At 38.9% G+C, this 108,251-nt stretch overlaps 1 protein-coding gene and 1 long non-coding RNA gene across 6 annotated transcripts; one reads left to right on the top strand and one right to left on the bottom strand.

The window, feature by feature from the left end:
* The first annotated feature begins 10,140 nt into the window (after nucleotides 1-10,140).
* On the top strand, nucleotides 10,141-95,658 carry kif21b (kinesin family member 21B). 5 transcript variants are annotated; one of them, XR_007035389.1, is made up of 35 exons: nucleotides 10,141-10,550; nucleotides 39,668-39,890; nucleotides 41,158-41,340; nucleotides 42,593-42,742; nucleotides 44,640-44,774; nucleotides 45,083-45,262; nucleotides 45,384-45,499; nucleotides 45,587-45,782; nucleotides 46,884-47,073; nucleotides 47,190-47,253; nucleotides 47,383-47,613; nucleotides 48,525-48,648; nucleotides 48,728-48,866; nucleotides 49,050-49,238; nucleotides 49,311-49,510; nucleotides 49,596-49,703; nucleotides 50,270-50,586; nucleotides 51,257-51,440; nucleotides 51,874-52,077; nucleotides 52,170-52,271; nucleotides 54,105-54,270; nucleotides 55,787-55,847; nucleotides 56,063-56,111; nucleotides 56,552-56,796; nucleotides 57,052-57,120; nucleotides 57,233-57,343; nucleotides 62,267-62,305; nucleotides 70,510-70,646; nucleotides 72,133-72,313; nucleotides 72,532-72,696; nucleotides 73,448-73,565; nucleotides 74,574-74,744; nucleotides 84,568-84,767; nucleotides 88,869-89,021; nucleotides 89,247-95,658. XR_007035389.1 is itself a non-coding variant. In XM_047347369.1 (35 exons), exons 1-34 carry the CDS (start codon nucleotides 10,510-10,512, stop codon nucleotides 86,579-86,581), a joined length of 5,088 nt encoding a protein of 1,695 aa, XP_047203325.1. In that variant the 5' UTR covers nucleotides 10,141-10,509; the 3' UTR covers nucleotides 86,582-86,618; nucleotides 88,869-95,658. The 5 variants fall into 5 exon arrangements, 4 of the variants coding, with proteins under 4 accessions (XP_047203325.1, XP_047203327.1, XP_047203326.1 ...); XM_047347369.1 differs by adding an exon at nucleotides 86,482-86,618 and having other exon boundaries at nucleotides 88,869-95,658; XM_047347371.1 differs by having other exon boundaries at nucleotides 88,869-95,658.
* A 6,157-nt stretch (nucleotides 95,659-101,815) lies between these two features.
* On the bottom strand, nucleotides 101,816-104,682 carry LOC124856397. Its single transcript, XR_007035320.1, has 2 exons — nucleotides 104,476-104,682; nucleotides 101,816-104,398 (listed from the first exon to the last, which is right to left on the bottom strand). It is a non-coding gene; the product is annotated as an uncharacterized LOC124856397 (long non-coding RNA).
* Between the last annotated feature and the right edge of the window lie 3,569 nt (nucleotides 104,683-108,251).

The raw sequence follows: 108,251 nt of genomic DNA, 5'->3' as shown, positions 1-108,251 counted from the left end.
CAAAAGACCAGATCCAAAAAACTTACAAGAGAGGTTCTGCAGGAACATGGAAAAACTCAGCACAAATACGTTCGTTGAGAACAGGGTATGACAGACACAAGGAACCAGCAATGAACAGAGACACCAAACCAACTAATATACTGGGGAAAGACAAAGGCAGGTAATCAAGGGAACTGAGAACAGGTGTGACAAGAAGGCAGGGAAGCAGAAGGAACAGGTGAAACAAATACAAAAGCTGAGGATGGGCAAAGTAACTAATAAACAGAAAACACAAACTAAGCAAGAGTATAAAGCAGAGGAGGAAATAAAGAACTAGAATAACTATGAACTAAAGTAAACAGAGAAACTAGAGGGAAACAAACAAATAAACATTCAATTCAATTCAAATTCAAAAATACTTTATTAATCCCAAAGGGAAATTAAATGTTGTTATAGCTCATATTATGAAGGTTTCTTCAAAGAGCCGTTGTAGATGCTGATGGCTGTGGGCAGGAAGGATCTCCTGTAGCAGATCCGTCTTACAGCACATCTGAAGAAGCCTCTGACTGAAGACACTCTGTTGTTGTAGGACAGTCTGATGAAGAGGATGCTCAGGGTTCTCCATAATGTTCTTCATTTTATGAAGAATCCTTCTTTCCACAATGATCTCCAGAGGTTCCAGAGGAGTCCCCAGAACAGAGCCAGCCTTTTTTATCAGCTTGTTGAGCTTTTTTAAGTCCCTGGCTCTGATGCTGCTTCCCCAGCAGATGATGGCCGAAGAGATCACATTCTGCAACAGACTTATAGAAGATATGCAGCATCTTGCTGCAAACACCAAAGGACCTAAGCTTCCTCAAGAAGTACATGATGTACATGATGCAAAAACCAAAATGGAAACATCTAGACAAAATAAACCCTCACAAGACACCAAAACCATAGTCCAAAATGTCACACCTTGACAAAAACATTTGCTCACTGCTGTAGTTGATGAAACTCTCAGCTCTTTATTTTTTCCTCAAAATATGGCCCTTTTAATTCAGAATGTTCTCCTTTTCTGTCATATTAGAACAATTACTGCTATAATGATTCAAATGCAGCAATGTCAAAAGAGGCAACAAATCAATTTGCTTTGTAACATGCTTGCAAACTATAAATTGAATCTTTTCTGAAGTGAAGATGCAAATCAAAGTAGTTCAAATAATGTTTTCATTTTCAGTAGTTTTCCAGTTTAGTTTCAAATCTTTGTTCTCAGCATTTGTTTCCATGTTGCTGCAAAAAGGCCACACAGGAATGTATAGACTAAAACGCATCTTTTCATTCTCCTAATCCTAACAGACTTGTTTCATCAGATTTCTAATCCTCTCAGTGCCTACAATGTAGCCATGATGTTTGTTCACCTTTAGCTCGGTTCAGTCATATTTCTTTGAAGGTACGTACAAAGGACTGATTCATTGATCATGTGACAGTTTCTCTTTCTGTTCTGAGTGTGGACACGCCAACGTGGCACTGCACTCGAGCTTTATTAAATAATACAGACCCTGGTGTGAGGCAGAGGTTGGTTATAATCACGTTATGTGGAGAAGCAATCCAATTTTCTAATACAGAATGGAGTGAGATTTAATGTGTGTGTGTATAAGATGATAGTGGGGAGGGAGTGAATTTCATGTTTTCTTTGAGTATATTATTGTTCGCATGCCCAAGAGGGTGACTAGATGATATAAGATGCTACTCTGAGCTCACTTAATTCAATGTGTGCATTGTAATAAACCGTAATTAAGAAAAAGAAAGCCAATGTTGAGCAATGCTCCTCTGAGAAATGCTCTTCCAGGTGCGGTAGGAATTATGCACGTTATCGGTTCTTGTTATATGACTATAAGCAATATTTAGATGTTCAGCGGTGTATCTCTGTTGTTTTTGTGAGGTGGAAGTTGTGTGCATATGAGTGTTTTGGACAAATTTTCATTGGTCAGTTAATTCTGAGAGCATCTGTGAGTAAAAAGACTTTTCTGTCATTTTCCTATACTGTAAGCAACACTTTTCTCCTTGCCTCTAACGAACTAATAATAACCATGCTAATAACCATGCTAATAACCATGCTCACCCTGTTAGTTTAGGTGGACGGCCATGTCTGGGTAGGTTTGCAGATGGGCCATACAGATGTTTAGTCCTTGGTCATCATGATGCTATTTGTTTGCTAATGTTCTCCAACAAACCTCTGAGATCTTCACAGAAAACAGCATTTATAATGTGGTAAAATAACACAAACATGGACTTATTGTGTGACTTCTGAAGAAAATCGGTTGCACTGGATTTTATTTAGGGGTACCAGAATAAAAGGGGCAAAATTAAACATGCACTTTAAATATTTCAGATTTTTATCAATTTCCTTTCACTTTAGAACTATGCGTTGATTTGTGCTGGTTGTTAAGCATGTGAAAAAAGGGAACAATCCCACTAATAATTTAACAATTAATTAATAAGTCATTACTTATATGGAACAGAATTAAATTTGTTTGCTTTACGTTGCATAAATTCAAATTTCTATTTTTATTTATTTTTTTTAAGAAAAGACCAGAACAGTTTATTATTTGCACTACAGCGGTGGTGCAGAATCTCCATTACCATTTTGTGGCTGAATGAGTGAATGCAAAAAGCACGCCGTCCTTGGGTGGAGGCCTCATGAACCGCCCACTTTACCATCCTTCTCCTCTCATCACACGCAAGTCTTGATGTCCGGTGTTGCACCACTGACTCGGTCTCTACCTCCATGCTGCCGCCCCGGGCGGCTGCAGCGACTAACCACTGTGAGCCACCTTCACGCCTCCACCCAAGCGCCTCTTGCTTGCAGCCCAACAGGAAGAGTCAGAGATGGGGGAGAAATGCTGTGGGTCCTTATGTGCCCTGTGGAAAAAGGACACTAAAATGTAGGTCTTCTTTGCGGTGGACTAATCTCTGATCAGTCTCAACCAATAACTCCTTCCTTTTTGACTGGTGATCTGCTCAGGGATGCGTAAGTGATCTGCAGCCAGAACCAGAATCCACATATCCACATTACTGCTACTGAACTGCTCTAAAGAGCCTGATATGTTCTTCTACAAATTCATATTCTAAATATACGGCTCTGCTGCTTGATATGTGCTTTTCTGTTCAGAAAAAAAACAACTGTTATTCTACACCGTTTCTGAATTGCTGTTTATCTCTGCACTAACTGGGTTCAGAAATGTCTCTTACAGCTGTTCCCTCTGTCATGGTATATTGGACTTATACAGCACCTTGCAAAAGTATTCATATCACCTTTTCACCTTTTGTCTTTTTTTAGCTTTTACAGCTGCAAATCCTTTGTGGAATGTCTCTACCAGCTTCTGGTTTTATTAAGCAATATCAGATTATTTGAAAATACTATGCAGATCACACTTTTTAGGTTTTATTCATAAAACCTCGTAAGCTTGTCCTTCCACCACACAGTTATGCAGTTTTTTTGTCACGTAAAGATGTAAATCAGTTTGATCAGGTTTAATGTAAACGTTTTGATTATTTATGATTTTGTCTTTTTTTCGTAATGCTCTGTTTGTTAATGATAACACAATCCCCCCAAATGAATTTCATTTGCTGAAAACTAATCAGGAGTTTTTTTTCAGAGGGAGGGGCATTTTAGATTTGTGACATTTTCCACACACCTATTGCACTTATGCATTTCATTATGACACACTCCTAATCAAAGTCTTGGGAAATGTAAAAGGATTGTCTTACTGTGTCCAACCTTTCCAGTAAAGGCGCTTTGCAAAAGGTGTTGCTTGTTTAGCATAACAAGCCTGTCAGGTTTGAAGACAAAAGCCCTTTCATCAAGGAGTTATGAGAGTATGAATGCCTGACAGAAAACAGCATAAAAGATAGATTTATGGGGAGACTTGGACTTTATAAGGTTAATTGTCTTAAAGCTTTGATCAGCTGATGAACAGCCTGTTTGAGTTTAAATAAAATTTTTAAGATTCTGACGCCTCTATATGTTTTGTCTCTTGCTCCTGCTTCTTGTTCTTCCACTTTAAAGTATTTCCTACATCCTGGTTCTCATCCACCAGCACAAAATGCAAATACGTGGAATTTCATCCCTGGTCTTAAGATTTTGATCAGGAGTGTAATACACCCACCTCCGTGTTTTGCTGTTAGTAAAATGCATTTTTGGGGGTAATCCCTGATTAGAGCTAAACAAGCTGGATTCCCTCTGTGCAGAAAAAGTGTGGCCTGAATTCATTCCACTAACAACTGTGCATGCATATTATTATACTCCTTAGCATGAACCTTAAAGTTTTATTTTAGAAGCTAAGCACATTTTTTTTTCATTGAGTTTATGTATGAAGTGACACTTGCACAGCAATACTTACTAAAACTCTAAATATTCTTTTTTATAAATCATTTTGCATTTTTAAAAGTTGTTTTTTTCTTATCCATTTGCAGTTATTTTGTTCATCGTACAAAGGTCCCAAGAGACAAGATACAATGTTCAAAAATAAATCAGATGTTAATTCATTTTTCATTTATCCACATTTTATGGCAAGTTTCATGCAAACAGGCTTGTTTAAATCTCAACTGCTCCACTTTTTCAGGGTTTCAGACTTCTTTATCCATTTAAGATTCTTGTACAAAGATATTCAGATGCTAAACAACAATAAAAGTAATTGTTAATTCCTTAATTGTTAATTATTTATTATGTGTGAAAAATGTGATAGTTGAGTTCTGTGGGATGATTGGACAAAACACGACACTGCCAAGATCTAGCAGTAGGCTGCTGTGTTTCACACCACTGCAGCTGACACAGATAAATCTGAAACACTGCTCCTCTGTTGCACACATGCATGAAAAACAGCCAGAATCAAACATCCATGAATGCTAAATGAACCTCAGCCAAGTACTCACAGTGTTCAGAGCACAGATGGAGGCAAACAAAAAACTATTTACATTTTGGCAATGCACCTGTTCCTTTCCCAGCCAGTAAGTCTAAAAAACACAGAGCTTTGCAAAAGTATTTCTACCTTTTACATTTTGCTGTGATACAACCACTAAGTTTGATGTATTTTATTGGAATTTCATGTGATAGAACAACACAAAGTAGCGCAAAATTTTGAAGTTGATGTAAAATGATATGCATTTCTGTTCCGTCCTGTTTATCCTGGTACCCCTAAATATACACACTAAATACTCCATACAGGTCAGAGATTGAGCTCTCAGGAAGCTCAAAGCAGAGTTTGGTTATAAACCAACATACCAAGCTCAGAACATCTCAGCAAGCACTGTTCAAACCATCATCTGAAAATGTATGGGATGACTACAAACCTATCAAGACATGGCCGCCTACGTAAATGGACAGGTTGGAGGAAGATGTCATATCTGCTGTGAGCATATTCTGTGTGTGTGTGTGTGTGTGTGTGTGTGTGTGTGTGTACTGTGCTTCCTCCTGCAGGCAGGCAATCAGGTTAACAAGCTCCAGCTGCAGCTCATCTAAGCCCATCAAAGCAGCTTTGAAGGAGGGTTGTCAGTTTGTTTTCCGCACATCAGTACTAAACTGGCTTCGATTATTATTTTTTTGGCCTTTCTATGTTAAGTTACTCACCTCTCACTGTCCTACCCTCCCAACGGTTGGGTCCCTGACTATTGGTGTTCGTCCGCATCCACCTTTGTGTTCCTGGTTTGGCTTCCTTGCCAATCCTTACCAATCACCTACCTCCTATTCCTGGATCCTCCCAATCTCCCTGCCACTTCTCCTCTCACCTTCCTGGACAAAGTCAGCTCAAGCTCATTGTCCTTCTGGAAAACACTTGCCTGTCTGTTTGCCCTCCGCCTGCCTCTTGTCCTCACCTGGGAAGTAAAAGTCGACAGACATACAGCTCCTCCACTCACTTATGCTAACCTCAGACCCAACTGATATCAGACACCATCTCTCCCAGGACAAAAGACTCACAGGAACCAAGCAAGATCAATTTATCGTCTCCTTTATTTATCATCCCTGAAATCAATCAGTAACCCGTACTCCTTCCTTCCTTCTGAACCACCTACAGACGGAGAAGACCACCATAGTTACTTCCTGCATTCATTAAACCATCTTAACCGGTTACCTGTGTCCCTAATTGTCATTGCGTCAGAATCTCATTCTTACACTCATGACAAGGGAGAGTATTAAAAAGACTTCTCCATGGTAACTCTGGAGGAGCTGCAGTGATCCACAGGTCAGGTTGGAGAATCTGTTGACATTACAACTATTAGTCATGCATTGCATAAATCTGGCCTTTATGAGTTACAAGAAAGCCATTTTGAAAAAGAAAAGCTGTAAAAAGTAATGTTTGCCATGACCAAACAGGAGACACAGCAAACATGTGCAAGGTGCACTGGTCAGACGAGGGGAAATTTCTATTTTTTGGCCATCATGCAAAATACTATGTGTGGCATGAAAACTAAAAGCGAACATCATCCTGAATACACCTGAATACACCATCATTTTTAGATGTGGAAAGTAGAGTGATATCCCTGAAGACTTGCAGCTGTAATTATTATGAAAGGTGTTTCTACAAAGTTCAGATTCAGAAGGTGGGGGTGCTGAATTCATATTTACACGTGTACATCTATCACATGTAAATATGTTTCAGTACAGAATGGAGCAAGGACATTTTATCGAGCTTCAAAGCCTTAAAAAACATACTAAAGGGATTATGGAAACACTGGACTAAAAACGATCTTCCATTTCTTCTTCCTTTCATTTCTTCAAACCCTTTTCTAATGAAGCTCAGGTAATGATAAAGTTGAATCCATTAAAAACTGGATTCTTTTGGGGTTAAATACAGCTTAACCTTAGCCTAAACACATACACAAAGCTATTTAATGATATTTTCATCCTTTAACTCCCAAATAGAATTAATGGAAATTGCACCAAGTCAGTATTTTTTTTACCATTTAACGTGTGTCCTATTTCAAAACAATGCATTCTATATTTAAAAATATCCACAAAAAGACTGCAGCGCAGAACACATATGACTCATCTTCGTTATTGGATGGATATGCTTGAAAAAGTAGAATAGTCAGATTGAATTTGTGTTTCCGGAAGAAGCAAAGCATTTAACTGAAGCTGAAGAAGCAAACCTGTGAACCTCACTGGCTGATGCAACCCGAGGGCGACTGAAATTGCTTTATTTTAACGCCTCTTATGCTATTAGGATTCTGTTAGTTTAACTTTATCTGCAAATAAAAGGATTATGTGAGGGTTTTGCAGATGCCAAATTAAAACATTTTCAGGGTTTTCTAACCCACACAAGGAATGCTTATGAAATGGGCTTTTCATACCATAAAATGGTGAACAATTTTTAAAAACACACAGAATGCATTTAAAGCTGTAAACATGCCTTAGGGCAATGCTTAGGAAAACAGGGCAGCCTAATTACATAATGTCCATACAGTCTGAATGTCTGAAAAGGTAATAGGCATATGGATGTGTGTGTGTTTAGGTGCGTGACCCTCTGCTTGTTTGCCGTCGGCCCAGTTTCGGTGGCATGTTCCCTGCAGATCGAGCAGGATTGCAGCTTTATCCTTATAACTGGATGTTAATCTTGTGTGGAATCCAGTGCTGCTGCCTGTGCAGCACTAATATTGCCACCTGGTCCCTGGCACACCAACACACACATTGTAAGCTCCTCTTTGGCTACACAAAATGGGTTAATAGTTCATTCCAACACTCACACACTGTATTTTGTAACGAAAAAAGACTTCATTCTCAGGCCTTTTTTCTGAATCCAGTGAGCTTAGTGCTGTGATCAGTAAACAGGTGAGTGTGCCAACTCGGTACTGCTCAACCCACGGATCAGCTTGGTGTTGTGAAATAGCCCAGATATGTGAGTTATGGATGATGATAAACAGGATTAAGGCTTGAAAAGAGTAAGGTTCCTCATACATTAGAGCATGTTATTAGTAGTGAAGTGTGGTCCATTCGTCCCAAGGCAATTAGCAACTCAAGATGCTGCTGCTGCTGCTTAGGGCTCCCAGGACAGCAGGGGGCCCCCAAGTCCACATGACTAATCACTCAGAACATAAATCCGAAATCTTATCTGTAATTACATTTATAAAGAATGAACTTTCTTTAAGATTCTAAATATCAAATTTAAAAGATTTTTGAAAAACTTTTAAAGTTGTTTGCAGTTTAAAAGAAGTGACAGATGTACTAGTTGTAATTGTACAAGGGGAAATTTTCATAATTTGATAGTTTTGTTTAGAATTGAATACAGCTAGCTTACTACTTTCTTCTGCTTCTGTTTTTCCTTGAGTTTTAATTTTGCACAGTGACTTGGCAAATAAATGTCAATAAAAATGACAAATCTGCCATTTCTTGCAAGCAGAACTAATTAAACTTGACCCCTCCTTCTCCACAATGCTGTTTTTTTTAAAGCTGCACACAAGACCAAATATTAAATCACATAAATAAACCTACTTTCATAATGCATTTACTGCTATGCACTAATTTACTAATGTGGAGTAATTAATTTTAGGGTTAAGGATTTGGTCGGCTTTGTTTGCATGGATTAGTCAAATTAGTAAGAGAGGAACATGCATCAGAATGTCACAAGAGTCTGGAAATAGACTACATTTACATTATGAAATGGCAAAGAATTTACTGTTTGTTTGATGCAACAAAGACTCCTATTTCCCCTTTTAAAGAAATGTGACAAAGGAGAAGGAAGAGTATTATCATGTCACTTCCCTTAAATGCACCCTGTCAAACCTCACCATTCAGCTTGCACATAATGAGCTTTTAACACGTTTTGACCTTTGACCCCCAGGTGCTCACACCGGAGGCCCTCCCTCACCATCACAGGATCTTTTTATTGCAGCTTCATGGGCTTCAGATGTCACCGCTGCAACAGAGAGCGTTCAGGAAGGCTTGGTCATCTTCACTGCAGACGGTGGGTGTGTTTACTGGGCGGGGCCAAGATGTGACTGCAGCCTACTTATAGGTCTATACTTTTAAAAGAAGGCAGGACTAATTTAGTGTACGGCTTTTTGTCATGTCAATCAAATGCGATGATGCTGCTTTCACGGAACTTTCGTAATAATCATCTCTGTTGTCGAAAAATACCACTTAAAACGTTTCGTTTGGCGTTAGGGCAATGCAATGTTTATAATCTCTTAAGCAGATCTAAAGTATGAAGTGCAAACGCTCATGAAGGCAGTAGAGACCGTTATTGTTTTTAAAAGCAAAGTTAAGATGTATCTTTTTTCTTTAGCTTTCAAATGACTATTTGTGATTCTGATTAATTATTACTAATTTAACTTTATTCAAATCAAACATATCTGTAGTTAATTTGATATAAAATTGATCAAACTTATTGTTATTTTATTTACTTCTGTTATTTTAAGTTATTACTATGATTATTAGCCTTTTATACTAGTTTTTGAAGTTAAATGTAGATTTTCAATTAATTTCATTTTTATACTTCTTTAATTATTATTGATTTTAGTTTTAAAACTCTTGTCAGGGTGTTAGAAGCAAAGCTAAAAACTGTTATAACTACCTCTAGTGTCTCCTTACTACTATTAATACAATTACATTTCCTTGGTCCTACAAACCCACTTCTTCTTTGTCAGCTACACATTTATTTACAGTGATCTTTTTTACCCCCATGTTTAGCTTTATTTAACACATTTTATTTTGTTTTATTGTTTGTTAGTTTTGCTTTGCATTCCCCTTGCTTGATTGATGTCATGACGTTCATTAATTGTGGCAGGATAAATGTTTTACATCTCTAATATAACGGAGAGCAATTTTTTCTACTCTGCAGTTACTTTACATTTCACTAAACTATGCTAGAAAACGATCAGTTTATCTATTCTTATAGTTTAAAAAAAACAAAAGTATGGAAAAACTGCTTGGGCTGGTCCAGGCAGAGGGGTACAACCACAAATGGTTTGCATTAGTATGATAAAGCATTTCACGGTAGTGCTGAGTATCTCAGCAGTGTCTTTCTGAAAGAATTTGGCTGATGAAATATGATCTTTAGCTCAATTTATTCGATTTATATTTTTAGTAAAACTAAATGCAGATTTGGAATGATTGGGAAGAGACAACTCCACATTTTCGACGGTCCCTTAACGCAGCACCACCCCCTCCAGTGGACGGCGTCGGCGCTCATTCAGCTCGATCGCCCAGAGAAGCGCTGTGGTTGCAGAGAAGCGCGCGTATGCTTCGCTTACAGACAGTTTAAACAGGATGTAGCGACTGAGAGAGATCACGGAAAGAGAGAGACTGAGAGGAAAAACACGGGTCAAATTGTGTGATGTGACAAACGGCAGACAGACAGAAATGACCACCTCAGCGGAGGAGAGGACGAAGACAAGAGGAGTCCCGGTGAGGAGGCACCTCACCGCCGCTGGCAGGTCTTGACGGCTGCTCCCGGTGACCTGAGAGAGCCAAGCAGTCGCAGTGAGCAGCAGGGCTTACCCACGCTGAAAAACACAGCACAACCGGAACAGTCCACCTCAACCTTGAGAGCGACCATGGCGAGCCTGAGCGACTGCTGTGTGAAGGTTGCTTTGAGGTAAGCCTCCGACGTCTGCAGGAAATCTTTAGCAGACCAGATTGTGTCTGTACCCGCAGGCGGTCTGTTAAGTCAAATACATAATTCAGGATCATTTTCAACACTAAACGCGCCAGAATGTTTCTAGCCCAGCGCAGGATCACCCATACACCCATTTTTGCAACATATGGGTGGTGCACCTCACTTTATTGATAAGGGGAAACGTGTCTGTGCCATGCATGCTATCTTTATTTGACTGATTTCATGATGCAGGGCTGAGAGTTCCTCTCAGCACTGGCCAGTTTACAGTGGAAGCTGAAGGTTGCATTCATGTTTTAACGCTGGGTAAAGTGACAAGAAAGGACAGCTGCAGCCAGGTGCAGAGAGGACAATGGGCGTTTCTCTTCACACTGCTTAATCATCTCCACAGTCCTCTCCCTGCATTCTCACCTTCCATCTAGTCAGCTCCGAACTTGTGTATGGCAGAGTCTGCCAAAGCCAAGCTGTGTAGGGACTTTCTAATTGTGCCTGAAATAGACACAAAGATATGTCCCCCCCACTCCACCAGAACTGTATCATTCCCTGTCGCTGTTGAAAATGCAGGCAAGAAAGCTTTAAGATCATTTAGGATCGTTGTAGAGGACGGAAACAATTAGCTGTGTGCTTAAAATAATTGCAAATTCAACGACGATCATGTAAATGTCTCTATGTCTTGGCACTTGCAGGGTAGAAGCATCTGCAATTGGCAGCCAGGACATAATTCTTGTCAGTTCTTTGTCTGTATAATCATGCTGTTTAAAAAAACATGCATACATAGCGGAGGCAGTGATGGGACAGACCGTCACAGTCCTTTTAACTCAGAGCTTTAAAAATATAATTTAAAAACAGGAATGCTATTTTTGTGTTTTAAAATGCATACAATGTAAACTCACTACATCATTCGAACATTTTCTGAGCGTGTGTCCCATAGGTGTGGGATCATCAAGGCAGCAATGTTTGTGCTTTGCATGTCCCCCTTGATTCGAACAAGCAGCCACTTTTTGGGTCAAGAACGATAAAGCAGCCATCGGTGTTGCGAGGGGCCGAAACCTTGTCCACCATGACACTAGATTGTCCCTGTACCCGCGTAGTTACCGCCAGTGAACACATTGTCGAGAGTCTGCAGCTGTATATTATTATTGAGTAAAGCTGGTCTCATTCACTTTTGGACTCCCTTCTTTGGTCTGTTTCATCTGTGTCCTAACACCCCTTCCTCATTTCTCATTGTGTTTGGGGAGGATGGCTTCGTTCGCTTTCAGGGGACAACCCAGCACAAGGGGTGTTAAACATAACTATTTTAAATAGCTTCATTACTGTTCATAATGTTTTAGATGTGTCTCTGCTCCAACAAACCTAATTCAACATGCCATTAAGTGCTGCAGAAGCCTGCTAATCACCCATCCATTTAACTCAGTTGTGTGGCAGCAGGATAACACCTAAAACATGCAAGACAGCGATGCTTGGGGACCAACATTAGAGACCATTGTCCTACTATGTCAGTTCAGGTTTTGATTCAGCATTACATAGTGATCCGACATATAAGTGACCCAACTGATGAATGCTACGTCTGACGTTGGAGAGCCTTAGTTTGCCAGGTTCCTGTAGGTTCCTCTAGCCCTGGTGGTGCCTCTTGGAGGAGGGGATGACATTCTTCCAGCCATAAACTCAGTACAGCATTGTGAATTTTAACAGATCTTAGTCAGGGACCCATTTATGGTTCATTGTTGAAACTTAGTGCGGGCTTGAGAATGGCAGGTTGCTGTGGTTCTGCAGAACTGCTTGGTACAGCTAAGACCTAAAACAATTGGCTTCATTCCCCTGGGGGAGGTTTCAGTCTCTATAGTCAGCCGCTGATTGAATCTTTTTCTGCTTGTTCACACTGCAAACTGTAACAGGAAGTTGAGTAGATTCTGGTGAAAAAAAGGCCACCAGTGACTGCTTCACAGCTGGCGTTATCGAACCAGACCTAGATTGATTGGAGTTGATGCAGATCTGTATTTGGGCACATTGCAAGCTAAAAACAGGGTCAAATCAACCCTAAAAGACGCAGAAGCAAAAGAAAACCATTAAATCTGTTTTAATTAACATAGTCTTGAACAGAGCTTTTGAAATAATACATGACTGGTTTCGTTTTCAAGCTCCTTTTCATCATACGTGACCTATATTTAGATACCTTGTGAGAGACACACAAAGTCTCTGTGTATTTAACAGGAAATCGGAAACGGGCAAATAAACACATGTATAAGGATAACTTCCTGCCACATAGACTGCATTCATCCCCCCCTTTAACGGCCATCTGAGCTTAATTTTCTTCCCAGAGAAAGTCGTCCGCTGATAAGAGGGGCTGCTGTTTAATTGCTCCCATGTTGTGTTGCCCGTAGGCTCACTAGTTTCACCATCTCATTTTAAGTTTGATCGCTAATCTGCGAGTATGCATTCAGAGGTCAGTGAGGTCATCATGACTGAAGTCGCCAGTGTCTGCTTCCTTAGTGTTTGCTCTGCCATCCCTAAACAATGTCCATATACCCAGTGACATAGCCTACAATCCTGCATTCAGATCTGACTGCCTGAGGGATGGATTATTCACTCCGCATCTGCAGCGCTGTCAGGTCACACATGACCAGATGCACCTGATGAAACAGTTAATTTATTTCAATAACTCCATTCAAGAAGTGATCCTTATTTATTATATAGATTTATTACACAGAGGGAAGTATTTCAGGTATGTGTCTTTATTTTGATGATTATAGCAGTTTCACAGTAAACCCGGACGCCGATACAGATGTATCCAGGATATGGGTTACAAATTAAGATAAACACTTGAAATATATCACTCTGTTAGTGATGAATCTAAAGAATATAGGATTTCATTTTTTAATTAAATTACAGAAATAAATGATGTATGCATGGGCTAGTTATTGGTACACCAAGGTTTTAAAGAAATTACTGTTTCAAAACTCCCAGAACTTTGGTTATACAGTTCCTTCAGGTTGAAGTTGTTTTTGTTGGAGTAACATGATTTCTCTGGCTTTATGTACCCAGAAGTGACACAGAACTCTCACTTCCCTAATTGTTGCTGCACACTACCATTCAGCTGGCTGCAGAAAGCCAGCTACACTTTTCCCTCGCTTACAAGTAGGAGCAGTTTGGAAATATTTCTTACTGCAAGAAACACAGCCATTGTATGGAAACTACAGAAGTAGCTGTTTCAAAATGATAGTACGTAAGCTTCAATGTTAAGTTGTTATTTCTCGTGTCATTCTGTAAATAGCAGAATGACAGAGATAATAAGATCATGCTATACATTTTTGTTTTGTTGTTCTAAATACCATGATGCCATTCAAACCGTGGTATTTTTATTTGAGGTTATCATACTGTGGGAGTCTCATATCGGGCCATGTCTAAATGTAACTCATCCATTTGGTGAGCTTTGCATTTTATGGGCATGTAGTCGTTTACAAAACCACCTCAGTCTGGACCAAACAGGCTGTAAGGATAAGAAGATTCATTTGCAAACACTCAGTTTTATTTGCACATATGGAGTTTCACTTTATATAAATTGCTGTGCTTTAAAAGGTTTACATTAGAAGTGACCCAGAGTGTTTTTGTGCACTGTTATGAAAGCCAATAATTCATCTGTCATGTGCTTGTTGGGTGGAACCTGACTTGAGAGTTATGAGCACTGTGTGAAATTCCTTTTGCATATTGATCTGTCCCACCGTTCTTCCAATGAGACCAAGAAGTGACTTGTCTCCTGCTGAACTGCTCAGTCAGCCTCTGGATCTGCGTATAAATAGACACAAAGACAAATCTGTTTAGTGTGGCTTTTGTGACCACTCTGAGATGTTCTCACTTTAAGGCTTTCCGAGAGGGCCATTTTACAGCCATTGCTTAAGGAATTACCAAAGAGTGGATGCCTGTGTGCTTCCCGCTTTGTTTTTTATTTGGGGGGGGGATAAAAAGAAAAACTGCAACATGGAGCATACAATATTCAGTGTTCCTTACTAGCCTACAGGTGGATTACAAGCAGTTATGACGAAGAGCTTTTTTAGCTAAGAGGCAGTGGAAGCTCAGCTGATGGGACAGTAATCAATCAATCTTAAACCGTTCAGACACAGAAGGCCCTCGTAAATCCATTACTGTGCTCCGCTGAGTGCAAAACAAAACAAGAGCAGCAGAATACAACTGCGGAAGTGGCCCCTCTAAGAGCTGATACACAAAGGCTTTAAATAGGAGAAAAAAAGGTGGTGTTTTGTTGTTGGATATTTGTCCTGTGCAGGCTACCAGTCTCGCCTGTTTCCTGTGTGTGTGTGAGTTAAAGTTTTGCCACACATGCACTGTCTGGGTTACATACCTCCCATGGGGTCTCATTTAAAAGGCTAGGTTTGGTGGGAAAAAGTCAAGGCTATCAGGCTTACTTTACTGGAGTTATAGTCACAGGGTTTGGCTGCTGCAGTTAAATCTTCTCATAATAGCATTCTTACACTCGGCCTTGATATCCCCTCCACACACACCTTGTCACCAATTGATGAAAGTAAAAGCATTTTTTGACGAGAGTCGCTGCTGAAATGGGTTCTAATCAGTGATTGTGAAGTCCGGGGAGGGAAGAGGAGCAGGAAACGTGGCAGAGCACACGCCCGACTGTACCATCCACAGCTGTGCATCACTTCCCTCTTGCCCACTGGTGGTTGTGTGTTTCTTCTTCTATGGCAGATTATTATGGGGGGGCATTTTTTTGGTATTTTTATGTTATTGTGGAGAAACAGAATAAAGGGAAAGGCAAAATGGGGTTGAAACCAGGATTCTGTAAACATCCCAATATTGGGCCACCCATGGTCACATGTTTTGTTCTTTGTATTTCTGATCCTCCTTTTCTTGACACTTGTATGTGAATGTGGCAGGAGACCTCAAGAAGTAGATTTGAGACTTGGACATTAATAGCAGTTACATATGTAGCTATGTTTCAACTAAACTGCTGTATATTATGTGGTACTAAAAAAGAGTGTTGTTTGCTTTTCACCTGTTTTCTAAGACTAGAAAGTTTTTCTTTTGGCTGTATAAGCAGATATTTGTCTGGCTAAAGGGGTGTTAAAGGTCAGCTAAACAAAGAAGCTTGTGGTTGCCAAGCTGCACTGTTTATTGTTTACTGCTTTGTACACTTTAAAGGGCATAAATAATTTTTACATACAAGTTGGATAAAAAAGCATGAACTTAGCACAAGGCAACTAAAGGTTGAGAAAACCTGGGCATCATACCCAGAAGAAAGTATTAATAGCAATGTTTCCAGCTCAAATTTTTAGCATTCAGGCAGACAATTTCTGATTGGATTGTGAGCAGCAGGACAACGCCTGTCATGATGCTTCAACTCTTGAAGTCTGTTTACAGTTAATTTTCTCAGGGCAACATGTCATTCCGCCACCAAACATGTACGGTAATTTTTTCTTGAAAAGGCTACTTTAGTCCGGAAAAAGCTACTTTAGTCAAAATTTTGCTTTACAATATGTTGTTTACTTGGCTCGTGAAGCTCACCTACTTTTTTAGGACAGTCTTATGGGAAAGTAACAGTGCTCACTCTGTCCTTTCTCCCATGATGCCAATTAGCAGCCAAAAACTTTTTGACAAATTCTGCTTAATAAGATTCTTATTTGTCAGGATTACAGTAAAGCCTTTTAATGCAATGTACAATCGTGCTCTACTGTTACATATGCAAAAACCTTATCCATGTGAGGTAATGGTAATGTTGTTTTGCTCCAAAGGCAATTTGTGTGCAAGAACAGTATGTTTAAAAATACTTTAAACAATGGAAAGAGCTACATTTTAGGTGTTTTGAGTCCTAAAATATGATCAAATTTGCCATGAAATGTTTGTTTTTTAAAGGAATTTGGATTTGTTTCTGACTATTACCAGGAAGCTGGACCTTGTGTGTGTCTTGGAAAGATGAGCAGATACTTCTCACTCAGCCTCTGCATGCTTTCGCTCCAAATGTTTAAACTGCGTGAGCAGTCTTTTGATGAACTTCTCCTGATTCAGTGCGTCGGTACTCCCAAATGGTGTGCTGCCGTTGCAGAATGACTTCCTGTAAGACTGCTGCTGAACTATCCACACTTCCTGTTCGCTTCCTGCTTTGTGAGCTGTTGCTGTTGACACGATTCAGTATGTGACTGAGGTGAAACAGACTCGAGGGCAAGCCTTGGGCCTTGAGTCGACTGAAACTAGACAGTGCACATTCAAAATGTGGCAAGCCTGCTCACATAATTTTTAAAACTCGTCAAAATTGTGACCAAATTGATGGAATTTCTTCCCTCAACCCCCTTTTATTTTGTACTTGAACATGCAAACGCACATACAATCACTTAAAGGCAGATCTGCATTCATTTGAATGCACTCATTTGAATTCAGAAAGGAATGACTAGCGCCTCAGTCCATTTTAGCATTAGCATTTTACTGTTATCAGGGACTCATCATGTCAGTTGGCCCTCTAAATAGCCATGTGTATCCTTATTTATGCAGCTTGAACTCAAGGAAACCATTTTTGCTGCCTGTGTGGCCAGAACAAATAATAATGGATGTCCTTGTGTTGTTGCATTTGCGAGAAACAATAAATGCATTTCTTTTAGGATCCTTTGAAGCTTGCATATTTTGGTAAATCATATGTGTGTTGACATTGTTGCGGTCATTTAGAGATCACAAGGGGCTCTGTGTGTGTGTGTGTGTGTGTGTGTGTGTGTGTGTGTGTGTGTGGAGGGGGGGAAGGGGCTCAACCGAAGCTCTTTAAACAGAGCACCTCTTGGGTGAGTGTAGACAGAGGATACAGTGTGAATGAGTCTGATGTCACTGCAGGTCTTTGTGTGCTCTGCTGAGCTTGCACACACACAGAGACAGGGGTAAAACAGGATTCAGGCAATAATTTTCAAGGAGTTGTGAGAGGCGAGGTGCTTGGAGTGCATTCCTTTTGGTTGTCCTTTTTCTTTCATAAACCGCTCTTCTTACTTGAAAAGGGAATAACGCTTTCTATAATTCAGCAAAGCAAGCACAGAGAGAAATCAAAGAGGTGGAGATGCAGAGGAGGATGGTGGACAGAGGGTGGGCGAAGTGAGGGGGAAAAAACAGCAAGTGTCTTGTCCTTTGTCAAAAGGGTCACTGTAGCGAGCTAATATGAACAGCACATGTGTGCGCGTCTGAGAAGTGAGCATATGAATAATTTGAGTGCAGCTGGACGTGTTTGCTGTTTTCACGTAGAGAGAAGTAGATGCAGTCGGACGGATGCCCTCAGGTGCATCTAGACTGTAAAGTTTTAATCTACTTCCCCAATTTAATGCTAGCTACCCCTTTTTGAATGAAATATCGTATTCTGTTCTGCCTTTTTCTTTTTATAAGTTTATAACAAGAGCCATTTCTTCTTTATATAGATAAAGGGACCCCTTTGGGTCTATAAAGACATGGTGTGTAAGTGTTTGTGACCAGCTGGCCCATAATCACCTCCACTATTAGGTAGCTTAGTCACAGCTCGTGTCCATGTGTCTTTTCGTGTGTTTTTGTGTCACCTATTTCAATGAACAAGAGGTGTCAGCTGAAAACAGCTTTGACACGCTTCCCTGTCCCTCATGAAGAAATCCATCACACCCGCGTGATTCTGCCACCACCATGTTGCCAACATGGGGACAGTGTGTTCTGAGTGATGTGCAGCGTTATTTACCCTCTACGCAATTGTGTGTGGCACCAAGGTGAAAATTTGGTCCTATTCGATCAGATCATCTGGCTTTAAATGTTTGCTGGCTTTTCTACATGACTTGTAGCAAACTGGACGTCTTCTGACTTTCTTCTTTTTCTTGCCACTCTACCGTAAAGGCCAAATTTGTAGAGTGCATGACTAAAACAGATCACTGCAGATTCTCCCAGTTGACCACTTTTATTCATAATGTTAAAATTAGCTGCTTTTAAATTTCTAGATGGACATTGTAGATTCTGTTTTTTGTAGCTATTACTGAGTGACTTTGCGTTCGGTCATTAAATTCAAGTAAATTATTTGTCATTTACTTTGGCCTTTTTAATTCTTTAACAAAACAAAATGTGAAAATGGGAAATGGAGCTTCGGTAAAGACAACACGATTTTAAATGACTTTTCACCTGGCCCAACCTGGTTCAGTTAAATTTGCATAGTATCTTGTGGCTTAAAATTATAAGACCAATCATCTACTTGCTCTGTTACTGAGGGTTGCGAATAGATTTTGGGTGGAGTTTGAATTGGCCAGTGAATGCACATAGATAACAGGTTGCACTATTGACAACACTCTTTAGTGTGGAAGTTGTTACTGCAGAAGACAGAGTGAAAGTTAGTTATTTTCAGTATCAATGAGGTGTTTCAAAGCTGTAAGAGGCAACAAATCTGAAAAAAGTCCAGTTAGGATCATCTTGACTGTGGGAAAACAAACAAACAAACAAACAAAAAGAAACCCAAAACTGGATTTTATTTAATTTCTGACCGCAACTTATGTTAGAAGGAATGCATATGTTTTTGCAGATGCCTAACATAGAAAGTCACATACCTACAGACAAACAGAGACATGCTGGCTGGCTGCATTAGCAGTCAAAGTAAATGCTGTCTGACAGTAGGAGGCAGGGTGGGTGGTAATGTTAACCAGCCCTCAAGGGAGCAAGCCAGACAAGCAGAGTCACGGTAGCAGTCTGCCACTCCACTGTATTTGTTGTACGCTTAACAAATGCATCTGTTTCCCAGTGTTTCCATATTGGTTTTGTTACCTTTTAATTTATTTATATAACATCATCCCAGCATAGTGGTTTAGTGAAGCTGGTCCTGGATTCAAATCGGCGTATAAACCCATCAAGTCCTTTGTTTCCTTTTTAGCTTTAAACGCACCTCTTCATTGCTACACTTGTCCTATATTTAGCCAAATAAATTCAGGTTGTAATACCTAAGAATTTCTAACTTAGAATGCATGCAAATTCATATTTCCAATTCATAAACTGCATCCAAGGAAGCTGAACCCTGGATAGATGACCATAGGCTGTGAACATCCACATTTTCTATCTTATTATATTCGTAACAACTTGCTTTAAATCTTTCATATTTTTGGATTTTTTGCCTGGTGTCTCACTCCTTAAACAAAACTAATTTAATTACCAGCTGTTATTAGTAAATCCTCTGGACTAATTTCTAAAACTCGTGGTTTCTGTGTAGCGTATCAAAAATATCTTCTCTAGTTTTATTTTCTTTTAGATTGCTGAAATTCATTAGAATCAAGCTCTTATGGATCCTTACTGACCTTGACAACACTGTCTGTCATGAAAATGTAGCAGAGGAAGCCAATTTGATTCTTTGTCATCTCTCCACCTCCCCCCATGTTGCAGCCGACAGAGCAGATGAGACGGATAGGAAGGGGGAATGAGAAAGGGGGGGTCTGGCTGAGGAAATGGGGTGAGGATTGACCCAGAATCGGTTCTTATAATGCGTGCTGATGTACTCTGGTAACAATGAGCAGAAACTGACTGATGAATGCTTGTATTTGACTTTATTTTTATAGAGAGGGGACATTTCTTTCTGCTTGGCACAGTATCAGTTTGTCCTATAGTTTTAGTATAGGCAAAGCAAATATCTGTAAAATTAACTCTTCATGAAAAGATAAAAAAACGTCTTGTTGTGAATGGAACTTTCAGGGCAATTACACCGACAGCCAATCAAGACAATCTTTGTTTTTTAATTCTTTGCCAAAATCTATCACAGGCGAGGCTTCCCACATGGCCTGTTCCACACAGCACTGTCCTATTTTAGTTGATCTTTTCTGCAATGAATACGCATATTTCAGATCTTACAGTCTTAAAGCACACACTGAAGCGTTGGCTTTAGTCCATATAAAGCTAAGCTATTTAATTCGGTAAAATAACGTGGTAGTTCATTTAGACAGGCCTTAAACATTGGGACTAATTCTTTATATAGATAAACATACCTTTTTATTTCTCTGATACATCTTGAAGAGATAACTTGGCTGTAGGCTCCCAAAAATGTGGGCCAACTCTGTATCTGAAGTCTGGTTCAGATAAGTGAATGCTCATGCTAATGTCCATGAGCCAGTTTTCCCATTTGTTCTCCAGAGTTTGACACTGTATGTTAACAGAATTAGTCAAACCAATGTTCAGAGAGTTTGTGAGCCCAGCTCTCTTTTATCGCCGATTACCGATTGGCAGCATTGCCTCTGGCAACGGGGTAGCCAGCCTGCAAGGATAATTTGATGGATAGGGATAACATGAAGAGGATGGGAAGACTAGGTCACAAGTATTCTGTCTGAGTTTAAGGGTGAATAAAGTAATTACACAAAGGAAGCTGCACTAAAAAAGATGTTTAGGGTTTAGATTTATTTTTAAAAAATGCCGTCTTTTGATGGTTGTTTGTATGTGTCCTTCTAGGCTGCTAAATTTGTTTTTGGCTATAACTACACTACTCCAAATATTTGTTATAAAGTATTTTCTGTTGACATCTTCCTTCCTATCCAAAATTCGTCATCTAAATAAGAACATTTGTAATGCCAAGCCAGTAGGTGGCGATAACATCCACCTTGATGGCTCTGTGGAAGCTCCAGATTCGCCCCATCGCCAATTCCCAGACCATTTCTTACAATCTTCTTTGTGAATTTGTTTTATTTCAGCCACATTGGAGGTTCTTTGAGTATCAACGGCCTTTTAAGGCAACGCCACAGGATTTCAAGCAGATTTAAGTTCAGACTTTGACTAGTGCACTGTAAAGCCCTTTTTTAGCCATTCAGAGGTGCACTTGCTGGTGGGTTTTGGATCATTGTCCTTCTGCATAACCCAAATGTCCTTGAGCTTAAGGTCATCAAGGGATGGGTGGACATTCTCATTCAGGAGAAGGAGCCAAGTGGTGCAGGTCTTGAAGCAGCAAAATAGCCACAGACCATCACACTACCACTCAGTGAGTTTTGGTATGACATTCTTTTTTGGAAATGTTAGTTTTACTTTAGATGGAGTTGAACATGAACCTTCCAAATAGTTCCACATTTGTCTTGAAAGTTTGTAGAATATTTTACTAAAAGTCCGGGGATCATGCAGATGTTTTTTTTTTTTTTTTTTAGAAAGTATGAGATGGGTCTTTGTTTTCTTTTTAGTCAGCAGTGGTTTTTGCCGACTGCTCTTGGGAAGGTTCACCACTCATCCATGGTTTCTTCATTTGTGAATAATGACTCTCACTGTGATTCGTTGGACAACCAAAGTCTTCGAAATGTCTTTGTAACCCTTTCTAGACTGATGGATGACAGTTATTTTATATCTGTCCTTGGATGTCTTAAGATCTGGCCATTATGTTTTGCTTTTTGAGATCTTTTAGCCTACTTCATATTGTCAGGCAGGTTATGTTTTTATCGATTTCGTGATTCTGCACATCTGGCAGTAATCAGGTCGGGGTGTGGCAAATCAAACTGAACCAAAAAAAAATGTGGCTGGTCACAGTTCATTCATGATTTAGCAATTCAGATAATTATTTTTTGCACATTTTCACATTATTCAAATATATTTTTTTGTTTTCCTTAACTGAAATCATTATTTGAAAACAGCATTTTGTGTTAACTCTTACATTATTTGTTTGATCTGAAACAGTCAGTCATGTTCTACCGCTTATTCCATAGTGGGTCGCGGTTGAGCTGGTGCCTATCTCCAGCAGTCTATGGGCGACAGGCGGGGTACACCCTGGACAGGTCGCCAGTCCATCACAGGGCAACACACAAACAACCACGCACACACTCATTCATAAACCTAAGGGCAATTTAGAGTGACCAATTAACCTAACAGGCATGTCTTTGGACTGTGGGAGGAAGCCGGAGTACCCGGTGAGAACCCACGCATGCACGGGGAGAACATGCAAACTCCATGCAGAAAGACCCCCGGCCAGGAATTGAAACTAGGACCTTCTTGCTGCAAGGCAACAGTGCTACCAACTGCGTCAACGTGCAGCCCTGATCTGAAACATTTATTGACAAAAAAACATTTACAGGAGAAATTTATTTTGCACAGCTCTGTACATGTTACATCCCAGACCTTTTTAATGCTTTCCTCTCCAGTTCTCCCACCTAAATCTATCTCATACCGTTACAAAACTGCTGCCGTTTTTGTTTGTCCACTCTTTAATTACCCTTGAACCTTATCTTGTTGCTTTAGATTTAAAAATCTTATTCAGTGCTTGCAAAATAGCCTTATTTTATTAATTTTAATGTGTTGATCATAGGTTGTCAGGAACAAGACATTTTCACCCTGTCACTTCACAGCTGAACCAACATAAGAAACGCTGAATGTGAGCATGTACCACTTGGCTTGCGGCCCATTACCCTGCTGTGTTATTGGGTCAGTTGGGAAGTGCTGGAAGCTGAAGCGAGACACAGATTTTGGAGTGAACGTCCTGCTTCCATAAGCCTGAGTGGCAGTGTGTGTCCTGCTATTTCACTCATGCACAGACACTTAACTGATTACAATAAGAGGGTAGCTTGGATGTTATGGGAAGAGCGTCTAGAATTGATTGTGATGGATAAAGCATCGAACAGAGGAAGAGAAGAGAAGGTGTACTGGAGGGAAAGAGTCCGCTGATGGTTTTATTTGCTGAATCACTGCAGAAAATCAATGTCAGCACTGATTAAATGGGCAACGGCACAGAAATGGTTACTGTAGCTCATTTATCCGAAACTTCAGCTGCGCTGTGCTGGAACCTTTTTGTCAGATGGCAGGAAACTATGACGAATAGACTTTTTGATATGGCCAAATTTCTTGTAGAACCAAACCAGGGTATTAAACTCATAAAACAGTGGCAATAAGGGTGAGATCCGAGAGCATCATGTTGGTCTGGCAAACTGGTATATTGCTATTGGATAGACTGAAATATATGAAATCGGATCATTACGGGACTGTATTTTTCTAGAACCAAAATACTTACAAAACTACCAGCTCTAACAGCTTTCTTTCTTTTTGGGTTAAATTATCTGATCACAAACACTGGGGACAATAAATTTGTGTGTCTGGGTCACCATTTTGATCAATTCAGAATCTATGAACCACAAAGGATTCTGACATTTTTATTTTCTGAGTCGAATACAGGGTAAAATGGTGGGGACATGTAATATACGCAAGCAGATTTAGATGGTAAAGTTGTTTAAATGTGGGCTTTTGTTCAGTTTGCTCATGTTCTTATCAACTTTGATCAGCTTCCCTGTCCCTACTGGAGAAAAGCATCTCCACTGCATGATGCTGCCAGCACCATGTTTCACAGTGAAGCTGGTGTGTTCAGGGTGATATTCAGTGTCAGTTTTCTGCAGTACATAAGGTTTTGCATGTATGCTAAAAAGAGAAAAGGTTTGGACCACCCTGTGACCATCTGATCTTTTACTTCAGCTTCCCTTTTTGCTCTCATTCTTCCCTCTTAGTCATTTTGTTTCGACCTTAACAGCCATTGGTCTGCCTGTCCTCCATCCATTCCCGCTCCTCTGGGCCTCTCTCATTTCAACCCAGAGTCACTGATATGCCCAAAGCTCCCAACTCTAAATAGGCTGGGGTAATTTCCTGAGTTTCTGAGCTTTTCATGTCAAACATGCGACAATCTTCTTGAATTGCCACCGCACCCATCCTTTTATGTTCTCATTTTCACTCTCTCAAGCTCTTCTTGATGGTCGAGGCAGATACAGTAAGAGGGCAAAAGAGAGGTATTTGACTCCACCTTTACTGCTTTTATGGGTTTTGTAACAGGTGTCCGCCTTCAGAGGTGTCTTTGTTGAATGTCGGCCCCTCGAACCTTTCCACCAACATTAAACAGAACCTTAGCAATATTATTAGTTTTCTGTACCTGGCAAGGTGGCGGTGGTGACAGCTGAATCAGCATAAAGGCAAGAGAAGAGGTACACCCTGGAGCTGTTTGCCAGTCTGTCGCAGGGGAATGCAGAGTCGGCACGGAATCCAAATTATTATTTGACCAACATGTTTCTTCTGACTAGAAGTAATAACATTTTCGAGTGGCCCAAACAGAGTCTTGGCATGCATCTGTGGAGGGAGGTAAAGATTAGGGTGATGGCAAGGAGGACTTTCAGCCATAAAGACTTAGAGCTCATCACAAAATATTAATCATTAAAAATACTAGTGGAAACATGAAAACATGGGTCAGCACGCTGACCCAACTCTAACCCTAATGGTTTAACTGCTGTAATGCCGACAAAGGCTTTTCCACTGATTATTGAGAAAGGTGTAAGTAATTTTAAAAAAAGATTTCAAAAAGGTTTTTACTAAATTGTGGATAAAAACAATCTTTAAAAAAAAAAAATTATACACCTTGTACAATGTTACATCTTTTGGGAGACGCTTGTGTCATTTCCTGTTAAAACAATCATCTTGGTTGGATGAAAATAACTTTAAATCTAAATCTGCCAGGGGTGTAAATAATTTTTGGCCTAACTGGATATTTTTGGACAGTGAAAGGAAATCAGACTAGGGCCCTAGAACCAACTTTTGTGCTAAATTGAAGTGGTGCACCACCTCCGATTTATTTTAGTTGTCACATTTTTATCATTTCCATACAGGTAGTCATGTTGTTGATTACATCTGTAATGAATGTAAGGTAAATGTTTGTCTTTATTTGGGTTGTAACAATTATGAATTTGCAAAATCCTTCATGTTGTGCAACAGGTCCTAAAAAGTGATGTAATGTAATGTTTAAAGTCCAGCAATTATTGTCTGCTTATCCGAGATTGATCGAGGGTAGTGGTTCCTGGAGGGAAACCCCAACCTTCCTCCACAACGAATAGAACAAATCCTCTAACTATTAACAAGAAAATAGAAAAAGATTATTTTGTATGTAAAAATGACCCCTCCTCGTTCCTGTTACTGACATTAACCGTGCAGTTATCCGTTTTATATCCATCTCCACTGCCCCAGGTTATATGCCCCAGTCTCCCCAAGCGTTAAAGGAAGTGGTTGCATTAAAGGTTGTTCTGTAAATAAGAAAATAAAATCCAGATCAAAATACCTGAAACATTAGGTTTACCAGTGCAAACAATAAAAAATAATTAAATGCTCAAGAGAGTATATTTTTGGACCATGTGTAACTAAATTGCCCTGGAGCCTTGCCACACATTATACAGTGGTAGAACATGCAAACGCCACACAGAAAAACCACAGCCATGTAGCCCATGCAGTAAGTGAGCTGACTCACAAAAATTACAACTTAAGTTTATGTTTCCAGTCAATATTTTAGGATCTGACTGTTACAGTAAGTTTCTGTAAGACATTACTCTAAAGAGAGGTTCATGGAGGCATTTTTTTAAATTTTCAAGTAGGTGTGTTTTGCTCTTTACAGAAGTGAACTTCTTTGAAAGTATGTGCATGAAGTTATCTTTTTCTGGTTGCCATGGGACATGGGTTTGACGTGCTCACACAGCACAGAGATAAGAGCCCAGCTGGGTTTGTAAAGTCAGAGAGCGCACCGACAATTTAGGAAAAATTTTTTGTTTTGACAGGTGGCTATTTTTCCTCTCTTTTTTTATAACTTGGAAATTGTTACGATTCTCAGTTTCAACAATGGTTCATGTTAGCTTTTTAGTGAAAAGTTTCATAATACTGATGCCACAAAGACAAACTCATTGCTGAAAATGCAGATATTTTATGATTCACCGTGTTTTTTACATGTGGACAGAGCCAATCGCACACGGCTGTCAGTTGAGGTAATCCTTTTCTGAAGTCTGATGACAAAGCCCTATTCAGGGGGTATGGTACAGGCCAACTGAACAGAACCAGATGGACACTCTGTGCTCAGTTTATGTAATCTCTGTGGAGCTTGGTAATCTCTCTCAGAAAAAAAAAGAAACTCCTTTTCTGCCCAGTAAACCAAAATTTAAACACTGGAACTAGAAGACTCATGCACTTTTTTCAGTTTTATGAATTTTTTATTTTCAGGTTTTATTACAGCTTTTCTTTAAAATAAACAGTCTTTAAAATAAATACAACTAAAATCGGTCTGAACGCGCAGGTCAGATCTCAAAGGAACCAGAAATCTGTATTAGCCAGAAAAGGGCTGATCAGTGCATCTCTGTCTGAAGATATTCTCAAAATCTTATGGATGGCATTTCATGTTATTTGACTGTAACTTCAACTTTCAATGCTCGTTTGTTAGTGTTTATGGAGGTAGCCTTCAGTGTAGTTAGTGCGGTAACTATGGTTAACTGTCCTTTTCTGCAATTTCTGTGATTTTCTTGCACATTTTTGAGTACGTTAGCTATTAAAAAAGCACTTTCATTTATGATTGCTTCTTTTAATATAAGGATGACCGACTTGTAAACAAGTGACTGTGCCATGCTTCTGTATTATTTGACAGCAAAGAACTGTAAGAGTTAAATAGGAACCAAGACTGTGGTGTTTCTGTAGAGACAACACCCAAGCAGCTCACTATGTGGCGAAGCTGTGGTGGAGTCAAAGCAGCAGGGATGGCTCCTGATGCAGTTTGGAACGCTGGCCACAAGCAAGTGATGACAGGTCTGGAATTAAGTGCACAACACCTCAAAGCACATCAACACTTCTTAGGAAGATCATTAGACTCTGGCTTTCATATCTCCGCGTAGCTTGTATCATGTTGAAACCTTTCAAATGTCGTAGTGAAAATAACATGGAATAAATAATTCCTTTTAGGGTATAATATGCACGCCGGTTAGTGTTGTTACTCTAAAAAGGTCAAATAATGTATTAATTTTTTTCTAAAAGTATTTAATGGAAATGCTCAAAGTAAAAATGTTCTTTTTTAAGTCATCTAAATCTCTAAAATTGTGAAACAGAACCTTATTACTACCTTTGGTAGGCGAATATGAACATTGTTCTGGGACCTTTTGGTCATATAGCAAGAAACCTCAAAGTGAGGATTGAGCACACATTCAGTCCAAATCGTCTCCGTCTCAACATTAAACGTTAAAGATGCAAGATTATTCATATGCAGCTGCTTGGATGTTTTAAATAGAAATGTGTTGTTTTTATTAGGAATAGATTATGACAATTCATATAAAATAAAATACTAAAACTATCATCCTGCATCACGTTTCATAAAAATATATGCTTAATAGAGCTGTTCTCTATAAAGCATACCATCCCTGATTTATTTCATTCTCAAAGGGCAGACACCTACTGACTTGTCACAGGCCAAATTGTTATTGATCTGTTATAAATTAATTGCTTAAATAGATAAATAAATAAATGGTTTCAAAACCCACTGACACTTTCCCCCATACCTTTCCTACAGTTTAAAGTATTTTCATTGAGATCCCAGAGAAAGTGACAAAGTGTTCTCCATCTGCTTGAAGCATAGAGTAAAGCAGCACATCCCCTCCCCAACTGGTTGCTGCACACTGCTAATCAACGAGCTGAAGGAAGGCTGTAACACATTTTGCTCGCTTACAGGAAAGGCAAATTTAGCTTTTTGGTCTAGTGTGGGAATCTTACAACAGTCCATGGCTCCTTCATAGTCTGGACTCATTAGGCTCCCAGTTTGTTTGGGAATTGTTACCTAATACCTGAGCTTCTACAAAAGGGCACTCTGCCTGAAACTATCTTAGGAAAAAAGAGTCAGATCATAAGTTGACTAGTTTTAGCAGCTGCAGTGGACGTTATCTAGAGTGCTTTAGGCATTTGAGGTTTTTATACTTAATGATCTGAAAGGGGCAAATCGTTCTTGTGATAAACTAGTAATCACAAGCTCCCCTGTACCGATCACTCAGTTATTCACATCAAGCAAACCTATCCTCACGCTGGCTTTTTAAATCCATCTAATTCTTCAATTACAAGCAAGGTTGTTGTTTGCAGTTCTCAACATGTTAATCAGATGACTAATGTAATGCATTTTAAGTCTGCACGTTAAGAAATTTGTATAAATACTTCTTACTGACAATTGTTTTTCATTGAAAACAAGTAAACACCTCTGTCTTAGGTTTTTCAATAGCAAGTGACATTGCACTTATTTGACTTTTGTGTTTTTTATAATATCTGGGTCCAAAGTAAAAATCAGGGCTTATGTTTTGTTTTACATTTATTTAAGCTGCAGCTGTCATGTGCATTGCAAACCGATGCTGCTTTGGGTGCACGCCTCCAAATTGTGCATGGACTGGTTGCGTGGAGAGATTGTCAGACTGCAAGTTAAAAGTATTTCAATTTGGGCACGGCGTTGGAGCAGGAGTTAAGACTGCGACTCATGTACAGGGGCCTTGGTCCTTGATGTGGCTGTCATGGGTTCAACTCCCGGCCCGTTGACGTTTGCCTCGTGTCTTCCCCCTCTCTCCATCTCATTTCCTGTTGATTCACTTTTGAAAAAAACAGAAAATTAAAGGCTGTTCGTGCACAAAAGTATTTAATTGTAGCCATTGTAAGAGAAGCTGCAGTGTCACATTTAGTGATGGGAAGAGAAAAAAGCGAGAAAAAAGCGAAAACAATAATACAGGGAAAAACAACCATGGGCGTCAGAGTGTCAGTGATTAATTAAAACACAGACTTTGGATTGTGGTTGCACAAGTTTTTTTCTGACTGCACTCAGAAAGAGGCAGGCACATGACTGTACAGAGTTGAAAGAAAGTGAAGTTTTCCAGATATGCTTTGATCTAACTACATTAGATTGTCATGGAGGTTCTAGAGACCGTTGGAGGCCTCCGAGTTTTTAAGCAAATGGATCAGAGAATCTTGAAGGACTTAGATCAGCACTCTACTTTTAATAACCCTTACTAACAAACACAAAATCAATCCTAATATACTGGCCTTCCTAGAGATAGTTGGTTGTTTAAAGTGGGATTTCTGAATATACTTATGTGTGTTTCCAGTGCCGACAGATCAGCTGCTTTTATCCTCCACCTGTGAGCTTTAACACTTCCTGGATGGCAAACAGACTATTGAGTTATCTGTCAACAGCTTTTCTCAATGTGCTGCTTGATCGGAGGAGTGGGAGGACGAGGTGTTTTGTATTTTAAACAGTTGTTGGGGAACAGACAAACATAATTCAATTTACTTCTTCAGTAGTGGGGAGGCATTTGATCATTAGAAAGAAAATGAGCCAGGGGGTGAGGAAACGAGGGAGAGAGCTAAAGTCAAACTACTGGAGAGGCTCTCTTGTTATCAGAAGGAAAAGGAAAGTGGAACAGGCCCTTTAACTCCCTCAGTTATTCAAGCCTTTGTGCTGCAGTTTTCATTGGCAGTAAACCGAAGCTTAGCTTAAAACAGAGTGAGATGTGAGGATGGACAAGAGCACAAAACATGAGACACTTTCCTGTGTACTAATTATACTGTTAATATCACAAGTAGCAGAGACAAAACTTGAAATAAGTTGTTTATAGGGTTATTGATTGAGTAGGAGAAGATGTTAATCTTCTTTAAAAAAGGAGATGCAAGTGGAGAGTAGCTTCCTCTGCTGGCTCTGTGCCAGAGGAGAGACAAGGAGCTCTGAAACACTCGCAGCTCCAGTGAATACTATTAACTGTCGCTGTGTGTGTGTGTGCGTGTGTGTGGGGCTTTACTGAAGTGTTTACATTAGGGAAATGAACTGTGGCTATCACTCGCCTGATCCTGGAGGTTGATTGAGCATGAACATAATATCGCCAAGACACACAAGCACCCACAAACACACATGCACACACACACAAAGGGTAAAATGGCACTAACTCATTATTGGAAGTGATCACACAGGCCGACTGTATTAGCTCTATTGCCCCCCGCCGCCCACCCCACACCCCCACGTCCTGCTTGTATAGCAGACCTGCCATTTGGACGGGCCTATTTTCTGGAATGCAAATGGATGTTCAGCCTTTTTGTTGAATCAACATTAAAAATGCTTCTCTGTTCTTGGAGATGTGTGCGGTCCTGATGTTTGGTGGCATCTTTCTTGCTGACATGTCAGATTTCTAAAGCATTGGTTGTTTTTAAGTTATGACACATTCCAATCTCAGTTTTCCTGTAAATCTAAGAACCCCATTACTTTTGAAAAGCAGGAGTCTGATGAGAAAAGCTGAAAGTGTCACAAAGGTCTTCATGACTGGGTTTTCTAAAGAAGCCTGCTACCTCCTTCATGTTTTAGATAACTTCACTTTAAGGCCATGCATCACTGAACTTTGATGCACTCAAGGCGGATATAGCAGTTGTCCTTTAGGATCTCTGAAGATCCTTTCACCCCCCGTCTTAGGGATTTGAACCTTTAGAACTCAAAAGATGAGAACAGATGGACATCTGAAGTAGATGCATCTATAGCCAAGTCTGCATCTCCATCTCTTTTTTTTCAGCATCAGGCGTTTTATTGATTTTGTGGTCTGAATCTGATTGATGGTGCACATGTGAGATCAATGCTGCGGATCTATTCTTTTGTTGCCGCAGCTGTCTTAAACACTCATCCAACTAAGCCATTGTGTAAGTCTGGGTACCAGTTGATAATTGAAAGCTGTTATTTCCTCATCCAATTGACCATCTGATGGGATCTCCTTGTCATGCATGTGTATGTGTGCCTTTTTAGTCATTCGCGCTCACAGATAATAACCAGAATGATCCATTATGTACAACCCCTGGTAGTGAGCATTGTTTGCAGCATTGTGTTTTGCCAACAGTAGTTAATTTTGAGTCATATCACCTTTGTTTTGCCTAGAAGGCAACCAACCTCCAGGGAACAACCAGTCGTGTCTCTACATAACAGACATCTTAGCTAAGAAGCTATTTCAGATTAGATCATTAACTACTTTGTTGCTTCTTTTGTCCTCCACCTGTTCTTTCTGGTAATCCTAAATAAAAGGCCTTCAGAAGTGACATAAAAATAGTCTACCTATGCATATGTTATTTTTGTATATATCCAGCTAATCTATGAAGGCTTCAGGGGTTTGTTAGAGAACATTAGTGAACATAAAACATACTGAAGACCAAGGAACAAAGTGGAGAGGTCAGGAATAAAGTTGTCAAGAGGTTTAAAGGAAGGTTACAAAGCTCTGTTCAGTCCATTATCCAAGTATGGCTCAAACCTATCAAAACATGGCAGTCCTCCTATGCTGATAGGATGAGCAAGGACAGCATTGACCAGAGGCGTAGCCAAGAAGGAATCTCTGGAGGAGCTGCAGAGAGTCAGAGCACAGGAGGCAAAATCTCTCAGCAAGACAACAATTATTCATGTACTTCATAATACTGCACTTTATGGAGGATATTGTTGTGCAACAAATGGTTTAGCTTGGCTATGAAAAACATAAGTGCCAAAAGCAACTATTAACAAAACTAGTAATTTAGATCAAAATTACCAAGTCAGGGCACCACCTGATTATCTAGAGTTAATTGCCAAACAACTCTCAGTCTGTCAGTTTTTGTTTTATGAATACCTGCCTGGTGAGGTGTGTTTTTATAGAACAATAGATAAAGGAGGGAGTTCGTGCTCTGGAGTTCTCAAACAGCAAGCCCGGCACATATATACACAATAAACAAAAAACTGATCTCCAAAATATAAGAATTTAATAACAAAATAATTCAAATTCAAGTTAAAAACAGTTTAATTAACAAACTCCTTAACTAGGCTACTAACATTTACCCAAAACTACTAAAAATTAAAAGGATGAGTGAAGCTAAAAAAAATTAAAAAGAAAAGAGAGCAATAAACCATAACCAACAAAAATGCAGTGATATCACAGTTCAGTGTGAATGTTGTGTGTCTGAACCAAGGTTTTTTTGAGAATTTGAAATGAGGTAAAATTAGTAATAATTAATAGAAATAATATATTATTTCTATTAACTAATAGAAATCATATTTTAAGGACTTTGTTGACTTATCTTATGCAAGTTATTGAGAAGAGAATGGAAAATACATAAAACAAAGCAAGCACAAATTACTGGACTATCAGTCTTTGAACCACTCATTAAAATAAAGCTTATCTTAACTTTAGAAACACAACCCAAAACAAATTTATATTATCAAGGCTAGGTAGCCTTCTGGCACGCAAATAGTATAGCACCATGAAGCAAAACACAATGAAATAACAGTATTTAAATAGTTTAATCCTAAACCAATTGTCTCTGCTTAAACACAATTTCTTTTTTGACTTTTATAAAAAAAGGTGGACAGGAGATCCATGGGGCGATAAGTTGAGTGGTAGTTGATGAAGAAAGAAGCTGCGGCGGCTGCTCTTAGTAGGAGCTGGCAGGGGAAGCTTCTGCTTGGACTGCACGCTTCAGGCAGTAGAGAAACACCGCTTTGTCAGGGACACCGTCACTTCTTGGGAAATCTTTGGCTCAGATTGTTTTTCTGCAGAAGCTCAGAGAGGAAGGTTAAGGCGATTAGTCTTGTTTTCGCCTGAGATATAGTCGCCGGGTGCCCAAACAGCAGGCCGTGTTTTACTTTGGGTCGAAGGTGCAGCCAGAGAAGTCCAGATATTCATGATCATGTCTCTCTGATGTGGCCAGTTAATTGCCATGGGTAAAAGAGAGTGAGATGCTGCTGCGCTTAGAGTTTTGTAGATCTATGATGTCACATGGATTCCACCTTCCTGGGAGCTGTGCAGGAGGATGGGTTAAAACTGTGTGTTCTGGGATTCAGAGTTTTTACCAGTCTTTTGTTCTCCGTGTCTGGCTCAGTGGTTGTTCCATTTGAACCATTTGAAGTCTTGTTTGGTGTTTGCAACAATCCATGTGAGGAACACAGCAAAAACATGGTAGAAGGTGCTCTGACCAGATGAGAATGAAAATTGAACTTGTTGAACTGCAAAATGCTATGTGTGGTGAAAAGCTAACACTGCACATCGTCTTCAACAGTTCCCTCTTTTGCTTTTGTACCAGGCTATGACCAAGAAAATACAGTTACAATGGGATTAGATCAAAGCATATTCGTGCGTTAGACTGGCCTAGTCAAAGACTTGAAAATTGTGATTGCATTGAAATTTGGATCTACAGATTATTGCCTTAGAAAGAGTTAAAACAAAGGCTACACCTTTGAGGTCTTTATATTTAAAAGAAATGGAAACCATGTATAAGTTTCCTTCGTTGTTGGTCTATCACATATATTCCAAATAAAATACATTGACGTTTGTGGTTGTAATGTGATAAAATCTGAAAAAATTGAGGTGATACGAATACCTTTGCATAGTGTGGTACCAGAAACAATTACTGATATATTCTGCTTTTCAGCATTCTTTCTTGTCATTTCATTCATCTTTAGAAAGAGTTCAGTATAAACATGAAAATAAATTAATTCCCACTCTATCCTGCTGCATTCAAGTCTATTGTGTAAAGCCAGTGCGCTTCTCTTTTGCCATATCCACTTTATGTTTATAATTGGCTTAAACAGCGCTTTTAGATCCATTAACCTCTGTTTCAAGGTCACATCCATGAATAAACGAAACTCATCTGTCTTAGCTGCTTTCATGTTCCCTGTCGTTATAATAAAGTTGGCCTGGGTTCACATACGGCTTCTGAATCACACTTTTCAAATGTATTTAATCCCCTGCCGGAAGAATCTCTCTTCAGAGATGTCTCTGTGCCTGAAAGAGGGCCAGAAAAATGCCCCGGTGTGTGTTTTTGGAGCACCATAAAGACTTGTGGTGAAAGGATTAAGTGTGTGTGTCAGTGGTGGGTGTGGTACTTTATGCATGCTTGAGAGGAACCATGTGTGAATTGAAGATAGTACTGTTGAGGTTTTTTTGTACAGAATTTGCAGACGTTCCTGTGTGGATGTTTTTGTAGTTTAGTCCCATCCTATGGCAGCTGTTGGGGATTTCTCCAGCTCTCTGTGGCTTTATACAGTATGTGTTTGTTTGTGTGTTGTACTTGTAGTGTGTTTGTATGGAAGGGGAGTTTTATACGCATCCAGTAGACCTTTAAAATGAAGTGTTTTAGTAAAAGTTACTTCATTACCTTTGTTATCTCCCCTTTGCCCCACCATGCCTCTACTGTATCTCCTAAACCTACAAATGCATTCCTGCAGACATTCTATTCAATGTGAAGTAAATTAGGGAAGAGTACAATTTCCCTGACATTATTTTCCTTCTTTTAATCAGCACTGATGCAGAAGCATGTAATTGAGGGTCTCTTTTTAACTGCAGTAAATCAGCTTTCTCTCGCCTACAAGGCTTTCTTTTTTTGTTCTGTGAAGCAAATCCAAATCTTCCTAAACTTAAATAGACGTCATTTGACAGTGAGTTCAAAGCTGTTCCTGGGCAGTGACTGCTTTATTTTTGCTCTCATTAGTAATTTCTTTTACAGCTGGGATGTCAGTGGAAAGTAATTAACTTCAGTGAACTACCTGTCAGGATGGAGTCCCGACAGAACCCACAGTCCTAATGAGAGGAGTGAACAACGAAGGCTGTAATAATGACTTCTGAGTCTTTCCGCATAGACTAAGATGCAGGTTTTTCTCCTGAGTATTCACTTTATCTCATTTTTAAATGAACAGCAAGGACAAGTGATATTTCAGATTTCTGCTCAGTTTCATCATTTAAGGATAACGGTAAACAGACTGAACTTATATAGCACTTTTCCAGTCACACTGACCACTCAAAGTGCTTTACACTAGAGCAACATTCACCAAATCATGGACCGATACGCAGATCGGTAGACAAAGGCCACATCGACATGTAGAAGAAAGCTGGAATCGAACCCACAACTTTCAGAGTGCACAGTGGCCTCAATTAGCACAGATAAGGGATTTTCTTTTCTTTTTTTGTGGGATGCCAGAACTTCTCCAAGCCTCCTCTCTGCACTGAATCAAAGTAAATATTCTTTTAACAATTTACTTAGTTGTTGAGTTGCACCAATCAGAAGTTAAGAGGCCAGTTTCCGAGCACTGATTTTTCTAAAGCTCTGACAACAACAACAACAAAAAAAAAATCAGTATATCAGATAATATCTCATAAACTTGTTTTCAGTTTACTTTTTTTTATATAAGAGTCTAGAACAATGAATAACAGCTCTGTCCATATAAATATTAGGGTTAGAGGTAACCCTAACCCCTAAGAGGAAAAAGCTATGATTTGCTTTTAAAGTTTCAAATGATTGAAATCAATTTACAGGACCCTTTTTTTTACAGTTTTAGACCGTTTGCGCGAGATATAGAGCAGTTGGCATTAAACAGCTCTGCAGTTAAACAGAATTTATCACTAATTGTATCACTAATATTTTAAAACAGACTAAATACTATAGTAGTTTCATACTGTCTTTACCATCTTGTAGCATGATTAGCATGGTCAGCTTAGTTAGCATTACTAACGACAGTCCTTGCCTGTTTTGACTGTGGAGTAAGTAGACCCTTTCTTTAACCGTGAGATTTCCAAAAGACTCCAAATATTTTCTTATTCAGCGAGTACCATGACAGCATTTGATTCTTTAAAAGGATAAGACAGAGCGACTTTGTTGTTTTAGTGTTTACTACAGTCTTTCCTGGATGCTAATGATGTAATTTCATCTACTTGTTCATTTTAATTATATTGTGTTAATTATGTAAAAGCCCAAATCAGGATGTTGCAGTATTTTGTCCAAGAGGCTTACTCTGATTCAGCTGACTTTTGCCCCACATGTGAAGGAGGACCACAGCTGAACAGACAGTTCCACAGAGTCTACTGGTGCATTCAGAATAAACTTCCCTAATTTTCTCGCACCATTTGTATTGTTTAGTGTTTAACTTAAACATGTATGAAATTATATTAGTTGTTCAATCAGATGCTGGAAATCATCTCCTTCACTCTGTGAAGATAGTAATATGTCAAGGTAACAGAACTGCTACAATGTACATAATAAGATGTTTCAATAGATGATCAGAATGGTATGGACTTTTCAGATGGTTACCCCCTGTGCCTTTGCGTTGCTTTTATATTTTACAAGCTACCAATTTAGGAAGGAATGGGTATAATTTTTATTTGGAAGTTGGAATTTTTAAGTTCCAATTTGGGAAAAGACAAAACACTCCTTAAGTTATAATCCCTGCTTGGAGGTCTTTTTGATGTTGGAAGTTCATTATCAAAAATTGCTGCCACACATAAAATGCAGTGAAGGTGAAAGTTGCACGAATAAAATTATGCCACTGCATTGTTGTTGTAAATTACATTAAACAGGCAGCTCATATAGTTCAATAGCAAAGGACTAATGGAGACTTCCTGACATGCTTTGAAAATGTCATCTAAAATTATTATCTCTTATCAGAGAAAGTTTGAAACTTCTATAGACTGGCAAGGCATGTCAATCAGCTAAGAAACCAGTAATTTGTTTGTCAGTTGGGGCTAAAGTGATGTCATCAGTTGACACTGCCAATGTGTTCAGCATTCGTCCACGATGATTTGAAGTGGATCCAATGATGTATGAGGGAGATAAAGTGGTGGTTCCTAGGGGATGCCATTGATCCAAAATCCAATGTAATCCAATAGCGTTGTTTGGGGGTTGACAAAGATCAACCAAATTCAGTTTGGACTAAATTGGACCATGAATGTGTGATTTAGAGGCAATTGTATGAAAATGGTGAGATATAATAGTTTGCCATGCTGCCACGCCAACAGAGTCCAGCTAACAGTAACTGTTCCCAAAAGGGTTCAACATCACCTTGTTCTGTGTGACCACACTGTGCTTGAGTCAGACATGGTCATCCATCAGTGAAGCAGGTGACATCCTGTCATAAGTGGGCGGGGCTAAGCTGACGTCAGCAAATCAGCAGGTAAATATGATCAGTGCTGGTCTGAGATGACACAAAGTTTCGTGCTGCTGTGAGCTCATGTCTTGAAGTTATTACAGTTTCGTCTTTTAGGCGAGAAGTCAGAATTTGGGGCTTGGCCACCCGCACATGCTTTCATGTAGCAAAAGTATTTGATAACTTTTGATCCCCAATGACTTGAGAGTATACTGAATCAATTTGAACTCTGTAAGTCAAACGCTGTAGGAGTAGTTCGCTCAGATATGACGTGTAAACGAGAGAAAATGGTGGCTTTCATCCAAAATGACCAACTTCCTGTGGGGTTTGGACCATGGCTCCAAGAGACTTTTTGCAGGTCCTGGGAAGTTACATATGTGGACCGAAGTTCAAAATCCTCGGTCAATGCATTGCTTGGGGCTGTTTTAAAAAACAAATTTCTAGGGGGCGCAAATTAGACGATGCCCACCAAATATTTCACTAGATCTCTTTTGGGGGCTGGACTATGATCGAACATATTGAATTTGTTGCAGATCAGATGATATATGTGGAAATTAGAGTCAGACATATGGCCATGGCGTGACATCCCACTTTGCCACAATGACCCGGCCACAACCTCCAGCGTACAGTGTCTGTGTTCCAGACGAAGTTCTTATCTGTCTTCTGACACACTTTCAAGTTGATTGGTTCAAGAGGGTCAGAGAGGGACTTTTCCAAGCGAAAATGTGACTTCCTGTTCTCAAGGGGCGTGGCTTTGATGATATCATAATTTGACCACATAATGGCCGACTTCCTGTTGGTTTTAGAACATACCTCCAAAAGACTTTTTTCATTATTTAGAGAGATTTACCACAGATCTACCAAAGAGATGTACCAAATTTCAAATCTCTTGGCCTATCTCAGTTTAGGGGCACTGTAGAGCCGTTTGGCCATGCCCATTTCTGGTTCCATTAAAATGCTAAAATTTCATGCGGGGGACAATTTTGGAGTGCGGTCAACGCGGGTGTGACGGATTTCCAGATGTGAATTTTGACTTTTGAGGCAAGTTGTACTCAAGATAATCCCCAATTTGGAAAAGACAGCATTTAGCTTTTGCTACAACATGAAACAAAAAATGGATATTACTCATTCTCCAGACACTGAAAATGGCTATGGAGTTAAATTTTACTATGCCTTTCCAGCAATGCTTAACTGTGGATGAATGCTTTTCTCTAAATCTGCAAGCAATTGTTTGCCCCAGGAATGATGAATTATCTTAATTCTGTTGTCAATATTTTTATAAGATTGTACTAGTCAACTGAATAGTACAATCTTATAAAAATAAATCAACAGAATTTTTTACCTTGCTACCAAAAACAATTTTCTTTCTAGCAACAGGTTTTAAATAGGAACCTAATCAAATTGATGAAGCAATGATAGATTATTGATCAGAAATAGTAAAAATGCAAAAAGGTATAAATCTTTTCTGAATTTAGAGGATGTTGATAAAATGTCTCAGACCTTTAACTTTTTTTTAATTCATTTTGATCTAGCCTGATTAACAATAAAAGTAGGCGGTTTGGTACCCATTTAACTTTGAAGTAAATGATTTTGACTTATAAATATTCTAGTGATTTTGGGCAGTACTGTATCTCTGCCAAACTACCAAACTAGTTTGAGCCATTTTCCCACACGATTACCACAGATTTTTCAACTGCAGAGAGTTTGGTCCATAGTTTTTTCCACAGCTGTTGTTCACACACATTTCACAGTGGAGGATTTTCTACTTTGGATGCATTCTCATTGCATGACTACGAGGTGCTTGGAAGCCGCTCTTTTTGGCTGCATAAGGCAAGACATAATGAAACGATCCCGTTATGGAAGATAATGCAACATTACATGTCAAGAATGAAAGAACAGGCTGATGGGTGATTGTTTTGCTGTTTATATCACCTCCACTTGTAATTAAAAGTATCCACAATGGTGGTGAAAGGGTTCATACACATCATCACATACCAGCAGGCAGCCCCCCTTCTCATCTGCAGCAAATGATTTACTGCTTATTTGTGTCTTTAGGATGTCCGGGGAAAATACTGCAGATATTTGCATATTTCAGTCATGCCAGCAAGTAAAACACACCTGAAGATCAACAGTCAGATTTGTACCGTTAGCTAAATGTACAGTTCGGTGCATATTTTCAAATAAAAGTTTAAAAAATGTTCATTCTGTCTTTATTTTTGTGAATACCTTTATGTTAAAGGAACCCTTAATCATTTGGTCCACTCTTGAAGTATATATTTATGTTTTTTTTTCTAAGGTTAGATCTCTTAAACCACAGTTTCCTTTATACAGCTTGTCTGCTTCACATTATTATGTTTTATCTGTGGGATACATTAAAACACTTCATTCATCAGTGGTTTGTTTGCTTAGCTTGTGTAAAGGTACTACATTTTCACATCGTCTTCTTGTTTTTTAGGATTCGTCCTCAGATGGCCAAGGAGAAGATCGAGGGCTGCCACGTGTGCACGCTGGTCACACCCGGAGAACCGCAGGTCCTCCTGGGAAAGGACAAGGCCTTCACATACGACTTTGTGTTTGATATAGACTCAGAGCAGCAGCACATCTATCAGACTTGTGTGTACAAGCTCATCGAAGGCTGCTTCGAGGGCTACAACGCAACTGTCTTTGCTTATGGGCAGGTGGGAGCACAAAGCTTTGTAGAGTTAGAGTTAAATATGCTACAGTTGCTATACATTCACATATCATTGTAGGTTAACTGCAGAAAACATATGTTGGTTACTGTTGTGGTGACATAAAGCATAAGAAAGTACTGTGGCCCCAAAAATATTATGTCAGCTTGAGACTTTAACTAAAAAGAAAGATAATGAAAACTAACAGATTTCACAAGAGATGCACTGATCAACATTTGTTGCCAAAAGCATATTTAGCTATTTTCTGGCTTCTCTTTAAGAACTACAAAAAAATGTAAGAATGGCATTCAAAATATTTTTTTTGGCCCTTCTTATTTGACAAAGACATACTGATCACTTATTTGATGTTATAAACTGACTTTAAATAAACCTTCATTAGCGTTTGGTGCAGTTAGGATTACTAAAACAGTATTCTGCCTGTATATTTTCTAAATGTAGATTCTTAGTTTGACTGTAAGATATCCAAAAGGCTGTCGCTGCTGGCGTCTCTGTCTGTCATGTTCCATGACAGACAGAGGCTGAAAGCTTAAAAGGCTAAAACAGAGCAGCTTTGCTGTTCTGTGTTTAGCTTTCCTGTTATCTATTGAAAGTCTCTCCTTCTGTTTTGCACAGCTTGATTGAACTACATACATATTCTGACCATGATAGATAGATAATCCTTGTTTGTGATTGCAGATTATACAACAAAACTTGGTTTAGACATTACAACTGCATAGCAGAGTAGTAACACTGTCCTTAAATGTACACATGCTCATTCAAAAATAAATTTAAGCTAGATAAAATCGATACAAATGGGGTGATTTAATGGTGCAATGAGAAAGAAGTACTAAAGTTAAAACGTGCTCAGTGATGAGGATTGTCTGTTTGCTTGGTTTGAGTTGGTGTTTTCTTCTAAATAGCTCCTTGCATATTTTGTTTTTTTTACTTTTAAACACCTCTCTAAACTGAAAATAGCTGACTTTGAGTCCTCTTCCTTTAGAAACAACTTCCACATCGAAGTGTGTTTTTGTAAGACTAGTAGAGCTTAGTGTACTGATCTGTAAAAAATTATATTTTTGAGGTTTAGACCACCAGTGGAAATCTGCCCGAATTGAGTGACCAGTTTTTGCTACATGAAATAGATATCACCATTGAATTAATAGAGGTTTAATAAGCTCCCATGGCCTGTTCATACATGGATTTGATAACTGATTTAGGTGTTGGGATAGTAAGGTTGATTTTAATTTTCTTTTTTCATTCTAAAAATGTCTTCCAGACGGGCTCAGGGAAGACCTACACCATGGGGACCGGTTTTGATGTGAGTCTAAGCCTGCAGGACCAGGGCATCATTCCACGGGCTGTTCACCATCTGTTTAAAGGCATCCAGAGCAGGAGGGAGCGTGCCCAGGTGACCGGCACCCAGCCCCCCGAGTTTAAAGTCAGCGCCCAGTTTTTGGAGGTGAGACACACGAAAAGATTTAATGTAACTTTTGTTTTTTATTTATTTATTTAAAGATTTTTTTTGCAGCACTAGTGGTTATTTTTGTAACTTTTTGAAAGTAGGCCGACAGAAATAGGGTGGAGAGAGGAGGAAGACATGAAGCACAGGTTATCTGGGGTCAGGGGCGTGAACCAGGGACAGCGGAGGCTTCAGTCCTCTGTATGTGGTTGTGCGCTCTACTGCTACACTACGCGCTGTGCCCGGATCTAACATTTTAACAGTGTTGTATCAATAAATGTGTTGGTGTGTGCCTGATGTTGGTCTATATTAACACTAACCAGATGGGACAACATAAAGGAAGCAACAGGAACAGCCTCCTCATCCACAAACAGGAAGTGACAATCTGAAGATAGATGGGCTGGAATGTCTGTGTGCGCTTTGTGGGACCTGATCAATGTTTGCCATTACCTCTGACATTATTCCTCATCACTGAGGAGCAGAATATAGAAAAGAGCGAGGAATCAGAGGGAGGGTGGGATGCTTGTGTGGGAGAAATTAGATATATGGCTTCTAATCATTTCCTCGGGGGATTTCTGCATGGCAAATGTTCAGGGCATATTAGGGAGGGTTCTGTTGTACGTTTAGGATATGTGTGATCTGGTTGCTTTAATGATCAGGTTGTAATAGAAATTAATATAAAACAGGAAAATAATAATCCTGTCCAAGCTTCTTCTCTGTCTTTCTTTTTTAGTCTGTCCTGTTCTGTGTTTTGTTTTGGGTTTTTGGGTCAAAAGGTTATCTTTGTTGATGGTAAACAGATGGGTGTGCGTATGTGTTTGACATTAGGTGGGAACAGCTGAGCTTTTAGGTGACCTCTGTGACCTTTGGCTTGACTGGTTTTAGAGAGGTTATTGTTTTGAGCGTTGTTTCTGCAGATGTTTTTTTTTTTTTGTAACTAGAAACATTTAAATAATTACAGGGTTCCTACTTAGTCTGGAGAAGTGTAGAATTATTTTCTAGGTTGGGATCAGTATGTAAAGGTTGGATTTTTTTCCTAACATTTTCTGAGGGATAAATACTTAAAATGCAGTGTTTTTACATTGAGTTATATTAAATTAGCATTCTCTCTTTAATGTGCCACATCACACGTTGATTTTTAACATACCACCAAGCAGTAATATCGTTTTTGAGTCTGGAAATGTTTTTGATTAAAACAAGTATAGAAAGTCCAAAGATGACGATAATGTGTGGATGTATGACTCTGGTGTAGTTGTACAATGAGGAGATCCTGGACTTGTTTGATGGAGGCAGAGATCCCGAGAGTCGCAGCAGGAAGTCCAACATAAAAATCCACGAGGACGCCAACGGCAGCATCTACACCACAGGAGTCACTTCCAGGCTGGTGCAGTCAGAGGAGGAGGTGGGTCCTTGTTGATATGTGACTGCCTGGGTGGTCTTTTTATAGCCACACAAGAGTAACAAGAGTTTACCTAGTATATTTTCTGTGAGTTTTTGTCCATTCTTTCTGCAAATAAATCAGTTAAAACTCTGCTTCAAACTTTTGATATTGTATTCTGAGGTGTGTTTTGCATCATTATATAGTTAGAAACCATCTTCTTTTCATACAAAATTTAGTACGTTAGGATATTCTTTCTTCCAGAATTAATTAAAATCAGTTCATCCATCTAGGACCAATCTAGAAGCAGACACTGCCGGCAGCTCAAACTAAGAGCATAAGCCGATTATTACCTAAACAAATATAGAAGTGTTCTTCTCATTCTTTTTCTTTTTTCCTTGTGCTCAGTGCTGCCAAAACTAATTATTTTTTCAGCATCAGTTCACTTTTTTCATCTGACTTGTGAAGGTGTTTGTAGCAAACTTGCTGTATTAAATTTTATTCTGAGGAGACAAAGGTTTTCTTCTGAATCTAGTCTAACGATGCACCAATCTGAATTTTGTGACTTATTTCTTATTTGCTATCAAAACTTTGACCTTCTAATATGGTTCAATTCAGTTCTGATTTCTCTTTAAGTGAGACTGTAACATAAGAAAATGAACAGAATTCAGAATATTGGTTTTCTAGCCTTCTACGAGTGATCATTATTATTATATCAGTCACACAATGTGTTTCATTCAAACAGTGTTTTACTAATATCTGAAAACAAAGACAAAATGATTATGAAGTTCACATTTTAAACTGTCTTTAGCATCTTATATTAGTGGATAATGTGGTTAGCTCAGCTAGAATTGCTAAAACTCCACTTTCCAAATGCTGTAATTCTTCCCAAATCCATCATGATAACAAACAGTATCTTTGCTGTACTTATGAGTAATATGGAAAATGGCTACCTTTAAGTCATCTATCTTAAGTAACAACTTCCATCTGATAGCAATAAGTTTACTTATTGAAAAAAGATGACATTTTCATTTTACGACAGGTCACTGTTAGGGCCGATCTAGCTGAAAATCATTCGATTCTGGTCAAAACACAATTTCTCGGTGCAACTGTATGACTTTACATTTTTATTAATGCACAGTACAGCAATGCAAAACAAACAGGATTGGGATTTAATTTTTTTAACAGCCTGTACAACCCCCCCCCCCCCCCCCCCCCCCCCCCCAAAAAAAAAAACATTTCAATTAAACTTTTATTCCACTGTGACTTTTTTTTAACCTTGTTTTACTACCCAAGTTTATTGCACTAACAGAAGAGTAAATGTAAACTAAAGTAGCCTACAACCTAATCCTTCAGTTGAAAATACAGAGTAAAAAACATTTACACAATGTTACCATGTCAGTCCTTTTTTTTAATCAAGGAATATTTGCTGAACACAATGACAAAAGGCAGGTGGTGATTTCGTTGAAAGTCAACATAAATCGATTGGCCTCAACAAGATTTCCAAATTCATTCTGTGTTATTTACGTCATCCAGCGTGTTAAATAGAACAAAAAGAGGAATGATGGCTTTAGGGGGAGCAGCCTGGATGGTGGGTGGGGAGGCATGGAAATGAAGGAGTTGGGATAACAGATGGAGACAGGATGAATAAAAAGTGAGGAGAGGAAGCATCGGGAGAAAATAAAAAATAGGTTGACCGATATTCAAAGGAGCAGAGATGTGTTTGAGTTGGGAGTCAGCTAGATTAAAAAATGTTTAAATCATCAAATATATTTGGAGGGTTTGAATTCCTCTTGGCAATGAGAATCATGAACATGCAATTAGAGTTTCTTTTAACACATGAGTCTCCTTGAATAACAGTTTTCTATTCTAATTTTAAATTAAGTCTGCAAATGTTCTACGTGTTTTGTGTGTTCTGCAGCTGCTGCAGTGCCTGAAGCTCGGGGCTCTGTCCCGTACCACAGCCAGCACGCAGATGAACGCACAAAGCTCCCGCTCACACGCCATCTTCACCATCAATCTCTGTCAGATGAGGGTTTTTCAGCAGCAGCAAATGGTATGACTCCAGGTTTGGAGTAGAGATGTAGTGAGCCCAAAAGATGAAAAACAAAGAAGTAAAATGTTTTCAAAAAGCATTTTTGTGAGGTCTAGATTGAGTTGTTTGTTTTATCAGTTTGATTGCTTCCCTAAATAAAAATGGGCAGACTGAAAAGACAAAAAGAGCATGGTTAGATAAAGCATGTTTTTATATATAACTGAATACAACATAACTCTAAGCAACATGCAAGCTGGTAGAATAGTTACCAGTTTGAAGTAAACTACTTTAACTCTTCGCTTGCCTCTGATCATGCCATCTCGCTGCAGAATGGAGGAGGAGAGAACGGCGAGGTGAACGGTGTAGACTCCCCCCCTATTGGCCAGCCAGAGTACGAGACTCTGATGGCCAAGTTTCACTTCGTGGACCTGGCTGGCTCAGAGAGGCTCAAACGCACGGGGGCCACCGGAGAAAGGGCCCGAGAGGGAATCTCTATTAACTGTGGACTGGTGGGTCAGAGAAAAAACAAGATTGTTTCCCCTTTATGCTTTCTGCCCTCAAATCTTGTTCATTGCGTTTTCAATTTGATGTGCCTAAATGCTGTTTGGATGCTTCTCTTCTGTGTGTTAGCTGGCTCTTGGTAACGTGATAAGCGCTTTAGGTGACCAGGCCAAGAAAGCGGGACACGTCCCATACAGAGACTCCAAACTTACCCGACTGTTACAGGACTCGCTGGGAGGCAACAGGTACTCAGACAAACTGCACCTTCAAATGTGGATATTTATTAACGAGATATCCCTGAAATTAACTGAGCAGCTGACCCACCTCTTTAGCCGCACAGTCATGATCGCCTGCGTCAGCCCATCAGACCGGGACTTCATGGAGACGCTGAACACACTGAAGTACGCCAACCGTGCACGAAACATCAAGAACAAGGTAGTGGTGAACCAAGACAAGACCAGCCAGCAGATTAACGCCCTGCGTGCGGAGGTAGCCCGGCTCCAGATGGAGCTGATGGAATACAAGGCGGTGAGTGATGGATGTTATCTGGTGGGTGGTGTTGGGTGTTGTAATGTTATCGGGTTGTGTGGTTGTAGTTAGAAGACATTAACTGTTCAGTAGAAAAAATATGATAAAGAATTTTATACATTTTCCAAACCATAATCTAAAGTGTTCTTTAAATGGACAGAATTTATATAACGCCTTTCAGTCATACCGAACACTCAAAGGGCTTTACACTACTATGTGTATCTGTATTAACTTTGTCTCCAACCTGTCTTCTGTGTTCCTTGGTCTTCATGGTGCCGTTTGCTCACTAATGTTCCCTAAGAGGTCCCTGAGGTCTTCAGAGAACAGCTGGATTTAAACTGAGATTAAATTACACACAGCTGGATTCAACAAATCAGATCAATTCACACCAGATGTTTTAGGTTCTTTATTCAAAAATCTTTGAAAACAATGTATTCGTTTCCTATCCTTTCACTTCACAATTACAGTTTACACATCTTAGTGTTGGTCTATCAAATAATTACCCATTGAAACACATTAAAGCTTGTGGTTGTAAGGCGATGAAAATGTCAAACACTTAAAGGGAATTAATACTTCAAGGAACTGTATATAACTCAGTGTTAAAAAAGATGGCTGCGAGAGGACAACATCTCACAATGTAATATAGAGATGATTTTGTTATACCCATTGTTCTGAAAGCAGAATATGAAAAATATAATCAAATAGCATTAAGGTAGAAGTTATTTTTTATGTCAGCTTTGACCTGGTTGTCTAGCCTAAAGTTACAATGGTTCTGAGGGGGAAGTGACTACGACAAGAAACTGCGAGCTGACCTCGATGTAGTAACAAGGGATGTGATGTGCCCGAAGTCTGGTAATGGACTGTGGTGCAAGCTGTGACCGGATAAGATACTGGCTCTCTGTTTGAGGCATAACCAACAGAATTTTTTTCCCCAAACTCAACAATGGCTGCTTGAAGAGCCACAGACAGTCACACTCACTCTGAACAATGGGGCTGTGTTTAGTTGGGATGCGACGTGGGAGTGGTTTTTCAGGTCTGACTTTTATTTTCCTGACAGATTTGTTTTTATTCATAGACATGTTTTTGTTTATTTCCATGCAGGGAAAGCGTGTGGCGGGTGAGGAAGGTTCAGAAGGCTACAGCGACCTGTACCAGGAGAACACCATGCTGCAGAGAGAAAACGACTCGCTGCGCCTGAGAGTAAAGGCAATGCAGGAGACCATCGATCACCTCAACACACGGGTGACACATCTGCTGGCCAATGAGGTCAGCACTCTGCTCACCAAGTCAAGTAAGTGCATGCAGAGATGCTTTACACCTGACCTCTGTTTCTTACACTTTAAAGGCTCTCTATAGACTCATTGGTCAAAACTGATTTAACAAAGTAGATTTTGCTTTGATCTGCAGGTGAAGGCAATGAGGAGATTGGAACGCTAATACAGAACTATATCCGAGAAGTTGAAGAACTTAGGTAAGGGCATGACTTTAAGCTTTCCAAGAGTTCTGGAGATTTGTGACATATAACAAATGGATGAGCTTAAATATACTAATCTCCAAGTCTCATCTGTTTCTGTCCTTCACACTTTTTCTGCCCTGTCAGATCCAAACTCCTAGAAAGCGAGGCCATGAACGAGTCTCTGCGGCATCAGGTGGCCCGAATCTCCTCTCGCTCCTCGTTCCCGGCCTCTGCTTTAAGCCCCGCCCCTGGCCACCCCCCTGGCTCCACCCCTGTGTCCATGTCCATGGAGGCTGAGATGACGGACGTGCTGAGGCGCGCCAAGCTGGACATCGAGAGGCTGAAGAAGAAGGAGAGACGGCAGAGAAGGCTGAGGTAAAGACATGGGGACTTAAACTGACTACAATATGTTTTACCTTGAAATAGATTTAAGTAGTTTTAACTCTGGATAAGTATGAACAAAGAAAACAAGAGGTGATCCATCCATCCATCCATCCTGCTAATCAATTTTGTCTATCTTCCTGTCCACCCATCCTTTTGTCCTATGTCTTGTGCATTTAGCTCAAAATTACTTGATTTCAAAGGACCAGGATATCAATTTTAGTGAGATAATGCACATGTTAACTAAAGATTATAAGAAATTTATCATGAACTACTGAACTGATCAATATTTATCAAGCCAATATCTACACACGTTTAATGGTCACCAATAAAGGTAACAAATTAACAAAAGAAAAGCTGAAAAGGACTAATATTCTCTGCAAACATGCTCTCTATGCATCATTTTCTCTTTAATACACACATTCAGGTCAGTTGTGACTTTGGGATATTGGGAGAGTTGGAGTGCTATTGTGCTAGCTTGTAATGCCGACAGGGACACTAAAAGGTTTCCCACAGTTAGCCACGGGTCATAAGTGACGAGGAGCACGTGTCTAACAGACTAATTGGAAGGAAATGGTGGCAGATGTAATTGGTGATAAAAACTGTAGAAGTAGGAGCAAAGGGGAAAATAAAGCTAGTATTAAAATGTAAGAACCTAATCGGAAGGGTAAATGTTGATGTACTATAATGGACTATGCCAGTTACATTAGAAGGCTCACTTTTGCCATAAGCACGTCTCCTTGCACAAATCCCAACGTGTTGCAAATGTTCCTGGTGCATGCAGCAACCCTTCTAGGAGAAGCAATCCTGCAGGGCAATCTTCAGATTAAAGTATATTCATGATTTTATTCATATTTATTTAACAATAAGGTGTAACACAGCACATCCTTTTCTCCCTCCTGCAGCCCAGAGTTGGAAAAAGGTTCTAAGAAACGAGTAAAGCTGCACTCTCAGGAAAACGGGGAGAACCGGCGGAGCGGTGAAAATGGACAGAACGGAGAGATCGAATCAGATGACAATTACACCGAGGTGAGGTGTCGTGCAGTAGCAATTCATCCTCAAATAAACAGAATAAAGTTTTAACTAAAGTGTCTGTTTGTCTCTGTAGGACATCATGTCTCCGCTGCAGGAGGAGAGTGGTTGTGAGGAAGATGAGGGTGAGGATGAAGAGGAGGGCAGGGAGGAAGAGGATGATTTCGACAGTGACGAGAGCCTGGTGGATTCAGACTCTGACTCGGATGAGAAAGGTAATGCCGGACTCTACGCAGACCCTACACTTAATATTTACACTCAGGATAAATACATTTTAATTGTTAAATATCTCAGTTCGGACTCGTTGGTTTGATTGATTTTTGTTTTGAAATAGTTCACCCAGTATAAAAGAATGTAGACTGGAGTTAGAATAACTTCTTAACCCTCCCAATTTGCAGCCAACTTGCAGGCAGATCTGGCTGACCTGACCTGTGAGATTGAGATCAAGCAGAAGCTGATAGACGAGCTGGAGAACAGCCAGCGGCGGCTGCTGATGTTAAAGCTACAGTATGAGGAGAAGCTCATCCTTCTGCAGAACAAGATCAGAGACACACAGCTGGAGAGAGACCGTGTGCTGCAGAACCTCAGTGAGTGTGGTTTGGTAATCCTACATTAATAACTTTGCAACACCTCTTCATCGTTATTACATGGCTGTGCAGTGTCCATGGAAAACTACACTGAGGAGAAGGCCAGCAAGATCAGGCAGGAGTACGAGAAGCGCCTCAAAGAAATGAACCGAGACCTACTGAAGCTGCAGGTGGCACAGAAGGAGCATGCACGTCTTCTCAAAAACCAGGGGAGGTACGAGCGGGAGCTGAAGAAGCTCCAGACTGAGGTCAACGAGATGAAGAAAGCAAAGGTAAGGTGGTGGTGAGAAGAGTTATTCCAGGGGAACGGTAAGAACAAAGAAGTTGTTTGACAGGAAGCCTCCCTGCTGTTTTCAGGTGGTGCTGATGAAGCAGATGAAGGAGGAGCAACAGAGGAGGAGGATGGTGGAGGCGAAGAGGAACCGTGAGATTGCTCAACTTAAGAAGGAGCAGCGACGACAGGAGGTTGGGAAGCATTTAAAGATTGTGTGTAGGCATGTTTGTGTTGCCTCTTGAAGACTTAGCACAGCTTCACAGGGCTGTAGTTATCACAGTCTGTGTTTATATTTTGCATATGCATTTAAATATTTGCCTCACTGCCAGAAATAGTGCTGCTAGAAGTATTTTTGAGATAAGTGAATGCGCACTTGTCACAACATATAGTGTTTACACTCAGGTTCAAAGAATTTTTAAGAAGAGGGAAGGCAAAAAACAAAACAATTTGTAAATGCAAAGCTATTAAACACTTTTCTGATTCTGAATTATGTTCCTCACATAAGAACATATTTTACAAATATGACCTTCCCTCTCTGGTTGTGTTTACTTCTTAGGAGCATGAAACCGTACACGGAGATGCTGTAGGCTTCGCTCCTAATTATTTTATTCAGGGCTTTATTTTAAGTCTTAAATCCCTTCTTGATCCGAACTTTGTGAGCTTATTGTGTGAAACGTAAATAAAAGTATTAAAAAAAATCACGTGTCTATAAATGAAACGATGATGAATCTTTAGTCATCTTTTCCGACAACATCAGTATCAGATTCGGGCGCTGGAGTCTCAGAAGCGGCAGCAGGAGCTGGTGCTGCGCAGGAAGACCCAGGAGGTGACCGCCTTACGGCGCCTGGCTAAGCCCATGTCAGATCGTGTGGCAGGACGAGTGGCCCGTTGGAATCAGGCGCCTCCAGTTACAGACTCTGGAGCGGATTTGTCAGCCAGCACGACGGCAAGCAGCTCCGAGGCGGAGACTGCGAGGACCGTGAGTGGGCTGGTGCGCCAGTGGAACAACAAGGACAACGCATACGGATACATGGCGGAGAGTGAGGGAAGTATGGATGGAACGCGGTTGATTAGGTAAGAAGAGCTTCTGTTGTCATCTTGCCGTATAGACGTGTACGGTCTAAATCTATGCAGTGCCTTGCAACAATATTCATACCGCCTTTTTGTCCAACCTTTCCATGTTTTGTGACGTTCCAAGCACAAACCTTAGTATATTTCTTCTGGATTTTATGTAATGTACCAAAATCAAGGAAAGAAAAATTAAAGACATAGTTTCAACATTTTTACAAATACAAAAACTGACAAATGTGGTGTTTAAATGTTTTCAGCCCCCTTTGGTCTGATACCCCTGAATAAAATCCAGTAAAATAAATTGCCTAACACTATGTGTGGTAGAAAGCTCATAGTGGAGGCAGCATCATAATTTGGGAAAGTTTTTCTGCAACAGAGACAGTGAGGCAGGTCAGAGTTGCTGGAAAGGATGATGAAGCTAAATACAGCTTCATACAAATGCACATCACAGTTTTTAGATGTTTATTTGCCAAGAAATTTGAACCCCCTTAACAATTTTCTCTCCATTTCACAATCACAAACTGTTTTATGTTGGCTTTTAGCTTACGAACTAATATATTGAGCTATATTGAAGCTTTCACAAAACGTGAAAATGTTTTAAACAGAAATGTTTTAGGAAGGCAATGTATTCATTCGAACCGCTTTTGCTTGTTTTTGTATTATAACTTTGCAGCAGCAGGAAGAAGCTGCAGAGGAAGCCAGCAGTCCTGGCTAGCACTGCAGCTGCAGGCAGAGCCAACAGTTTCTCCAAGTCTGCCCGTCTAAAGTGGCAAACCCTCGAGCGTCGCATTGTAGACATAGTCATGCAGAGAATGACCATCTCTAATGTGGAAGCAGACATGGATCGCCTTATCAAGGTGTGGACAGAGGGTTTAAATATGTTTTGCAAAAAGTAAAAAAAATAAATGTTCTTTTGTACTTTTTCCTATTATGTTTTCTCATTAGCTCATTACATTTTAGCTTAAGAGCTTAGTTGTCATCAGAAATTGGGCACCAGATGGAAAATAAAGATGGTGGTAGCTGCTTTAACTCATTCAGTTTTGGTAGGTAAGCACTGAAAGCAAGTGTGAGAACCCTTGTTTCTCTTCTTCGTATATGGTGAAGATACCTGAGGAAGAGCAGCTCTTTCTCTGGCGTCGGCTGTGTTCATTCAGAGTTGTTTAAATATTTATCAAACCAAAAATCCAAAAAATTAAAACAGGTGCATCAGATGCTTTTTTTGTTTTAGCTATTTCTGATTACTTTTCGATTGCATGTGCACATTTTTTTTTTTTTTTTTTGATGATTTAGAAACGAGAAGAGCTGACAATACAGCAGGAAGCTCTGTCACATAAAAGGGTGGTCTTGATGGCGGATGGAGAAGGGCCAGAGGCCGAGGACCGCCTCCTTCAGGAAGTTAACGAGGAGATCGAGGTGCTGAATGCCAACATAGACTATATCAATGACAGTCTGTCTGACTGCCAGGCTACCATCGTGCAGATAGAGGAGACCAAGGTAGGAAGATAAACCTAATTACATGAAAACACCTCATTGGTTGTGAGCGACAAGATGCCTTCATCGATGCTCTGTGATGTGTTTTTTAACAGGATGAGCTGGACTCAGTGGACACCTCAGTGGTGATCAGCTCCTGTTCCCTGGCTGAAGCCCGCCACCTGCTGGACCACTTCCTAAAGGCTTCCATTGATAAGGTGAGTTAATGTGCACCAAAAACAGAAGCCCGAATAGAGACCGAGGACCCGTACCTAACACAATCCCTCTTATAGTTGTTGGTGTTGATGTTGCAGCTTTAAATAGTTCCTTATATGCTATCTAGTGGGATCTCTTTGTGCTACTACATGCTTTGCATGATATAGCTTTAACATTGTTTTGAACAGCTTTTCATGAATCTTAAAGTTTATTGTTATACAATTCATTACTGGATTTTGATGATGTTTGGACTTTATTAGTGTTCTTATGTTTTTAAAAGAATAAAATGTTCATTTTGTTTTCTCAGTCATTTTCAAATGTACTCCTCTTAAGAGAGATGTTAAAATGTCTTCTGCAAGCAGAGTGGATTTGCCTTCTCGACACCTTCAGTATCTTTGTTTTTTGGCTGTTTTAATTTATTTATTTATTTATTAGAATAGAACCGATTTCTGGCCGATCACCGATACATTGCTACATTTCAGTAGCAAGACAATTCAAAGTGCTGTACATGAAAAAAGGAGAACGAGACATAATAGGAAGAGTACGTTATAGTGGCATAAAGGTAATTAAAAAATTAAGAAATACAAATAATTAAATGAATGATAAAATGATTGATATTAAAATGAAAGGAAAGTTGGACGGAAAACTAATAATGTTTAAATAGCACAGTCAAAGGCCACTCTAAACAAAGAGGTTTTAAATCTTGATTTGAAGCAATTTAGGGTTTCAGAGTTTTTAAAGTTTTCTGTGAGTTTATTCCAGATTAGTGGAGCATAAGAACTAAAAGCTGCTTCTCCATGTTTGGTTCTGGTTCTGGGTATGCAGAGTAGATTTGAGCCAGAAGACCTGAGAGGTCTGGCTGGTTGATACACTGACAACAAGTCTGTAATGTATTTTGGTGCTAAGCCATTCAGTGATTTATAGACTAACAGAAGTATTTTAAAGTGTATTATTTGAGATACGGGGAGCCGATGTGAGGACTTTAGAACCAGAGTTATGTGCTCCACTACTCTTAGTTCTAGTGAGGACGCGGGCAGCAGCGTTCTGGATCAACTGCAGCTGTCTGATCCACTTTTTAGGCAGACCTGTGAAGACACCGTTGCAGTAATCAATTCTACTAAAGATGAACGCATGAATTAGTTTTTCAAGGTCCTGCTGAGACATTAGTCCTTTAATCCTGGAGATGTTCTTTAGGTGATAGATTGCAGTCTTTAAAAAGCCTGACCTGCAGATTCCAATTTTGTCCAATACTAATATTTTCTTTATAATTGACACTGTCAGGTATTATAAGCTCATAATACACCTTCAAAGTTCCAATGTTACTGTATTGAAAAACATTGAACAATACCCGTGAAACAATACAAAGTTATTTTAACTGCACATGAGGCAGTGCTCTCAAATATAAATCAAATGTTTAGAGCACTGCATTTCCTTTAGTCGTTAATTTTTCACATTTTAAAAAGAAACAAAACTTGCACAATAGGTTAGACAAATAGATAAGATCGGTGGGAAGATCGATGGATAAGATCGGATTCACAAGTACATATCGGCCAATCACATATTTTTCAAAATTAAGAAAATCGGGGCAGATTGATCAGCCGGCCGATCAATTGGTGCAACCCTAATTAGAAGGCCGGGCCATGCCTGATGAGAAGGAAAGGGTTACTTACAAATGATAAAGTCTTGCATTATAGACCATAGTAGACCGAAGTTTGAAGCACATGGTTGAAAAACGCTGACCACCATGAAAGCATTCGACTAAAAGTTCTAGATATTCTAGACTTGGAAAACATTCACTGATAATGATTATGCTCTCTCTCTCTCTTTGTGTATAGAGTTTACAGGTGGCTCAGAAGGAGGCGCAGATCCGACTGCTTGAGGGCCAGCTGAGGCAGACTGATGTGATTGGCTCGTCCCACAATCACATGATTCTTGACGCTCTGCGAGAAAAGGCAGAGTGCATCCCCGAGCTCCAGGCCCTCATCCACAATGTCCAGCAAGGTGAGAGGGGGATTTAATTTTTTGCTTTTGGATGTGAAAACAAAAATTTACAAATTTAACTAAATAAAAAGAGGTAAGGGTCACATATTTTTTCATTCAATTTTGTTTGCCTTACTTCTCTATCTTAGTATTTTAGGCATGGTTAAGGTATCATTCTAAAATGTATTATGTTCAAAAGGGTTAGTTAAAGGGTTAGTTTCCATCCCCAGGCGCTAAATATTTAGGTTAACCTATCTAGCCATCCTTTTTGGTACCAGCTTAAGCCTGGTTATTGCCAATGGAATGGCAATGAGCAGGGAATGGGTGAGAGCGGAGGAATACAGATGCGTCTCTGCAGTGGAAACCTCAGTTGTGAGCTCAGGAATATGTCTAAAAATCGCCGTGAGTCAAACTCTGCGCCTTCCTTCATCCCAAGCTTTTTAAAATTGGCAAGGGTGCAAAAGAAAACCAACTTGTGGCCTAGAGATTAGGATACATTTTTCACATTTTGCTATGTCCCAACATGAGACTGGAGTATATTTTATTTAGATTTTAGTTAACAGAACACCACGAATCATGCGTTGCTTTAAAAATTCTTTGCAAATGAAAAAATAACTAACATGCATTTGTGTTTAGATGACTTTACTCTGATAAATCTAAATAAAATCCAGTGCAACCAACTGCCTTCAGAAGGCACTTAATTATTGAAGAGAATCCTCCTGTGTGTACCCTAATTGCAGAATAAATACAGCTGTTCTGAGGCCTCAGAGGTTTATTAGAGAACGCGAGGGAACAAACAGAAGAAAACATGAAGAAAAAGGAACACAGCAGACAGGCTGGGGATAAAGATGTGGAGATGTTTAAATTAAGGTTATGTTATAAAACAATTTTCCTGAGCATCTTACAGAGCTCTGTTCAGTCCATCTTATGAAAATGGAAAGAATATGGCACAACTGCAAACCTACCAAGACACAAGACAATATCTTTGTGTGTTATATCACATTTACAAAGGTTTTCTTGGATCATTTGAGAATCTAGTTGTCCAAAACAAGGGTTGCAGCTGCAGTTATAGTAATGGTTGCACAAAGCATTGACTGGGGTGAAATGTAAACCACATTTTTCATATTTTATTTGTAAAACAAACTTAAAATGCATAAACACCTAATCAACATTGATTTTTGTTGTTGTAATGGAATAAAATCAAAAAATATTCAAGGGCTGTGAATATCTTTGCAAGACACTGTAGGATCTGAATGCATGATAGTGTACGGCTGTATCAGAGCACATATTATGGTTAGTTTGCATATTTGTCATGCGTTACAGCATCTTTGCAGTGTCTGCAGTACAGAACTGTCACAGATGGGAAAGAATGTAGCTCCACCAAACCATAAGCCCCTATTGTTTTTCTGAAAACATATTGGTTGTTTCCCACGTTTGTAGAAAGGTGTTGATAGCATTACATTTAAATTGACCCCATCCAGAGGAGTCCTTACTGTTTACCGAGGGCTTAAAGGTTTTGTGCTTTGTTTGCTTTCAGAAAATGGTTATGCCAGCACAGACGAGGAGCCCTCCGAGTTCAGCCAAGCCTCTGACACCAGGTGAGCCAGCCTCTCTACATTACTCCCCTATTCATCTATACAACTGAAGAAAACAAAACACTGTTAACATTTTCTGATACTGATCATGTTTTCTTAATGTGGAAAAAATGACATTTAAGTCACTCCTTGCCTTTTGCAAAGCTCTGTACAGCTGCTCCAGTGTTAAGTTAAACACCACCTGTTTATATTTCGTCCCCTTTCTGTCATTCCTTTAGTGTGTCACAGATGAAGGAATCCAACAGTCAGGATGACTTTAAAATAAAGGTACACACCCTCATATATAAGAGCTATTTCACTCTGTGTTATGTCATTATGTCTTTACCTCAGAACTCACTTTTGCCGCCACCCTTCTGGACTCAGGTTTTGTCTGAGTATCTGCTATCACTGTTTGCAACCACAAGGGGGCAGTACAAGCAAGCACTTAAACCCTGGTGGTAGAATATCTTCAGATTTGACATAGAAATTTCTGTTAGGGTTTATCTTTTTTACACTTTGGTTTCTCTTGTCTTTATTTAGCATTTATACTTCTTTTCTTGGCTCTGCCCGCTCATTTCCCCACTGAAACATGCATCTGAATAAAACTTGGTCCTAATTATTGTTTTCTTTCCTTTGATATTTTGTAATCCCCTAGCCCTCCTTCCTTAGCTCACCCTGGCTCTTTTTCTGGCCCTTTCTAACACAATTTCTTCACTTAATTCACCCAGATGGAGCCTCGCCTCTCTGCCCAGATGAAGGCGGTATCAGCGGAGTACCTCGGCCCCATCCTGGACCCCTCTTCAAGCAGCAAGCAGCAGCACATCACTAAGTCTCTAGCCTCATTGACAGACATCCAGGAGGATGGCTTAAGTCTTATTCCAGGAAGTCTGGCGCTCAGTGTCCCCCTCCGAGACCCTTTTCACAGGGACCGAGCGTCCCGCACCATCAGCCTTCCTGTCAGGGGACACACTTTGTAAGTTATGGAGATGTACACTGTGGTGATTTATTGTCATGGTCAGGGGTATAAAAACCAGACTGGCTGGTCACTTGGGCCGATCAAGCTAAAATTGTCTGGTTCCAGTCATCATCTGACTTCTAATTTTCTGTCTTTAATAAAACATACATTGGCTGACATGGATTCTTACATCTTCTGTGTTTCGCACCAAACCACCACCTGTGAAATCTGTTGAAATTCTGCTTAGCCTTTTGTCTTTTTTCTGTGTGTCAGTCCCAGGCAATCTCGAGGTTATGACACGTCCCCCATTACGAGACGGAAATCTTACGACCGTTCATACAGGTACATATCGTGTTATAGAAGTCTGAGATCAGATGGCGCTTAATCGCTGAGTAATGTAATTTAGCTTAACTGTTTTCACTGACATATTATTGTTTTTCATATTCCTCATCAGGCCTACTGATGGCTACACTCCCCCCTCCTCCCCTCCTTTAAGGACAAGGAATGACCGCAATGTTTTCTCCAGACTGACCAGCAACCAAACGCAAGGTTCTGCTCTGGACAAGTGAGTGCCTTCCTACACAGACACACACCGACGCTGCGCACTTTTTACTTCTTCTTGCCTGTTGTCTGTGTTGTCAGGCTCTATAGATACATTAAAGGTCATGCCTTTGGAGAAAAACATTGAGGTGAATCCCACTCCTAGACTTTATTTTCTGGTATAAGTACTGAAAGTCCAAAGATTTATGTGGGAAAGGCATTAGGAGGCTGCTAAAATCAGATCATCTGAATTTTGTGATGCTGACAACATTACTGGAGGGCAGACTAGTATTATTGTATAAATTAATTAACAGAATGCAAAAGTGACAGATACAACACCGTTCCTTTCCAAAGTGTTCATATCCCTAAAACCTTTTCACATTTTGTCATGTTGCAGCCAGAAACATCATTGTACAGCTAATGTGATTTTTATAAATCATCTTGGAGAATAGATCAAGATTAGTCAGATCGGATCAGCATCATCTTTGAAGTCTTGGAACAGATTGCCCATTTGGTTTTGCCACTGAATTTTCCATAGCAGACTGGCTGAATTTCTAATATGTATTTAGGGGTATCAGAGTAGAGGGGGCTAAATACATATGCACCTTTTTAAACTCATCTATCCTTTATTTCCTATTCGCAAGTATGTAGTACTTTTTGTGTCTGCCCAATGAAACATCAATAAAACATATTGAGGTTTTGGGTTGTGAAGTGACAAAATGTGGAAAAATTCAATGGGTATTAATACATTTCAAGTCTGTAGAGGGACCTTCTGTCGTAATGCATAAGGAGAGTTTTGTTTTTTGTTTTGGGGCGAGATAATGCACACTGCACACTAACAGTGATGCATCTTGTTTGAATTTGCTCTACAAAGTTCTTGTAGAACCCAAAAGTTTTAATGAAACAGCCCCTCATCTACATTGTATGTTGGTTTTGAAGTGGCCTGCTATATTTTTTAACATTTAAAAATGTAAAGATGATGCTTCATGCGATGTAAATGTATCATTTTGTTACATCAAACTGAAGAGGGGAGGTCCAATGGGACTAATGTCAGCCCAGCCAGAAATGAGTACTTGCTTCCTTTCCTGCTCTGAATCAATTCCAGCTTCCCGCTCTGAGAAATGTCAGCGGTTAATTTCAAGTAGCGCTTGCCGGGGATCTTTATTTTGCGTTTGTTATCAAGTTGGTGCATTTCCTGGCTTTATAGACCTTTAATTGGTAGCAAGATTGCTTTAAGAAATCAGTCTGGGTGTTGTGGGTGTGTGTACAGTATATATTAATAACTGCTGGCTTTGTGTGTGCCGGAGCCTGTGGCTCCTCATTATCTGGACCAGGGGTAGGTAAATGGGATGGCACTTGTCATGTGCTCATGCAGCTGTCGTTGATGGAAGCCATTTGATATAACATGGCGTAGGAAGGTGTTTATGTTTAAGATCACTTGTAAGGTTGCACCAGGAAAATACTCTCATACAACCTAATGTGGCTGGGTGGATGGAGTTGTTCTTTTGCCTTTTTCATGTATTAGCATTGCCAGTTTTGGGGTTTCTTTAGTTAACTGGAAGGACACTGCATCGGTTTGTTGAGTCAGTGTTGTATGTGAGATGTGTAAATGTTTTCTGTTCCAAGTTCATCATTTTATGATTTAAATTTCTCATGTCTTGCTGTTCTATTCTGTCATTGCTCAATGTTTCTGAACTCTACCAATTTGTCATCACCAACATATATTTTCATGTATCTTATATTTTTTACAGCACAATGTCTCTTAAATGATGAGAAAAGAGGAATTGTGTAAATAAAGCTGTTTACTTCTTTCCACGTTCAAACATCCTTTTTGAAATGCAAAAAAAGAGGTTTTACTCTCTTTAAGTCAATTAAGTTTGAGTGTGTTTGTTGCCTTTGAGACTGTAATGAAGCATCTTACTTGGGTTTCAAACAGCCAGTGACACTGAAATAAACTGATTTGAAACAGTCTTATTGTTTCATCTTTGACAAACAGGTTTTAATCATCACGTCTAGTCAAAAATTGTTTCACATTTGTAAAAACCATTGCATTTTAAAGGCTTTTTGGGGAAAGATGAAATAAAAAAATAGGAATTGATAAATTGTGGAATATTTAGCCAACCTAGAACTATTCATAGGCCAGTATGGGATTCTTACTGTATGATCATTTTAAATTGAAACCAAAGAGTTTCACAGTATCATTGAATTTATATGAAAGATGTAAAAATAAAATGTATAACATCTTACCTGCTTTTATTCAAAATAAAAAGCAACAAAAACTGCTGCTAAAATAATACAAATAAATTGATTATAAGAGTCATAATAATGTTACCTATAACATTTGTTATTTGGATTTTGAGAAAAGAGATTGAAACAAAAATGTAGAATAAACCATGAAATGTCGTAGTAGTTTTCAAGTGCAGTACTTATTGCATTGACTATTTTACCTTTTTGCCATTCTGATCTTTTTAATGTCCCAAAACCAACCCCAGCTGACATTAACTGCGTTAAAAGTTAGGTCTTGTGTTGCCAGGTTGAAGTAGGCTATTTAACTGGCATGATGTTCATAGCTGATAAACTGTAGTTTTAATTTCCATATAACAATGATGGGTTGTGCTTGACTGTTCATGTTTTTCACCGGCATAAATACTGTATTTCCAAACTAAATTTTTCTTTTCTTTTTTTTTTCTAAGCAACATGTTTAGTGACCTTCTTTTAGCCAGCTGAACGGCAGTGTGTAGCAACACGAAGGGAAACGGGGAATCTGGCTGTATGGAGTTAATGAAACAAAATAAAAATAAATGTTAATGTTTTTCTGCTAAATATTTTTCTGCCTTTTTGTTTAATGCGTGTTTTAATAATGGGAAGCACTTTGTGATTTAGTCTGTGATAAATAGTGCTAATTGCTAAATATACAAGTTCTTAACTTACATATTTTGAGAGATAATTTTAAGGAGTTCTAAAACCATAACTTTTAAAACCTACCTAGAATATTTAGTTTTGTTTTGATTTGTCTTGTTTTTTTATGGAAAACAATATAATATGTCTCAAGGTCACAATTATGAAACTAGATAATATCATTTAAAGGATTCTATAACTGGGAATACTCTGTTTACTCCTATAATGTCATTTTCCACACAGAACCTGTTTGAGTTTTGGGTATAGCATGAATGTTTTTCCTTAAATCAGCAGTTTTCCCCCTTCTGTTAACTCTGTTTGCTATCCGATATTCATTTTCTGTTCTAATGTCTTGAAAATGTCTGCAAATATTCAATTTAAGAGGTGACCCGGACCTCATTGTCAGACACAAATCAAAGTGCATCTACTCTGTGACCTTTGGCAAGACTATCTTGGCATCAGTGCTTCCTCCTTTAGAGCCTTGTTTTTTCTCCCCGTAATCCCCTTTAGTTTTTTTATTTCATTACAACAGACAGTTTGACATTTTCGAGATGCTGCTGTTTGCTTTCGTCAAGAGCAGAATGTGAGAATATTGACACTGCTAAGCCATTGTGTTATTTCACAAAACACAAGCGAACAGCCAGCAGCGGTTAGCTAAGCTTTAGTGAATAGCTTTTGTAACCAGAGTTTTGTGGATCATTTTTGAAATCTAGTTTTTGCCATACTGATTTACAGTATATTTAGAAACTTTATTATAAGAATATAAGAGAACAGCATTAAAAACATTTCTTTTAGCCTTCCCCCATGAGTGGTCATTATTCATTTTAGAAGTTCAAGAGATGTCACATCGTGTGTGTGTGTGAGAGAGCTGCCACTTTAAAATAGGGTTTTACTAATTTAAAACAAAGATAAATTGATTACTGCATCTGCATTTTAAATGGTCTTTATCATCTCATATTATAATGGTTAGCATGGGCAGCAATACTAAAATAGCAGTTCCTCCATGTGTTCTCCCCTTGAGAACACAGAGACTTTTCTTAATTCTGAGATTTCCAAAAGGCCGCCAACATTTCTAAATCCAGAATATTCAATGACAAGGTTTGAAAGCACAAAAAGATAAAACAGAACACTTTGTGTCAATACTGTTAGCCTTCCTGTTATCTACTGAAAATATCCCTCCCTCTTGCTTTGCAGTTTCCTGAATGAGCCGCAGACATATCTAGATAAAGCGTAGAAAATTGTTTCCTTTTGAACAGCTCCTTACATTTCTGTGTTTCCCCTGACTTTATTTTTTAAAAACCTCACAGAAACGGAATATAGCTAACTTTAATTCCACGTCTGGCAGTAGCAACTTCCATACTGAAGAGTTGTTGTGGTGAACTGGTAGCCCTTGAGTTTAGTGCATTCAGTAATCAGAATAAAAATCTGATTGATTGAGTTTCCAACCTCCTGGTCACTGTTTGGGACCGATTAGGCTAAGCTAAAAATTCCAGTCACTAAATGATGTCACTCTGCATCTTTACTTCATAGTTTAATAGCCAACATAGTTTAGTATGTATTTTTTATTAATTTTTCACTGAGTAAAGACAGTTTTCGCTCTTGTTTACAGGCATCATGCTAACTGTGCGCTGGGCTAACAGGCTGCTAGGTGTAAATTTAGATATGGCTGAATTTTCTCTTGTCAGCTCTTGACACGAATGTAAATGGTTGTATTTCCTCAAATGTCTTTCTCTTCTAAACCTTTAACCCTTAATTTTTAACACAACTTAAAGCTCCACTAAATGTTGAGTGTTGGTGGGTCCGGACTAAGACTGACATTGGTCAAATAATACAGCTTGTTCAGTGATTTATTTAGCAAGCAGCCTGATCTCACTGAACAAGATTTATTTTTGACTGACCTTTCCTGCCTGTTTGTGCACCTATGTCTGTACCCCTTTCTACTAGTCTGTACTCCCTTTTTTAACCCTTCTGTCTTTTCTTAGCGTGGTTAACCCTTTCCTCTTCCCACCTTCCACCTCCCGCCTTCTCCTCGCTCCTCTTCTGCCTCCAGGTCGGATGACAGCGACTCCTCGCTCTCCGAGGTGCTCAGGTAGAGGAATTGCATCTGTTGCTCTCTGTTTTTTTCCCGTTTTGCCTGTTAACTTGTGTGGTGCCTTGTCTCTACCTCCGCCTCTCCCTTTAGTCTTCCATGGTTAAAGTCACCGTGAAATGCATGCATTAACCATAGGTAGCCTTTTCTATTTTTGTCATGCTATGTTTCTCTGTGGTCCCATGCAGGACTTGTACGAACCATGCTGCTTTTATGTGGTTGCTGCTGAAAGGCATAAAGGGGTGCCATTGCAAACACTTGTATATACAAATGCTGCAGAATTTGTAAATGGCAATACAGGGATAGTAGTTTATTTTTAATCGAGGGTAACAAAGTAATGCTTGCTGAACTGTCGACCATTAGATAAAAACATGAATATTATTATTTATTTCTTATTTTACAGGAAAGACGATTAACTTGCTTGGTCTGTCCAAAAGTTGAAAGTAATCTAATGGCTGGAAATATCTTTCTAGCTGTCAGCTAACTATTCACTATAGTTCTCTTACATCTTGAATAGTCAACATCTTAAAGATAATCCTAATTACTGTATACTTTCTTATAGTTTGAAAATAAAAGAGAGATAACTCTCAGATCTGAAACATGAAAGCTGTCTTTAATGTGCATTTTCCCCTATGACCAGCAGTGGTAGACTTCTTGTCTTCAAAGGAACATAATTTATTTCAAAGTTTGTTTGCTTTTATGCACACAATCTGCAACTCTAAAAGATTTAAGACATCTGTTGGAAGTAGTGCAAGTCAGAAAGCATGTGTTCCCACCATTCATTTAGGATGTCTCACGGTAGATTACCTCCAACAAGTACCTGGTCTGAAAGGCTAGTAGAATGATGGAGTGAGCCAGTGTGACACGCCAGCAGCTAATCCACTCTGCTGACCCGCACGCAGCGTTCTACTTCATCATTGCGTTGCATATGTTCAAGCAGGGAGTCTCATCTGCTTTTGTCAACATGCTGAAAACAGAAAAAGATACATTTCTTTTCTACATCTTGACTTCATGTCCTGCTTTGTGTGCTTTCAGCCAATGCAACACACTGGAAAATTTGCACTTGTTTAGAACACAACTCCAGCTGGGAACATCTCCAGCTGTGAAGTACTTGTATGAACAGGGGCTAAAGAGGATGTTTGAAACTAACTTTCAAGTCCCTGGTGTTCATATGCAGTGCCAACCACATTTATTGTCGTTCTTCATAAATATGTTAAACGCTTTGAAGATAAGGCATCTTTTATTGCAGTAGCATAATCTCACATGGAGCATTTTTGAAACATCCAAACTTTAATATGAGGATTTATTCAATGGGTAACAAATGGGTGTTAAAAAATAATTATGTTAGATCAAATCACTGGAGGCACAATTATTTGCATCCATACTGTCAATACATTGTATTATAAGCATGGTTGGACCATACAGAGAGGGATCTTTGACCTTTCCAGCCAAAGTGACCAGATGACCAGAGATCCTGCTGAAAGATCCACTAATGACCCTTTTTAAGGTTACTGACAGAGTCCACCAGATTTTTATTATACAGGTCCTTCTCAAAATATTAGCATATTGTGATAAAGTTCATTATTTTCCATAATGTCATGATGAAAATTTAACATTCATATATTTTAGAGAGGGCTGCACGGTGGCACAGTTGGTAGCACTGTTGCCTTGCAGCAAGAAGGTCCTGGGTTCAATTCCCGACCGAGGGTCTTTCTGCATGGAGTTTGCATGTTCTCCCCGTGCATGCGTGGGTTCTCACCGGGTACTCCGGCTTCCTCCCACAGTCCAAAGACATGCCTGTTAGGTTAATTGGTCACTCTGAATTGCCCTTAGGTGTATGAATGAGTGTGTGCATGGTTGTTTGTGTGTTGCCCTGTGATGGACTGGCGACTTGTCCAGGGTGTACCCTGTCTCTCGCCCATAGACTGCTGGAGATAGGCACCAGCTCCCCCGCGACCCACTATGGAATAAGCGGTAGAAAATGACTGACTGACTATATTTTAGATTCATTGCACACTAACTGAAATATTTCAGGTCTTTTATTGTCTTAATACAGATGATTTTGGCATACAGCTCATGAAAACCCAAAATTCCTATCTCACAAAATTAGCATATTTCATCCGACCAATAAAAGAAAAATGTTTTTAATACAAAAAACGTCAACCTTCAAATAATCATGTACAGTTATGCACTCAATACTTGGTCAGGAATCCTTTGGCAGAAATGACTGCTTCAATGCGGCGTGGCATGGAGGCAATCAGCCTGTGGCACTGCTGAGGTCTTATGGAGGCCCAGGATGCTTTGATAGCGGCCTTTAGCTCATCCAAAGTGTTGGGTCTTGAGTCTCAACGTTCTCTTCACAATATCCCACAGATTCTCTATGGGGTTCAGGTCAGGAGAGTTGGCAGGCCAATTGAGCACAGTGATACCATGGTCAGTAAACCATTTACCAGTGGTTTTGGCACTGTGAGCAGGTGCCAGGTCGTGCTGAAAAATGAAATCTTCATCTCCATAAAGCTTTTCAGCAGATGGCAGCATGAAGTGCTCCAAAATCTCCTGATAGCTAGCTGCATTGACCCTGCCCTTGATAAAACACAGTGGACCAACACCAGCAGCTGACACGGCACCCCAGACCATCACTGACTGTGGGTACTTGACACTGGACTTCTGGCATTTTGGCATTTCCTTCTCCCCAGTCTTCCTCCAGACTCTGGCACCTTGATTTCCGAATGACATGCAGAATTTGCTTTCATCCGAAAAAAGTACTTTGGACCACTGAGCAACAGTCCAGTGCTGCTTCTCTGTAGCCCAGGTCAGGAGCTTCTGCCGCTGTTTCTGGTTCAAAAGTGGCTTGACCTGGGGAATGCAGCACCTGTAGCCCATTTCCTGCACACGCCTGTGCATGGTGGCTCTGGATGTTTCTACTCCAGACTCAGTCCACTGCTTCCGCAGGTCCCCCAAGGTCTGGAATCGGCCCTTCTCCACAATCTTCCTCAGGGTCCGGTCACCTCTTCTCGTTGTGCAGCGTTTTCTGCCACACTTTTTCCTTCCCACAGACTTCCCACTGAGGTGCCTTGATACAGCACTCTGGGAACAGCCTATTCGTTCAGAAATGTCTTTCTGTGTCTTACCCTCTTGCTTGAGGGTGTCAATAGTGGCCTTCTGGACAGCAGTCAGGTCGGCAGTCTTACCCATGATTGGGGTTTTGAGTGATGAACCAGGCTGGGAGTTTTAAAGGCCTCAGGAATCTTTTGCAGGTGTTTAGAGTTAACTCGTTGATTCAGATGATTAGGTTCATAGCTTGTTTAGAGACCCTTTTAATGATATGCTAATTTTGTGAGATAGTAATTTTGGGTTTTCATGAGCTGTATGCCAAAATCATCCGTATTAAGACAATAAAAGACCTGAAATATTTCAGTTAGTGTGCAATGAATCTAAAATATATGAATGTTAAATTTTCATCATGACATTATGGAAAATAATGAACTTTATCACAATATGCTAATATTTTGAGAAGGACCTGTAATTGTCCTGGTGTTAGAGTCCATGATGCCATACAATGTAACAAGGTTCCCAGGGCATTTAGAAGAGAAACAGGCCCACAGCATTACAGATTTTCCACCTTACTTGACAGTTGGCATAAGGTGTTGTTTTTCCATCCTGTTTCACGGTGGTCATGGACACTTTGTGCCTCTCTTTTGTGCAGCTCTCTAACATTGAGCTTAAGAATGTTTTTTTTCAACGCCCTCCTTTTCCACATGCCAATAAGAAATGCTGATTAACCTAAAAATACAAAGAAATAAAATAAAAAATAATTAATTTGTTTCATTTATTTAAGTGATTAAGGGTACCATTGTATGTAAATGTTGGATTTAAAATTTTCCATGTGCAAATTATGCTGCTCCACTAAAATAATCCTATTTTAAGACTTCTTTACTTAACATCTTTATAAGTTGGTCAATAAATGTTGGGTAAAAGAAAAGTAATACATAGAAGAGACATTTTGCAGTTAGTTTACTGTTTTCAGTCACAAGATTCAAGTTTTCTCTCAAGTAGTATATTATTAAAAGTTATTCATTTCAACAGTTCCTGTTGTGATGCAGGAGATTTTGATTGAAAAATCATTACTCTCCGGCCCATGTCAAGCATCAGGAATGCTTACCTACCAGGCAGATATTGAAGCCTTCTTAGTTTTGTTATAGAAAATCTTTAGATATCAAAAATTAAGGACATAAACAGAATTTCTCACTTGTAATCATTAATTTCTATTTTTCCTATCAGGCACACACAGAAAGAGAAATCAGTGCACCTTGCTGAAGATCCCTCTGCCCATTTTTTTTTATGTACTTCAGAGCGCACACGCTGATCTCCTGCCATGTTTTCATTAGTGCTGGTCTCCTGGGTCTTAGCCCTCCAACATCCATTAGCAGCTCTCACAGGGTGCATAACACAGTAGCCCATGATACCCTGTCCTCAGACGCTGATAAAACTAGAACTATTTCTGCCATTTGTGGTCTCACTCTGTTGTACGATACGAAGTGCTAGATTAGGCAGCAGTACCGGTTGCCACTTGGAGAAAAACACGCTAGACTAGAAAGCCTTTAAACTGGAGACATCACTTTGTTGAAAACTAAAGTAGTTTAATTGCGCAACATCTATGTGAAAAAAAGATGTTTCTTTAAGACTGTTAAATAACTTTAGACTATCTGGCAGTTGGGTTGGCTATTGCCCCTCAGCCACCCCCATAACCTAAATCTCCCCCCCTCCCAGGCCCCCCTTTTGTGGGACCACTGATTTTATTTTCTACATCCAAGTTCCTCTACATTTATTGAATCCTATCAAGAATTTTCTCTTTTTAATTTTGACAAATAGATAGCCTTCAGTCTCTAAACTCATTAGGTAAATAGAATTAGCAAAATGAGTTTAGCTCAGAATTGCTGAAATAGAAATTTGATTTGAAATGGAAAAAAGTGCACAACAAGCTTTTCATGACTCTCAGTTTACTCAGTACATCAGCCCTGTAATCCCTGGAGAAGCTGCTAACAGAGCAACTTGTCTGCATCTAACCTACATGTGCCATGTAGCCTCTCTGGGTCCATTAAAGCATTTCGTTGTGGAAGAGCTGAGACTGTCCCCCCTGAGTTTGGGGATAAAAATCTACATTGTGCTGCATGTGTCAATGAGGACGTTCCAGGTTCTCTAGATAGAGTTCATTGTCCATGGAGTTGTCCATTCAGCTGTGAAGTTTTTGTTAATGATTGCTTCTGAGCCTGTTCTGTGCCAATCTGTTGAGTTTTTTATGTTTTATGAAACTTGGCAGACATGCATGTATCCATTTTCTTTTTTTTTAACTACTCGTGGATGAGACATTTTGTTTAATTGGCTGGCCATTTTCCATGCTTTGAGCAAGATAGATAAAGTATATTTTAATGTTTATGATTTAAATTGTGTTTTCTTAACATCTGTGTGCACATGAGTTGAGCATGTTGCTCTCCTTGACACATCAAGCTGTTTGTGTAGAAACAAATCTGTTCAGATTCTTTTGGTGTGTAGGTCACAGTTTTCTTTTACTTTCTCAAATCCTCTGGTTATCTGTGTATCTTTTGCAATTCCTCTCACACTTTCTCACATACATGCATCCCCACTTGAGTGCAATCTACTACGTGTGAAGCCCACTAGGGACCAATTTTTTCCACAACTCTCCAATCTTCCTCTCACCCTCCTTCTGCTCTGTTTCACTCTGATGACTGCTCTCCAGGCGTTTTGGGACTCTGGCCTGTCAAAGGGACATAGATTGTGAAGGTTGGGGAAAAATGGGGCTTATGGAGGTCCATCTCGAGAGCCTGAGTGCACGTAATATATGTGTTTGTGTATGTGGGTTTATAAGGAAGAGGAGAACAACTCAAAAGTAAAATAAGGGAGCAGATTTTTACGCTGTAGTGAGGTAATTGGGCTGCTCTGCAACAAAAGGAGGCAGAACAGAGAGAGAGTACTTAAGCCAACATGAATCTGTTGTGTTCAAAATATAGCGAAAGCATATAGCGCCTTGCAAAAATACTAATACCCCTTCAACATTTTCATATTGTCATGTTTCCCGTTGAGCTTTAGTGTCACGGGTCGACACAAATTAGTGCATAATTGTAAAATGGAAGGAAAAGGATGCAAGGTTTTGACACTTTTCTACATTTTGGTTCAGTTTGTCTAGATTGCACCAATTCACAGCAAATGTCATCTCAAGGCACTTAATAAGACAAGAAAAGATCCAACCTATATACAGAAACATATAATCAATTTCATCCAATCATATAGAGAGATTCAAAGTCAATTATAATTTTTTCTTTTTCCCAAATGTAGTTGCAATAAAATTGTCAGTCAGACATTTTCTACCGCTTCTTCCATAGTGGTTCGCGGGGAAGCTGGAGCCTATCTTTAGCAGTCTATGGGCAGGAGGTGGGTTACACCCTGGACAGGTCGCCAGTCCATCGCAAAAATTGTTTATCATTCTAATTGGTAAATAGTTGTCTATCTAAGGAAGGCCAGTCGTTTACATTGAGTCACTGACTTTGCCTCCCTCCTTCTGAGCTAACATGTGGCGACAGAAATGGAAAAACTCTCTTTTAACAAGAAGCAACTTCCAGCTCAGCATTGAGGATCAGTATGAACGACTATCTGTTGTAGTCCACTGGGGTTTGAAAAGACCAAAAAACACAAACAATTGTCAGGTTGTACTTTCTACGTTAAAGCAAGGTAAGCAGAAGCTCTTTTAGGAGAGAAATACACCTAAGCAGTTTATCTCTGAGCGTGTAGTACAATTAATCTATAGGATGAAAAACAGAGTACATATAGTTAGTGGCAGCAGTAGTTGGCCTAATGGCTTTTTCCAAGAGAGGGATAGCGTTAAACACGAAGACAGGGCAAAGTGCGTCCCCTATAGAGAGAGAACATGAATTTAATGGCAGTGTTAGCTCAGGTGAAAGCCGCTTCAAGGAGGGTGACACGGCTAACACAGAAACACTGGACTGTGTTTCTGTGTTTCCAGCTAAAAAACATAAAAATGTGTGGAAAGGTGTACCATGCTTGAGTTTCAGTCCCTTTAATCAGCACTTGGTGGAACCACCTTTAGGTGCACTTCCAAGTCTTTTGAGGTATGCTTCTAACAACTTTGCACATATAGAGACTGAATATGTGCCCATTCGACTTATCTAAATAGCTCTAGTTTAGTCATTTGAAAGTGTACAAAAATTTTTTGATTTGGGCTATGTATAACACTTTTCTCCTGTGAGGACAAACCTCTGCCCCAGTCTCAAGTCTTTAACAGGCTCTAATAGGTTTTCTTCCAGGAGTGCCCTGTATTTTACTCCATACATGTTTTCCTGAACTCTGACCAGCTTCCCTGTATTGACTGAAAAAAGAGCATCATGCAGTTTATCTCTGAGTTTATTGCTCAGAGATAAACCAGTTTTAAAGGGCTTTTGGTGTGTTTATGCGGATGTATGGTGTAGGCTTTCCTTCACAGACAGCATTTCACATGTTGTCTTATCTGGCCAGAGCAACTTATTTCCCCTGTTTATTGTGCCCCCTACATCGCTTAGGCAAGCTGCACACAGGATTTTGTTTAACGATTTTTCTTTTGCAACTCTTCCAGGAAGGGCAGATTTGGGAGTGCATGATTAATAGTTGTTCTGTATAGTGGATCTATCCACCTAAACTGTGAATCTCAGCAGCTCCTCCAGAGTTACCATGGGCCTTTTCTGATTAATTGTATCCTTGTGCAGCTCGTCTGTGTAGATGGTTGTCTTGGTAAATTTGCAGTTATACCACTTATTAGGTGACCTATTAAAGCATCTTGTTACGATAAATTTTAATTTTGGAGCATTAGAGTAAAGAGGGCTGCCACACTTCTACAATTTTTCTTTCACTGAGCACTCAAATCCAAGCAAAATACTGAAATGTGATAAAGTAGTACTGAACAATATTTAACATACATTAGGTCTCATGGAAATTACTTCAAGCAATTAACTGCCTGTATTAATATTTGCATTTTTTATTGGTTACAAATACGTTTCTTGTATTTTCTGTGTGCATGTTCACAGTAAGCCTGTTTTCTATCATTGTGCATCCACATTCGATCTAATATAAGCAATCAGCCTTCCTGATTTAAACTGAGCAGACTCTGATGCTGTTTTGGTGTTTTCAACCTACAGGGGTGTGATTAATCCCATCGGGGGTGTGAAGGGAGGTCGGACGGCACCCCTCCAGTGTGTCTCTGTAGCCGAGGGTCACTCGAAGCCGGTTCTGTGTGTGGACGCTACAGATGAGTTGCTTTTCACTGGATCTAAAGGTGTACACACACACACAAATGCATGAATATCTTGTAGATAAAAAACACAAATCAGTCCTTAGATGTTCATTATATTCAGATTATAAGTCAATTACATTTATTTCTGTTTTAAAATCAGAACGTCAAGGCAGAAGGTGTGAACTTTACTTTGCAAGCAATACATAAAAACCTGTGCTGTCAAACATTACGAGTTCATTTGTGGAGTAGCAGAGTAAGACTACTGGGGTGCTGAGGTAGTCACCAGTAAGAACAGAGGTGCACTGATGCAGCTTTGCCTGTACAGAGACAGTATCTGTCCTGAAAGTGTAATCAGTATGCCATGAATTACTTGCTGGATCAGTGAAGTGTGTCATGGAGGTGAACAGTCTGTGGCTCTGCTGAGGTGTTAAGGAAGCTCAGGTGGCTTTAATAACAGCCTTCAGCTTGTCTGCATTGTTGATTCTGATATTTTCATCTTCCCCTGGCCAGTACAGACAATTCCAAGTCCTGCTGTAAAGTTAAATCAGCATCTCCATAAAGCTTGTCAGCAGAGGGAAGCATAGAGTGTTCTAAAATGTCCTTTCCTGTTACACATTTTTGGACTAAAAAACATAGTGGACCAACACTATCAGATGTCATGGCTCTCCAAGTCCTCACTGACTGTGAAAACCTCTCACTGGAACCTCAGTATCTTGAATTATGTGTCTTTGCACTTTTCCTCCACACTCTGAGAACTTGATTTCCAAATTAATTGCAAAATTTACTTTCATCCAAAAAAGAGGACTTTGAGTCCAATTCTTCCTCCCTGGGCTCATATAAGACACTTCTGACAATGTCTCTGGCTCATCATTGGCTAAACACAAGGAATGCAACAGTTATAATCATGTATATGTCTGTGTGGTGGCTCCTGAAGCTATGACTCCAGCTGCTCCATGCCGTGGGAATCTCCAACAAAACTTCTGAAAGGACTTTGCTTGAAAATCCTCTTATGCTTAGGGTTGTCCCTATGGTTTGTGTATTTTATTTTGTAACACACTTTTTACCTCCGCTTAAGTTTCCATTATTACGATAAAATAAAGCCTTCTGTAAATACCCATTAAGTGGGATTAGTCAATATTTAATATGAAAGGTCAAAAACATGCAATGTGAATTACATTAGTACTGAGCGGTTTTACAATGTCTCATATAGTTAATTTAATCTGCTGATATTAACCTGTCACTAAGACCAGAAGCTGCTGCATGTGATGATATTTCAGCATCCTATAGGCAGCAATCAAAACTAACATTAGCACATCACTCTCATGTGGTTTGAATGACATTACTTTCCAAATTACCACTAAATGGCACGGCCACCAAAGTTATATTGTCTTATCTGGGTCGAATGATGAAGAGCTATTTAAAAGTCATGGCAGAGAAAGCAATAGATGTACAGACAGAAACAGAGTTGTTTGTAGATTTTTAGGAAACATTCAGTCCCTAATATATTTTTCCACGTTTCCTTTGTCAGATCGTACCTGTAAGATGTGGAATCTGGTCACAGGTCAGGAGATCACCACCCTCAAAGGCCACCCAAACAACGTGGTGTCGGTAAAATATAGCCCCTCTTCTGGTCTGGTCTTCAGTGTCTCCACCTCATACATCAAGGTGTGGGACATCCGTGATTCTGCCAAGTGCATACGCACCCTCACGTAAGTTTTTCTTCCTGATCAGCCAGATGGAACTGTTTGATGAAACATTTCATTAAAATATGCTTTTTTTCTCTTAGTGATGTGCACCAGGTTGCATTAAAATGACAAATTATACTGTGGATTGCTTTTAGAAAAAATTACAGCTGCTAACTTTTTCTCACACTCCATCTTTCTTTTTTTTTTCCTACGCTACGTGGCCTCTCTTTACGGCCTGACAGATCATCAGGGCAGGTGGTTTCAGGAGACGTGTGTGCTGGCACAACCACCCGGACAATCACCTTTGCTCAGGGCGAGTGTCAGATCAACCAGATAGCACTCAACCCTTCAGGATCTGTCCTCTATGCTGCAGCTGGGAATATTGTTCGCATGTGGGACCTCAACAGGTACATTTTTAATGGGTCATTTATATATTATCTGGTAACTTGTTAAGGTGTTCAGTCAGTCATTTAAATATCCTTTATTTCTTCTATACATGTTTGTTTTAAGGCTCATAATAGGTTAATTTATGCACTTAGAAAAAGGTGACTTTTAAAGGGCATCAGTAAGATCAGGAACTCAGGGTTAGTGATATGCAGGATGTCCACAAGGTTCCTACTTAATCTTGAAAAGTTTTAGACGTCTGGAATTTAATTTAAGTATTTTCCAGGTTTGGATAGATGTGGAAAAGGAAAACAGAGTAAGGAAAAATTGTTTGCATTTTCTGACTTCCATTATCTTAAAGTTGCCTATCTGTTTATCAGTCATCCACCTATGTTCAAGTCTGGAATAGCACAGGCATCAAAAAATTGTAGGAATCCGGTCCATATTTTCTATAAGGAACCTATTTTCTTCAGTTTTTCTGCTTCTAAAGGAAAGTGATCAACAGATTGGAGCAGACAGTTTGCACTGAGGGGCTCCAAGCTATTTAATGATGCATAAGAAACTCCCCCCAGAAATGAAAAATGAACAAATTAAGCATTTCTTCATTCCCTGCCAGAGGCATCAGTATGTCCCAATAGTTTAACTTTAAGAGAGAAAGGGACGGGATCTTTATCTGGTGACAAGGGCGACTTGAAAATCGGATTTGTTTGAAATGAATTTCACAGACCTTTGCTTCACCTCCTGTCTGTTTATTTTATTTTATTTTTTGTGCAGGATGCAGGGGACCGGCAAGCTTATGGGCCATATTGGTTCTGTCATGTGTCTGACAGTGGGGCAGTCTCTGCTGGGCAAAGACCAAGTCATCACTGGCTCAAAAGACCATTATGTCAAGGTACATATCACAAGTATACCAACAGTGCTTTGCAAAAATATTCATACACCCTTGAAACTTTTACATTTTGTCACTTTGCAAACACAAACTGTAAAAACACATTGTATTTGGATTGTATTAATTAAGTAGAAGGACAAAGATGCATGTTTTTTTTAAGCAGATAAAAAACTCTGGCATGCATTTGTATTCAGAGGCCTTAGTCAATACGTAGACGTTTCGTTGCAATTGTTGCCAGTTACCTTAAGGTATGTTTTTATTGATAGCATATGTGAACAACAGATTCTTGACTTTGGACTCAGGTCTGACCTTTGGTGGGGGCTCCAACAAGTTTCCCTGCAGTATTGCCCTGTATTTAGCTTCATCCATCTTTTCATCAACTTTGACAAGCTTCCCTATCCTTGCTGAAGAAAAGCATCCCCACATCATGCTCCCACCAGCATGTTTTACCATGGTGTGTTCAGAATGATGGAGTGTTAGTTTACCCCCCACATAACCAGAGCCTCTTCTTCCACTGGTTTTGCGTATCCCCTAGAAGGCTTGTGGTAAAGTTTAAACATGACTTCTTATGACTTTCTTTCAGCAATGACTTTCTTCTTGTCCCTCTTCCAAAAAGGCCAGAGTTGTGTACACATCTAGTAGTTGTCCTGTTCACAGATTCTCTCACCTGAGCTATGGATCTTTGCAGCTCCGCCTGAGTTACCATAGGTGTCCTGGCTGCTTTCAGTGAAGGGATATATTTGCATAATGTAATGTTCTTTAACAAACCTTCAGGACTGGATTTTGTTTATTGGTATCAGAGTAACGAAGGGCTAAATACAGTTGCAGGCCACACTTGAACTGTAGTTTGTGGTTGTACCGTGACAAAATTTAAAAAAGGTGGTATGAAAGGTATACTTTTGGAAGGTACTGTATAAAAATCTGAGCATTAAATCTAAAGATCCTTCATGTTATATACAATATATATATATATATATATAATAATGCTTATTTTATTTTATTTCTCTTGAGATATTTGATGTGGCAGAAGGAACTCTGGGTAATGTAGGTCCTGCTCATAACTTTGAGCCGCCGCACTATGACGGCATTGAATGTTTGGCCGTGCAGGGAGACGTGCTGTTCAGCGGCTCGCGAGACAACGGCATCAAGAAATGGGAGCTGGAGCAGCAGGAGCTTGCACAGGTTTGTGTTGTTTCGTTTGTGTGAAGCTGTTCAGGGTTTGTAAAAAATGTGAGAGGACCCAAAACATGTCTTTGTAATGTTTAAAACATGCCAACAGCTGCAATGGGATACCTGAACAGAAAGCTACATGCACCTAATGTATTGTTACCTGCTGACAGCGTCAGTTAACAGGAGCAGGAATGTTTTATAATCACGTTACAGATAGAAAGTTCATACATCAGAATTTAAGGAGTACTTTCTTTGACAAAACGTGGAATGAGTCGGCCGGCTGCACAATGCCTCACTCTTGACGGCGATTAAATCCTGATCTCTTGACCCTCATAATATACAGAGCAAAGTGGAGTCTGTTTCATACAGTGTGTCTGTTGCAAATAAAGTGCTAAAAAGCTATTTCTTCAAATAACTGCAGTAAGAGCTTTCTTATTAGTGATGATGATAAAGAACTGCATCACTGCTTATATGCTCTTGATCAGTGAGCCACTGCTTCCCTTCTTCCAAATCTGTGAGCAAACTTATGTTTTTTCTCCATATTTATTGCACAATATCTGATTCCACCCCATGGTTAATTCTCTTTTTTTAAAATCTGCAAACCAAAAAAAATAATTATTGGAAATAATTGCTTTTTTATTCAGCTTCAGAATTTAAAGTCTCTTCTCATCATGCAACCACCTTCACCCATAAAGACGAAACTTGAAGCAGTTGGAGGTAGATCAATCTACCATCATTCTTTGAGTATTATAACAGTGCTTCATCTTTCTGACTAGCAGAACTGAGTAAACCTTTGCCTCACATCCTTTTGTTGGAAAGCTTTAAAGCATTTACAAGTTTATGGTATAAGTCCCAGCTCAGGCCTGATTTGCCTGTGATGACAGGGATGTATACTTCTGAATCTGAGGATAAGCGAACATGCATGTATGTGATACATTGATGAAATCTGTGTCTATTTCTTTGAAGCTTACTTACTGTTATTATTAGGAGCATCCCAGTAATCAGTTTCTAGGCTAATACCTTGATGTAAACTTCAAATAGTCTTAAGTGTCTTGCAGTGATCAGCAAGAGTAAAAAAAAACATTGTCGTGAACAACACTTTTGAAGTAATGCCTCATACTACCCCGAGCTAAACCACAACCACAGAGAACAATGGTTAGAGTATGAGAGCGTGCTAATGTGAAACAAATAAAACTCCACTGTTTGCAAGGGGAGTGCGGTTTCAATTATAACTAATTGCTCTGACCTAGCTCATTCATTTAATGATATATTTACGAGAATATGTAACTGAACATTATAACAAAACGGAACCTGTACAATTAGTAATTAAGATTATTGGTTTAATGGATTAAATAAATCAAGGAAAACTCTTGTGTTCAAATGAGAATATATTTTTGTCTATTATAAATGCTAGATTTCTGCAAGTTCTGCTGGTGGGCAGCTTCCTGCCACCTGAGCGTTCCCTTCATGTGCTTGCTCTGTAGAGGTAGCCAGCACTGTGTGTTGTCATGTGTAATGTGGCAGTAAAGCGGCGTGTCAACAGCGGGGAGTTTAGAGCCCACTCTCAGCTACAGGTACCCGTGGAGGAAGATGTTGAGTGGGTTTTTTTTTTTTTTTTTTGCATGTGCTGTATTCTCCGCCGTCTCCTGTGTATTCTCCGTTGCCTGCATGTGCTAATAATGCATAATCGTACAGCTTGTGGGCGGATGTAGTCTACTCATTTGCATGCCCATCACTTTCCCAGTTTGTTTTGCATAAGTTCTGTTTTACCTTTTGTTTATTCAAACAGACAAAACCAAATCACAGGACATAATTATTTCTTTCCAGAGCTGGAATTAAATCAACTCGCTCTTTGCGGTGCACTGTAGCATATGACCTTAACCACATTTGTGAAGCAGCCAACACCATCCATTTTACAGCGTCCCCGACTCAGCGGTCTCTGTATAATTATGTAATGGGATCAAATTGTGGCTTTGGGTATAATAATATAACATATTACAGTGGACTCTGAAACTGCCTTTCTCAGGATTATTACTGGAAGCTGCTGTGACCAGACCACCACCACAATAAAAAGCAGCCTCTGCTGTTTTTTTCCCATAAGGAATATGTGAAGTAATATGCTTATAATTACTGTAGAATGCAGTCTAGTGGACCCCCCAACTCCTCCCACCTCCACCCCCACCCTGGTATATGATGAATGTCCCAATATAGCCTCCCCAAACAGCTCACATTGTGTCCGCATCTTTGCTGGGTAATAGGTGTTTATGTAACTGTTGTTATTGCTGTGTGTTATTGTTCTCTGCAAGGTGTTTCAAAGATTTAACAGTGCTTCACCTTTTTGTGTAAGGTTGTTAGAGATAGTGTTGATGTAGATTATTCAAGTCACCTTTATTGGTTTGTTCTGCGAAGTGTTTCTCACATTTCTGTTTATAAGGTACTTTGCACCACATATGCTTTTTTTTTCCCACTCACCAACCCCTTAAGATGAAGTCTGCATCGGACTTTCACACATGTTTGAAAATTGAAAGAGAATAATCCAGTTGTAACTAATCATATATTTACATATAACAATCTGAAAAGGCTGGTAGATATTTGTATTTACTTCACCAGAGCCAGTACTTTTTTGAAAAACCTGTCACTTCAATTACAGCTGCAAGTCATGTGAGGTAGGTCTCTACTAGGTTTACACATCCAGACATGAGACACATTTGCAAAATGCCTCAGATCAGTTAGATCGTAAGTGGGGAATCTGTCAGAAGCAATTTTAAGTCTTGTCAGAGATTTCCGAATTGATTTAGGTCTGGACTTTGACTGGGCCATTCTAACACATAAATATGCTTTAATCTAAACCATTGCATTGTAAGCCTTTAGGGTCGCTGTCAAGTTGAATAGTGATACAACCTTCCAGATTGATAATCAGCAACAATTGCTTTTCTCAGTTAATCGCTGAGATCCTCCTTGGCATTGTGTTCACACACTCCTGAGTGTTCTTTAAATCCTCAGTTTATAGAGGCGGTGACACCTGGTGATGATCAGTTTAATAATTATATTTGACTGGTTCCACTTCCATTCTCCATCTTTAATCCTATGAAAGCAGAAATGGTGTACTTAATTTTTTTCCCACAAGGCTTATATTGGCTTTGAGAAAAATGTTTTTGTGGAATCTATAGTGGTGTTTTTTTGCATACTTGAGGTAAGACTGAAATAATTATAAAACCTGCATAGACCAGATAAGAATATGTCCTGATTTGTATAGCTATAGAATTTTACCATGAATGTAAATAGATAAACTTTTTTTACTTCTCCCCTGTGCAGTGAAGCTACATTAAAATGTGTTGTTTCTTATAATTTGACTAACAAATGTTTAAGCTGAGTATTTCTTAGAGATGTTCAGATCAGAATTGTGTGGCCAATTTCCAAAGCGGAAGTTTGGAGTTTTTCTGGAGTTTTCTTGAAGAAATTCTCTATATTTTGCTGCTGTCATCTTACCCACTTTGTGGACTAGTTACCCGGTTACACAGAAAAACATCCCCACTGCATCATTCTGCCACCACCATGTATGCTGTAAAAATGGATGGAAGTGTTGTGGACAAGTAAAACTGGATATATATTTGGATAAAGGGTGTAAAATGTACATTTTGCTATTGATTAAGGATGGAGTTCGTTTTTTATTTCTTCTGTAGTTACATGAGATGTCAGCTAATTATTAGCTGAATTCACTGGAAAGGAAACACAGGTCCCTTACTTTGTCATCGCTCCAAGCATTCAGCCAGTTTATGCGAGTCAATCTTCATCAGTACAGATGGAACATCTGCATAGTCCACAATGAGATTAGCGCCATTGTTGGTTGATTGTATCTGCATAATGTTGGTAGCAGTTATGGTCTGGCTAAGCTACAGCATCACGACACAACACTTGCCTTAGCTGTGTGAACTACGGCATCAGATGCATATATAGGCAATGCTGGGGCATCACTTAAAGATACTTAATGCAGTGAAAGGGGGTAATACCAGTCTAGATGCTGTCAAGCATAATGTTTGAAGTGGATTTATTCACGTATTTGTTGACTAGTTTGATTAAAAATTGCTGGACCAAAGATGAATAAATCAAACCCTGTTTTATTTTGTGTAACCTTTTTTTATTTAATGCATATTAAAGTTTAGACTTACAAAATTTAGGCTTTTCTAGAGACCTTTAAAACCATTACTTACTTATGTTTAACATCCAACCTGGTTGAGGATGAATGTTTCTGCTTTGGGTGGGAGAAAATTCCAGGAGAAGTGTGTCGAGCATGTTGACAAATTGAGGCTGGCATGTGTGCTTTAACCGTAGTGCCCTCAACAATGATTGGCATCCCGATTAAAGATGCGTACAAAACTGCTCAAATAAATTGTCACCATAGAGATTTGGGGACCTCATAATGTCATTCTCTGCTGCTGTGAACTTAGGAAATTTTCACATTTTTTGGAGTTGTTAAGGAAGACAGTAATGACATAGATGATTTTGTTAAAATTAAATTTTTCCATACTTCATACCTGTGGTCAAAATCTTTCAGTGTGCGATTATGTTACCATAACAAAAGATTCAATTATTTTCAGGTTTTTACACGTCTTTACCACTGGTGCCAATAGGTGAGGAGGGTATTTAATAATTGTGGGAGACTTCAACATTCACATGGACAATCCTGAAGACAGAAGTACAATAGATCTATGTGACACTCTTAGAAAGTTTGGTTTGACTCAACATGTTAAACAGAAAACGCACAAACAGGGACATATTTTGGACTTGATCATCACTAAGGGTCTAAACATTTCCAAGGTGTCTGTAACTGATGTTGCTCTATCTGACGACTTCTCTGTTTTTTTGAAAGCATCATCTGCAATGACTCAGTTTGCCAAAGAGACAAGAAAAGACATCTTTAAGGACAGTGCTACTGAAACCTTTAACCAGATTTACTCTTCTACCTCCACTTTGCCCTGTAACACTGTAGATGAGCTGGTAGAAAACTTTCATTCTAAACTCTCGGACATCATTGATTCAATTGCTTCAATAAAAGTGAAAGTCGTTTCTGGGAAGAAAATGTCTCCATGGAGAAGTGCTCCACCAGTCAGAAGTGAAAAAAAGGAGTGTCAAAAAGCTGAACGCAGGTGGCGAAAGACTGGACTCCAGGTTCACTATATTATCTATAAAGAGAGACTATACAGATATAACCTACAACTGAAAAATGCAAGGGAATCTTTCTTTTCTGAGATCATCAGCAAAAACATTAACAATGCTCGTGCATTATTTGCTACGGTCGACAGGTTAACAAATTATTATTATAATAATAATTATTATTATTATTCAATATTATTATTGAAAAAGCTGTGTTTCAACAGTTAAATAACTTCCTAACAACAACCAACCGCTTCGATGTCTTCCAGTCAGGCTTCCTGTTCACCACAGTACAGAGACTGCTCTTGTCAAGGTGTTCAATGACATCCATATACAGGTCCTTCTCAAAATATTAGCATATTGTGATAAAGTTCATTATTTTCCATAATGTTATGATGAAAATTTAACATTCATATATTTTAGATTCATTGCACACTAACTGAAATATTTCAGGTCTTTCATTGTCTTAATACGGATGATTTTGGCATACAGCTCATGAAAACCCAAAATTCCTATCTCACAAAATTAGCATATTTCATCCGACCAATAAAAGAAAAGTGTTTTTAATACAAAAAACGTCAACCTTCAAATAATCATGTACAGTTATGCACTCAATACTTGGTCGGGAATCCTTTTGCAGAAATGACTGCTTCAATGCGGCGTGGCATGGAGGCAATCAGCCTGTGGCACTGCTGAGGTCTTATGGAGGCCCAGGATGCTTCGATAGCGGCCTTTAGCTCATCCAGAGTGTTGGGTCTTGAGTCTCTCAACGTTCTCTTCACAACATCCCACAGATTCTCTATGGGGTTCAGGTCAGGAGAGTTGGCAGGCCAATTGAGCACAGTGATACCATGGTCAGTAAACCATTTACCAGTGGTTTTGGCACTGTGAGCAGGTGCCAAGTCGTGCTGAAAAATAAAATCTTCATCTCCATAAAGCTTTTCAGCAGATGGAAGCATGAAGTGCTCCAAAATCTCCTGATAGCTAGCTGCATTGACCCTGCCCTTGATAAAACACAGTGGACCAACACCAGCAGCTTACACGGCACCCCAGACCATCACTGACTGTGGGTACTTGACACTGGACTTCTGGCATTTTGGCATTTCCTTCTCCCCAGTCTTCCTCCAGACTTTGGCACCTTGATTTCCGAATGACATGCAGAATTTGCTTTCATCCGAAAAAAGTACTTTGGACCACTGAGCAACAGTCCAGTGCTGCTTCTCTGTAGCCCAGGTCAGGCGCTTCTGCTGCTGTTTCTGGTTCAAAAGTGGCTTGACCTGGGGAATGCGGCACCTGTAGCCCATTTCCTGCACACGCCTGTGCACGGTGGCTCTGGATGTTTCTACTCCAGACTCAGTCCACTGCTTCCGCAGGTCCCCCAAGGTCTGGAATCGGCCCTTCTCCACAATCTTCCTCAGGGTCCGGTCACCTCTTCTCGTTGTGCAGCGTTTTCTGCCACACTTTTTCCTTCCCACAGACTTCCCACTGAGGTGCCTTGATACAGCACTCTGGGAACAGCCTATTCGTTCAGAAATTTATTTCTGTGTCTTACCCTTTTGCTTGAGGGTGTCAATAGTGGCCTTCTGGACAGCAGTCAGGTCGGCAGTCTTACCCATGATTGGGGTTTTGAGTGATGAACCAGGCTGGGAATTTTAAAGGCCCCAGGAATCTTTTGCAGGTGTTTAGAGTTAACTCGTTGATTCAGATGATTAGGTTCATAGCTCGTTTAGAGACCCTTTTAATGATATGCTAATTTTGTGAGATAGGAATTTTGGGTTTTCATGAGCTGTATGCCAAAATCATCCGTATTAAGACAATAAAAGACCTGAAATATTTCAGTTAGTGTGCAATGAATCTAAAATATATGAATGTTAAATTTTCATCATGACATTATGGAAAATAATGAACTTTATCACAATATGCTAATATTTTGAGAAGGACCTGTAAATGCAGACTGTGGAAGAACCACAGTGCTGGTATTATTGGACCTTAGTGCAGCATTCGACACTGTTGATCACTCCATTTTATTAGAGCGCCTGGAAAACTGGGTCGGCCTTTCTGGTACTGCACTCAACTGGTTTAAATCCTACTTGAAGGACAGGGACTTTTTTTGTGTCAGTAGGTAATTTTACATCAGAGACCACAAAAATCACATGTGGCGTTCCCCAAGGGTCCATCTTAGGGCCCCTCCTATTCAATATCTACATGCTCTCCCTAACTCAGATTTTAATAAACAACAACGTAAGTTATCATAACTATGCAGACGACACACAGCTATTCGTTACGATGTCACCAGGTGACCATGAACCCATTCAAGCGCTGGATAAATACATAGAAGAAATCAATGCATGGATGGTCCTCAATTTTCTTCAGCTGAATCAAAACAAAATTGAAGTAATAATCTTTGGACCAAAAGAAGAGTATTTAAAAGTTAGCACACAGCTTCAGTTAATACAGCTAGAAACTACCAGTCAGGCTCGAAACCTGGGTGTAGTGATGGACTCAGACCTGAACCTTCAGAGGCACATAAAGGTAGTAACAAGGTCGGCCTTCTATCACCTAAAGAACATCTCCAGGATTAAAGGACTAATGTCTCAGCAGGACCTTGAAAAACTAATTCATGCGTTCATCTTTAGTAGAATTGATTACTGCAACGGTGTCTTCACAGGTCTGCCTAAAAAGTTGATCAGACAGCTGCAGTTGATCCAGAACACTGCTGCCCGCATCCTCACTAGAACTAAGAAAGTGGAGCACATTACCCCGGTTCTAAAGTCCCTACACTGGCTCCATGTAGCTCAGAGAATAGACTTTAAAATACTTCTGTTAGTCTATAAATCACCAAAATAGCACCAAAATACATTACAGACTTGTTGTCAGTGTATCAACCACCCAGACCTCTCAGGTCTTCTAGCTCAAATCTACTCACCATACCCAGAAACAGAACCAAACATGGAGAAGCAACTTTTAGTTCTTATGCTCCACTAATCTGGAATAAACTCCCAGAAAACTGTAAAAGCGCCGAAACCCTAAGTTGCATTAAATCAAGATTAAAAACTTATTTGTTTAGAGTGGCCTATGACTGTGCCATCTAGGCATGATTAGTTGCGTTTTCACCCCAATTTTCCTTTCATTTTTTGTCCATCATTCTATTCTCTTTATTTTATTTTATTTTATTTTACTTTTTTAAATGACCTCTGTTGTTTGATTTTATCATTTGATTTGTTTTTCTGTGTCTGTATCTGTGTTCATTTGCTTTGTGATTGTATTGTAATTGTATGTACAGCGCTTTGAGTGTCTCATTGCTGAAAAGAGCTATATAAATAACCTTACCTTACCTTACCTTACCTTACCTTACCTTACCTTTTTTTTCTGTATGTGTTCATTTGCTTTTTACCTTACCTTACCTTTTTTTTCTGTATCTGTGTTCATTTGCTTTTTACCTTACCTTACCTTTTTTTCTGTATCTGTGTTCATTTGTTTTGTGATTGTATTGTAATTGTATGTACAGCGCTTTGAGTGTCTCATTGCTGAAAAGAGCTATATAAATAACCTTACCTTACCTTTATAGTATTTTTTACACTTTTACTTTTTAAAGTGATACAGGACATTTCTTTCCAGCCGTATAGTGTATGCAAAGTAACGAGGAAAATGAATTCTATCTATTGCACAAGCCTAAACTGTAACAGATTCTGAAAAACCTTGTAGGTATATTTTTATTAAAAGATTAAAACATGTCTGAAATGCTGGCAGTGACAAATGCCAGGCGAAAAATGGGATTCATTTAGAAAAACTGTCTTCCTGAGTGTGTGTTCCTCTGCTCCAAGCTACCTTAATGTGTAGCCCTGGTGGCTAAGATGAATGCAATTATAGAACAACATTAAAACTCAAACTGTAGGAGTCATAAAAGTTTATTAAACCTCTGCATAAAATTCTAATGGCTCTCCCTGTTTTTGCCCTGTGTTTTAGAAAATATCGAGTGAACTGATTTTGTTCGACATCTCATCTCTGCAATGATTTATCCCAGTCCTGGGGTTTTCTGTTCCTAAAGCATCACTCCAAAAATGTGTTAAAAAACACTACAGCCAATGAGAGCAGTTTGTTTGATGTTTATGTGGCACTTTTTCTCAGAAGGAAAACATGGCTTAGGGAATCTTCTGCAAATAAATAGCACAGGAGTTAATTTTAGGGCAAAGATTTAACTTGAACCACCATAAAACTGTTTTGCTAGTTGAAAACCGAAATCGCTTGTGCCTCACCCTGAAAATAACCTTTCTCACCTTTATCATCCCGATCCTGCAGAACAGACCTTCATGATAATGTGAGCAGATCATTCCTGGCTTATGAATTCTGTTTGAAGCCATTGCAAAACACACAGCGAATAGACACACAGTCTAAGAATAGCTATGGCACAGTCTAAAAACAGTCTCTAAAAACTTGTACTTTTATGTTGCCTAGCAACGATGAGGTGCACTTTTAATTCAAGAAATATGTTGTTTTTCTCATGATGTATAATTTTTTTCACTATTAATGAGACATTGAACATGTATGTTTACCTGCTGCTATTTAATGAATGCAGCAACCCAAATGTCATGCACATCCAGCATGATTATTTTTTTATGGATGAAAATGAATGTCGGATCTTTTATTCAACTCCTAACGCAGGTCTGCTCTGACTTCACAGCAAATCCCAAATGCCCACAAGGACTGGGTCTGCGCTTTGGCCTATGTACCCGGCCGGCCCATGCTGCTGAGCGGCTGTCGGGGCGGCATGCTCAAGGTGTGGAATGTGGACAACTTCACACCCATAGGAGAAGTCAGAGGTCACGAAAGCCCCATTAATGCTATATGCACCAACTCCAGACAGATATTTACAGCATCCAGGTATGTTTAAGGAAATGTATACAAAAATTGTTAATCAAAAATTGAATTATGTGCCATTACAGTTCTGTATAGTTTCTTGCAAATATATTCACACCCAATGATTTTTTTCACAATTTGCCACATTACAACCACAAACCTCAAACTTTCTTTACTAATAGAAATTTATTTTATTGGGGTTTTATGTTACAGACCAACACAAAGTAGTGTATAATGATGAAATGGAAGAAAAACGATAGATGGTTTTCAAAACCTCAATTTAATTCTCTAAAGGTTTGCCCATTCTTCTTTGCAAATCAGTTCTGGATTTTGACTGGGCCATTCTAACACACGACCATGCTTTATATTGTAATTCTATGACTTGAGAAGTAGAAGATAAATGATCTGGGGTTTCCAAAGGTTTTTCACAAAAATAAAAAAACCTAAACAGTGTGGCATGTATTTGTATTCGTCCCCCCTTAGTCAAAACTGCTTCTAAATCTTTTGAGGCATGTTTTTATCGAAAGCATTTATGATCATCAATTTTCAAATATTGCCATGTATTCTGTATTGGATTTTAGTCAGAACTTTGACTGGGTCAATTTAACTCACGAATATGCTTCGATCTCAGCCATTCCTTCGGAGCTCTGGCTGTATGTTTTAGGGTCATTTTCCTGATGGAAAGGTGAACTTCTGTCCCAGTTTACAGTTTTTTGTCATGAAATTGTCTTATATTTAGCTCCTTCAGTCTTCTCATCAACTCACAAGAGCTTTCCTGTCCCTGATGAAGAAAGGCATCCCAACAGCATGATCCTGCCACCACCATGTTTTCTTGCAGTGTAATGACTGTGCTGCAATAAAAAGCGTTTTGCATGTAGGCATAAAAGCTTTATTTGTTTGGAGTGCATGACTAATGCTGAAATGTGAAATTCTGCAGCTACTGTGGATAAAGAACACAATGAATAGGTGTTTTGACTAATTAGCTGACTGCTAAAGGCAGTTGGTTGGATTTAATTTAGGGGTATCAGAATAAAGAGGGGTGAAGACAAATGTATGCTATACTTTTCAGAATTTGAAAATTTTTTAAAACCCTGCATCATTTTCAATGTATCACATAAAATACCAATGTTGAAGTTTGTTGCTGTAATGTCACAAAATGTAAACTAGCAAATATAAACTGTGATTAATTTTGCTAGGCACTGTGTGTTAGAAATGCCCCTCAACCAGCATTTTTTTGTTTCCAGTTTGTTCATGCATGTAAAATGATTTGTAGGTAGTCAGTTACTGAAGTCTTCTGAAAATGATTTAATGAGCAGTTTGGAGTTACAAATGCCAAATGACAAAGTTCAAATTTTAGTCAATATAAAATGGTAAGATCAGAGGTAAAGAGATTGCCCTTTACATAAAAGGTAATCTTTCTGGTGAACACTAAATCATTTCGAGTTAATAAGCAGTTCCACGTCAGCCTAGTGTTGCTAGGAGAGTGTTGAACTATAGCTTTGATTTTATAACTGCATGAAACAAAGATGGTGCTGGTATAACTGTCTGCGTCTTCTCCTTGCCGTCTTCTTTCATCACATCTTTAACCTTATTAATAATCTCTTGTTGTTTTCTTGCTCTGTAACCATCCTCTCTACGAACAACTATTTCCTGTTTTGGACCGCCAAACATTGCTTTCTTCCTCTCACCTCCTCCTTCCTCTTCCTCCTCTGATCCCTCCTCGTCTTGTGGACCCCAGTGACTGCAGGGTGAAGTTGTGGACCTATGTGCCAGGCTTGACCCCATGTCTTCCTCGTCGAGTCCTGGCCATTAAGGGGCGAGCCACCAGCCTCCCATGATTGCCTGTCCTCTGCACACCGACCCTCCTTTCCTCTGGTATTCTCTTAACCGGTCATTCTTTTCTTCCTGTTTGTATTTCCCCAGCTTTGAATTTTCTTTGCCTTTGTACTTAAAATCTGCCCTTTGATTCTTTGTTCTTGTGTTTCTGTCCTTTTTTTCATTTGATTCACTTGTCTTATTTGATTTGCTGATGTCTCTTTAAAAATCCCTCTCTGTTTGGATTTTAGGCCCTTTTTTACTTTTTGTGGTTTTCCTTTGTAGATCACTGCCCCATTAAAGACAAGGGAGAATAAAGGTTATGATCCAATATGTCCCATTGGATTTTAGGAAAATGACAACTCATAGTTTTTAGGGGAGATTTTGGGGGGGGTCGGGCTGTATTAAGACTGTGACGTATTTGTCTTTGTCCAAAAGATCATATCTATATATGGCCATATTCATACTACTGATGGGTCTACTTTTACTCAAATTCACTCTAGAAGATGTATTTTACAATCTAAGAGGCAAAACCGAACAGCATGATCTGTGTCAAAAGTGAATTAATTAGATTTAAGTTAAATTTATATTTAAATAAAATAAATAATTAAGATAACTAGGAAAATGGTTGATTAAAATAAATAAAGAAATATAACAACTACAATTAGAATGAAAAAATAAATCGGAATTATTTATTCTAATTAATTACTACTATTAATTGTAAAGTTATAGAAATGAGTACGGTATCATCTGGCCACTGCTTGGCACTGTTCTACTTTCAAATATCAGTGTTTCTGAGAGAATTATCCCCGTCTGATATTTGTTTTTTGTCACACTTCCTACCGTATGTTGCAATGGGGAGAATTTATGGAGGCCAAGGAGGGCCAAAGACACCTGACTTTTTAAGATTAGATAAGATAGCTTTATTGTCTATCACCTTTATGAGATGGAGATTTGTCTCTGACATCTGACAAAACAAGTACCCATACAAAATAGGCAGACAATAAAACACAATAAAAAATAGCTAAAAGCAACAGCTTCATAGGCTCAAGATACCGTATGCATTTAAAACATTATATCGTTATATCATTAAAAAAATTGTCAAATCAATCTTTTTAAGGTATTCCTTGTTCAGAGTGATAAATTTGAGGAGATTAATAGGTTTTCTACCGGTTTACAGGGAATATGATGGGTCATTTTTAACCTGAATGGCTATTTTCTTCAAAGCACGTTTGTATAGATCAAGAGGATTACATTTGCATGTCAGTCAGTCAGTCAGGCATTTTCTACAGCTGGAAATTTAAAGGCAAAAAAAGAAGAAAGGAAGTTTGAATACCCCCCTCTTCCCCTCCCAGCAGATCAAAGTATTCCCGTAATTTTTTTTTCTCATTGTTCAGTTCACCTAATTGAACAGAGTCCCCTGGACTAATCCGGTTCAACAGTGGCCTAAGGCTTCGGTTCACTTAAAGGTTGATGTTCCTCTTTAAAATTGAGATTACGCTTAAATATGACAGCTGACAGAACTGTCAATATAAGGCTGCATCTGTGTTGTTATTTTGATAGATCTTGCACGTGCAAACCTGCACCAGTGCTGAAGCAGCTTGGCAGAACCATTTATCAGTTACAATGGCTAGAACATGAACCTAAAGTTTTATCGTTTGGTTTAAAGTGAAAGGAGAGGCATACAATATTAAGATTTGACCCCCAGACATGCTGGAGCAGTTACCAAGAACCTGCCTATAAGAGCAAGTGTCATGACTGTTTTTTGCAAATTAGCTAAAGATTGGACATAAAGTTTTTCAGTTCACAGCTTTCGTTCACCCCCAGGTAGAGAACAATTAATAATGCCATGAAAATAATAAAAATAATGCCATGGGGGAGCTGCACTCATTTCAAGTTTGTTGTGTTACAAATAACGTTCACACTTCTCCAAAGCTGCTTGAAAATTTTCCTGCGCTGGTTTCTTGATTTACAAGCAGAAGGTGGAGGCACATGTGATAAAGTGCAACAACAACATTAAACATCGATGTTGTTTTAGTTTTCATGACGATACAGAGTTATAACTGAGTAATTGTTTTAGTGAAGAGTCGCCGACGTTCTGGAGAATCGTCTTTAATGGAGTGTGTGTTGGGCATGTGCATTGGTGAAGCGCACTTTGAAGTACGTGTCTTTCTGATGTGTCTGATGCACTATGAGTTGTTTTGAAACTCAGGACTGCCTGATTGATGTTCTGTTTTTTTCCTCTATTTTTGGTGTTCTTCTTGTTTTTGTTCCTTTGCTCATGATCACATCCCCTCTCTTCCTCTGCAGCGACAAGACGGTAAAGATCTGGCTGTCAAAGGTGTGGAGGAAGAGGTGAGAAGCAAAGTGTCTGTGGATCCTCTGTCAGCCATCTTGCTGCAACGTCAGCCGCTTCCAGCGACATGATGTGATGCCGCAGTCACAGTTTCCAAGGCAAACAAGGTGTGGATCATGCAAAAAAATGGTGGATCCGGAAGTAAAGAAATATGCCTTTTCAATTTTTTTTTATCTGCCAACTTTCAAAGTGCCATTCAGGTGTGCTACTTGGAGATAAATGTTGTCAGCCTGGTGATGCATCCGCTAAGCAAAGCTATTTCTCACCTGACATGAAAACAACCACCTGCAGTCTGGTACTAAATGAAAGTGTCCTTCTGTTCTTTCACCAAGGTTTCAGGCAGGGAGAGATGAATCTGCTCATGTATCGGTTAGACTTGCAGGATAAGGGACTGTCTCACAAACATTGTGGCTGTTTAAATACCGAGCACATCGGATAATCATGTGAAATGATCATGGCAGTGGATCGGTGGTCTATGATTGTTCTTGACTCAAACATCACTGGAAAATTACAGAGACTACCACTACTTCCATTTTGCCAGGAATATGACTGAAAATGTTTCATGTTTGTAGATTCATTATTATAATGTCTAATTTATTGTTTTTCCTACCTCACTTGTTTTGAACTCTGACCTGAGGTGGGAAGAAACATTTTTACGGGTCTTTGTGTGCAAACACTTTTGTTTTCAGGTCATTCATTTAATCTTCAACCCTGCATGGATGTGTCCTGTGTGGCCCCCTTGGCAATCACACTGACAGGTTGAAGAAAAGATACTGAGGTAGTGCTGGTCCAGGAGGACCTGACTGAATCTCATCATCTGTTATTTAAAATGCTTACTGTGGTCAAAGTAAGAAAAAGCTGTGCAGTTTTCTGATGACACGATCGCTTTCATTGCAGAGATGTGCGACAGGTATGAGACTGTGGCCGAAATGTCTGATTGTAATGCCATCAATCTGCAGCATGGGGCCCCGTTTTTGCCATTTTTTTCAATGAAGCACCAAATCCGAGGATCCCTACTTCTTTCCCTCTACGTTTCCATTTAATGTTAAGTTTCAAAATGACCATCCTTACTTGGAAGTCCACCTTGTTTCCAGCTTCTAAACATCTCTCGTAAGCCAATTTAATTAAAGCTCAGCTCTTCCAGCTGCTTTTCAGGCAAGATTTCTTGTGTGAAAGTAGGTCATCACTGAGAGGGATTCTTTTCTTTCCCTCCTTTTCTAATCCCAGTTTTCTTCCACCCACCATTTAGCTGCTACACTTTCAAGCAGGAATAAACTTCCTGTGCACTGATGTACAAATCTGTTTATGTGGCAGATTAGGCGTGTGGGCAACACGCACATATGCACATGCCACGGATAAATAAACAGTCTGAGCGGATGTTTCGGCTATCCATCTTGTTTGATGGGTCTTGGCATCTTTCACTGTGTTGATTTAGAGTCTTCATAATAACACAGACAAATACAGACTCAGGGCTGTAGCATGCCCGTAAACTCTGTTTTATTATCTTTTTCTTGTCTGACATCTCCTAATTCTGGAAATGGCTTTGCATATATCCATTATCTCCCACCTTTTGCTTAATGCTCCAAAAATGGCCGGGCTGCATTTCAAACGCCCTGCCGCTCAGATGTCTTACTGCTTGATTAAAACCCAATTTATGTCTGATAATTTTGTTCAGCTCAGCAATATTTGTTCTGAAAGAAATCATGTTTTGCTCATTTGGTGCACTTTTCCTTGCAGAAGACCCAGAGTCTAACGATATGTGGATAAATTGTTGGTGATGCTTGGATCGTAAAACATCATTCATAGGAGAAAAGTTCCTATAAACAAGCTTTCTGTTACATTTCTTGCTGCTGCTTTGTGACCAACATGAATCCCAAGCTGCTTAAACCCGCCAAAAGCAATTTTATTAAATTTTGTTTTGTTTAGGGGGTAAAACATTATTTTAACAAAGCATTGTCTTGAATAATATTTTGCTATGATTAGAAACTCAGGTATATGTTGATGATTTCAGTCAATCGTTAGTCATAATGTGAGCTGCAAACTAGCTTTTTCAACCAACCAAATGCCTTGTTTGTGAGAATATTATTATTTGGAACAGAATTGGTACTGTCAGTTTGTAAAATACTCATTTTCTGTGTTTCACTTTTCCATTTGACTCCCTTTACTTCTTACCTTTGTACTGTGCCAGTTTTACAAGGCACCTTCCCAGACTGGCCAAAACTGAAAGCCTTGAAGAAGATGTGCACTGAAATATTTTTTTTCTTTACCATGATGACATCTTTGAAATGTGTATACTATGTGACATATGTAAGGTAGTTGTCCTGTAAACTTCCACAACAGAAGGGGTTGCAAACTTTGACCACAAGTCTTTTGGGCCCTTCACTGTATTTCTCTGTGCCAATTAGCCTAACTGACCCTGCTCACCATCTCACCAGGTTCAAAGTGGTAGTTGTAAAACAAGTTTTATCTCTTTTTTTATTGTAACCCATCCAGACTCCCCATGCTTTTAGAGGCTGCATTCCTTCGCTTGTACATTTGCTGAAGGACATGTGATATCAGTAATACTGATTGGTAGATTACATATCTTCAAACATTGCTGTTCAGTGGGTGGGTTTTCTGTCGTTATGTTTCCAGTCTAAGTGATAATTTGCTGCCAGTCTCAGATAGACATGGTTATTTTTCTTGCATTCCAAACAACATGCTAACTATAAGACTTACTCTGAGCATGCAAATGGACCACATGGTGCATCTTGATAGGTTTAAATATTATTGAAAGTGAAACTTGTGTATTATATCAATTTGTTACACACAGGGGGAGATGCTGAAATGTTTATTTGTTAATTTTGATGGTTATCATTTCTCCTACACTTTTTTCCTCCATCAACTTTCCTTTAATATGCTTGAGTACACAACATTTTGAACAGCCATCATAATTAAAAATGACCTTTTAACCACAGCAAATGAAAAACCGAATTCTGTTTCTCAGAAAGCTAGATGATATTCTAATTTTAAAGCCAATTTAAAAAAAGGATTGATACAAAAATTTTATGGTCGTCATGCAGAAGACTGCTTACTTACCAGCAGACAGCTAATGACAGCCTTAGTAAGAAAGGTAAACCCTAAAAGATTATTGCTAAAGGAGCTGGCTCCTTACAGAGTGCTGTATCATTAATGGGAAACTGAGTAGAAGGAAAAACTGTGGTGGAAAGGGGACCACAAGCAACAGGGATAACTGCTGCTTTGAAAGGATGGTAGAAAAGCCCATATTCATCCAAATTCACAGAAATAAACATTTTAAGAGTTTTACTTTTAAAAATTATATTACAAAAATAAATGAACTTTTTGATAATATTATAAGTTATTGAGATGCACCTGTATTATTGTTTTCCAATGGCTCCAAGCTCGTACCTCAGCCTGTTCAGCACCACTTCATTACTTGATATGTAAATACTTGTGCCATAGCATTTTTCTGATAATTACTGTAGGGATGAATTTGAGTTTAACAGACTTTGACATCAGTTGGTCTCAGATTGATCTCTGCAAATTAGGATTTACATGCACTTTGTAAAACAAACTTTTCTGCAAACACTTTACACTCCTTGTTCTAGATGTAGATTAAGCCATGTTTTTACCTTACCTTAGAAAAAAATGCAGACATTGTAGTGAAAAAAGCACATCTGTTTAAATCTACTGTAGGTTTAGACGTCCATGATAATATTATCTCCTAGGAAATGTAATAGTTCAGGAAAAAAAGGAGCCCCTGCCTTTAATTTTCCTTTTTAGTAACATCTTAAAAAAGAAATAGCAGGGCATAAAACAAAACTTTATAGATGCTCAGGAGACTTTATATTAATTTCCCTGATTGCCTGTTAATATTCAGCTAAAACTGTGTGAAACTGCCTACTTCACAATAAGGAATACATGTTGATTTTGCTTATTGTAATACTCTGATTCAGGCAATATGATTAACGCAAACTCCAAATCTCAAGGACGCTATAAAAGTCCTCATATAGAAATGATTTGAAAAAAAAAAATCTTCAGTATTCATTGGAACAGTTTACCTCACTAGCTGTATACTGCAATGCAATGTGCTGGAATGGCTGGTCAACAAAAGCATGGGAAGGACCTACAGAAACATCCTCATGTCATTTATCTACCTGTCAGGTAAATTTGTATCCTTGGCAGATCACGCAAATCATTCATATTTAAAAACAGAATAAAACAATGAAGAGATGCTTGCTGGAACCTTGCACTGTTTAAGACTCCCAGATTATTCTGCAATAAGTGTTGATTTGTAAAGTGCGTAAGAAGTAGGTAGTAGGCGGTTTTGAACACATGGTGCTTTTATACATTTAAACGCGTAATGTTCCCAGGCTAAAAATAAGTCTCAGTTTCAATATTTACTGTTGGTACACTTAACAAGCTTCATGCTCTGACAAAGCAGTCATTTATTGTACAGGAGAAGACCTATGTTTAAAGGTTTGGACAAATACAGATATATCAGAATAGAATATTTCTAGAAGGGATATTTCACTCGTTTTGAACTAGGGTTGTGTTAAATTGTATTCACAGTTTTGGAGAATATGTGAGAACTCCTCATGAGGAAATAAAGCTTGCAGCTGCTCACTAAAGAGTAAATTTCCATTGTCTAAAACATTAAAAACCAACATTCCTAACTGTTGAAATTTAAATGCTATATTTGTCATTTATACACTTTTGCATGAGAAGGTTGTTTACATTGTCATTATTGTAACAACGTCAGTGTTTCTATGTTAACTGTGTGAACTGGAGCTGATAAAATATCCCACCGCTAATCAGTCTTTTAGGTCTCGAATTTGGGTCTTAAGAAGACATTTTAATCGTTTGTTAGTGTTGTTTGAGGATAAAGCTGGGGAACTGCGAGTAATAATAGAATTATATTGGAGAAACATTCAGCTGCTTCAGTTACCATAGCAACACAGATGTAAGGTTAAGATGTAGTCCCTACGTTTGCAACATCCTCCAGGGGTTAAATCAGATATGTTTAACAGAGGTTCTGTGAAGTTATTATTGCTAATAGTTCTCTTACATGTAGTAGAAAGATGTCAAATCTACATTAGCCTGCAGAAAAAGTATATCAATCCTGAGTGGTGGATGACTAACAAGCTAGTCAGCTGCACTGCCCTGTTTTAACTGATTTTAACTGTTTTAAAAAACTCTAATAATTTTCATATCAGTGGGATACAATGTTTTGTCCACAACTTTACAAGAGACTGTTAAATATGGTGCTGTTTTATTTTGTGTTTTTTTCCAGCTGAGCAAGGTCCATGATACAAAATTCAAAAGCGTACTCCTTTTATTGTGGGCCTAGTGGACTGGCGAGTTTCAGTGGCTATAGAAGGTTTTTAAAACCTGGCAGCCTAAACAACTGCAACTCCACAAAGTATTACAGAAATTGACAAAACAACACTAAACTTAACAAAGGTATGAAGTGAAATTGTAGGCTGTTAGTGTCTGCTAATGTAGCGTTGTATTCCAGTTATATGGACATTTTCAATTTTAGTTGTTGGAAATTGCTAAAATCAGTTAGAATGGGAAGTATCTTCAGCTGGATTCTGACTCTGAGGACGACAAGCTTAGAGTGATGACATCTTTCTACAACAGTTAAGGGAGATATTATCGATAGCTTCAAATAACGTCACTTTTAAAATTCCAAACTAGCCCTTTAAGCAAAAAAAGTAAATTTGACCTAAATATAACAGTTGTTTGAACAACTTGAAGGTCCTGTGCTTGAGGACTGTTTATATTACAGAAAGATGTTCTTGAATGGACCCTGCTATGAATAGTGTTAGCTTGAATCTCCCATAATAACTTCTTCCTGATTTTCCGAGCTAAGATTACTCTAACTGTTGTCTACTTCAGGTAATATACTGAAGGCTCAACTACCCCAAACAAACTCACTTAAAACAAACCAACTATTCCATTAATTTTCCACATAAAATAGACAAGTTGCTGCCTTGTACATTTCTGCCAACTATGAAATAAATAGAACAGACCTGCTATTGATATAATTTTTATAGATTCAGAATTGAGGATATACAGCCTTCAAGACATATTTCATATTAAAAAAGAAGCATGTGAGTAGCCGGTGTTCACATTTTGTTGAGAAATTCGAAGCTTTGCAAGATTTTAACAATAGCCTCGTGCCTCAGCCACATATTCTGACTGCTTTGTGAAAACAGAAAGTATATTAAGGACCATGACAATCATTCACCCAAACCCATGAATCTGTTAGATGTGTTTTAAGGATTGTAGATTGTCCTTCAGTTCTGTTTTAAGCCAATCAGTACATCTGCCCGCTTTATCATCCTGGCAGAAAAGGGCTGCAACTATCCTCGGGCCGCTGAGGGGATGGAATGACATTTACACACTATCATGTGGGCTCTTGATCGAGAGACTGCTTGGCTACTCTGTCACACTTTAACACACATCTTCTCTTGCAGCTGCTTCAGTAGATTTCATCCAGGTTTGTGTCGCACGCTAACACAAAATCTGACAATGTCTGTGAAATGTGGACACTTAGGATAGAAATATAGGGTCAGAAGTCAGATGTGCCTTCTGTTGCACAGACTAGTCCCTCTTGAGTGTAAATGTATGTATAGTTTTTATGACAATATGCCTGTAACTAAGCCATGTAAAATGATTTGACTCTAAATAATGTAAAAATATTTAATGAAGGATCCAATAAATAGGAGTTGAAACCAACTTCTGTTTTTTTGAGATTTTTTATATTTGATCTTTTGCTATTTAATACACTGCTCAAAAAAATAAAGGGAACACTCAAATAACACATCCTAGATCTGAATGAATGAAATATTCTCATTGAATACTTTGTTCTGTACAAAGTTGAATGTGCTGACAACAAAATCACACAAACATCATCAATGGAAATGAATTTTATTAACCAATGGAGGCCTGGATTTGGAGTCACACACAAAATTAAAGTGGAAAAACACACTACAGGCTGATCCAACTTTGATGTAATGTCCTTAAAACAAGTCAAAATGAGGCTCAGTATTGTGTGTGGCCTCCACATGCCTGTATGACCTCCCTACAACGCCTGGGCATGCTCCTGATGAGACGGTGGATGATCTCCTCCCAGACCTGGACTAAAGCATCGACCAACTCCTGGACAGTCTGTGGTGCAACGTGACGTTGGTGGATGGAGCGAGACATGATGTCCCAGATGTGCTCAATCGGATTCAGGTCTGGAGAACGGGCGGGCCAGTCCATAGCTTCAATGTCTTCATCTTGCAGGAACTGCTGACACACTCCAGCCACATGAGGTCTAGCATTGTCCTGCATTAGTAGGAACCCAGGGCCAACCGCACCAGCGTATGGTCTCACAAGGAGTCTGAGGATCTCATCTTGGTACCTAATGGCAGTCAGGCTACCTCTGGCGAGCACACGGATGGCCCTCCAAAGAAATGCCACCCCACACCATTACTGACCCACTGCCAAACCGGTCATGCTGAAGGATGTTGCAGGCAGCAGATCACTCTCCATGGTGTCTCCAGACTCGGTTGGGCTGTGAGCACAACCCCCATTTGTGGACGTGGCCCCTCATACCATCCTCATGGAGTCGGTTTCTAACCATTTGTGCAGACACATGTACATTTGTGGCCTGCTGGAGGTCATTTTGCAGGGCTCTGCCAGTGCTCCTCCTGTTCCTTCTAGCACAAAGGTGGAGGTAGCGGTCCAGCTGCTGGGTTGTTGCCCTCCTACGACCTCCTCCACCTCTCCTGGTGTACTGGCCTGTTTCCTGGTAGCGCCTCCAGGCTCTGGACACTACGCTGACAGACACAGCAAACCTTGCCACAGCTTGCATTGATGTGCCATCCTGGATGAGCTGCACTACCTGAGCCACTTGTGTTGGTTGCAGAGTCCGTCTCATGCTACCACGAGTGTGAAAGAACCACCAACATTCAAAAGTGACCAAAACATCAGCCAGAAAGCATAGATACTGAGAAGTGGTCTGTGGTCCCCACCTGCAGAACCACTCCTTTATTGAGTGTCTTGCTAATCGCCAAAGACACTCAATAAACACTGTTGTCTATTTCATGTGCATAACAGCAGTGAAACTGATTGTCAATCAGTGTTGCTTCCTAAGTGGACAGTTTGATTTCACAGAAGTTTGATTTACCTGGAGTTATATTGTGTTGTTTAAGTGTTCCCTTTTTTTTTAGCAGTGTATATTTATTATGCTTAGACATTTTGCATAAGTGCTTTAGGGAAAATGATTTTTACCTTAATTGACAATTAAAATTATTAAAATTTTTAATCATGAAGAGAGACATATTGTTTTAACCAGATATTTACACACACTGCATACTTTTGTCCAATATTAAACAAATTCTAATTTCTCCTGTTTTAGGATGGATAGGATTACCAAAATTATTTGTTTGATAAATCCCAGAATAATGAGAGAGATTTTTATTTCAAAGTCAGAAGTTAACATGCACTAAGGTTAATGGACAATTTGGGAAAGTCTAGATGATGTCATGTTTTTGTAGAATTTCAAATTGACAACATTAGTTATTTGGAGACGCTCCTCAAACACATTGCCCCCTTGTGGGACGTGGAAAAATATCAGGATATGAGGAGGAAAATAGTCTGGTTCATCCTTGAGTACAATTTTCAGATGCCTGAAGGTGCCATGTTGATTTGTCAAATAGTTATATGCAACCATAAACACCATGGGAAATGTCAAGTATCATATTTTTCAGGAAGGAGTGGCTTCCCAGAGATGAATGTGTTTTAGTGTGAAATGCTCATATCAAACCCATAACAAAAGCAAAAGACCTTGTGAAAATACAGGAAGAAGATGGTAACCCTAACCTTGTAACCAACATAGCCTGAAAACCACTCAGTGAGAAAGAAACAATTTCTGCCAAAGCAATATAAAATGTCAAATTACAGTTTGCAGATGCACTCAGTGGCAAAAACCTTAATTTCTGAAGACATGTCCTGTAAACTAAAATGTAAACTAAACGTTTTTGGTAATATTTACTGTCATTTACATTTAGGAAAAAATGGAGAAGCTAGCAAGCCTGAGAACACCTCTCCAACTGGGAAGGCAGCATCATGTTGTGTAGATGTCTTTCTGCAGAAGAGACTGGTGCACTTCACAAAATATGTAGAAACAGAAAAAAAAAACATTTTGTGGCAACATCTCACAACAATTAAGACGTTGGAACTTGGGCAATGACCACAAGCAAGCGGTTAAGTTAGTGACAAAGTGGCTTCAAGACAAAAAAGTCAATGTTTTGTAGTGGCCATCACAAAGCCCTGATTTAGTCCCATTAAATTTTTTTTTGGAGAAGCTGAAAAGGTGTGGGTGAGAAAGATGGCTTCACCTCCTCTAACTATACCAAACACATCTGAAAAGACAATTTTATCATATACTAAGGAAATGTATATAAACATCTAAATTTAATGTATTTAAAAATCTACCATTTAGTAAACAATAATCATTCTGATAATCTTAACTGACCTAAAGCGGGAAAGGTTTTGTCAGAGACAAAACAAATCATGTCTTTTTACACAGTAATTAACCATCTAGATTAAACTGTAAATAACATAAATATGTTTTTAACATGTTATTGAAAGATCATTTAAAGAAATTTTAAAAAATCACTATACTGTTTTTTTCATATGCTTTTGAAATAAAATTTTTGTTCCAATAAATTTTACCAGGAAAAAATATGGAATGTCATTTTTATAATAATCAGAGATAACATTATTGTTGATAACCAGATTAAATAGTTTTTTAGTAATTGCCTAACTATGCATTTTACATAATATGAAAGCCACTGACAAAGGAAACTATCTTTACATGGTTATCACTCAGGATAAGCAGACAAACCCACAGTAAAACATGTCATGAACACACAGGATGTATTTTTTATCCTGATGCATTTCTTTCCACTTCAGGGGCAGAAATACGCACTCAAATCTCATAAATCTTCATTTCCTTTGCACACTCTGATCATTAACTTGTGTCAGGCTGCGCCTGTCGCAGCCACAATGGGAAATGCAAGCACTGTGATGTACGATGGCCATTAACGTCTCAGAGGAGGCAAAACCCATCACAAGATGCCTGTGACAAATAAACACCCATGCACAAAGCCAGTCACATCCCAGCTGTATGTGCTTCGTCTGTTTTCTCCTAAAAGCAAACTTTAGAAAATTCACTTGAATGTGTCTGTATCTGTCATTACACGACGTTCAACTAACTCTGTGTCTGCAGGCTGATCCATTTGGGTCGGTCAGACAATGTCGCTCACCTTGTAACTTCAACATTTGTTAAACATATCAATCCTTCTTCCTGTTCATTTAACATCAGTATTTCTACATTATTTTTTAGGCCATTGTTCATAGTAGGTCAGTAGTTTTCCTAAACAATTTCTGCACTTATACAGAATTTTATCTGTTCAGTTTTTGACCATTGAATGTGTTTTGAACTAAACTATTCCATCGTAGCTTCAGCTGTATGTTTGGGGTCTTTAACCTGCTGAAAGGTGAGCTTTAATCTATTTAAATACATTGAGGTGTGGTGGTTGTAAGGTGATGACGTGTGAAAAAGTTCAAGGGGTTAAAAAAACTTGCAAAGGTATTTTGCAAGTGTCTTTGTTGGTATGCAAGCTTTAGACTTTTAGTCAAAGCAACAGATTTTTATAGAATCACTATTTAATCTGTAATGTACATTCCAAAGTATATATTTAAAGCTACCAAATATACATTTATTAATGTAATGAGAGATAACCCATTACAAAAAAATGGCATTAGTGATGAGTATAAAGATTGAACATTTTGCAATGTTAAGTCTTTATTGAATTGAGGCATTGTTTTCTCAATTATTCTGAGATTCTGGAGCCACTTTTTATTCATTGTATTTTATTATATTATATTTTAAAGATCCATGTCCAGTTTTTATATCTTTTTGTGATACCCACTGCCCTAAAATAATAATTTGCATCTTTTTGTCCTTAGTTGTTATGCTTTTCTTATTAGTTTCAAGGAATCTACTGTAACTTCATGCTTGTATGATGTTTTTCAAAACATTTCTGGGGAAAAAGAAAAAGGTTTCAAGATTTACTGTGCATTTTAATTTGTGGTGGACTGGCTGTGGTGGTTGGTGGCTGTTAAGAAAGGAAACATATTTTCCTTTTTTTATTATTTTGCTTCATGTAATGTTTTAATGACTTCTCCTTACTTTCTGCACTATTTTCAGAAGAGTTGTTTTCAATTTATTCTGCACGTAAAAGACAACTTGGCAAACAAATTACTTCTAAATTGTGTCTTTAGACATTTTGTTTTTACCAGCCAGTCACAAAAACACCTAATTTGTTCCCATTTCTTAAGTTACATCAGCAAGAAATGCCAATCTATGCACAATTTGACAGGCATAAAAATAGTACCTTTGCACACGAGCTATTAGCTGAAACCCAGTCACAGTGCACAGTAGATGGATCAAGTGAAGGATTATGCATCGCTCTGGTTCTGTGTCAGGGATATGCAGGATTTTTATTTCTCTTTTTCTTTAGGACATACTTTTCAGAATCTCAGTTTCTAGACCTGCCACCTCTTTTTTGGCATTCCATCTCTATTCTTCTAATTTTATTGAATGCACGTCACACCACAATGAAATATGTACACGTACATTCTTGTGCAAATGTCTTTAGTTTCCCCTCATTATTTTATATCTTGCATTCTCCTGGAAGTTCTTCTGTAATATTTCATTAGGACTGTAGAACAGGGCGTGATGAAAAAGACTGTGTAATATTATATGGAAATTTAAGGTGGTGGGAGGGGTGGAACTTTAGCACATAAATTTATGTTTATATAAATGCTATTTACAGCTAAAATCTGATATTTACATATACAGTAAAAAAGACATTAACCTTTTTTCCCTCACTGCCTGACATTAAATCAGACTAATCAGCAAATTTTTGAGGTCAGTTAGGAATACCAAAAATATTTCTTTTTGCTAAATCCCAGAGTAATTGAGGATTATTTTGTTGAGATTTTTTTCTTTAAAGCCAGAAATGTACATACATTACCTTAGTATTTAGTGGAACTGCCTTTTATACTGTAGAGCTTGTGTAGCCATCCATACGTTTCTCACAACAGTTTGCTGGGATTATGGCCCATTCCTCCTGACAAAACTGGTGTAACTGAGTCGGGCTTGTAGGCTGCCTTGCTCACATACACCTTTGCAGCTCTGCCCACAAATTTTCTATTGAACATGGTTTTGTCAAGTGCTTAAATGAAAAACAACTGGCCTTCTTTTGCTTGAAGAGGTTTTACCTTCTATACCAGAGACGTTTTCTGAACTTGGTTGGGAGTATCTGGTTTTTGAACTGCAGTTGGAATAATCACACTAACAGGGTGAATTGATCCCAGTGTCAAGTCTCTACAACATGATGCTGCTAACACCATCACTGTGTTTCACCATGCACAGTGTTAGTATTCTGCCCACATATAAGCTAAAAAGTTTAGATTTGGTCTCATCTGAACAGAGTGAAATCTTCCAGATGTTTGCTGTGTCCCCTACATGGCTTTTGGCAAATTTCAAATTGAACTTTTCATAGCTTTCCTTTTGCCACTCTTCCATAAAGATTTGTGGAGTGCCCAACCATTAGTTGTGTTGACATATTCTCCCGCCTGAACTATGGATCTCTGCAGCTTTTGCTTTCATGTTGGTATTAATGAAAACTTTCTTCCATTTCACAGTTATGTGCTACTTTGTTTTGGTCGATCTCAGAAAATCCTAATAAAAATATTAAGGTTTGTGGTTGTAATGTGACAAATTGTAAAAAGATGTGTAAAAGATGTACAACAAAAGCAACTGTACTAAATGTGGAATCAATGATGCTTAAAGCTATCACATTTATTTTAAACAATAAACCCAAATTTACTGGCAAATAAATAAGCAGGAGACTTTCTGAGAGAGATGACTCATTTACATTCTGGCTGTATGACATGAATTCACAGAGGATTTGAACACTGAGCAAAATAATAAATATTTCTTCAAAAAAACCCTCTAACTGAGCCTCAGATACACAGCAAGCATCTGTACGACTGCTGAACAAAGTGACTATTGAGCAAATAGCAGTCTAATCCCATTATGCACTCCCTCTTTGAGTCCGGGTTTGCACACACCACACTTTGTGTGTTACCAGGCTTAACCACATCAGAGGGCCACAATGTCATTTATGAACACAGGAGGATAATAAAAAAAAAAAAAAAAATCAACATGTTTTTATTCTTTGTCTTTGAGAATAATTAGGGCTTTTTGCTGACAGTCTACAGAGTATGTTAAATATTTAATCTAATGAGCCATCTGCCACTTTAGGAAAAGTTTCCTGAAGTTAAAATGATAATAAGTGGAACTGAGTCACTGTAGACTGAACTAATACTACAGTCAAAAGTAGAAGGAGAAGATCAACATCATTGGTATATGTTGAGTTGCTGTTAAACTTCTTGCGGTGATGCCTGGTTAGAGCGAACATCTGTGTAAAGGTCATTAATCTGACAGCAACTCAAACCTCCTAATTTACTGTCCTATTTACATTTAGACAAGTTATTGCCCTGAGATGCTTTAATTATAATAAACAACACACTCCAATACATTCATTTTGACACACAGTTTTGGCCCTTTTGAATGTGGATTATATTCCGAATGCATGTAAACCTATTTGCTTTCAGTTGAATGATTTTATAACAAAACCCTATTTTTAAAAAGAAGAGCGGGGTGTACAAGTTTGAATTTATTTTGGATTTTCTCAAGTCTAAACAGTCAAAATGATATATACAGCCTCAAAAATGTGCATACATCCCTACTTATATTGGGATAAAGGTCCCTGACCAAGTTGCTGAGAATCTACATTGTTTTTTTTTTGTCATCAACAAGCTTATGGGATAATTCTACTTGGATATTTGACCACTCTTATTAAAATAGATAGAACTAATTTAAATTGGTTGGTTTTCACATAAGACCTGGCTTTTAATCATAGTCCATGTATTACCAGTGGTGTTGATGGTGGCAGCCTAATGGTAGCCTCTTTGTCCACTGACATTTGCAGCTTCCCACATAGACAATCCAAATACTTACTTACTGAAAATCAAACATTTATGGTGAGACTAGGCAAAGATAGAGGAATCCTGTCACAATGACAAATAATTAATGATTAGAGGAGTCAAGGCAGGGCTTACAAACTCAAGAAGACTGTACCACCTGTCAAGCATGATAGTGGTTGCATAATGCTGAGGCTCAATACAGAGAATTGAAAAAAAAAAAAAAGAAAACAGATGCATCTTTTTGTTTTTAACATTTTTTTCACGTTGCATGTTGTAATATTGGTCCACCGCAAAAATAAAGGGTTCAAATAAATTAAAAAGACTGAATTAATATGAAATTCATGCTGATGATGAGCACACCTAAACTTCTGCATCTCCAATGGCCATTATGTTGATTATGTCCAGGACCTTCCTAACATATTATGAAAAGAGTGTACCCATCCATCTCATTTATGGAAAATCCACAAATGATCCATCATTCCCATGTCTAGTTCACTATGAGACAATTAATGAGGTTTGTAGCTTTTAGTAGACTTTTATGTCCAGTGCATATTTGCAGAAACCTCCGAACACACTTGTAGTACAGATGTCAAAGAAAAAAGAAGCCAAGAAAGATAAAGGAGAAGGCTCATCAGCCATCTTTGATGTATTGTAAACGCAACACTGTATCTGCTGCAGCATGCTGTTGCATCACGTCTTACCTCCTGTTCGCTCTAACCAGGCATCACCGCAAGAGGTTTAACAGATGTTTCAAAACATTACATAAAGCAAAATCTCTTCATTTGTAAAGCATTTGTGTCAAATGCAGCTGTGGGCAGTTTCTAGACATAATTCCTTGGATGCTGTCCAGAGTACACAGGAGAAAATTAAAAGTAATTAAAAGTAATGGTTAGAAACCGTAGTTTCTATTTTGGAAAAAACTGATTAAAAGAAGCAAATTATATTGCAAATATATTGCTAAGTCATTTAACACAGGAATGCTTGTTCTTTAGTTATATATCTCTCATATATTCTCTCACATGCTATTTGTTCTGTATCTCTTCTCAACACAATGAGTTCCTTGTTCTCATTTGTTCTTCTTTGAGACTTCCATCTGTTGGGTCTCTCTCCATGGCAGGAAGTTGTAGGAAACCAAAGCTGTAAGGAGGTAGGTGGCCATGCCAGTGTATCCTCCAATCACCAGACACAAAGGCTGTGCCAATACAAACAGGCAGAACACGTTCATCGATGCCCCGTCATTCAGCTCCACCTTGTCCTCCTTTGAGGCTTTCATCACTCCAAAGAAGTAGATCAGTGCCACCGCGGGATAGAAGGCAAGCTCCACCATGCTGATAAACAGGAAGCAGCCACGCGCTCTGGAATCCTTTAAAATGAAAGTACACAGGTGTTAAGGCAGTTTGTAGAATCCAGTGAGGCAAAGACTTTTCAGGACACACTCACCTAGCAGTGATTTACACTCTTCTAGGCAGAAATCCCTCTGAGGTGTGAAGGCGGATGTGACAGGAAAACCGAATTGGACCTTTGATCCTTTGCCATAAACGTCCTGTGAAACATTACCTACCTGCTGGGCTCCTTATCAAGACACTCAACCCTCATAACCATCACAACAACATGTGATCATTATTTTTTATTTTATTTTTTATTTGAGTAAACCCAGCTTGTAAATTCTCCAGCTGTCCAAACCAATTACACAGTGCTTTCATGTGCATCATTTCAAAATGACAACTAGTTTCCTTCAACAGTTGCATCAAAGTGGCCGTCAAACTTCAGCACAAGTTGGCTTGTGTAAATAACATGTCATGAATTCATTATGCTGTGAAAACTAGAGCATATACACCGCCTTGTAAAAACCATTCACACCACTTGAAGTTTCATGTCACAACCACAAACTTTAGTTTATTTTCTTTGGATTTCATACGATAGACTATCACAATGTAGTGCTTAGTTAAGTGTAAAACATTTTATCAAATAAAACGTTTGGTGTGCGTTTGTTTTTAGCTTTCTTTACTCTGATACCCGCAAATAAAATCCAGTGCAACTATTTACAGAAGTTGGTTTAATAGTAAATAGAGTACACCATTGGGTAATTTAATCTGAATATCTGAATATAATCTGTGAAGGCCCCAGATGTTTGTTAAAGATTAGGTAACAAACGGCATTATGAAGACCAAGAAATTCAACAGACAAATCAGTGATAAGAATTTTTTTAAATTGGGCAAGGTTATGATAAATATCCCAAGCTTTGAATCTTGTGAAGCACTGTTTAAATTGGCAATTGTGTGCCACCAGCGTAGTCTTTCAAAGACATGTTCAGGTCCCTGATAAAACCACTCTGGTCATTGAAACCAAAATGTACCTTATTTGGTCTAGAGTCAAAGTGCTATGTTTGACAGAAAGCTAACACTAAACATAGCTCTAAATACGCCTTCCCCTCAGTAAAATGTAGCTGCAGAATCATTACTGTGGAGTGCCTTCTATGGTTTCCAAGCCAATTAGAAGCCCTGTTTGAGGTTTGCCACAAATCACTTAGGAGACACAACAAACATATGAAGGAAGTTGCTCTAGTAGATATGGAAGTTGATCAGAGTTGATTGGAGTTAAAAGCAGGCCAATCTTTGAGCGTGACCTCTTGATGTGTAAAGCTTATGAAGACATGCCCTTCCTCTTCACAATTATTTGCACCGTTGTGTTAATCTGTTTAAAATCCCCAGAAAATACATTAAGGTTTGTGCTAGTAACATGACAGCATTTCAAGGGGTACAAATACTTCTGCAAGGCACTATACTGCCAAAGGTATACTTCATAAAAACATTTGATTTATGTATATGGTTCAATAAGTGTAGAGTCCAGATTTGGCATTTTCAGAAGAGGATTATATTTCATGGAAGGAGATAAGAAGGCTAAAGTCATATTCCTCAGTATACTCTCTCTGTTCAGCCAGAGCTCAGGATTAAGGAAGTGGACTGTAACAAAGGAACATGACATTCGGCCCTTGTTCACCAGCAAAATAAGATGACTAATTTATACATAATGCAAAGTGTTTCATGCTAGGATCTCTTTCCAAACTGAACTCATAGTGTAATGTCGACTCAAATAACATTTGCATTACCATATAAGTTTGGAAACATTTTTACTCCTATAAATAATAATATCATTGACTAATGTGAGCCATTAGTATAACATCAAGGCGAAGTCTGGCTGCTTCATCTTGTTTCTTTTGATTAACAAACCAAATAACAATTACCTAATTTAAGTCAGAACTATTTCATCAAAGCTCGTTAATGTAGGTGTAATTTTAATCCTAAAACCTGGAGCTTTCAAGATTTAGATCAAAGCCTTAATAACATAGTTTCAGCAGTCACATATTATGGTTAAAAGCACTGTTCTTCTGCACAAGGTTTATTAAGTACATTTTTACCAATAGGAAATAGGACTCATTCTTTAGCCATTTGGGTACTTTTTATGCTGGTATTAATAAAAGGCACAATTTAAAGTATTAGACTAATGTTGAATAAATAAATATAACGGATTTTTCAATCGTGACCCAAATCAGACTACTTTCCTTGGATGTTTTCAAAAATAGTCTCTGATTGGGACTTAGCCTATATGTGTTCCTGTGGCAACCAGGTGATTACATATTTCAGCATTTAAACTCAGACAGAGCTTCCAACAGTTTTCAAAAAACCAAACTTTCACCAGATATTCTTGGCTGGTAAGAACCCCAAGGAACAGAGTGTCCTGGTAGCATCCCTGGATATGGTAACATTCCCCAGCAATGCAGCGTTGTTAAAGGTTTTGTATAAATAGCTGTTCTGAGTGAACCAACTTAATTTTAAGAGCTCACGTTTGCATTGTAGATCAGCTCATAAAGAGATCTAGTAATTATTTTTGCTTGCAGCTCTAATGCATTGGGGTGTCAGAATCCTTGTTGCACCCTCAGGGAGCTTTGGGACTTGAGCCAGCCAATGAGCCACTGCGGGTGTAGGATGCATGTGTTTGCTTGCTGGTGTCAAAGTAGTCATTCATAAAAGGTTTCTTTGTGATGTTTGCCACCTGATGAGGGGGGTTTGATTGTGGATTAAAACCCTGGCTCACAGGGCGGGATTACTCTGTGGGAGGGAGCATGTGGCCCTTTGAACTGGATGTTTCAAACCTCTTCCTTCTCTACGGGGTACAGCTGAGGAGCATACTTGGATTTTTAAAAGAGGAACATGCAGTGCAGGACAGAGCTTACATACACTCTTTATCAGCATGAAAGTTGTGTTCATTTTGCAATTAATCATTCTTTTTCTGGGTGGTTTGACAAAGCACTGCTTAAAAGATCTTTAAAAACAAAAATGGGTTGGTTAGACTTAATCTAATTGTAGCTTTTCTCTAGACCAAATAGGGTAAAAATATATAGGCCAAACTATTCATTTACACCACCAGAAATAGACAAACCACTCATTCTTTGTTGTCATCAACAAGCTTCTGGTATAATTCTGCATGGACATTTGACCATTCTCCTATCTGAAATTGATTTTCTTATTTAATTTGGTTGCTTAACTTTCAATTCCTTGGCTTCTATACATATTCCAGACATTTTTTATTATTATTTGTTTTTATTAATTTATTTAATGTGTCCTGTCCAGCAGAGTAGCACTCACAGTTGTTGTCTGAGTGTCAAGAAGTACACTACCAGTCAAACATTTCAGACACATGTGCTCATTTAATGGTTTTCTTTATGACTATTTACCTTGTACATAGATTCTCACTGAAGCCATCAAATGAGCGAATAAACACATAAGTCAAGTCAGGTTTATTTATATAGCGCTTTTCAGCAACAATGCACTCAAAGCGCTGTACATAAGGAATTATGTAGCAAACAAAAATTGTAAAAGAACTTTAACCATGTTTTATATATTAGATTTCTTAAAAAAGCCTTCCTTTGCTATAATGATTGAAATATTAACCTTTGGCCTTCTCCCGATGAACCTCTGAAAGTTCTTCCAAGAAATGGAAAACCATTATAGGTGACTACATCATGAAGCTCATGGAGAGGATGCCAAGAGCGCAAAGCCGTAATTAGAGCAAGGGTGGCTATTTTGGAGAATCTAAAATATAAAAATGTTATTTCGCACATTTTGATTACTACATAATTCCACGTGTGTTCATTCACAGTTTTGATGATTTTGGTGAGAATCTAATCTGTAAATATTCATGAAAATTGAGACCCA

This window comes from Girardinichthys multiradiatus, chromosome 20, assembly GCF_021462225.1.
Source record: "Girardinichthys multiradiatus isolate DD_20200921_A chromosome 20, DD_fGirMul_XY1, whole genome shotgun sequence".
In the NCBI taxonomy this organism is placed as follows: domain Eukaryota; kingdom Metazoa; phylum Chordata; class Actinopteri; order Cyprinodontiformes; family Goodeidae; genus Girardinichthys; species Girardinichthys multiradiatus.
The sequence above is the reverse complement of the archived record's forward strand: the minus strand, read 5'-3'. Positions and strand labels throughout refer to the sequence as shown.

Coding starts and splice junctions, on each gene's coding strand:
- kif21b (XM_047347369.1), top strand. CDS start 10,510: ATGGCGAGCCTGAGCGACTGCTGTGTGAAGGTTGCTTTGAG. Junction 47,614..48,524: donor AGACGGCAGAGAAGGCTGAG/GTAAAGACATGG, acceptor TCCCTCCTGCAG/CCCAGAGTTGGAAAAAGGTT. Junction 73,566..74,573: donor CAAAAGACCATTATGTCAAG/GTACATATCACA, acceptor ATTTCTCTTGAG/ATATTTGATGTGGCAGAAGG.